The sequence below is a fragment of the Cervus canadensis genome, chromosome X (assembly GCF_019320065.1).
Source record: "Cervus canadensis isolate Bull #8, Minnesota chromosome X, ASM1932006v1, whole genome shotgun sequence".
In the NCBI taxonomy this organism is placed as follows: Eukaryota; Metazoa; Chordata; class Mammalia; order Artiodactyla; family Cervidae; genus Cervus; species Cervus canadensis.
In genome coordinates this window covers 18,701,165-18,845,343 of record NC_057419.1, presented here as the reverse complement: position 1 = coordinate 18,845,343, position 144,179 = coordinate 18,701,165, and the positions used below count along the sequence as shown (strand labels likewise).

At 40.2% G+C, this 144,179-nt stretch overlaps 4 protein-coding genes across 8 annotated transcripts in view; 3 read left to right on the top strand and 1 right to left on the bottom strand.

Moving 5' to 3' along the window:
• The window catches only part of LOC122434824 (collectrin-like), an 88,184-nt gene extending 82,446 nt beyond the window's left edge, over positions 1-5,738 (top strand). For both annotated transcript variants that reach the window (XM_043458555.1, XM_043458554.1), the window contains exon 4: positions 4,940-5,738. In XM_043458555.1, the coding sequence (XP_043314490.1) occupies positions 4,940-5,096 (157 nt within the window). In that variant the 3' untranslated portion in view covers positions 5,097-5,738. The remainder of the gene's footprint in view (positions 1-4,939) is intronic.
• A 22,383-nt stretch (positions 5,739-28,121) lies between these two features.
• ACE2 (angiotensin converting enzyme 2) lies at positions 28,122-73,736 on the top strand. The gene is made up of 19 exons (XM_043458543.1): positions 28,122-28,316; positions 28,934-29,220; positions 40,480-40,638; positions 42,181-42,271; positions 44,067-44,210; positions 45,561-45,673; positions 46,486-46,591; positions 49,532-49,629; positions 51,845-52,014; positions 53,738-53,964; positions 58,337-58,481; positions 60,303-60,401; positions 61,079-61,201; positions 61,627-61,799; positions 63,025-63,083; positions 66,851-66,951; positions 68,677-68,793; positions 70,620-70,814; positions 72,785-73,736. The coding sequence occupies exons 2-19, from the start codon at positions 29,035-29,037 to the stop codon at positions 72,891-72,893; spliced, it is 2,415 nt and encodes an 804-aa protein (XP_043314478.1). The 5' UTR covers positions 28,122-28,316; positions 28,934-29,034; the 3' UTR covers positions 72,894-73,736.
• A 2,435-nt stretch (positions 73,737-76,171) lies between these two features.
• BMX (BMX non-receptor tyrosine kinase) lies at positions 76,172-120,793 on the bottom strand. Of its 3 annotated transcripts, XM_043458542.1 has the most exons (20): positions 120,493-120,793; positions 114,798-115,058; positions 113,589-113,735; positions 112,534-112,638; positions 110,593-110,674; positions 106,328-106,447; positions 104,078-104,142; positions 99,787-99,962; positions 98,226-98,294; positions 97,497-97,550; positions 95,077-95,131; positions 93,525-93,604; positions 90,668-90,795; positions 88,170-88,244; positions 87,155-87,326; positions 85,568-85,784; positions 84,553-84,617; positions 82,771-82,889; positions 78,985-79,142; positions 76,172-77,464 (listed from the first exon to the last, which is right to left on the bottom strand). In XM_043458542.1, the coding sequence occupies exons 3-20, from the start codon at positions 113,724-113,726 to the stop codon at positions 77,390-77,392; spliced, it is 1,953 nt and encodes a 650-aa protein (XP_043314477.1). In that variant the 5' UTR covers positions 113,727-113,735; positions 114,798-115,058; positions 120,493-120,793; the 3' UTR covers positions 76,172-77,389. The 3 variants fall into 3 exon arrangements, with proteins under 3 accessions (XP_043314477.1, XP_043314476.1, XP_043314475.1); XM_043458541.1 differs by lacking the exon at positions 114,798-115,058 and having other exon boundaries at positions 98,226-98,291; XM_043458540.1 differs by lacking the exon at positions 114,798-115,058 and having other exon boundaries at positions 76,174-77,464; positions 120,493-120,792.
• A 9,355-nt stretch (positions 120,794-130,148) lies between these two features.
• The window catches only part of PIR (pirin), a 95,741-nt gene continuing 81,710 nt past the window's right edge, over positions 130,149-144,179 (top strand). The window contains exons 1-3 of one of the 2 annotated variants that reach the window (XM_043458997.1): positions 130,151-130,434; positions 131,759-131,889; positions 140,378-140,470. In XM_043458997.1, coding sequence (XP_043314932.1) covers positions 131,797-131,889; positions 140,378-140,470 — 186 coding nt within the window. In that variant the 5' untranslated portion in view covers positions 130,151-130,434; positions 131,759-131,796. Of the gene's footprint in view, positions 130,435-131,758; positions 131,890-140,377; positions 140,471-144,179 lie in introns of both variants that reach the window. The other variant, XM_043458998.1, reaches the window with a different exon arrangement.

The following is a 144,179-nucleotide window of genomic DNA, read 5'->3' as shown; positions in this document are numbered from 1 at the left end:
TGGATATATCAATGAATGCAGATCAATGACTGGCTGGCTGGATAATAAACTAATAGATGGATGGATGTGTGGGTGGATGGATAGATGATTAGAGAGTAACTGGGTGATGGAACAAACAGTTTGATGGATGGATGGATGGATCCTCTACACAAAGTTACTCCGACAGTAACCCAAGGCAGATTTTGAATAAGATTTACCAGAAGAAAGAGAAAAAAGAGGGAAAGAAGGAAAAGAGGAAGGAAGGAGGGAAATACACACATGTGATATTTCTTGTATTTCTTGAAGAGTTATTTTTTCAAATGGATTGAGGAAAATACTCATTTTCATACCTTAAGAGTTAGAAGTGGTATAGATTTTTGCCAGGCTTCACTGGTGGTTTATTAATTTCGAATAGGTGGAGTTCATAAACAACATACAAGTAGCATTCCAACACCATAGATCTCATTGTAATCACTTGAAACTATTTTGCCATTGTACATGCTACTGTCAAAGATCAAAATGTGCCATTACAGGCCCAATGCTGGGAATGAAAGTTGGCAGGTTGTATTCCCAGAGACCTAGGTAAGGACAAGCTGCTGTGTGTTCACTTCCTCAGGGTGAAGATACTCCATTGTCCATTCCAAGCATCAGCAATCAACAATCAGTGCCACTTTGGGTGGGCGTATGATTTCCTGTGATGAGAAGGTCCTCCAGCCAGGTGAAATCACCTACCAGAGGACTAGAATTCTTTGGCCCCTCCTCCTGTAGACATGGGTGTCCTATCACTTTCCACATTGTCCAAAAAGCAAAGGCAACTGACATTCTAGAACCATCGAACACATCATGTCCATTCATAGTACCCAACACTCATTCAATACCTATGTTTTGAGTGCCTATTATACATTGGAAGAGACACAGTTCTTGTCCTAAAGTGAACAGAAAGGGCTCAATAAAAAAGAAAAACTCCCTTCCCTCCCTTTTTATGTATTTTAAAAAACAAAAGTGATGGTTCAGTAGGAATGATACCCTAGTGACAAATTTATGTTTATAAATTATCATCAAAAATGCCTATGCTGTGCTGTGCTTAGTCACTCAGTCATGTCCAATTCTTTGCGACCCCATAGACTGTAGACTGCTAGGCTCCACTGTCCATGGGGATTCTCCAGGCAAGAATACTGGAAGGGATTGCCATGCCCTCCTGCAGGAGATCTTCCCAAACCAGGGATTGAACCTGGCTGGGTCTCCCGCATTGCAGGCAGATTCTTTACCATCTGAGCCACCAGGAAAGCCCTAGGTCATGCGGTTTCTCCCTAAATCACTCATCATCAGGCTTGGAGTGAGTAATACTTCTTCACAATAATAAATAGGTTTTTTAACATTCAGTTTTTACCCTCAAATTTGTGTATGTAAGTATGAAACTCATATTACAAAAATCTTAATGGATGGAGCATTCTGAAATAGGTGGCAATGCAATCAGTGGTAGTCTTAGAAGTAATGACTGCTAATGTTCATTTGCCAGTTTCTTCAATTAAAAGTTTTTTATGGAATTAGAAGAAAAATTGCAGAGGGCAGGACACTTGTAGATCATGGCAAGAAACTTGCCCTCTCTGAGTCACAAAGGGAAAATGATCCACCAGGCATCAAAAGGAATGGGGAAGAACGAAAAAGGAAGTAGATGCATGAGGACAAGTTTCTCTTCTTTAGAAGAAGGATTTCTTCATCAAAAAGATTCTGAGCGAAATTGCTGTGGAAATGTATCAAAATGAAAGCTGTGTTCATAGCAAATTATGCACATATTATTCTTTTGTGACTTTAGATCCAGTTGTTCAGAGTCTTGACATTGTGGCCTTCACAAACTGCAGAATCAGTAACTTGCTGGCTGACGGACATGATAAGAAGCTCAAAGGTTATCTAACAGTAATACGGCCCTTTGTCACATTTCGCAGTATGTCCTGTAATAAACTGATTCACTGCCTGTGCATTGCTCTAAGTATAATAAAACTTATCTTTCTGGATCATTCCTATTTGATGTTCTGCTAAAAACATGAATTCTTTTTCCTGAAAAATAAAATTGAGTGTTAGTGACTTCCGCTCTTCCTGCATTGTCAGGTGGTTCAGGAAGAGGATTTAAAAATAAAAGAAAGCAACCTGTGACTAAAACACCTGAAAGTAGCTGTTCGGAGCCTCACAGCAGCTATTTGTCATAAATCCAGACAGAAAATGGGCAAAAGACATGACGAAAGAAGTACAGGCTTACCTCAGAGATGCAGCAGGCTTCATTAGACTGCAATAAAGGGAGCCACATGACGGTTTTGGTTTCCCAGGGCATTTAAAAGCTATGTTTACATTATACTGTAGACTATGAACTGTGCAATAGCATTATGTCTTAAAAAATCACTGTACATACCTTAATTTAAAAATATTTTGGAGATAAAAAATGCTAACCATCATCTGACCCTTCAGCGAATAATAACCATTCTATTAGAGAAGGGTCTTGCCTTAATGGCGATGGCTGCTGACTGAACAGGGTGGTAATTGCTGAAGGCTGGGTGGCTGTGGCAATTTCTGAAAATAAGACAGCAAAGTTTTCCACATTGATTGACTCTTCCTTTCATGAAGCATTTGTCTGTAACATGCAATGCTGTTTGGTACAGTTTTACCCACAGTAGAACTACTTTCAAAATTGGAGTCAATCCTTTCAAACCCTGTCGCTGCTTTATCAAAGTTTATGCAATATTTTAAATCCCTGGTTGACATTTCATCATCTTCACAGCAATTTCACCAAGAGTAGATTTCATCTCAAGAAACCACTTTTTTTTGGCTCATCCATAAGAAGCAAGTTCTTATTCTGTTAAAGTTTTGTCACAGGATTGCAACAATTCAGTCACATTCTCAGGCTCCACTTTTAATTCTAGTTCTCTTGCTTTATCTACCACATCTGCAGCTGCTTCCTCCACTTAATTCTCGAACCCCTCCAAGTTATCCCTGATGATTGGAATCCACTTCTTCCAAACCCTTGTGAATGTTGATATTTGGACTTCTTCCCATGAATCATGAATGTTCTAAATGGAATCTAGAATGGTGACTCCTTCACAGAAGATTTTGACTGACTATGCCCAGATCCACCAGAGCAATCACTATGGCAGCTATAGCCGGATGAAGTGTATTTCTTAAATAATGTGACTTGAAAGTCTAAATTACTCCTTGGTCCATGGGCTGCAGAATGGATGCTGTGTTAACAGCCATAAGAACAACATTAATCTTGTTATATGTCTCCATCAGAGCTCTTGGGTGACCAGGTGCATTGTCAATGGGCAGTAATACTTTGAAAGGAATCTTTTCCTGAGCAGTAGGCCTCAAGAGTGGGCTTAAAACTATCCAGTGAACCATGTTGTAAAAAGATGTGCTATTACCCAGGCTTTGTTCTAAGGACCTTGGAATTTTCAGAATTTTAAATGAGCATTGGCTTCAACTTTGAGTCACCAGCTAATTAGCCACTAACAAGAAAGTCAGTGTGTGCTCTGAAACTTTGAAGGCAGGGACTGACTTCTCCTCTCTAGCTATGGAAGTCCTGGGTGGCATGTTCTTCCAATAAAAGGCTGTTGGATCTACAATGAAAATCTGTTGTTTAGCGTAGCCACCATCATTATTTATAGTTGTCTTTATTTTGTAAACAAGAGCTGTCTCGTTGTCTTTTCTCTGCCTTTCTCCACCATGTTCTTTATTTTTTTTTTATAAATTTATTCATTTTTTTTCTTTTCTTTTTTTTTATTAGTTGGAGGCTAATTACTTCACAACATTTCAGTGGGTTTTGTCATACATTGATATGAATCAGCCATAGATTTACACGTATTCCCCATCCCGATCCCCCCTCCCACCTCCCTCTCCACGTTCTTTAAAGCACTTTGAAAATGAACCCTCATGTAGGACTGATAGACCTTGGTCATCACTGGGGCATCTTCATCACTTCCTCACCCACTGGAGACTCACTAAGGTTCTAAGGGACTTTCATAGTGGTCACCACAGCAATGTTCACCATCCCAGCCATGTGATCCACTCAGGTCTGCCTCTTTGGAGTTTCCACAGATTTCTAGGACAAGAGAATCTTTGACAGGTCTGGAAGCCTCATGCCTAACATCGTGCCTCCATGATGCTCCAACAACCTATGATAATCCTCAGAGAAACTCTTCTGCCCTCTGGTTTCCTAGAGGTACTCACGTCTCTCTTCTCCACCTTCCTCTGTGATATCAAGCACAATTGGCTCAATGTCTTGGCCTTTCACAAAAGACAGGAAGAATCTTTGAATTCAAGGCTATATTTTTCCACACCCCAGGGGAATATTAAGGGACTGGTTACCACTTGGGTTGAGATATCAGGGTTTTCAAAGGGTCTGAGAATGAGTAACTTAAAAATTTATCCTGTTAAATTGAATTTTTTGAAATAACCTGGGATTATAGCTATGAATTGTAATGTAATTAGTAAAATGTGTTCTGAGTTCCAAAAACCTAACTTACAAATGAATGCAACTATTTTGTAATGAGTAGAGGTAAGGAATGATACTTGCAGTTTAGAAAGATTACATCCTTCTACAAAGTAATGTGACTTTGCTTCTTGATATGTCATTTCAATCTGATTATACATTTCCCTTGCATTCCTTCATGCAATTTGTGTGTGTGAATGTACATATGAATATATGTGTGTATACAAACATACTCATTTATATAAACATATATATTCTTTCATATATATGTAATCCATGCAGACTTCTGATCTTGATACCATCTTTTCACCTCATCAGCTTTTTGTGATCCTTGAAATTTATTTGAAAATACACAATGTTACCCATTTTTCCAATCATTCTAAAGTTCCTCTTCCCTTTCCTGATCTCCATGTTGGAACAGAAGACCATGCTTTCTCTTCCTAGATCTAGATCCCAATCATTCTTTTTATGTGCATTTAGGAAGAACAAAGGACCATCTGAAATGGAAGACACTGAAGATAAGTGTGAAAACGTGATCACAATTGAAAATGGCATCCCCTGTGATCCCCTGGACATGAAAGGAGGGCACATTAACGATGCTTTTGTGACAGAAGATGAACGGCTCACCCCTCTCTGAAGGGCTACTGTTTTGCTCCCCACCTGAAACTCAACACTTGTGTCTGTGTAACTGCTGAACATCACAATTTATCGAGGCAAGACTATGTATTTTGTTTTCATCTTTCTTCTTTTGTAAGAATTTTGAATGTGCGTGAAATGAAAAGGCAATGCCTTATACCCATGAAGACAATTGGAATCATAAGCTGCTGACTATTCAAAATATTCTAAAATATTTCCCTGACAACACAGTGTATAAGTGTAGTCATCTGGCATTTGCAGTTAGTGATTTTAAAAATATATTCGTATTTAAGCATTTCTAGTCATAAGGTCAGGCCAGCGTTCACACTTTTGAAGACCTAAGGAAAAAATAATTTTACAATGGAGAATGCCTATAATATGGTGTCTAAATCATTGAAAGTGGATCCTTTTAAATATCATATCACTCTGTATATGACTAGATAAGGAAGAATAACAATTACTGTAAATTGGATGGATAAAAATGGGAGTGTTGAAATACAAGGTGGAACTTGATCCTGTTATCATACCAACAATTGCTTATATATTTTTTCTATCAGTCTCTAATAGGGCAGCTCTGCAGTTTGTAAAAGTACAGTCTGTGCTAACTTAATAAAGTACTAATCATCTCTTTTTGATTAACTGACTGATTGTGGTCTGCAATTTCTTTTCACACTGTGGAACACAGTAAGCCTAATTTTTATGTTATGTTTAATCTGCTCTCCTGTCCTAGAAATGAATTACCTTTGTTGTGTGTATCCCTGCTTGAAGACTGTAGTCTTTAGACTTGATTTTACCCTTAGAATGAGAGAAAATAATAGCAAATGAAACAACTGACAAAGGATTAATCTCCAAAATATACAAGCAGCTCATACAACTTAATACCAGAAAAACAAACAACCCAATCAAAAAGTGGGCAGAAGACCTAAACAAACATTTCTCCAAAGAAGACATACGGATGGCTAATAAACACATGAAAAGATGCTCAGCATCACTCATTATTAGAGAAATGCAAATCAAAACTACAATGAGGTATCACCTCACACTGGTCAGAATGGCTATCATCAAAAAGTCTATAAACAATAAATGCTGGAGAGGGTGTAGAGAAAAGGGAACCCTCTTGCACTGTTGATGGGAATGTAAACTGATAAAGCCACTGTGGAGAACAGTATGGCGATTCCTTAGAAAACTAGGAATAAAACTAGCATACAACCCAGGAATCCCACTACTGGGCATATGCCCTGAGAAAACCAGAATTGAAAAAGACACATGTACCCCAATGTTCACTGCAGCACTGTTTACAATAGCTAGACATGGAAGCAACCTACATATCCATGGGCAGAGGAATGGATAAAAATATTGTGGTACATATATACAATGGACTATTACTCCACCATTAAAAGGAGCACATTTGAGTCAGTTCTAATGAGGTAGATGAACCTAGAGCCTATTATACAAAGTGAAGTAACTCAAAGAGAAAAACAAATATCATATATTAATGCATATATATGGAATCTAGAAAGATGGTACTGATGAACCTATTTGCAGGCAGCAATGAAGATGCAGACATAGAAAACAGACTTGTGAACACAGTAGGGGGAAGGAGAGGTTGGGACGAATTGAAAGAGTAACATTGAAACATTTATATTACCATATGTAAAATAGATAGCCAGTGGGAATGTGCTGTATGATGCAGGGAGCTCAAACCTGGTGCTCTGTGACAACCTAGAGGGTGGGAAGTGGGAAGGAGGTTCTACAGGGAGGGGACATATGTATACCTATGGCTGATTTATGTTGATGTGTGGCAGAAACTAACACAGTGTTGTAAAGCAATTATCCTCCAATTAAAAGAATCATGCTAATAGACTTGATTTTACTTCCAGATAGGTATCGTTCTAAATTCTAATAATTATTATTATACATATATTGATAGAAAATTTGCAGCTCAGTCTCCCACTGCCATCACCAACAGTTGGTGTTATAGCAGTAGTCTCTAACTCGCTTCCCATATCCATTTTTTATTTTGAAGGCATGGGATGGACCAATTTGATCACTAGATCATTTTCTTCACTGTTTATTGTGAAGCTGAGGGGATTTCTTCCACTTGCAAAGGTCTGTTCCACTAAATATCCTTGCTGAGGAAGTTTTCTTTGCTAGCAGAAATGCCCTGTAAAACTGACCATCAATATAACAGCAAAATAGAGCTTATGTCTCCTGCACTGGCTTTGACAAACATTGCGGGTAATTAGAGAGCAGTCAATCATCAACCATACCTTTCATTTTAAAAATAATGATCCTGTAATGTCCCACAAAGGAAAACATTGTGAGGTGATATGTAGTGGAAATAAAATGTTGTAAATTGAGTGGAAATATGGCTGTCACTCTCGTCTCCCAGTCCTTAGCAAAAACTATGATGAAACTGGAAAGACAGAAGCATGTGAAAACCAAGTCACTACAGAAAAAATGAACTGAGATGGTGATATTTGGATTTGTTTCACAGAAGAAATGTAAATGCAGGTAGGTTTTGGTTTTTTGGGTGTAGTTTCATCTACCACATTTTCCATAAGGACTAACCAATACAAAACATCGCTATATAAAAGAATGCAGTGAACTCTTGCATCTAGAATGGTACATGATCGGATATTAATATCATCAAGTGAAGTATACACATTTTTTGTCCCTGGATAAGGAACAAGGAATAGGAGAGAACACAAGTGAAGAACCAAAAAGAGTGTAAAATCCCTCAAAGTCCAGATTCCCAGTCCTTATTGCAAAAGTCATGGGGCCCTTAACTTAGTATTTTATTTCCCATCTTACATCTTGTTTTTTATTTATTTTTAATTTTTTAATTTTGCATCTTGTTTTCTTTCAGTTACATAAGCAGATGCATGGAAGTTTTCTTTCCTTCTTTCCTACTAACCTTCCTTTGACCCTTCCTCCATTCGTTCCTCCATCCCTCTCTCCCTGCCTGAAGAATTTATTGAATGGAGACACTCTGTGTAAGATAAGATGCTAGGTTCAGGAAATATAAACAGAGAGACATTTTCCTAGAAGGGATTTGTTCATTATTTATGACAAGACTCAGTTTATTGCCGAGAATACCATTCTTTTTTAGGAAATTTTAGTTTGAATGAATGAATAATGTCTAGTTGTTATATAATGAGTTATTTTGCTCCTTATTTTCACAGCATTGTTTGAAAGCGAATTTTATATTAGTTATGGGCAGAGACTATGAACCAATTTATAAAGTGCAGCATTAGTCTCATAACACATTAAGGGACAGTAGTAGGAGGCAAATAATTGGTACAAGTCTTTATCATGGTACTGGACAGTAGGGGAGAGTTTGGCTAGTAACGAGATGACAACTGTGTCCCTGGATGTAATTTTTCCATAGTTACTCCTTGATGTTGCTTATACTTGTTTGAAAATTAGTTAACATATGACAGTAATATGGGCATTGGGGGTATGGGGGTGTAGGATGAGACATTTAATCAGATGCAGAGAAAGAGAGCCTAGGGTTTTTCTTTTTTTCCCAAGTGTCTGATGTCTTTTGACCCAATCTGAAAGTAGATTCCCAGAACAACATGGTTAGGTCATATCCAAGACCATTGGAAAGGGTGGCACGAGAGCTCCTGGGCATGGTGTAGAACCACGGTGAGCACTAGCCACCATGCCAGGCAGGCCTAGAAGGTGCCATGGTCAAGTGTCTTGCTGCACTGAACAAGTGGCCCCTTTTGCAAAACTTAGCAAAAGTTCAGTTAAGACTCATGTGTTCATCACTCCTGGATTCCATCTGTCCTCCTCCACTATTAGTTCATAGTCCACCATAATTAGTGAACTAATATGACAACATTATTTATATCAAGGTTGCATTTGTAGACTTAAGAAGTTGAACCAGATCAAATTGCTGCTATGCAGTCATTTTTGACCTACAAAAATGACAGTTAACCTATGTTTCAAGCTGTTAGTTCCCTAGTCAGTTCTTTGAAATTTAGGAATGATGTTCCCCATGTAAATATGTCATACATAATAAGGCAGCCTTCAGGCCGGTTCACAGGAGCATATTAACCCATGGTGTAGCAGAAATATTGTATAGTTATGTTGTAAAATATTAGAAGACAAACTGTTGTAATGCCAACAGTTTAATGAAAACAAACAAAAAGAAGACAATGTAATAAAAACCAGCTTTGGTTGTGTTTTATTGTCAGTGCTTGAGGAAAAGCACATTCTAATGGAAGAGTGAGGAAGTGCATGGAACTGGTAAAAGGAACTTAACTCTGAAGACCTTCAAAAGTTGTTAATCCTGGCTCATTGGTCTATGTTTATTGTCTTGGCTTCACCAACATCCACCTGCTCTCTAACTCTGTGCCTTCTGGGTTCCATTCCCATGCGTGTATGCTAAGTTGCTTCAGTCATGTCTGACTCTGTGAGACCCCATGGACTGTAGCCCGCCAGGCTCCTCTGTCCCTGGGATTCTCCAAGCAAGAATACTGGAGTGGGTTGCCATGCCCTCCTCCAGGGGGTCTTCCTGACCCAGGGATCAAACCTGTGTCCCTTACATTACATGTGTCTCCTGCATTGGCAGGCAGGTTCTTTACCACTAGTGCCACTTGGGAAGCCCTCCATTCCCATAACCCTGAAGAAACTGTTCCCTCAAAGGTCACTAGTGAATTGCTGGTTATCAAGGTCACAGTGTCTTGGTCCTCAACTTCCTGAATCTTTTTGACCCTTTTGACAGTGTAGGGCTCTCTGCTCCCCACCTTTTGACACTCTCCCTTCTTGACTTTTCTGTGATATGACCCTATCATTTTACTCATCCCCTTTCTCTAACTTTTTTTTTTGGGCACCCTGTGCAGCATACAGGATCTTACTTCCCAGCAACCAGGGGTTGAATTTGTGCCCCCTGCATTGGAAACATGGAGTCTTAACCACTGGACCACCAGGGAAGTCCCTCTAACTGTTCTTAAAGAATCCAGAGAAGAAATTGAAAGGGAGATAAAGATACCAGTGATGAAAAACTAAGAGATGTTGTGCAAAGTATGGTTGAGCTCTCAGTAGTGAAAGAGAAGAGTTGCCTCTTGTACATAATGAAGGTGGTGGAGAAAATGCTTGGGCTTAATGCTTCTCTCTGCTGACCACCAACAGGTTGCTTGCTATTCAGAGAAGGCTTGGAATAAGAGATAAAATGTGCATTAAGTAGTCGTTGTATATTAAATGATGAGTGCTTCGTGCAGTGGTGGAGAGAGAGCACCAAGGCTAAGAGAACACACTTTCATAATCTGCAACTCCAAAATCCAAAACCGTCTAAAAACTGACAGTTGCTGACTGTACCCAAACAGATACAGTACTCTTTATGATCTATATTTATTGTACTCAATGGTCTTTATTTATTGTACTTAATATTATTGAATGCAGAAATAGTCAAGTGTTTACTAATAGGATGCTGCCCCAGATCTCACAGAGTGTAGATTAATACATGGTATATGCACAGTATTACCTCTATTCCTGAGTCATTTTTAAAATATTTATATATTTGGCTGCATCGTCTTAGTTGCAGCATGTGGGATCTTCCTTGCAGCATACAGGATCTTTTTAGTTGCAGCATGTGAACTCTTAGTTACAGCATGTGGGATCTAGTTCCCTGATCAGGGATTGAACCTGGACTCCCTGCATTGGGAGCACAGAGTCTTAGCCACTGGACCACCAGGGAAGTCCCTATATTGCCTGAGTTCTAATCCTAACACCACCATTTACTAAGTGGGTGGCCGCAAGTGAGTAGGGGTTCATAAAAGTGGAGAGAAAGCAGTACAGTGAAATAACTTATTTCCATTTAATGTAAATAGACTAACTTTAAAAAGGAACTAATACTTGCCCTATCTGCCCAAAGAGCTATTGTGAGAACAGAATGAAATAAAGAATAAAAACAGCAGGATGAATAAAATGTGCACTGTGAATGCAATTTTTACTTATTAAAATTGATAGTGAAACTTCTCAACTTGAGGCCATAAGAAGTAATAAAGATTTATTTAAGGATTTTGCTGTATGAATAATTCATAACTATACTGGCTTAATCTCAGAAGTAGACAGCCTGCCTGCCTAGGAGGACACAACTACACAGAGATGAAGTATTTATTTGAATTTTCAGCCCAGAGGTATTAAAACCTACAAAACTCCACTAGTGTAATTGCAAAGAAAAAAAAAATTCAAGTCCGTACACATTAATTCTAACCACCGTGATCCCTCATTTTCCCCCCATAGGCTATAATCCTATATAACCCCTGAAGAGACAGACAGACAGAGCAGCTTGTGGCAACTCAGCTAACTATCCCAGTAATAACTTTAATTCAATTAGGTAATGATGATTATGTTTTTAAATGATTTTTTTGGATTCTCTGACTTATCATTGAACCAGTTGATATTTGTTGAATCAACTGGCCTACCTATCAATTCAGTTAAAAAAATTTATCTGACTGGATGGACAAGCTGTTTTGTTGGATTGACAGGTTAATTCACAGGTTAATGCACAGGTAGAACTTTGTGCATCCAGTCAAATGCTGATGATGCTCAGATTCTCCTATATCGAGGATTGGTACCTGTGACTTGTCTGCCAGGTATGTGGGAATGAGTCACCCATCCCTGTCTCTTCATTACTTGGGGCTGTTACTAACAAAGACTCAAAGGTCCTGGGAAGACAGGGCCATAAGACAGCAGTAGAACAATTAATTCATGTGATAAGCCTTTTTGGTTTTTATTTAGCAGAATTCCAGGTAATCTAACATGCTTTCTGAAGAACTGAAGAAAATTTAAATCTATAAATGCAAGAACTAAAATCTGCTTGCTTCTATCAAAAGTGATAGAAGCTTGCCAATGTTAATATCATTGCCATCATTCCAAGGGTGACTGAGGCTCATATTAAATTCTCATCACATATTCTATTATTACCTGCTAGATTATCATCTGCTTAGCTATAAAGGGGAATACCAAGGTTCATTTTAGTAGTACAATGATTGCTGAAAACCTCGGGTTACAGTTTCAAATACAGTACTTCGACACAGCACATTCCAATAGATCAAGGGGAAAAAAGCCATTTAGAAAACCTCCCAAAGGATTATACAGGAGTCTCTTGAGGAGAATTGAGGGTGTGGAGGGCTAGAAATTGGGGTACCTGGCAATTTTTTGCAGAGTTTTGTATAGTATTTTTTTATTTGTGTTGAGAATCCAAATAGATGTCTTACATATCTCTATATTTCCTTTCATCACCTCCCTCCCAGAGCCAAGTTTCTTTCCAGATAGATGGGTTATCCTGCTTAAGATTTAGTCATTGCAGATTTGCATATCCATATTATAAAAATTTTTCCCTAAACAAATCCTGTTTTCTTTTCTTTGTGAACGCGAGTAGTTTTAATACTACTTTTTATAAAGAATATATAGGTTTTCTTCACAAGGTTAATCTCATTCATGAATTTTTACTGCTTCACATTATTTTATTCAAAAGCAATTATTACTAATCCTACTTAAGGAAAGTAGAAACAGCTGAGTGAATTTAAATATCTTGCCCAAAATCATGCAGCATTTAAAAATGTTCACGTGTTGTTAGAGGGTTTGAGCAACTCATTCTTTTAGTTTTCATATTTTAACTATATTTTTCTGCATTTAACTCTGTTTCACTTATAAAGGACTTTGTCATCGATTCATCTTCCTAGAGTAACTTGAACGTGTCATCTATGCCATGCTAGATGTGTCCCCAGTGGAGGACAAGAGCTGGGATTGAGGTGCCAGAAACCCCACAACTGGGTAATGTGCAGGGTGGTTACCAGGATTATTCTTGGTCCAAACTGAATACATTACCATGGGTAGCAGCATACAGAGAAATCAGAATCTTAAACAGACTGAACATGTTTCACAACTGGAAAAATTTAAAATCGTGGATTATATTTTTACTTCAGCATTTGTAGAGCTCTTTGGATCATTGTTGGCCATTCCTGTGCTATACTTGATTTAGGTCATTCTCTCTTTATACTTGACTTCGAAGTAATGAAGGGCACATTTTAGAGGCTCTGGTAAAATTACAATCAGAACTGCAACTTTCCTCATCCTATATGGAGTCAGATTTAAATGGAGGAAGGAAGCCTTGACATATCCTGTTAAAATGGAAAGCCAGGGAATTCCCTGGTGGTCCAGTGGTGAGGACTCTGTGCTGTCACTGCCAAGGGCCTGAGTTCAATCCCTGGTTGTGGAACTAAAATCTCACAAACTGCACAACACAGAAATAACAAACACCCAAATGGAAAGTCAGACGATATTGTTCCTTTGCTTAAACCTCTCCTCTCTACCCATCTCTTTCCGGGTAGAACCCAGCCTCTCACAATCTGCCCTCAGCCCCTCTATAAAGTTAAAATGTAAAGTGAAGTCGCTCAGTTGTGTCCAACTCTTTGCAACCCCATGGACTGTAGCTTACCATGCTCCTCCGTCCATGAGATTTTCCAGGCAAGAGTACTGGAGTGGGTTGCCATTTCCTTCTCCAGAGGATCTTCCCAACCCAGGGATCAAACCCAGGTATTGATACCTCCTGATATTTTTTATTATAAACATTATCATGCATAAAGAAAGGTGGAGGAATAGTATAATGAACACCCACTTATCTACCACCTAGATCTAACCATCCAAAACTGAATTTATAAAGGGCTGGGAGAGATGGGGTCCTGAGAGGGTTGGCAATGAGAGAGAACCCACTGGGTCAGGCTGTTAAAGATGTAATGGAGGATGGTCTAGGCTGCCTATGAAGCTGAAGTCCTCACACAGGGAGTGGGAGGTAGGGATGGGGAGGCAGGTGAGGAGGAAGCCACATCTGGACTGTGGTTGGGATCATTCCTAGGGCAGCATTTGGTTTCATTTGTTTGTTTGCCAGCTTTATAGAGATATATCAGTAACTGACATATAACATTGTGTAAGTTTAAGATGTACAATGTGTTGATTTGATATAGATTGTAAAATGATGACCACCATAGTGTTAACTAACACCTCCATTACATCACATAATTACAGTCTCCTTTTTTGTGATAAGAACATTTAAGATTTACTCTCAGCAACTTGCAAGTATTTAGTATAGAGTCATTAATTATAATCACCATGTTTTACATTAAATCTCCAGAACTTGTCTTTAACCAGGAGTTTGTACCCTTTGACCAACATCTCCCACTTTTCCCACTCCCAACCCCTAGCAACCACCCTGTACCCTCTGTTTTTCTGAACTCAAACTTCTTTAGTTGCCACATTTAAGTGAGATCATACAGTATTCATCTTTCTCTGTTTGACTTATTTTGCTTAGCATAATGCCCTCAAGGTCAATCCACATTGTCATGAATAGCAGATTTTTTTTTCTCATGGCTAATAATAGTCTAATATGAATATGATATATATAACACATATATAGCTATTTTATATATGTATATATATACCACATCTTTTTTTCCAGCTTCATTGAGATATAATTGACATATAACATTGTGTGAGTTTAAGGTATGCAATGTAATGATTTTTTATATGTATATACTGCAAAATAATTACAATAAAGTTAGTTAGCACACCTATACCTCATATAGTTACAATTTTTCTTTTTGTGATGAGAACTTATAAAATCTACTCTCTTACCAACTTTCAAATATACAATACAGTATTGTTAACTATAGTCACCATACTGTACACTACGTTTCCAGACTTCTTTATCCATTCGCACATTGACAGACACTTACGATGTTTCCATATCCTGCCTATTGTGACTAATGCTGCAATGGACACAAGAGTGCAGATATCTCTGAGAAACTGTTTTCATTTACTTTGGATATATACCCAGAAGTGTGGTTGCTGGACCATATGGTAGTTGTGTTCTTTAATTTTTTGAGGAACCTCTGTATTGATTTCCATAGTGGTTGTACCAATTTACATTCCCAGCAACAGTGAGCAAGGGTTCCCTTTTCTTCATCCTCATCACTACCACCTTTTGCCTTTTGATGATACCCATTTAAAATGGTGTGAGGTGATATCTCATAGTGGTTTTGATTTGCATTTTCCTGATGGTTAGTGGTGTTGAGAACCTTTTCATGTACCTGTTGACCACTTGTATGGTTTTTTTTGGGGGGTGAGGAATGTCTTTTAGAAGAGAATGATGTGTTGTGTTTCCATTGTCATTTGTTTCAAGATTTTTTTTTTCTATTTTTATTTATTTCACTTATTGGCTGTTCAGGAGTGTGTTGTTTAGTTCCCACATATTTATGAATTTTCCAAAAATTGAATTTATTTATGGAAAAATAAATTCCATAAACTGTTATTGAATTCTAGTTTAATACCACTGTTGTTGGAAAAGATATGCTGGTATGATTTCCATCTTCTAAAGCTTGCCAAGACTTGTTATATGACCTATCATATGATATATCCTGGAGAGTGATCCATGTGTGCTTGAGAAGAATGTGTGTTCTGCCTCTGTTGGATGGAATGTTTTATATGTCTATTAGGTTCACTTGATCTAAAATATGGTTCAAGTCTAATGTTTCCATATTGATTTTCTGCCTGGATGATCTATCATTGCTGAAAGTGGGGTATTGAAGTCCCTATTATAATTACATTGTTGTTTCTTTATTCAGATCTGTATTTGCTTAATATATTTAGATACTCCAGTGTTGAGTGCACATATATTTACAATTGTCACATCTTCTTGATTAATTGACCCTTATTATTATATAATGACCTTCTTTGTCTATTCTTACCATTTTTTACTTAAAGTCAATTTTTTTCTGATATAAGTATAGCCACCCTTACTCTCTTTTGGCTTCCACTTGAGTGAATTATCTCTTTTCATCCCTTTGTTTTGTGTGCCCTTGAAGCTGAAGTGCATCTCTTGTAGGCAGCATATACTTGGGTCTTGTTTTTAGCTGTTCTGTGTCTTTTGATTGGAGCATTCAATTTATTTACATTTAAAGTAATTATTGATAGGTAAAGACTTACTAATGCCATCTTTTTAATGGCATCTTATTCATTGTTTTCTAGCTGTTTTGTAGTTCTCTTGTTCCTTTCTTCCACTCTTGCTGTGTTCATTATGTATTGATGATTTTCCATGTGATATGCTTTGACTCCCTTCACTTTATATTTTGTGAATCTACTGTAGGTTTTGTTTTATGGTTACCACGAGGCTCACATAAAACATCATATGGCTATAACAGAATATTTTACACTGATAGCAATTTAACTTTGATCACATGTAAAAACTTTCCCCTTTTATGGTTTTGATGTCAGAATTTACATCTTTTTATATTGTGTATGCATAACCAAATTATTGTAGTTATAGCTATTTTAACTAATTTTGTCCTTTAAACTTTATGCTAGTGTTAACACACCACCATATTACAGTATTAGAGTATTCTAAATTCTTTACCAGTGTGTTATATATTATGCTACTAATTAGCACTCATACATTTCAGCTTGAGGAGTTCCTTTCAGCATTTCCTGTAAGGCAGGTCTAGTGGTAATGAACTCCTTCAGCTTTTGTTTGTTAGAGAATCTGTATCTCAACTCCATTGTTTCTTCTACTTTTTTCACCTCCATTGTTGAACGACAGCTTTGCTAGTTATGGTATTCTTGGCTAATAATTTTTTTTTCTTTTAGCACTTTTTTTTTCTGGATGATATACACATATGCATTTAATTAATTTTGAATATTCTTAATACATGTCTTGTATTTTGCTTTTTTAAAAAAATATGCCATGAACTTTACTTAATTATAATCAAAATTATTTAAAATATTATTTTATTGGTTTGTAGGCTCTTATTCTTTTTTTTTTGTTTGTTTTTCCACTTATTTTTATTAGTTGGAGGCTAATTACTTTACAATATTGTAGTGGTTTTTGCCATACATTGACATGAATCAGCCGTGGATTTACATGTATTCCCTATCCCGATCCCCCCTCCCACCTCCCTCCCCACCCCATCCCATTTTCTCTCCAAGCTTACAAGGTTTTTGCTGAAAAATATGGTTATACCCTTATGGGGGGGTTCCCTTGTGTAAGAGAAAATTTTTTATCCTTGCTGTTTAAAAAATTCTCTCTTTGGCTTTGATTTAGTTTTATTATAATGTGTCTTGGAAAAGACTGTTTTGGATTGAAATTTTGGGAGTGACCTATTAGCTTTGAGAACTTGGATGTCCAAATCTTTCCCCAGGTTTGGGGAGTTCTCAGCCATTATTTCTTTAAACAGTCTTTCTAGCATTTTGCCCCTCTCTTCTCCTTCTGGAATTTCAATGATACAGACATTATTTCTCTTAATGGTGTCCCATTAGTCCCATAGGCATTCTTCATTCCCTTTCTTTATTTTTTGTTTTTCCCAGAGCAGCATTTGACTGGAGCTGTGACCATCCAACTTTGACCTCTGTCAAGGTCAAATTTAAACCCTCCTAAACCTTCCTCAGCCTATGAAACCTTCCAGAGACAGAGTCAATAGTCTATGTCAGTGTTGACAACTGTCAAGCGATTCTCCCTTAGGACTAAACTTGAACTCTTGCCATCATGTCCTCTCAACCCATTTCCTCCTATCCTTTTCTTGGGAGTAACAGAACTGTCTGGATTATGTCTCCTACATATTGACGTCAACAAATTTCAAGGCAGAAGTACAGCATCATTTTCATCTATTTTTAAAAATTGTAATTATCTTCTTCTTCAATAATCTTACTGGAACTTTTGAACTGAACATCCCATGGAAAGAGACAGGAATTGAAATGGAAAACACACTGGCAGATTTACCCTGGCCTCTTACTGGGTGGTATAGAGCTAGTTACTGATCATGCTGAGTGTTTAGAAGTAACAGTTTCCACAAATGTAGATTGTGAACACTCTGCAAGGTGATCTATAGTAAATGCTTTAAGTGTTAGTTTCTCCCCTGTCATTTTAAACTCAGGGCTAATTATTTGTACTGATATTTTATTTTATTTTTTCCTGATTTTTCCTATTTGTTATTGAGACTAGTGCAAATGCAGACATATAAGTGTCTAAACAGAGTTAGTTATTTGTGCTCAAATGTCTTAGCAGCTTTGCTATTGGGATTAGGTAATTTACTCTTCTGCTTGGCCCTGATTGAGATGTAGGGAGGTGGAATCATACACACGTGATTCTTAAGAGTACTGTGTCTATAGCATTATCTATTAATAGGTCAGGGTCCCTTACCCTCAGCACTTGACATTGGGGCCAAATAATTCTTGTTTGTAGGGGAGCTGTCCTAGGTGTTGTACAATGTTTAGCAGCATCCCTGAGCTCTACCCACTAGATGCAGTAGCACCCTCTCCCAAGTGGTGACAACTCCAAACATCTCTAGGCATTGTCATCTGTCCCCTGGGAGACAAAATCATTCTGGTTGAGAACCACTGTTCTCTATTACTGACATAGATTTGCTTTTAAGAGAACAAAATGACTGCCATGCCATCTGAGGTTGTTCTCTATGTATCTATGATCTCTACTCTCCATTCTTGAACATTCTCACTGTACTGAGAAAAACATAGCTTTTCACCAAAAGAGGTAGAACACCAATGGTCTCCCTTCAGTGAAAATTGTGAAGATGAATGCAGTAAAAGGAGTGTAAGGAAGGCGCTGTTTTTGTAACTTGTGCAAATTTGCTGTCATCCTGGGACCATTTTTCCAGCTGTCCAGCTATACTTGTTATGCTTCTTTATGCCTTGACTGTCCTTCTCGTCCATGCTTGCAACAGGAGTTCTTTCAAAAAGGCCTTTCTAACCACAGTCTGGGCATGAATTTGAGCTGCTGAGGTTCCAACCCCAGTTTCATTGCTTTCCAGCTTTGTGATCTTGATGGCATGCCTTTGGTTTCCTAATCTAGAAAATATGGATGGTGCTATCACTTAAACCATGGGGCCATTGTGAGGATTAAATGCAGGGGCACATGAAAAGTAGCTACATTCTGCCTGGCACATAATAAGCACTCATGAGAATTTGCATATTATTGTTTTTATTGTTAGCATTATTATAGTATTAGTTTCTAAGATTCAGAGTCTCATCTGCTTTGTAAAGCCTTTCTGGCTGACTCCTTGGGTTCATTCTGACCTCATATTTCTCTGACATCATGAGAAGTTTTATATTCTTACAAATCAGAGTTTGTTCCATCATCTTTTATCTGTGTCTTCTGAGTAAAATTTCCCAACAACATAGCATGTAATGAGCCAGAGTTTAGGTGTTCTACATGATTTGCATTCTCTCATCCATCTTATTTATTGGGTAAGTAGTTAACACTGTTGTTAACACTGTTGTGGGGATCTATATCCCTGGAAAAAATTAGGTAGTCATTTGGGAAAATACCTTTTCTTTCCTCTTAGGACTTTCTCCTCCTCTTGCCCACTCTTATCGATTATATCATATATAGTCACTGGGTAGAGACATCAGGATGATATTGATACTAAGATGGAAACTCCCTCCAGACCAAGGCACAATTCAGGAAGATAAGCTCTGTCTTCTGTCCTGATATTCATAAGAACCCACACTCATGGTTGGAATGAAATCTCTATAGAAAATGTCCCAGAAATAGCGTGACCTAGATTAAGTATGTGAAAGGCATTCCCTCCTACTCTCTTAAGACACAGCCATGTTGAGCTGGAGGTCTACCATTTTCCAGCATGAATCAGATGTAAACCTTGATTAGTCTAAGCCAGTAATGCTAGTCCTCTGAGAAAGCTTTCCTTAGTCTTAAAAAAAGTCATTAAAAAAAGAGAGATTCACAAGAAGAAACTGTTCTTCTTTTTACATATTGTCATTTCTAGATGTGACACTTGAAATGAGTGTAACCATCTTGTGACCCCAAGGGGAGCTTTAATCAGAACAGAGGCCAACATGCCGAGGGTGCCCAGTGGAAAGATGGAAGAAACCTGGGTCTTTGATGATATCAGTAAGGCACTAAATTAACTCTGGATTTAACACATCATAGTCTTTCATTTGTATGAAAGTTAATATGTTTTCCTTGTTGTTTAAAGCCAGTTGAGTAAGAGTGTCTTCTTACTTGCAATCCAAGAGCGTCATAACTGAGTAGATAATTTGGAAAGACCTTGGTGAAGTTATTAAGAGGTTGTATGGGTTAGCTTTTGCTACACAAAAAGCCACCCTAAAACTCCATGGCTTGAAACAGTAGCCGTTTGTTTAGTTCATGATTCTGTGGGCTCATAGTTTTTTCTGGGCTCACCTGAGAAGTTCTTCTGGTTTTAGTTGCTCTCATTCATGCATCTGCAGTCAGTTGCCAGGGAGGCTGGGGGCCGGCTGGTCTAGGATGGCCTCAGCTTGGCTGTCTTATCTGCTCCATTGGTCCCTCGCTCTGCAGGACTTTAGGTCAGGCTGTTCACTTGGTAGCTACTCAGCCTTCAGAAAAAGAGAGAGAGAGGGAGAGAGAAAGAATGGAGTGGCCCACTTTCACTTCTACCACATTCTATTGGCCAAAGCAGGGAAGAAGAAGAACGGAAGAAGGAAAGTAGACTATATATCTTGTTGGGAGAAACTGCACAGTCACATTATAAAGGGTGTTGAAGAAGTAGTTTTGCAGTCCACTGCAAATATCTTGTAGTGAATATTTACAAAGCCCTATCCCTGATTAGTTGAGTATCATGGTAAATAAGTGGGTTAAAATGTGGGCACCTCTACTTGTTAAACAGGCTTGGGCTCTTTAGCTAACCTCTTGAAATCTTCATTCATGATCCTATTAGGTGGAAATCATCATGATTCCTTACCCATAGGGTAACAGTGAGGATTCAAGAAGATACTTTTTGTTAAGTGCTTAACACAGTCCCTGGCATATAAATATTAATCATGATTTGTAATCTGTAAAGACAGGCCTGTGTGCTATAGATAGTTAATGCCCTAGCATTCTCTCTCCCTCTTTCTCATTTTCCTCATTCTCTTCTCCTCTCTTAGTTAAACAAAACTCTGAGTGATTTCTTATCTGTTCTGCCACTGCCCTTTGCCCTATGACTATTCTAGTCAGCAGCTGGATCACAGCATCTCCATATCTGTCAGAGGCTCGTGCCCCCAGTGAGGCTCTTTAGGATACTGGCTTGTCAATGCCTAATGCTCACTGATGGGTGCTCTGGGGCCTGGCCTAAGGCCTTACCTTGTCTTGGGCCTTGTTACTTCTGGGTTTTGATCACCAGCAGCTTCCTTTTTAAGAGAGTGCCAGGTTGAAATCCCAACTGAGTAATACATGGAGATTTTGGCCCTCCCCTACCACTTGTCCAGTTTTCCAAGGAGTGTGTTACTTGGAGGCGTAGATGCAGACTACGAAAACTATCTCTCAAGCGCCCCATGCTCCCAGGCATCCTAGATCTTCCAGAAACATCGTATGGAAGAGTTGGAGCTGTCCCTAAATTTCAGGTTCATATTAAATTTGTATGGAACTTGGGCATAAAGACTTCTTGACCAAATAAATTCAGAGAGGATTCTGAATCAGCTTTGAAAGAAGATCAAGCATCCCAGCAAGCTATAACTGACTCCTGCTCCCCAGCTAATTTTAGGGAGATTCCAGTATTACAATAGGAGGGGCAAAAAAGCTTGTGACAATACCAGTCAGAAAATCCAGGGGAAAGACAGCAGAGAAGGACGCTCTATGAGTTCCTCCAAGTGTGTTCTCAAATTTCCAATATTCACAATTGCTTAATGATTTTATCCTTGCAGAGATCACTGAGGCTTTGCCTAAGCTTATATAAAACAATGTCAAAATATCAGGAATATCTGAGATCCAAAATTAACATCCTGTAACATAATGGCATGATCCAAGTTCCAAGGTCCTAAGGCCTTGATTCTTTTCTGGGTGGAATCCAAATGAATATTATTAATATCTACCACATTCTGACTGTCCTAGAAAAAATGCAAGGCTGTCCTGGGATTTATGTTATATAGTTTCTGGTTTCTAGGCATATTTCATCTGACATATTTCTCAGCCAAAGAAGATTCCTAATGAAACTGATGACAGGCTGGCAAACCTTGGGAGGGTCTTTAATGACAAAGAATGAGATAGTTGTAAAGCTCTTACCCAGCTGAGCTTCTAGCTTTTATGTATTTGTGGTGACATTACATCAAAAGCCAAGATATTTTTATTTAAAAAATGGTAGATTCTGAAGTCTCAGAAAAGTTCTTATAATTTCAAGTGCTTGTATACATGTGGGCAAGAGACTGACGCTTTTACCATTCAACTCTTGACTTCCAGACTGATCCTCCTTGAACCTCAGATGTTAGGCCCTTGAGCATTTATAATGTGATTTATCTACTCCACATCTCTCTGATCTGGCCAAGGTAACTAGCCCTGGCCAAGCCACACTGATGATCCAGATGAGATACATCCCTTAGAAGAGGAGGTAAGATAAATCTACTAGACTTCAAAAAGACGACTACTGTTGGACATTTCTAGCTGGACCAGTAAATATGGCTCTTACACTCAATCTACAGGCTACAGTAGAGGTCAGTAGGGATGAAGGCTTATCCTAAGATGTTTAGTTGGTGATGGACAGGGAAGTCTGGCATGCTGGAGTCCATGGGGTCGCAAAGAGTCGGACACGACTGAGAGACTGAACTGAACTGAGGAAACATTAACCAAAGTGTAAAGGTCTTCAGTCACCCTCAGAGTCCGGCTGACAGGTCGGAGCTAGCTGCAAATGAAGTCGTCCATGCTTTGAATGTCCATCAGTGTTTCAGCGTTGACCTGGACTGAGTCTAAGCTACTTGGCTTCGACTGTATATCATGTCAGCTGCCTTCTCTGCACCTGCACCTTGCTTCAACTCAACCATCCTGTGCTCCTGAGATGAATCTACTCTTCTATAAGCCAGCTGAGAAATGTGATGCTCTGGTCAAGTTCCTAAAACTCCCTTTTATCACTTCCCTGTACAATCCACAGATGGCTCCCCTAGGGAGAGTTATTTGAAGTAACTTTTTTCCTTCTTATTCCATCCCATTTTCCTCCTGAGGTCTCAACTAAGTCATACTTGCCAGCACACTGGAATCCTGAATAAGTAAGACCCTTTCCTCTTTGTCTTAACTGCAAAGGCCTATTTGACTAACCATCTGTAGATAACAACTCTCAAATTTTATATCTTCATCCCTGACTTCACTGCCAAACTACAGGTTTGCATATCTAGCTGCCTTTTCAGCACCCTCACTTGGATTTCGCATGACCTCGACTAAACTCCTAGTCTTCCCTCCAAACCATTTTACCTGCAGCCATCCCATTTAAATTGATGTCAGTCTCGTCTTTCTAGTTGTTCAGTCCAAAAACCCTGGGGTAATCCTTGACTCTCTCGACCTTTCACAGCCTACATCTAATTCCCCAGAGAATCCTGCTGGTTTTACTTTCAAATTGTATTCAAAATCTAGCCACCTGTTCTCCATACAGCAGCCAGAGTGATTCTTTCAAATATAAATGATATGGTGTCACTCTTCTGTTCAAACTCCACCATAGATTCCCATTTCACTTAGGATAAAGGCTCAAGTTTTGCTTCTAAGGCCCTAGATATAAATTTATACTAGTGGCTCTAGTGTTACCTGCTATTTTGTACAGTTTGGGTGTGGGAATAAATTTGGGTTACATGACAAGCACTGTACTATCATAAATTCAGACCAATAATCAGTATAACCTTCCTGGAATCCACAGTTTTTTACAACTTGAACTCTGTCTGTTGAAAACATTTGTCAATTTGGTTAATGAAGATTATCTTTGCTCTATCGGTAAGAAAAAGGGACAGCTATGCAACTAGAAATGTAAACAGGAAAGAGCTTTAGCTTTTCGTTTGGGTTAAAGAGTCAACTTATTATTTATTTTAAGTAAAGTACTTATAAATTCACTTTGTGTGATGAATATGTGGTTGAAACCAATTGGACAAAAGGCAAATCATTCTTGATCATGAACAGTTTTAAATTCCCTCTGCTTTGTATTCTTGATATCCTTTCTTATTTCTATTAGAAGCATTACTCTATCAATTTTAAGATAAGAAATTATGCAAAACATCCTTTTTGCTCTGACCAAAGTTATCCTCTCAACTTGGAGAACCAGAGGAAGTTTATGCTATAGCTATTTAGAGACCTCACCGTTTATTACTCAGTTGGAAGTGGATAGAAAGCTGAGCAGTAAGGAAAATACGGATCTCAAAGTCTATGCACTTTGCTCGAGCAGGATGAAGACCCACCCTCAGGTCCAAGCCTATGAAGAGGGAGCATTGTAATTGAACTCCGTGGTTATCTGATTCTTGCTTAGTTCTCAGCATACAGCACATCAGACACAGGGCGGGGATTTGCAATGGGCAGGGCCACTCAAAGTGCATTCTTCAAGAAGTGGCACCAAATTCAGAACCTGCAGAGACAGCAAAGTTAATAGCAATAAAGCTGTTTGGAGCCATTTAATGTGCAGCCCCAAAGATGTTGTCATGTTGTCGCCTAGTCAGTGAATGCTGTCCAAGATGATGACACTGAGTCACCTGGAAAGAAAAAAAGGACACATAGAGTAATGTTCAGGCAACATTCTGATTAGGATGGAATATATTGTAGGAAAATACCTACCTTAACTGGTTAAAAATGCAAAACCAATAAGACTCAGAGCAGTACCTTTTCATTTTGCCCACGTGTGCATGCTTATACTCAGAATATGACAGTTTTCCTTCAGAACTCTTATGGCTGGATCTCCTATCTCCCTCACTTCTCAATGTCCCCTAATGATTACACAGATTTGCATACTTTGGGTGACTTTTATTCCTAGGATGCTGGCATTTTTCTCTGTGTTCTCATGTATTCATTCATAGAACACTTACAGTGTCCCTGTGAGATGGGTATAATATTATTATCAGCTTTGAAATAAATTAAGTATGAAGGAAATATTAAGTATTATCTGCCCAAAGTCATATAGCTAATTAGTGGCAGAGTTAATCCGTTAAGCTACCCAAGTCTTCTAAATGACAGTCCTGTGACAGAGGAGCGCTGTCTTTGCTGGGTCTCCTTTCTCACGTATGCCCTGTGCTTCAGATGACGTTATTTTAGTCCTCCTTATTGGAGAATCTCATGGACAGAGGAGCCTGGGGGGTTACCCTTTCCATAGGGTCACAAAAAATCAAACCCAACTGAGCGGCCAACAGGTTTCTTGCTTTCACTCTCTTCTTTATTTTCCTCTGGATACTCTCCTCTCTCTCTCTAAAACTGTGGGCCTCAGAAATTAGCACAGTGCTCTGAATTGTTTTGTATCGAATACTTCTAGTAACAAAGACTAAGTCCAAGATGGGTTTACCTTCTGGTGGCAGCCATGTTGGACTGATAGCTCATATTAAGCTTTTATTCAACCTAGCTTGACAAGGTATCTATAGTACCTCCCTGACTGACATCCTTGCTTCTGCTGTTCTCCCCAGTGTCTGTCCTCTAACCAGCAGTGAGAGTGACCTGTTAAAACATTTGCCGGATCACTTCTCTGCTGGAGGCCTTCCAATGTCTTCCCACATTTCTCAAGAGTAGAAGCCAAAGTCCTACAATTGTCTTTCAGGCCCTCCTTACAGCTTCCTATCCGTCTTCACCTCCTGCCACATTCCCCATGCACTTTGGGCTCCAGCCACAAAGGCGTCTGATGTTCTTGAGACCTTTGCACTTGCAGCTGCCTCTGCCTACAACAGACTCCCCTCAGATATCCATGTGGCTTTCATCTCTTCCTTCAGATCTTTGCTCAAATGTCATCCTCTCATCCCCGCCCCATCATTTACCACCCTCCTTTCCTGCTTATTATAAAGCCATGGCATTTACCACTGCTATTTGTTTCTTCCTGCTGCCTCACCTCATATAATATATTATCCACAGAACTTTTCTTGTCTTATTCATTAGTGTGTATCCAGTATGTAGAATAGTGCCTTGCATATAGCACGTAGCCAATAAATAATTGTTAAATCAAGTTTCTTTTTTAAAAATTGAAGTGTAGTTCATTTACAATGTTGTGTTAGTTTCTAGTGTACAGCAAAGTGATTCAGTTTTATACACACACACACACACACACACATATCTGGGCTTCCCTGGTGGCTCAGATGGTAAAGAATCCACCTGCAATATGGGAGACCTGGGCTCAATCCCTGAGTCGGGAAGATCCCCTGGAGGAGGGCATGGCTACCCACTCCAGTATTCTTGCCTGGAGAATCCCCATGGACAGACCAGCCTAGTGGGCTGCAGTCCATGGGGTAGAAAAGAGTCAGACACAACTGAGCGACTAAGCACAGCACACACACCACACACACACACACACACACACACACACACACACATATTCTTTTTCAGATTCTTTTTCATTATAGATTATTTTAAGATATTGAATATACTTCCCTACGCTATACAGTACATCCTTGTTGCTTATCCATTTTATATGTGTGACTCAAGACTTTTGTTGTCTTCAACATGAACTGTTGTAGATCAGAGGACTGCTTAATTCTGTGCTATGTGGTTCTTTTGGGGACATTTAGATCTAGTCGTAGAACTTCACATTTTGTTAAATCTCTTATTGAAATGGAAGATACAAAGGTAATGAGGCAGGCAGCTTCTGATTTGTTCCTAGTGAATCCCTAGATATATATTTGAGATTAAAGATATATATTTTCCAAGTACAAACCACATTCTAAAAAATGATATTTTATAGTTTTGTCAGGTGTCACAATCAAACTCTCCCTCTATCCTTTTGAAAAGTAGAGCAAGTTTCTCAATCTCCATTCTACTTTTTTTCTAGTTCTTCATTCTTTAACAAAGAATCTGTTCGTCTGGCAAGTTGTTTTTCCGGGTCCCATCCTCTGGGTCTTTAGTGGATTCTTTCCATTCTCAGAATGGGCTGAGAGAACACTTCTGGGGAGCTAGCAAAACATGAGTATCTTCTCAGTAGGGAGTCAACAAAAATTTCAATAATTAGTCACTGCTTACAGTTGGCCATTGCTAGCTAGTTTTCCTACAGAATTATTGTGACAAAATTCTCCCATTTCCCTCACTCCTCAAAATTTCTTGGCTACCAGAATTTTCCTGCCTCAGTGTTATCTTAGGCTCCTTGTTCATCTGTTTTTAGCTTTCTGATTTCATATCCTGCTTTCTCTTTTTCAATTCGATTGCATTTACCTGACTTTCTACCTCAATGTGTTGAAGTTGGACTACTCCCTTTTTTTTTTCTGAATCTAAGAGCTTCATTCAGGAAGCAGCCTGAGTAGACTTGTATTTCAGCTCTCATTAAAGTGACATCCCGCCTCTTTGTTCAGAGCCTCACACACTGCCCCCTTTTCTCTTGACTGGTTTTTCTCTTAATGCTGTGAGAAGCGAGTGGATCTCAGCTTCCTTGAATGTGGGAAGAGTTTGACTGAAACTGCGCTGATCCCTGCCAGCTCACTTTGCTTTAACCTCTTGATCATAATTGCTTAAATGTGTCAATTACTTTATGTCTTAGAAAGATGATGTCTTTTGATTCATACCAAGGGTAGTAAGAATCTACCTCTTTTTGATGTGGCCGAACCAGATCCATCATCATCCTCGAAGGCCCACGTCCCTGTGCTGCTCTCAAGCCGTACCTACATCATTGCTATTAGACCATTGACAGCAACTTAAAGGCCTATACTGTACACTCAAATGGCATTCTGTCGTATCCTGGCTCTGCCACTTTCTGTGTGAGTGAGGTTTGGCCATTTATTTAAGTTCTCTGAGCCTCAGTTTCACAATCTGTATAATGGTGATAAAAATGTTTGCCTCTAGGTTTGCTTCAATGAGATATTATAATGCAAAGCACTTTAAACAATTACTTATTATTTTTTGCTCTTCAACAATAATATGTACAATGTTAGAATAAGGGGAAGTAGTGGAAAGTTTGTTTTAAAGGCCTAGTTACTGCCATTTCACCTGGACCTGGAAGACTTGTTTTTCTGGGTGAAGAAATGTTTTCCCTGTGTGAAGGTTTCATAATCACAGCCAAGCAGACCCACGAGCCCTGCCATTTAAAGCAGCTCATCTCTTTTTATCTGTAACACTTATATTTATAGCCTGGGAATGAGGATACTGGTCCAACTCCTGATATTCTACAGGGTAACCACTGAAATCTCTCTGAATTCGATGCCATGATCCATGGCTATGGATGACCAGGACTGACATGGACACTCTCTGAATTTCATACCATGTGGTGGCATTCTGATTTCCTTGTGAGCTTGACCGAGTTTTGAACAGGTAAGTGAAAGGGATGGAGGCACACAGTGATCATCTGAGAGAGAAAAAAGGACCCTTTTAAAGTTTTTCCAAGTTAAATCAGGAGAGTAAACTTGTGGAGTGAAGGGTAGTTTTATAATTCAAAAAAAAATGGCCATGAAAATGAAAACTTACCAGAAAAAAATGAATTCTATAAAGACAAGGGCAAAGTTGTATACTTAGGAAAGGAAACTATTATCCAAGTGGATAGTTTTTGAGAATATGAGCTTAAAATAAAAAGGAAGGAGAGATAAGTGATTATTAATAGACTTGTCTGTAAAACATGTAAGTCCCCAAGATTCCTAATACAGAGTTCTTTGGTCACTGTAAAATCCTAATATCTTCAGTGTATCTTTAACAGATTTTCAGGAACATATTAACCAAATGTACAAGTTTTGATTTGGCCATAAAAATGCAAGAAGAGCTGTGATTCTCTAGGATTAATGAATAACATTTGTTTATTTGATTTGCTCTAAGAAATCATTCTAAAATCTGTTTACATATCTGGTCTCTCCAGGATGAATTTTATGTTGGTTCAGCAGATTGTTTACAGTTTTTTCTTCTTCTTCCTTTTTTTTTTTTTCATCTTCCCTGCTCAGTGCCCAACCCAAGGTCAAAGGCTGATAGAGAGAAAATCTCATGAGGAGGTTTTACTCTAGGGAAGTTGTTCAGTGGATGGGATCTTGGCGTACAGAGAAAGATGACAGGCTCTTTCTGGCTCCTTCTCAGCCTTGTTGCTGTAACTGCTGCTCAATCCACCACTGAAGAACAGGCCAAGACATTTTTGGAGAACTTTAACCATGAAGCTGAAGACCTGTCTTATCAAAGTTCACTTGCTTCTTGGAATTATAACACCAATATTACCGATGAGAATGTCCAAAAGATGGTGAGTTCTCATGGCTACAGAGGGGTATTGGTTGCTTCTTAAAAATCAGCTTACTGCCCAGGAAACTGAAAAGGGAAATCAAACAAATGCTCTGAGCTGTGAGATTGGATGTTTGCCTCAGTATTTCTGATTCTGGAGTCCCAGATGACTGAAAAATTGACCTTTGAGTTTATTTGAAAAAAATGTTACAAAATAATTCACTGGTCTCAGTCCAGATTCTTAGAAACCAGTGAACATGCTTTAGAAATTTGCCACCATAATTCTTATCATAGTCAGGCTTTCAAAGCATGTCACAAAAATGCCATAAGTTATTCAGTTAATAATTTCCTCAAGCCTACAATGTCAACAGGAATATCTAAAGACTCTCTACAAATCATCTATTAACTGAAAAAATATGCAGCTGGAGGCTTAGTGAAAGAGCTCGCTAGTAATTAAGATTACCAGGGGTCGGATGAGGCTGGACTTGGGAATTCCTTCCTTAATTGTCACGGAGTTCTAAGGGACTTCCAGAGCATACGGGATCCACAGAGCCCTCCAAGAAAACCCGTAATCAAACCAGTCCTGACAAATCTCAGAATGCTCTGGGAAAGCAAGATGTATTATTTGACAAGTCCAAGGATTTAGAAAGTTTCTTCCCTCACATATCTCAAAGCAGTGCTGGAAATGGAGTGACATTATTTAAGCAGAGTTTTTGTGACACTTATCCAGCAACGCATTCTTTCAAAAATGTAGTTCAAATCTTATTTTTGCACATAATGAGTTACAGGTTTAAGTTAAATTATGGCCACTCACTGGACAGATTCTATATTCTGGACAGATTCAGTCTGAGATCTGCTGCTTCATGTGAATTCCTCAGGAGATTCCCCCCCCCCCAACCACCCCCAGTTTTTCTGAAGCTTTAAGAAATCTAGGACATTTTGACAGCCCAGTGTTGTCATAGGAGACCATTTTTTTTCTTGTTTCATATTTTGGTCTTACCTTTCTTCATCTCTTCATGGTTGCTTTTTCTCACGTTTTATTTGATTTCGATGTGCACTGTGCATTTGTTTTCATTCTCAGTCAAATGGTCTATAGGTGGTGTTGAAGGTAGACCAGTGTTGTGCCTAAGAGCTCTGGAGTCAAACTGCCGAGGTCCAAATCCTGGCTCCACCGCTTTCTACCTGGGTGAACTTGAGCTACCTAATGAACCTTTCTGCGCCTTAGTTTTTCTGCCTGTGAAAAGCCACCTAATACTCATATTTGCTTCATAGGGTTGCTGTGACAACAGTTAATACACAAAACCACCAGAATTGTGCTCAATGCTTGTGAGCCTGGGAGAACAATACAGTACCATTGCTGTGAATGTGAGAAGTAATTCTAATTGCTGAAAAAATGTGTAACGGTTCTGTTCAGTGCCCAGATACTGAGAAGGCATTTTACAGAAGGAGGTGTAGTGACATTTGTTGAAATCATCTCTGGATCATTAAGTGCTATCACTTTTGAGTTGTCCTGGTTGATTAGAGGAGAGGCAGAAATGAAAGGGCATTAAGTCCGTGAAGGGTAGTCAAAGTGCAGACAGTATGGGCCCTTTAAAGAAAAGTGAAAATATGCAAATACAAGAAGCAAGCAGGGGGCCCAGTATCTCCTTCTCCAGCAGTGGTGAAGGGCAAGTTAGCACATTAGTGCATCTGCGTGGATTTACCTGGGGAGGAGGCAATAGACAGGGAGGACAATGGCTCATCTGTTCTCTTATCACATTTATTGAGATCCCCTAATGAAACGGAACTGCAGCTGATGCTACAAGAGGTACTTAGATGAATAGGAAGCTGAGATAATGGTCCACTGCTGATGGCCATGCTTATAGAAAGAATTGGAGAAATGGAGAATGTTTTCCAAGGAAAGAGCCACTAGAATGATTTATGGGGATGAGAGAGAGTTAGAAGGGAAAACAGAATTAGCTCTACAAAGCCTAACTCAAAAAGAAAAATAAACATGAGTCTGAGATGGAAGAAGAAAGGATAGAATGTTCCCAGTTGTATTGGCCAACTCTCTTCAGATTAGAAAGGTGGTGCCTTTGAAAGCTCAAAAGAGATAAATTTACAATAAATAGGAGGAGGTGCTGTTTCTGTTACAGGTAGTAAAACTGGTAAGACTTGTAAATCTAGACCATTCTTTGATCTGAAAAAGTGAGACATTGAAAACTATAAATAGGTTTTGGGAATATTTAAGCAAATGTAAGGATTGTAGATCCACTGTGGTGAGGCATGCATTTATGAACCCAGTTCTTTACCTTCCTCAATATCAATGCCCAAGGCTATGTCGCTTTACAGTGCCAGCTCACTGAAGGTGATGTGACCGTGTGTCCTTTGCCATATGACTTACTTTGACCAATGGGCTGTTAGCAGATGTCTTACAAGTAGAGGCGTGGAAGGACTTGAACAATGGGACTTTTCCTTTGCACCCTTGCCTTTGCCATGAGGACATGCCTGGATTGACCAGGTAAAGAGTGAGAGATGTGTGGAATAGTTGTCCTGGCAGGAACTAATCCCCCAGAGTTTTAAGAAGATCCAGCCAAGATTAGCAGAGTTGCCTGGCAACAATACTCAGTGATTCTAGGCACACAAACAATGAATACTTATGCTGTTGAGATTTGGGGTTGTCTGTTATGTAGTACTACTGTGGCAATAGATAACTAATATAGGAAGAGAAATTTGGGCTGTATGACATGTGTATGTTCATATCCTATCATGGTCACATTATTGAGGGCAATCTGTCATTTCATAATTATCCCTTGATATAACATTCAGAGTCAGAATATTGGGCTTATCAGCCAATCGACCTAGTGTGACAATTCTTAGATCAAGTCATGAGAATATAGTTTAAAAGAGGGCACTAGAATTTGATCAGTATAGTGTCCCCAAAGCTCCCTGTTTAGGAGAGGTCCATCAGATAGATATAAGGAAAAATCTTTGTTCAAAACAGATTTCCACATAGTTCAGAAATTCAGTGAAAATTAATTACCAGACACTTGCTTTAGAGCAAATACAATTCTCATGTTTGAGATCAAACATTTACCAATTAAACTGTAATTCTCTTCTCAGTAAGATGACATTACTTTTTTTGCATTTATTGTTGGTTTGATTTTTGAAAGAGTCCTTTGTAAGTCAAAGGATTTGTGTGTGTGTGTGTGTGTGTGTGTGTGTTTTGTTTTTTTTTTGCAAAGTCAGAAGCTCTTTGGCAACATGGGAGGTCCCTGGACAATTTTTTTCCCTGGAAGAGAGTGAAAGGATCCTGCCACTGGCAGGGGCATCCTGGTTTTTTGTTCCAGTGTTTGGCAGTAGCTACTACAGCTGCCCCCAACTCCTGTGGACACAACTGTGAAGGGAGCGTTGAAGACTGCCCTGTTGGAGCCCCAGAGGTCTCAGAACACTTCATAAATATTTCTTGTTGAGTTATCAGAAGCTGTGAAGAGACAGCAGAAGGCCCACACTTACCCTTTGGGTGGTCAGGCCCCTAGAGTCCTTGGGCACACCTGCTTCCTGGACCTTTTCCTCTGTCTTTAGGGCGGGGGCACAGTGAACCCAGAGCAGGGTCATTTTAAACTGCTTTTCTGTCCCCAAGGAGAGAATGTAGACTTCAACCCTGTCTGCAGTGAGTGTCCCACACTCCCCACGATATGTAAGTACCTACACATAGGTACGGGGATGGGGAAAGGTCAGTGTGATGCAGATACGATGGAATTCAGGAAATCTGATGCTATCCTGATTCTGCTAAGCTGGCTGTGATGCCTTGGGCAAGTCACTTACTTATTATCTCATAAATGTAAGATAGTAGATGGGCCCAGTCAAGATTTTTCAGTGGATAACAGTGGTGAGTGGATAAGTTCCACATGTGGAGGATTAACAGGAGTCAAGTACATTGGAAGTATTGTTCATACTAGTTTTCCTTTGTCATGAAAACTTGATAATGTCCCGGTTGAGTGATGTAATTTGGTAAAATTGAACTTGAGCAATTCAAAATGACATGTTTCATGCCATCCAGATTTGACACACTCATTGATCTAAGCACTCTGGCAGGACACCAGGCGGCCACCAGCTACACCAAGGGAGGGCAGCCTAGTGGTCAGGAACCACTGCTGCTTCTCAGTATGTGCCAGGTAACTGGGCAAAAGAGAAAACATTTAATTTTGGCTAAATCCTTTGGTTTGGAGCAGTTCCATGCGGGTTTCAGATCTAGTTATAGGACCTAGGGAATAAAGTGGGTTTTCTTTTTCTTTACTTTTACTATTGAGGGCTTTTAACAACAGCTTTATTGAGATATAATTGCGTGCTAAGTCGCTTCAGTCATGTCCAACTCTTTCTGACTCCATGGACTGTAGCCCACCAGGCTCCTCTGTCCGTGGGATTTCCCAGGCAAGAATACTGGAGTGAGTTGCCATTCCCTCCTCCAGGGGATCTTCCTGACCCAGGGATCGGACCTGTGTCTCTTACATCTCCTGCATTGGCATTGGCAGGCAGGTTCTTTACCACTAGCACCACCTGTGTTGTGTACCATAAAATTCACCAATTTAAAGTATACAATTCAATGTTTTTTAGTATATTTACAGAATTATGCAACTATCATCACTATCTCATCTTAGAACATTTTCATCACTCCAAAAAGAAAGCACATGCATATTAGCAATCACTCTTCCTCCCCTAAACCCCCAGCTCTCAGCAACCACTAATCTACTTTCTGTCTATAGATTTGCCTATTCTGGACATTTCATATAAATGGAATTATACACTAGGTGGTCTTTTGTGGTTGGCTTCTTTCACTTTGCATGCTGTAGCATGTGTCATTATTTTGTCCCATTTTACTGCCAAATAGTATTCCATTATATGGATTTTACTTTACTTTAAAATTTTCAAACACATATACAAGAAGAGAGACTAATATGTTGAATCTCCTTATACCCATCACCCAGCTTCAGCAATTATCAGCACTTCAGCCAATCTTGTTTTATTTTTCTACCAACGCCATGTTTATTGGATTATTTTGAAGGAATAACTATATGTTTTATGTAATAAATGTTTCACCTTGTAGCTCTCAATGTAAGAATTTTTAAATAACCTTAATACCAGTTTCATGTCAAAGACTTAACAATAATTCCTCAATATAATTCCTCAACTATCTCGGCAATATACAAATGTACCCTAATATCTCATTTTAAAAATTCAGCTGGTTTGTTTTAATCAGGATCTAGCAAAGTCCTCTCTTGATCATTTTGGCAGATGTACTTTAAGTCTTTCAGTCTATAGAGCCCTTCCTCATTTTTTTTTTTTGTAATTTATTTGCAGAAGAATTGAATTGTTGCTCCTAGAGAAACTCCCACATTCTGGATTGGCTGATTATGTTCCCATAATGTTGCTTAACATGCTCTTTTGACCCTTGTATTTTCTACAAATGTATACATCTGGTACAGAGGTCAGCACACTTTTTTCTGTAAAAAGCCAAGTAGTAAATATTTCAGGCTTTTTGAGCCCTGCAGTCCCTATTCAACCCTGCCATTGTAGACCAGTCAATTCTGCCATTGTAACACAAAAGCAGGCATAGACAATACATAAATAGGTGTGAATATGAAAACTTTATTTATAAAAACAGATGGTAGGCAGAGTCCTGCTCTAGAGACTTGATCAAAATCGGTTTCACCTGTGAAGTTTTTAATAGGTGTGGAAATTGAATTTATACTACTAGCAGGGTGCAGGAATATTGAGCCAAAAAATTAACCAAGAAATAATTCAGGTTCCTAGAGCTCTGGAAAAAAGAAACAAATTAAAAAATCTGTAGGGACCCTTTTTTGATCCAGAGCTCAAGGCATTTCTACTTTATGCAATAGATACAAATAAATTTAAGATAGACCAAAAATTAAATAGAAAAAGCAAGTCAAGCTTTTATAAGAAAATATAGGTGACTTTTGGTTAGGAATGGTTTATTAAATGAGTCTTGGTTGGGAATGGTTTATTAAATGAGTTTTAGTTGAGAATGGTTTATTAAATAAAAGACAAAAAGATCAATCTGTAAAGGAAAAGACTGAGCAAATACATTTCATTAGAATTAAAAACAAACTTGTGCACCAAAAGACATCATAAATGTGTACACACACAAGACAAGAAGCAGAGCTTGAGAAAACACTTTGATACATATAATTAACAAAAGATTGACAGCCAGGATATATAAAGACATTTTACTAAACGATAAAGACAAAAATTCACTAGAAAAATGGGGGAATGATATGAGCAACAAATGCATAGAAGAAGAAATTCAAATAAATAAATAAATAAATAAATAATATATATATATATATATATATACACCTCATATATATGTTTAACCTGACTAATAATCAGGATACCATTGTTTTAATAGTGAAACACCAAATTGACATAAAATCATATTTGCCAAAATATAATATCTGTAGAAGTTGAAACTTGCTTTAACCCGTCAGTTCCACTTCCAAGAATTCCACCTGGAGACCCTCACCTGTGTACTCAAGAAACTTTATATATTTGCAGATTTAAATGAAATATTAGCAATTTTGTATGATTTAACCTAATACAAGGATGTATATGGTAAAAAAAAGTATTACTTAAAGACAGGAAACGTTCATAGATGAGAAATTATTAAATTGAATTTGGTCATATGCTTAAATATTATGCAGCAGTTAAGATGAATAAGCAATGTATACTTGAAAAACTGGAAAAAATAAGTAATGCTAAGTGAAAAAAGCAGAGAGGTTTTCTTTTTTTCTCAACTTTATTGAGATATAACTGACATATAACATTGTGTAAGTTTAAGGTGTACAAACTGTTGATTTAATACACTGATATATTGCAAAATGATTACCATGGTAGCAGTAGTCTTAACTAACACCTGCATTACATCACATGATTACCATTTGAGAACATTTAAGATGTATTCTCTTAGCAACTTTTGAGTATATAATATGATATTATTGACTCTAACCACTAAATAAATATGTCTGAAGCAACTATTATAAAGTGTTAACATTTTAAAAACCGAGTAGAGGTTTTTTGTGACATTTGCTATGTTATTTATACTGTATTATATTTTTATTATGAAATATATCAAATATATATCTGGTGGGCCACTTTCTGGCAGGACCCAATTTCAGGAGTGAGTTTTTTTTTTCCCCTATGAACTAAAATTAAAAAAAAATTAAAATGTTTGAAAGCCACACTGCTTCCTCCCATCTGGAAAAAGAAAAAATAAAATTTTGATTCTCAAGACAAAGCAATAGAATTCATATTCTTATAATTTAGATTCTGTACTTTGTTGAATAGAATAAGTGTTTTTTAAAATATGCACATATCTGGGCCTCTTTGAAAAGTAATCAAGGAAGTTTTCATCTTTAAATCTGATGTGGTTTGAGAGCTGTGTCTGGATACTGGGCCAACACGTGGGGCCTGAGGGTGGAGGGTTCCCTGGGAACTTGTTGGGCGCCAAGTCACTGCCTAGATGTTAAGGTTCCTTTCAGTTTTTCATCTTCTGTCTTCAGGAGACTCTCATACCTCCAGGGAAAGAAGTGGTTTAGAGACTGCTGAAAGAATAGCCTAGGAGTTGATAGTGAGGCATAGAAAAAAAGAAGATGAAATTTTAATTTTTTGCATTTCAAATAACTTATCACAAAAGCATTTTAATTGTTTAAATAAAACTATCATAATTTGGGTAGAGACCACAAGACCTATGACTTAAGACAAAGCTCATATGAAAACATCTAAAAGCATAATGAGATCATGTTTAACTTGCATATCATTAGGGCCAAAAAGAACAGGATATCTTTTGGAATGGAAGGAAATGACAACCTGCTTCAGTATTCTTGCCTGGAGAATCCCACGGACAGAGGAACCTAGTGGGCTACAGTCCATGTGGTTGCAAAGAGTTGAACACGACTAAGCAACTAACAGACACACAAAGTATAATTTAGGATTTTATATTTTCAGTCCTTGAAATGACAAAGGATCTCTCAATAGGATGAGAATATAGTATCCACTACAGTTATACATAGCGGGTCAGAGAGGGTTTTAACTTCCTGTGACTGTACTGAGTAATGTGTGTCTTGACACCAAGCCCCAATCAATGGCTGCAGAATTGTTTGCTCTGTTAATTGCAGCTCTTCTGCCTTTGCACAGAGGCAGTATGGGATGCTGTTTATCTGACCTGTGATAGTTCTTTTTGAACTCTGTAGCTATGTGAGTAACTGTATTTGCTTCAATTCATTCATCATTCAAGTCCAAAAATTACATATAGCTGTCAAGCATTATCTAAGGGACTTGGCTGGTATGTATGAACTGACTTTGATTCTCTGTGTAACTGCTTAGCTGTCAGTTTTATTTAGGCATAGGAACCTTATAGTATGAATATGGAATAAATTTTAAATAAGATTAAAAAGAACAGCTTGAGATGGAACAGTGTATCCTCAGGGGCCAAAATTCAAGACAACATAATGTTTTTGTGATACAAAGTATAACACTTCTAGTATGATAATGACAAATAAAACAGATATCTTCAAAGTTCCCACATACATTATAATTTTTAAAAATGTTTTAAGACTGAGGCCTTTTGGGGATTCTGGGTTGTCTCCAAGGGAGATTGAAAATAAAAGAATTCTCTTAGTTTGGGATCAAATTTTACCAGAAATTTTGCTGTAAATCATCCTGGATTGGATGAAAAAGGGTAGGGGCTGAGAGGTCGGTGGTGGGTTACGTAAATGAATCTGTGCTGTAGACCGAACTCCTCTTTCCATAGCTCATTCCTTCTCATTCAGACATGGTACAAAGAAGACTCGAATGTGTTGAATCCAATCTACAGCCAGTGGTTAAGAGCATTTAACTTTAGAGGCAAACATATCTGTGTTGATTCCCTGATTCTTCCAGTTACTAGCTCTGTGACCTAGTCAAAATTGCTTACCTGCTCTGTGCCTCATTTCCCTCACTTGTGAATTGGAGACAATCACAACTACCTCACAAGATTGTGCAGATTCATTGAGCATTAGTTCCTAAGGGGTTGTGTGTGCTCAATAAAGAGAAATCATCTTCCATTTGACTGTGACTATTCTCTTGTATGATCCATTGCTGCACCTTTCATGAAGCACTTTCATCATGTCACACACCTGCTTGCAACCCCTAAGTGACTCTCTAGTATTCACAGGATAAAAGTAAAATTTCTTAATCTAGAAAATGCAGTCATGCCTGGAGTCCTGCTTTGGAATCTCTACTATTTATCTATTGTGTAAAAGATTACCACAAAAGATTATCTATTGAGTAAACGATTACCAGATTAAAACAACACACATTTATTATCTCACAGTTCCTGTGGGCAGGAATCCTGGCATAGTTTAGCTGGATCTGCTTCTGAGTCTTACAAGATTACAATCAAGGTCCTGGCTAGGGCTGTGGTCTCATCTACGACTCGACTGGAGATGAATCACTTCCAAGCTAATGTGGTTAGTGATAGCATTCAGATCCTTGTATGTTCCTTAGGATGTCAGTCAGAGGCTATCTTGACTTTCTCACCATGTGGCCCCTAGCCATGGGATAGCTCACAACATGGCATCTTGCTGCATCAGTATTAACAAGGGAGATTCTTCTAGCAAGATAAAAATGATAGCCTTGGAAATTCCCTGGCTGTCCAGTGGTTAGGGCTCTGTGCAGGAGGGAACGAGTTTGATCTCTGGTTAGGGAACTAAGATCCCACAAGCTGTGTGGCTAAAAACAAACAAACAACAAAGAAAACAATCTTATCTAACATAAACATGTATATCCTTCACTTCTGCTGTATTCTCCTTGTTAGAAGTGAGTCATAGGTCCTGCTCACACTCAAAGGAAGGGAAACACACGAGGGTGTACCACCAGGAAGTAGGGGTCATGGGAGCCGTCTTAGAGTCTGCCCATCTCAGGATCCAGGATTCAGATACTGGCAATTTGTTGCCAGCTCTACTGTTTATCTTTCTTAGCCCCTTTCTTCACATACAAAAAACGGAAATAGAGTAATTTTCTATCTCTTTTCTTAAGAAAATCAAATGAGGTAAATTATTTTGCAAAGTACTCTATAGCGATCTATTTTTTGCCTGTTTTAAGATCTGTCTTAAGTTCCGCCTCCTCCAGGAGTCCTTGCCAAATCTGGTCCCTATAACAGGAACTGCTTGGCCCCGCTTATAGTTTATATGGAATCATAGGCTTTTATGTTTTTATGTTTCAGTAATGAAACATTCATGATTCTCTTATCTGTTTGGTAAAACAATAAGCAGCTAAGGACAAGGACTTTTTTTTCTATAAGTGATTAAGTAGCTACCTTTTTTTAGTGCTTAGGATGTATCAGGGACTCTGAGAGGCATTTTATTATTTGTTAAATTTTCTTGTCCTTTCAACAACCCTTTGAAGTAAGTTCTACTATTGCTCTCATTTTATGGATAAGGTAACATGACTCAGGCTAAGTAATTTGCCCAAGGTCACACAGCTAGTTAGAGGTGTCTGACGCGAGGAATGGACTTCTTACGTGCCTCATATGCTACCTCTTTTATATAGTCTAGAGGAGTACAGTGTAGAAAGTGCTTGCTCGTTTTAGCCTTTGGTAAATGGAAGTGAGCTTGTACACTGAGAGAAGACTGAATCGGATACATATGGAGAAGTCAAGATGGGGGGCAAGTGAACCCTGGTATCACTACCTGCTTCTTGGTTTCCCTGGTGGGTGGATAATCACCATGGCTACCAAATGGCCATGTTCAGGGCAGTCTTGAACTGGGGATCAAAATTCAAGATCAGAATCTCTGGTAAATCACAGTACTATGAAGTTTCCTGCAAACTGGTTATTTCTCATGGTTCTCATCACCATGAGAAGATGTATTCTCAGGAAATCCGCTCTGAGCTCTGCTGGGCTCTCCCTTTAGAGTGTTCATCATTGAATACTTGAGTGACTCACCCACATCACAGTGCTAGGGCCGTACATTCCAGGACTCCACAACATAAATCATCTGTGAGAATTCACTTCCAGTTCTGGGGACAGGACCCTTGGGAAAATGAAGCAAAAGGCCAGAAAGAGAGAGTGACCAAGAGTGGCTTGGTCATGCTTAACCTAAACCTTGACCTTCAGCAAAGTAGAGAATTAAATAACTCAGGAAATATTAGATGTTCCACCAGATGTTCTTTGGACTTGTATCTTCTGTCTATTTGAACAGTCCCACTCTAACTTCAACTTCATTCTTTGTTGTTGTCATTTCAGAATGAAGCCAGGGCCAAATGGTCTGCCTTTTATGAAGAACAGTCCAGGATGGCCAAAACTTACTCACTCGAAGAAATTCAGAATCTCACACTCAAGCGTCAGTTGAAGGCCCTTCAGCAGAGTGGGACCTCAGTGCTCTCGGCGGAGAAGAGCAAACGAGTATGTGACATGCTAGCACTGATCCCAAGAACGGAAATACTGGAGAAATCTTAAACATTAGTATCACTCAGGGCTGCTTACTTTATCTGCAAACCTAGCAATGCTCACAATAGAAAGAGCGCTGTGCCTCGGTGGGGTGTTCACATAATTTATCCTCCAAATTGGGATCCTTTTGAGAGTGAAGGGGGACACTGGTATGTTAGGACACGTTGTTAAACTAGGATTGTCAGGGCTCTGCGGTCTATAGATACAGTGACAGAGGTTGCCTTCCTCAGGACCAAGCACTTAGTCCGTGTCTGTGCTTCTCAAATGCGAGTGATTTTGCCCACCAGGGCCATCTGACTATGTCTGGAGATAGTTTTGGTTGTCACAACTGTTGAAGGGTGTTATTGACCTCTAGTGAGGAGGGATGTTGCTAAACACTGCAAAGCACAAGGAAGCCCCCAGTGACAGTTGTCTGGTCTAAAATATCAGCAAGGCCTAAGCTTGAGAAGCCCGATATGTCATCTCATCCTCCGCCCCTTTCATTCTTGACTGTCTTCTGCAACTTCTTTAACATGTGGCTAAACCACCCCAGCTCAGACCACTTTAGGGATAGTCGAGTCACTTCTTTCTAAAACATCATTTCCATATGTGGGTCCCTCTAAGTAATGGCAAGATTCTTCCTCCATTGAGCATAGAGTGATTTACTTCCACTTTCTACCTCCTTCTGGAGCCAAATGGCTGTCTCCTATAATAGTCTTCAAATAAAGGAAGGCAGATTTTTTTTTTTAACTATTTGAGGCTTTTTCCTCTAGCCTAAAACATCCTTCCATCTGTTGATTTTTCCTTATACGATGGTTTCAAGTTCTCTAACCAGTCCTGGCTGCTAGCTTCATTTTGTCAGTATCCTTGGACTGAATGCAGCCCTCCAAGTGGGTTAATGTCTGCATGAAAGGGAGGAGGGGTATGACATCCTGTTCTTCCAAGACACAGCTCTAATGTGCCCCCTCTTTGAAGCCATTCCTGAATTTCCAAGTTACTAAATTCAACCACTTCCCCCCATACTGCCACATCACTGTTTGGTGACAGTTGTAGCACCTGTCACTCTGTTATGTAATCACTGATTTCATGACTCACTGTAGCATGTTTGTGGGGTTCTTAAAGACCAGTGACTTGTTCATGTCATAATTATCAGAGTGTGGGACATAGTAGATGTTCAGTAAATGTGCACTCAGTGAAGCCTGAATGGAACAACAAATGCATTACTCTGCATGTGTAGGCAAGAAACATTCTTGGGATTTTGGTAGATGTGGTTTTTTTTTCCAGTCACTACACATGTATTTATCATATGCTTATAAGGGCAGTCTGTGCTAGTTGATGATGGGAAAATTTAACTGAGATATTCCAACCCTACATAAAAGAAGATACTTGGCCAAGAAGATGTGAACTTCTATATTTTGAGGCATAAAAAAATTGCATGATTGAAAGGACATCTCTACATTAACATTCTCTTTTGTATATCTTCCATTTTTAACATTGTTTATTATCTTTAATTTGTAGCTGAACACGATTCTAAATACAATGAGCACCATCTACAGTACTGGAAAAGTTTTGGACCCAAATACACAGGAGTGCTTAGCACTTGAACCAGGTAGGCCATTAATTTTGAGCAGTGATTATAAAATTTACTTTTTTTTATTCCAAGCTTTAAAAATGAGATTAACACCAGATGATGATGTTGTGCCTTTCAGATGGACAATCCAAAGAGGGAAAAATTCCAAATGTGTGTGTTTTAGCACACGGATGCTCTTTTAAGTTTTAACAAAACTTCACTATAAGTAATTAGCCTCCAACTAATAAAAAAAAATTTAAAAAATTAAAAAAATAAAAAAATAATCAGAAAGAATGTTCAATCAAAAAAAAAAAAACTTCACTATAAATCCTGTCACACTCAAGTAGTTTAATTAAGTTAGTAGTTCAGTGATCTCAGTGGTTTATTTTCTCCGCAGAATTATTTTGAAGCTCTTATAAGGGTGAGGACACAAAATGGATTAAAGATCTAAACGTAAGACCAGAAACTATAAAACTCCTAGAGGAGAACATAGGCAAAACACTCTCCGACATAGATCACAGCTGGATCCTGTATGACCCACCTCCCAGAGTAATGGAAATAAAAGCAAAAATAAATAAATGGGACCTAATTAAACTTAAAAGCTTTTGCACAATGACGGAAACTATAAGCAAGGTGAAAAGACAGCCTTCAGAATGGGAGAAACTAATAGCAAATGAAGCAACTGACAAAGAATTAATCTCAAAAATATACAAGCAACTTCTGTAGCTCAGTTCCAGAAAAACAAACGACCCAATCAAAAAATGGGCCAAAGAACTAAACAGACATTTCTCCAAAGAAGACGTACAGATGGCTAACAAACACATGAAAAGATGCTCAACATCACTCATTATCAGAGAAATGCAAATCAAAACCACAATGAGGTACCCTTTCATGCCAGTCAGGATGGCTGCTATCCAAAAGTCTAGAAACAATAAATGCTGGAGAGGGTGTGGAGAAAAGGGAACCCTCTTACACTGTTGGTGGGAATGCAAACTAGTACAGTGGAGAACAGTGTGGAGATTCCTTAAAAAACTGGAAATAGACCTGCCATATGACCCAGCAATCCCACTGCTGGGCATATACACTGAGGAAACCAGAATTGAAAGAGACACGTGCACCCCAATGTTCATCGCAGCACTGTTTATAATAGCTGGGACATGGAAGCAACCTAGATGGCCATCAGCAGACAAATGGATAAGGAAGCTGTGGTACATATACACCATGGAATATTACTCAGCCATTAAAAAGAATTCATTTGAATCAGTTCTAATGAGGTGGATGAAACTGGAGCCTATTATACAGAGTGAAGTAAGCCAGAAAGAAAAACACCAATACAGTATACTAACGCATATATATGAAATTTAGAAAGATGGTAACGATAACCCTGTATGCGAGACAGCAAAAGAGACACAGATGTATAGAACAGTCTTTTGGACTCTGTGGGAGAGGGCGAGGGTGGGATGATTTGAGAGAATAGCATTGAAACAAATCATATGGGAAACAGATCGCCAGTCCAGGTTCGACGCATAAGACAGGGTGCTCAGGGCTGGTGCACTGGGAAGACCCAGAGGGATGGGATGGGGAAGGAGGTGGGAGGGGGGTTCAGGATGGGGAACACATGTAAATCCATGGCTGATTCATGTCAATGTATGGCAAAAACCACTACAATATTGTAAAGCAAATTTATAAAAAAAATAAGGGTGAGGACATGAATGAATCATGAGATTTCATTGAACAACTTTATGACCTTGATATTTGCCAGCCTTTCAATTCTTTACAAATGAAAATTTCTAAAATGCATGTTTATTTCCCTTTGGGTGCTTTGTGATAATAGGTTTGGATGACATAATGGAAAACAGCAGAGACTACAATCGGAGGCTCTGGGCTTGGGAAGGCTGGAGGGCTGAGGTCGGCAAGCAACTAAGGCCATTGTATGAAGAGTATGTGGTCCTGGAAAATGAGATGGCAAGAGCCAACAGTAAGTTCGCTGGGCTGTGGCAGTTCTGAACTCCCTACAGGGCTGTGGGGCTATTTCTTATGAATTACCAAGCCTGCCCTTTGATATAAGGGGTATCCCTAAATTAATCACCTGCTGAACAATTCAGGTTACATGTCTCCAAGAGGAGACCACTAGGGAATAAGGAAAGGTGAATTGACATTCTACAGTTTAAAGGGCTTGAGAGCAAGACTAAGTTATCAGGCCTCAAACAAATCAGTAGTCTGGGAAGGGCTCAGGCTCCTGAGGGTTCTAAGGTAGTCTGTGGATGGACAAATTCTATTTACCAGAAAGGATGAGAGACAGAGACACTGTCTCTCCTTTAAACTTCCATCTGGCCACAGTTCATTCTCGAAGGTCATTTGTGTGATTACCTCAGAGTGGTGTCCCAAAAAGAAACAAATCAGAATACTTTAGGCTGGAAACTGTGGTCATCAAAATCTTAACATGGGGAGGAATTTCCATATCTCTCAAGTTATCCTCCTGCCTGTATAATGAGCTGAAGCCGTGGCATTGTGAATAAATTTACGTTTTGGTCATTCACTACCTCCTGGGGTTGAAGAAGGGAAAACATTTTTCGTCTGTTCTTTCTGTGTTCCACTGCCACTTAAGCTCATATTCTCAAGTCAGAGGCAAACTGGAGACTGGAACCCATCGTCACATCCTTCCATCCAAATATTTACTTCTCTCCTCATCTTCCTGATCATTCATTGCCAAGGAGCATGTAAAAATTAAAATTACTAAAATACATTTACAAAGTTTATTAGCTGTTATCCTGACCCAAGCTTGTGTTTCTTGATAACGAGATGCTGCATGAAGCACAGAGATGGGCTGTGTATATTAGAATTTGCCAACAAACACAGGCCCACTGTGGCCATGTCCAAGATGGGTTGGGTTACAGTTGAAAATATAAGGCCCTAAACAAAATGAGAATTCCAAGACCCAATCACATGTTTTAAAGCTAAAGATGCCGACTGACCTATGGAGAAAGTAGAGACCTGGGGTTAGGAGACCAGGAGTCCGCCTCTCACCCTCACCAGTTGTGTGACCTTGGACGAATCCTGTAATCAGCCAAGAGCCAGCTGTTACCCAGGACCGTGGGGATTGTAATACTGACCATCTTGTAGAGTTTTTGTGCTCATTAGATGAGATAATGAATTAAATTTCAGACACATTAGCTAGTGTTATTCATTTGTATCCCTTTGAGCTGAAGGCTAATAAAAATGTGACAGGTCTTTGGATTTTTTTTAACCTCTCAGGAAGGCTAGTCTATGTATACTGTGCTTTATCTCTTCCTTTCCAGATGTTCTCATTTTCTTCTTTTTAAAACAGATTATGAGGACTACGGGGACTATTGGAGAGGGGATTATGAGGTGACTGAGGCAGGGGACTATGACTACAGCCGTGACCAGTTGATGAAAGATGTGGAACATACCTTTGCAGAGGTAATGAGACACAGAAGTTCACATATTATATGATTTTTCATTTATATTAAATGTGCATAATCGGCCAAACTATAGAGAAAGAAATCAGTTCAGTGATCACCTGGGGCTGGAGGTGGGAATGCAGTTGACTGCAGATGGGTACAAGAAAACTTTGGGGAATATTGGAAATGTTCTAAAACTGAGCAGTAGTGATGGTTGTCCAATAGTATACTTTTATTAAAACTCACAAAACTGTATACTTTAAAATGGGTAAATTTTATGATATATAAATGATACTTCAATTTAAAAATGAAGGAAGTAGGTAGCATCTTAAAATGAATATATATATTTTTTGCATCTGCCTTCCAAGTGGGGCTTCCAAAGTGGTGCTAATGGTAAAGAACCCGCCTGCCAATGCAGGAGACATAAGAGATGCGGGTTTGATCTCTGAGTGGGGAAGATCCCTCAGAGGAGGGCATGGCAACCCACTCCAGTATTCTTGCCTAGAGAATCCCATGGTCAGAGGAGCCTGGCAGGCTGCAGTCCATGGGGTCGCAGAGTCAGACGCAACTGAAGCAACTTAGCACGCACACCTTCCTTCCGTGTGGTGTTTGTAGCCCTCCAGATGTGTTCACTGTTTTATGCAGTGGAACTAGTCATCCTCTATATCTGGTAAGAAGGAATGCTTTCAAACTCTTCAGAATATTTCAGAGGAGAAGAAATTAGAATTTAGGGTAATTCTACTGTCTAAAGAAGCCCCTATTTTTAGTGTTGGGGATTGGAAATTGGAATAGGCTATTCTTGGTCTTAAACTCTCTTCCTGGGCTTTTCAGATTAAACCATTATATGAACAACTTCACGCTTATGTGAGGGCAAAGTTGATGGATACCTACCCTTCCTATATCAGCCCTACTGGATGCCTCCCTGCCCATTTGCTTGGTAAGAAATTTGTCTACTTTGCTCTTTGTTGTTTCCACCAATAAGGTTGTTATTTTGGGGTGAGGCCCAACTTTTGAAAAATTCTGTGAATGAAATTAGTAACATTATAGAAATCATATTTTGAAAGCACTGTCTTCAACAGAAAAGTCATTTTAAGTAGTCCTCTATTGCATTACTTTATACACAGAGAGTTGTTTTGTTGGCCTCAACCCATAGATAAAGGGGTTATTTAAGATCCCCAGAGGATGAGAGTGAAAATGGGGAAAATGTTTTTGTTTTGTTTTTTAAGATCCTCAGGTTTATTTTTATTTTTTAATTTTTTGGGCTGTTCTGGGTCTTCCTTGCTGTGTGCGGGCTTTCTCTAGTTGCTGCATGCAGGCTTTCTTTAGTTGTGCTGCATGGGCTTCTCTTGTTACAGAGCATGGGCTCTAGGCACATGGGCTTCAGTGACTAAAGCTCATGAGCTCTAGAGCGTGGGCTCAGTAGTTGGGGCACACAGGCTTAGTTGCCCTATGGCGTGTGGAATCTTCCTGGACCAGGCATCAAATCTATGTCCCCTCCATTGGAAGGTGGATTTTTAACCAGTGAACCACCAGGGAGGTATGAAATTAAATTGTATTATTCAACTTGATTGGCTGACCCTTGAGGTGAGATTTTAGCATCATGTCATCAGAGGAAAGAAGCTTAGTTGGTTGGGAGTGGTCAGGGGTGAGAGAAAAGCTATCTAAAATTAAGATATAGCCTGAGTGAAAGCTTCCTAAGTTGATTGTTCAACTGCAACAATGTCTTTTGCTGCAAAGTACTTGGTTTGGAATCATATGGGTAACCAATGAAATCCTCCTCATGAAGAAACCTGCCTGGCTTAAGAGGAGGAACGGTCTTCAGAGAACTTGGGATCCTTCTATAGAGCTTTAGTAGACCAGGCAAGACCTGGGGCCCTTTCCTGAACTCCCTTATTCCTCGCCAGAGAGTGATCACCCTCCCTCCCCACTCCCTCACCCTCAAAGCCTAGGCCAAATACAATATTGTAAAGTAATTAGCCTCCAACTAGTAAAAATAAATGGAAAAAAAATAGTAAAATAAAATAGCTGTGTTTGGAAAGTTTATGTCCTGCATACATAGCAGGCCTACCACAGGCAAGCTCAGCTGCTAGTAGCTGATTCTCTATAGGCAAGCCTCTTTCTTAGCAGGAGGGAATCTGGACAAAGGAGCACTGGGGACTTTTTTCCTCTAAAGCAATATATAAATACTCTCTACAGTGTCTTTGGCAGGCATTCTTTGGTAATTCATTTTCTGCTTAAACCTGTCTGGCGTGAGGTGGCTCTTGCTTCCTTCCAAAATAAACTCATCTATCACTACATTGTACCAATTATAAGAAAGTCCTACGTTATGTGGAGGTGAACCAACACCCCTCTCATGCCTCCCATTCATTCTGCCTAATTCTGTGCTCTGAGGTTACCCAGAATATGTCCACTCTTCTTGCACAAGATGGCCTTCTAGAGATTTGTAAACAACCATTGTCAAGGTACAGCATAGTTCCTGGCACAAGAGTATGTACTCAGTATATTTTACTATTATTCTTGTCATCATGTATACACTATTTTCTTCTTTTATGTTAAATATCCTACACAGACTTTCAACCATTCTTTAAAAATCTCACTTTTCTACTTGTTCTCATTTGGACAAGCAAATAAATAAAATAAAACTTTATTGATGTCCCTCTTCAAATATCATGCTTAGAACTGAGCAGTTACTCCAGATGAGGTTTGACCAACATAGAATAAAGATGGTGCTGTGACTTTCTTTGTTCTAGACACTGTAATTCTATTCATTTACCTTAAGGTGACATTTGCATTATGGAAGCCACGTCACACTGTTTGTTGGATCTCTTTTGGTCTTTTACATGTGAGCTGTGTTTCAGCCTGATGTCGTATATCACATATTTCTATAATAGCTATTTCTTTACAGTTGAAGCATAGGACTTTGCATTTATCTCTATTTAATTTTATCTTTTAAAACATGAATTTGTTGGCATATTCTTCAGGTAGTTATTTTGCTCCATTCCTTTGGTGCCAGAATTCTGGTCCTGCTGCTACACTGATTTTTTTTTCCAGATCCATTTTCTTTTTTAGGGTTTCTGGCCTTGGAATCCAGTTGAACATTTGTTTGAGATGTTTGAAAAGCCACCCAGTTAAGATTACTATAGTATAGTAATAAAAGTGGAACTTAGTTACTCGTTATTAGCAGAGTTTCCTGAGTGATGATCCTATATGCTCTCTTTTCTTTTCCATTATAGTTTATTACAGGATCTTGAATATAATTTCCCATGCTATACAGTAGGACCTTGTTGTTTATTCATTCTATATATAAAAGCTTACATCTGTTAACCCCAAACTCCTAATCCATCCTTCCCCCATTCCCTCTTCCCCTTAGCAACCGCAAATCTGTCTATATGCTCTCTCTTAAATTCAATATCAGATTACTAACAGTTTAATTTGTAGTATTTTGTCCCATGGATGAGGAACTATATAAACTTATTTCTAATCTATAGTAGCTATGATGTCCTATATATTTAATACATTGTGCCTTTGAATTGTGATTTAAAATGAAAGAAACAGGGATGATTCCCTAACAAGCTTTGCCTCATCACATCACGTCTTGCCATTTTAACCTTTTAGATGAGACAGCAAAAGAAGGGAATGTTGAAAATATAAAATAAGAGAAGAGGAAAAGAGGTAGTGAAAAGGAAGTGCAGGAACTATTGAGTTGGCCAAAAAGTTCATTCATGTTTTTCTGTAACATCACTTTTTGGCCAACCCAATAAATTAAATCTAAAATACTCTATGGCCTGTTTACCAGTCCTACCTCATGTGCTATGTAAAATCATGTCTATACTTCTACTATCTTTATCACATATTAACAAATCTTTTTTTTTAATAGGTGATATGTGGGGGAGATTTTGGACAAATCTGTACTCTTTGACAGTCCCCTTTAAACACAAACCAAGCATAGATGTTACTGAAAAAATGGAGAACCAGGTAGGAAGAAGACACCTTGAAAACTAAGTCCTCAACCTCATTCCTTTGTATGCTACCTTTCTCTTCTTATGTTATAAAGTCATGTAAATGAGAAAAATTTCAAGCTATTTTAAATTTATTTCTTATGTAGGTGTCTTTTCATAGAAAAGTAGTTTACAATGACAGTGAAATCAAGCACCTAGAATAAGTATGGCATTGATCTTGCTGAGAGGAACTAAAAGTGGAGATGACCTGGTTTTCCATTAAGCAATAAAATGAGGAATTGTGAACTTATGATTCTTTCTAAAATTAGTCATTGCTATGTAGTTAGTAACCTCTATGAATAGGGGGAAAAAAGGATATCTTTAGGAGATTTTTGCATATTAAAAATCATTATTGTTAAAGATACCATAAGAGTCTGCAATGGTTTGCAAAGAAACTTTTTGTTACCATCTTGGAATAATTGTTTTAATTCTCTGTGTTCCCTTCCATTGATGAAAGCATATGATAGTTGTAATTATGTGTTTTTCTTTATTGAGCTAATACTCTACAATTCTGGGTAGAATCTATAATCATACATCTATTAGCTGTGTAAAATTTTTCCAGATCGTTGCACTGTGATTTACGTTAGTATTTATGCATTGCTTGTGACCAGTTTTAAATCTGTAAGCAACTACGCAATGAACTCCTTCACTTGCATAACATATTCCTGAGATAAGTCCATAGCGGAAAGAAAACGTGAAGCTTCAAGAGCCCCCAAATTCCTGCAGCTGTTCTAGCCCCATTTTACAGTTGAGTAGCAGCAAGGGCTCATTTTTATGTACCTCCATAGCCTGTCTACGGTGTTTTCACACCTACCATCTCTCCTAATATTATGTTTACAACAAATCTATGAGACTCTCAGGGCAGATATTGTGATAGTTCCATGTCGTAGGTGAGGAAACTGAGGCTTGGATAAATGATTCACCCAAAGTCACAAAGACAGTCAGTGGCAATTAAGGTTGGAACCCAAAATTTGCAGTATTTCCAGTCTGGTTTTCTACCCATTCGTTCTTCATTCAACCGATATTAACTGTGCTTGCCAGTCTACACACTTTTAGTATATGTTCATTTTCCTTAAGAATACCATAGTCACCAATAGCAGTATTGTCTGACGTTAAGCCTTTAAAGGCAAAAAAACAATCCATAGTGTCTCTTTACCCAGTTTCATATTTTCATGGCGGACATGGGAGAAGAAATTGACTGGTTTTTAAGATCAGAGGAAGTTTTCTGTGTCACTAAAAAGTGATTCATGAACTATCTGCCAGTTATACAAATTTAGTTTGACTGATGTATGGGCCTAATCTCCAGAGAAGTCTTGGTCAGCTCCAGAGATACTGGTTCCCAGAAAGATTTGCTGAATGGCAGGCACCTTCTGCTGCCCTTCTGCAGTTCCAGAATATTCTGAAAGTTTAGGTTCCTATACAGACTGTGAAGCCAAGGCCCAGCTACCCATTGGCCGCTGGGTCACATGTGGGTCTTTTTTACTTCGAAAGCATGTGACTTCATGTTTGCTTTATTGTTTGTGTCTTCCTCTGATACGAACACTAATAATCCCCAGCCTAATACTGGGGCCTTGTTCACTGAAAGAACTCAATCAAAAGTTGTTGTCTTGAGTTGAACAGTTTTTAGCAAAGAGAAGGTCATTACTACTTGTGTTTATACCTGGAACATAAAGAATAAAGGCAGAAAAATTCATACATAGTCACAGTCTACTCCTGACATTTTAATGCACTTCTTCATTAAAATTATACTATATAAGTGTTTTACATATTTTATCTTCTCACTATTATTTTAAAAAATCAATAAAAATTCTTTATAAATTCAATCTATTTAGGTTTTCCATTCCACAAAGGCATCATTATTTATTTAGCCATTCTGGAGGCTGTTTCTACTTTTCCCTCTATTAAAAATCATTTTGTAACACTTATACAATTTGTCAAATATATTTTAATTGAAAAATAGTAATAAAAATCATTTAAAATATAATTCTTTGACCTAATTTCTGAGAATTTCCTAGGTTTGTTCCCTAGAGACTGGATTACTGAGACAAGCTGTCTTACTACTGATTACTGTGAAAGCTGTCTGTACATGTTACCAAATTGCCTTTCAGAAAGGCTATGTCTTTGTACATACCCAACAAAAGAATGCTGTGATTTTAATGCTACAATTAACTGCTGTTCTTTTTTTCCCCCAGTCCTGGGATGCAGAAAGGATATTCAAGGAGGCCGAGAAGTTCTTTGTGTCTATCGGCCTTCCTCACATGACTCAAGGATTCTGGGACAACTCCATGCTGACTGAGCCAGGCGATGGCCGGAAGGTGGTCTGCCACCCCACAGCGTGGGACTTGGGGAAGGGTGACTTCAGGTAGTGAGACTGACATTCACACTGCCAATACTCGAACGGGAGACAACGGAGGGATGAGGATGAATTTGGATTCCTTGTCTGCTTCTCTGAGCACTGAAGAGACGAGTGAATTTTCCTTGAATAGAGGCTGGGAGTCCATGAGACCACATCTGGGTTTCCGAGGAAAAGGGGATTGTCCTCAGGCCCTCAATTGCACCTTTAGACAGTTTACCTCGTCTGAAATAATATGCACTCATTAGAGTTTCATGGTCACAAGTATGGTGGTTCCCCCATTAGGAAGGGCTTGGTGCGAAGATTTATGGAAGATGGAATATATGAATCAGACATTAATCCCCCCTCCCTGTTTCTTTCTTTTGAGTGAACTAAGACAAGTGGATAGAAAATCTGGTATGTATCACAGGAGAAACACAGAGAGTACTTAAATCGTCTCTTTAGGCTTTGCAGGTCTCTGCTGCAACTACTCGTGTCTGCCCTTGTGGCATGAAAGCAGCCAGAGACGATACAGAAACAAGTGGTTCGGGCTGTGTCACAGTAAAGTCTAATTTATCACAACAAGTGGCCAGCTGCAGGCCAGAGCTTACTGACTCCAGTACTAGGGTAAGGTTGGAAAGTGAGGAAGTGTATATAAGCTTCCTAGCACAGGATCTTACACACAGTAGACATTAAGTAAGTACCTATTCTTATAATTGTGTCAAAGAGAATAGAAAAAAACCAAAGTTAGAAAAAGAGGTCATATTGGGCGTATAAAGGAGATTGAGTTTGTTCCTGAGCAGTGGGAGTCCCTAAAGGGTATTTATCAGGGGGATGGTGTGTTCAGAGTGGTGGGAAAAGGACAACACCTACTGAAATACGACCCCTCCACTCACCTGCCTGAAACTGCTCTTGCCAAGTTGAAAAGGACTGGTATGTAATTGCCAAATGCAGTCTTTGGGCCACAGCAGCATGAGGCAGTGTTGGTTGGTTGTCTTTGACGTGTTGTTTTTCACTAGTGTCTGCATTGTCCTCCCTTCCGGACTTCTTTGACTTCTCTCTCTGTCTCCTTTTCCTCTCTCCACCCTGTACATCCTGGGACCTCCTGGGGTGTTGTCCTTGGCCCTCTTTCCTTGCCATCCTACACTAGCTTCATGGGCCATCACATCCACTCCCCTACTTACATGCTAATGATTCCCAAATGTCAATTTCTAGCCCCCCCTTTTTTTTTTTACTGCTTCTCTGTCCTAACTGTCCCCAACTGCTGGCTGTGTCCCCATTCTTTTCTCGAGCCATCCTCATTGAGCACTTCTAGGAAGGTCAGTTCTTGTCCCTTCCTGCCATCTACCTGGCAAACTGCTGTGCTTTAATCAAGGTCCAGCTTGCTCATTGCATCTTGAGTCATGCCATTCCCGGTGCTTCCAGAAGACTAGGCCTGCATTTACTCATCGTTATGGCTAAGGCCATGTCTGCTGATCACTTGTAGAGTACTTGCCTCAGAGTTTTTATAGTAGAAGACTCTGTTTGTCTTCCTTTCTATTAGTCTGTGAGTAGCAGGAAAGGATTCAGCCCTGCCCATCACTTTATATTGAGCACCTAGAACAGTTTCTAGAACATATAAGGTAGGTCCTCAAGATTCATTGGTCAATAAATCTTGGAAATGTGATCCATGCTATAGAAATCCCATATAACTATTATGATGAATAAATGAAATTCAGTGAGGTTCACATTAATCTTGCCCATTTTTGTTCAGGATCAAGATGTGCACGAAGGTCACAATGGATGATTTCCTGACAGCCCATCATGAGATGGGACACATCCAGTATGACATGGCATATGCTGCACAACCCTACCTGCTCAGAAATGGAGCTAATGAAGGTTTCCATGAAGCTGTTGGGGAAATCATGTCACTGTCTGCAGCTACACCTCACTATTTGAAAGCGCTTGGTCTTCTGGAACCTGATTTTTATGAAGACAATGGTATGCACATTTTTCTCATGGCTTCTTTTGGGTATTCTTTAGTCTGACATGGGCAAAGGTATTTATTGCCATGCATAAGATATATTTAATTTTTGCCATATAAAATATAATGTATTTGTGGGTAACTGGGAATTGCTTCTGGTTAAAAAAACAGTATATAACATAACATGCCAACTTTTGTTTTTGTGTCTTTGAGACGAGGTAACTAAGTGAGTGATCTTGGGACTCTAAGAATCATTTAGCAGAAAACTTTTATTTTATCTTACTTGTTGTTGTTGTTTTAGTCACTCAGTCATGTCCAACTCCTTGCGACCCCATGGACTGTAGCCCACCAGGCTCCTCTGTCCATGGAAATTTCTAGGCAAGAATACTGGAGTGGGTTGCTGTTTTCTTCTCCAAAGGATCTTCCCCACCCAGGGACTGAAACTGTGTCTTCTGCATTGGCAGGTGGATTTTTTATCACTCAGCCACCAGGGAAACCCAGAATATTTTTTAAAAGATGCTAAAACAGACCCACAGAACTGAAGTGCCTTATCCAAGGTCATCTAGCTAGTTAGTGTCAGAGTTCAGATTGAATTCCCCCAGTTCTAGGTAAAAACCTCAATGATGGAGCTAGAAAAGATTCTAAAAATCACTTTGTAGAGGAAGCAAGCTGAAGGCATGAGAGGGAAAATAACTAGCCCAAGGTCAAAAAACAACATGGCAGAACCAGAACCAAAGACCTAATCTACAACTTTTCCCATAATATTATGGGAATATTATGGGAGTTCTTAAGGAGCAGGTGGTAGAATACAAAGATTGGAAGAGATGGAAACATTGTTTTTTTTTCATCTAGCTGAAGCATGAATTTGTCCCATAACATCCCCTCAGATCCAGGCCATCCTTCAGCATCTTTGTTCAAGGCAGCCTTTTTCTCTTTGGATGATCTGGACTTGATGGAACCCAACAAAATTCATAAGATCCAGATTTTTTTTTTCTGTGACGATTCTTTCTTGTAAAAGAAGAACACTTAGAGCCAAATATGTTCCTCTTTCCCATGTTTTTCTCTCCCCTCATTTTAGCCATTTGGGACATAAACATCAGCTCTGCTGACCAGTACATTTAGTCAATGAGGTCAAGGTCATAAGCTCCATCTTTGTTTGGGCAGTTCACTTTGCCTTGACTTCTGACTCCACACCTTGATGATCTCACAAGCACCTGGGAGTAGGTCACTGTAAAGCCTTCGTCATGTCTGAAAAAGTATAAGCACAGACCCAGTGGGTAATAGACAAGTAGCAGTATCCTCCTAGACACTGCAACAGAGGAAAGGGGTTTCACAGTAACCACACCTGTTGCCTAATTTTAAATTATCATTCTCAAGTCAATTCACAGAAAAGTGTTTTATCATTTTTTAATATTCCTTGACAGCAGGCAAGGATGATTGAATCACTGGTTTGAAAAACTCCTGCTTCTTTCCTTGGCTCTGCTCCTGATCTGTGAATTATATTTGACAAAATAAAGTCCTTCATTCCTTCTTTGTCTCTTTCTTTCTCCCTCTCTTCGAAGCTTTCTTCTTCCAAAAGTGTTTACTGAGCACTTACTATGTGTAAATCATTTTTAAAGACACCAGAGATACAGTGATGTGCCAAATAGATAACAGCCCCCTGGTTGCATTCCAGTGAGCTGCATTTATACAGTAGGCATCAGCTCCACTGTCCTTTGACCGCACTGCTGCTGCTGCTAAGTCGCTTCAGTCATTTTCTACTCTGTGCGACCCCATGGACAGCAGCCCACCAGGCTCCTCTGTCCACAGGATCCTCTAGGCAAGAATACCAGAGTGGGCTGCCATTTCCTTCTCCATTTACACCACTAATAAAGGATAAATGAAATAATATAATTTGTTAAAGCATTTTAAACTCTTGTAAGGAAGATATTTCTAAGGCCTGAGGAAGCCTTACAAATAGGTGTGAAAAGAAGAGAAGCGAAAAGCAAAGGAGAAAAGGGAAGATATACCCAATTGAATGCAGAGTTCCAAAGAATATCAAGGAGAGATAAGAAAGCCTTCCTCAGCGATCAATGCAAAGAGATAGAGGAAAACAATAGAATGGGAAAGACTAGAGATCTCGTCAAGAAAATTAGAGCTACCAAGGGAACATTTCATGCAAAGATGGGCTCAATAAAGGACAGAAATGGTATGGGCCTAACAGAAGCAGAAGATATTAAGAAGAGGTGGCAAGAATACACAGAAGAACTGTACAAACAAGATTTTCACGATCCAGGTAATAGTGATGGTGTGATCACTCACCTAGAGCCAAACATCCTGGAATGCGAAGTCAAGTGGGCCTTAGGAAGCATCACTACGAACAAAGCTAGTGGAGTTGATGGAATTCCAGTTGAGCTAGTTCAAATCCTAAAAGATGATGCTGTGAAAGTGCTGAACTCAATATGCCAGCAAATTTGGAAAACTCAGCAGTGGCCACAGGACTGGAAAAGGTCAGTTTTCATTCCAGTCCCAAAGAAAGGCAATGCCAAAGAATGCTCAAACTACCGCACAACTGCACTCATCTCACACGCTAGTAAAGTAATGCTCAAAATTCTCCAAGCCAGGCTTCAGCAATACGTGAACCGTGAACTTCCAGATGTTCAAGCTGGTTTTACAAAAGGCAGAGGAACCAGAGATCAAATTGCCAACATCCGCTGGATCATCAAAAAAGCAAGAGAGTTTCAGAAATCATCTATTTCTGCTTTATTGACTATGCTAAAGCCTTTGACTGTTGGATCACAATAAACTGTGGAAAATTCTGGAGGAGATGGGAATACCAGACCACCTGACCTGCCTCTTGAGAAATGTGTATGCAGGTCAGGAAGCAACAGTTAGAACTGGACATGGAACAACAGACTGGTTCCAAATAGGAAAAGGAGTATGTCAAGGCTGTATATTGTCACCCTGCTTATTTAACTTATATGCAGAGTACATCATGAGAAACGCTGGGCTGGATGAAGCACATGCTGGAATCAAGATTGCCGGGAGAAATCAATAACCTCAGATATGCAGATGAGATCACCCTAATGGCAGAAAGTGAAGAAGAACTAAAGAGCCTCTTGATGAAAGTGAAAGAGGAGAGTGAAAAAGTTGGCTTAAAGCTCAACATTCAGAAAACTAAGATCATGGCATCCAGTCCCATCACTTCTTGGGAAATAGATGGGGAAACAGTGCAAATAGTGTCAGACTTTATTTTTTGGGGCTCCCAAATCACTGCAGATGGTGATTGCAGCCATGAAATCAAAAGACACTTACTCCTTGGAAGGAAAGTTATGACCAACCTAGATAGCATGTTAAAAAGCAGAGACATTACTTTGCCAACAAAGGTCCATCTAGTCAAGGCTATGGTTTTTCCAGTAGTCATGTATGGATGTGAGAGTTGTATTATAAAGAAAGCTGAGTGCTGAAGAATTGATGCTTTTGAACTGTGGTGTTGGAGAAGACGCTTATAGTCCCTTGGACTGCAAGGAGATTCAACCAGTCCATCCTAAAGATCAGTCCTGAGTGTTCATTGGAGGGACTGATGTTGAAGCTGAAACTCCAATACTTTGACCACCTGATGCGAAGAGCTAACTCATTTGAAAAGACCCTCATCCTGGGAAAGATTGAGGGCAGGAGGAGAAGGGGATGACAGAGGATGAGATGGTTGGATGGCATCATCAACTCAATGGACATGGGTTTGGATGAACTCTGGGAGTTGGGGATGATGGACAGAGAGGCCTGGCGTGCTGCAGTCCATGGTGTCGCAGAGTTGGACACGTCTGAGCAACTGAACTGAACTGAACTGAAGGAAGATATCAGTAAATTTAAAGTTCATGGTACTTCTGATTATCCTGGATAATCAGAGGAGGGAGGCTGTTTTTTCTTTGTTTTTTTTTTTTTCCTCCCTGGTTTACTGGCTTTTGGCCACATCTGTTTAATATCCGTTTATTTAGCAAAGACTCACACAGGGCATCATGTAGCAGATACCAGTTTAGGTATACAGTCTTGAATGAGACATTGACAGTAACTGCCTTCATGGAGCTTACAAGAATAAACAGTATGACTAGGAAAGCAGATGAAATAGCCCTACTTAGCTCTGACAAGAGGTAGTTAAGGAAGGCAACTGAAACTAATGCAAAAAAGATTTATTTAACCTATTCTATCCAAGGCTTCACCCTACCTCAAATCCCTCAGCTGAGAAAATGAATAAATATGTATTATTATGTCCACTGTCAATATTTCTCATGTGATCATGCTTATAGTAAGTATATCTTGAGGAATAATATCTTGAGATTAGGAAATTATTGAACACAAAATGTCTACTGTCATCCTCATCTTAATATTTATCCTTTCTCATTTTCCTTTCAGAAACAGAAATAAACTTCCTGCTCAAACAAGCACTTACAATTGTTGGAACTCTACCATTTACTTACATGTTAGAAAAGTGGAGGTGGATGGTCTTTAAGGGTGAAATTCCCAAAGAGCAGTGGATGCAAAAGTGGTGGGAGATGAAGTAAGTCAGTGAATATGCATGCAATCAGTAAAATGTTTTCTCATGAGTTTGCTGTTTATTTAAAAACATCTAATTGGCCTATATAGACACACACAGACTCACATTAACTACTTGCTTTTTATTAAGTATCCATTTGGGTGCCTTCTCAGATAATATTTCCTTGGCCTTGCCTACCCCCTCAAAAGCAGGGTCAAGTGACGAAATTTCTCATGCTCTATCTTTTTACATGTTGAGGCACCCATTAAACTCTGATATTATTTAGGAAGTAATCAATGTGTTCATTTTCATTTTTTATTTTGTCCATTCTTTGAAACAAAAATTAATAACCCCGTATTTTAGGTAGGTAAAGCACCAGGGATCCAAGGCTGATCGTTTGCACCAGGGATCTGAGGCTGATCGTTTCTGATGTTCTCTTTGACTTCCAAGAGCTTTTAGTTTATGGAGGGATGTGGAAAATGAAACCACTGCAGTGTGTTGAATTGTGATGGAGGGTGTGAGGATCCATGAGCATCCAAGGGGAGATCCAAAGCCCTGGCCAGTGAGTCAGATGAGGAGAGGCATTCAAGCTGAGGTTTGAGAACAATGTGGGAGTTAACCAGGTGTACGTAGAAGGGAAAGGAGAGAATTCCAAGCAAGTGGGAGCCTGCCGCATTTGGGCAACGGTTGGTGATGCCTTTCAATAGTTTCAGTGCTACGTCATTCATCACTATATCCCAAGTGCTTTGCACAGGGCCTGGCTCAGACAAGTATGAAATAGTGATGAAAGTACTACTGAAGAAGATGGAAGAAAAGCGATCTCCCCACCATATTAGTCAGACTCCTGTTAATGATTTTTCTTTATTTTTCCTTTTTGGAGAGAAGATCTACAATTATAATATTTAGCCCCACATCCGTAAGTTGAAGTCAATGCCACTATTCTGCTAAGATTCTTTCTGTTGACATAAATCCTCCTTGGAGGAAGGAGACAGCCTTTCTAATAACTGTCTCTAGCATTTAAGTATTACCAAAATTATGTCTTTCATGATCCCACAATCAGAAAGGACAAATGTATTCAAACAATGTCAAATACATGGATTCTGTACCTTTTTATCCTGATTAAATTTTTGACCTCTTTTAGTTTATTTCCAAAGGTACATGGAATCAGGCCCTTAAAATGATTTGTTGTACTCTATTCAGGTAATAAGTCCACATGAAGTCTTTTCTTAGCATTGGGGATTGTGGCTGGCCCTGGAACTATAAAGATGACCAGAACACAGCCCTGCCCGCTAGGTGCTGAAGTTTCCAGGGCAAGAAGGAGCTGTATGTGAATAATTATAAAACAGAGAGAGAAATGACAAAGGAGGCAGAGCTGGAGAAGGCCTAGGGAGCTGGAGGGCTTGCTGTGAGACAGGTGCTTGGGGTCAGGGGCAGGGCTCATAGACGAGGGGGCATTTGAGCTGGCCTTGAAGAATCAGTGAGGTTTCAATTTTAGAAAATTCTGCCTACCAGGAGCCCATAAAATATGGTGCAGGAGAGGAATTTTTAGGACTTTCACTGTATGGTTTTGGTCACATAATACACTTTATGAAATTGGTGTTTTGATGATACAGCTATTTTTCAATGGTATAGACTGGCTAAATTAACAAAAAACAGAGATGATTACATGATGGGCTTTTTTTTTCATGATGGGCTTTATTCTGTAATTCTTTACACTGTTTCAATTTCACCTGACAAAAAATTCCAATAGAAATGCCATTGGCTGATAGCACTGCACAATGGCACCATCTATACTTTCTCTCCATGAGCGACCCACAGCTAATATACCTTCCTTTTCCTCCAAAGGCGAGAGATAGTTGGAGTGGTGGAGCCTCTGCCTCATGATGAGACATACTGTGATCCTGCGTGTCTGTTCCATGTGGCTGAAGATTACTCGTTCATCCGGTGACAGTTTTCTTCTGTTTCACTTCTAGAATTTGTAGACAGAGTGACAACTTTAATATCTCTGTCTCCATTCACCTCCCCCTTAGAACCTCAAAATAGATGATCAGTTTCAATTCTTTGTAACTGAACATGACGTATGGAGTTCAACAAAAGTTACATGAGATCCTTTTCTCCATGAACAGGGAATTTATAGTCTCCTTGGGAGCAATAGAAATGTTTTTGTTTGTCTCCTTGTTACTGGCAGAGTTCAGGGGGATTATAATAGAGCATTTTTAACTTGAAGTCCCAAAATCTATGTTCTTCACCCATTAGCTCCAGATCTTGAATTTGCTGAGTCTCAGTTTCTTTATTTGTAAAGTAGAAATAATATTGTTGATTTGCCAGAAGGATCAATTTTGGCATAAGTTATGTGAAAAGGCTATAAATCGGTAAAACACAATACAAATGTGAGCTCACATTTAACAAGATAATGCTGCCTTTTTATCAGCTGATACATAAATGCAAGTATGATGAGTCTATAGGGTTTGTGTTTGGGTCTTTCTTGAGTGAAAAGAGGTTTAACTGATACTTCTTTGGTTACTGGGGCCTCAAAATTTAAATATATGTCCCAGTCTATGACTTAACCACAGAAACTACACACGGGACAGCTCTTTTCTTTTCCTTTATCTCTTTTATAGGTATTACACGAGGACCATTTATCAATTCCAGTTTCATGAAGCCCTTTGTAAAACAGCTAAGCATGAAGGTGCCCTGTTCAAATGTGACATCTCAAATTCCACTGAAGCTGGGCAGAGGCTGCTGTAAGAGATGCTTCAAAAACACTGAACCTCTCATCCTATTTAATGTTACTCATTTCCATGCCTAGGTTTGAATTTGATTTCTTTGTTCTAAAAAAGAAAATTTGGGGACTCAAAATGTCTTCATCCATGAATTAAATGTTTGTTTTGTGATCACACAGGAACCTGGATCATGTGATGGCTAGACAGGCCACCTCCTCTCCCCGTGTCGTAACTACAGAGCTCTCTTTGTAGTAACCAGGGGGAGGAGAGATTGAAAGATGAATACATCGTTTACCATGCCTTCTTGTCTTATTTGCCAGGAGCAAACTTAGTCAAACCAAAGAGGAGTAACCATAGGTTGTACATGTAAACAGATGTACATCTGGAATCCTTCCAAAGGCACTGAACCCACCTCCCCCAGCATTTTTTTTTTTTTTTTAATGTAGCCAAATGCTGAGCCTTGGAAAATCAGAACCCTGGACCTTAGCATTGGAAAGTATTGTGGGGATAAAGACTATGGATGTAAAACCCCTGCTCAACTACTTTGAGCCCTTGTTTACCTGGCTGAAAGAGCAGAATAAGAATTCATTCGTGGGTTGGAGCACGGAATGGACTCCATGTGAGTAGATGGCGTTGACACATTTCTAATGGCCCTTTTTCTGCTTCCCTAGTCCTCGCTGGCCCTAGTCTCATGGGACTTACACAGTTGAGTGTGTTCTCCCTCTACTTATCCCCTGTACTGTGGTGGCAGATGCCATTTTCTCTGAGAGGAAACACATTTGTTGAGCACCTACTGTATATCTGACACAGTGAAAACTTCCCCCCTCTTGTTTTCAATCTGCTTTACTAGCCCCATATTTAAAATAAAAGAGTCTAACACTGTATGTGGTTAGTGTTCTAACCCACTGTATGTGATTCCTGCTCTTCAAAGAAAGGCAAATATGTTTAATGATTTTAATGCAATCCCCTCTTCTTTCTGGCAGTTACATTCATATTTCTAAACAGCTTGTTTATATTGTCATTTCCCCATTGCTCAGTTTTAGAAATACACTTCTGCCTACTCTTCTGCCTCCATTTCCTATTCTCCCAATGAAATTTAACATAATTTTTAGTAAAGAAATTATCAATATTTGCGTCATTATACCTGCAGAACCAAGTAATATACTATTTTATATCTTTTTTAATGTAGCTTTTTGTTTGTCCTGAAGTTTCTATTGCTTCATTTTTTTGCATACCTAATTTGCTGTCCATGCTATCTTCTTCTTCTCCAACTATTCCAACGTATCTATTCTTTTCAGTTTCATTTTTCCTAAAGAACTCCCTCTTAGAGTCCTCCTGTCTCAATCTGGACCACAGTTTTCATCCTGAGTCATCGCTTTGCTGCTGTCCTGGGTTGAATCCACTCCTTCCTGGATTCCATGTCTTCTTTCATGAATTCCCTCCCGTTTTGCTGCAGCACGGCCTCCAAGTGACTTTCTAAGCAAGAGCTCATGGGGTAGGAGCATCAGCTGTTCCCCTAAGTGGCTATAACCAGACCTAGACTTTCATTTTCCTTGTTTTCAGTCCAGTATCTTCTTCCACTCCCTGCTGTACCCGAATCCCAGGCCTCTCCTGGATTCTCTGGGGGGTCTCTACTGCCTGTGTGTACACATTACTCCATGACTTCCTGACCCTTGAGAAAGCATTTACCACTCCTCCATAACTTCTCATTTTCCAAAGGAGTGTTTATACCTTTAAAAAATTCCTTTACTATCACTTTACTGGGGTCTTGGGAAAGGAAGGAAATAAACACACATGGTCAATCTGCTGTCTATAACAACAGTCTGTTATTTCTCTTTAATCAGATTCTGACCAAAGCATCAAAGTGAGGATAAGCCTAAAATCAGCTCTTGGAAAAAATGCTGTGAGTATTCTAGATAGCGTATCTATAACTTTCAGTGCATTCCCTTATTTACGGCACAACAAGCCCATTTCAGGGCAGTGAAAAGATGAAAGGGCACATGGGTCTCTTAAAAAGCCCTAGATTCTGGCCTGTGGCATTTGAGTTGGTTTTTTCAGTAATACATTCCTTGTTGAATTGGCTATGCCTCTATTTTCCTTGTGACTCTGAAGGTATTATGAAGATCAGTGAGAAAACATTTAAAGTATCAAATACCTACCCTCCCAATTCACTCTGATCACAGTTACTTGTATTTTTAAAATATATATATATATATATTTATTTGGCTTTTCTGAGTCTTAGTTGTGATGTGTGGAATCTTTAGCTGCAGCATGCAAACTCTTAGTTGTGGCATGTGGGATCCAGTTCCTTGGCCAGAAATTGAACCCAAGCCCTCTGCTTTGGGAGCCTGGAGTCTTAGCCACTGGATCACCGGGGAAGTCCGCATTACTTGTATTTGAGGAAGAGGACATGTTTATATTTTTAGAGACTGCTTTTAGAAGTATTGTAGGCAGTTTGGCTTTGTTTTGTCTTAGTCAATCATCTAGGTACTAGAAGCTTGTTTTAATCTTAGACCCCAGCCTTGGACCTGCTTAATCAGAATCTGCGCTTTAACAACCCTCCAGGTGGTTTGTAGACACAATAAAGGCTGGGAAGCAACAAGTTAGACCACTGTTTCTCAAGCCTGGCTGCACACTGGAGTCATTCAGGATGTTCTTTAAAATATTAATGCTTCAGTCCCATTCCCAGAGATTCTGACTTACTGCTCTGAGGTGTGGCATGAAAACCCACTCCATTATTCTTCCCTGGAGAATTCCATGGACAGAGGAGCCTGGCGGGCTACAGTCCATAGGGTCACAAAGAGTTGGACATCACAGAAGTGACTTAGCATGCATGTATCTGGCATCAAGTCATCAAAGTTCCCCGGGTGATTTTGATTACAGCACAGTTTGAGAACCACTGAGGCAGAGATGCATTTCTGGACAACAAAAAGTTTTACAGAAAATCAGATTACTTACACCTTCATGTGAATTACTTTAATCAGCTGTTGCTTTCTCCTAAACACCTGCCTCAGGTTTATCCAGTTTGAAGCAATTTGTTTTGGGGAAAAAGGAGAGGAGAGGGTTGCCCCAGGCAGATGGAGATCAAAGGCATGGATGGAAGTGTGGCACCCAGGAGGCTTTGCAGGATTAGAGAGCAACCTGGCATTACTGGATAAAACAGTCCAAGGTGCTACAGAAAATTGTTCTTTTCACTGGATAGAGTCAAAGATTGCATTTCTACCCCCAGACTTTTCTTGGGAAGTTAACTATTGTCCAAGGCTCCACAGTAGTTGTAGTGTAATTTTCATATATAAGCAAAACATCTAAATATAAATAACATGTCATCGTTGTTGTTTAGTCACTAAGTGATGTTTGACTATTTGTGACCCCATGGACTGTAGCCTCCAGGCTCCTCTGTCCATGGGATTCTCCAGGCAAGAATACTGGAGTGGGTTGCCATTCTGTTCTCCAGGGGATCTTCCCAATCCAGGAATCAAACCTGGTCTCCTGCATTGGCAGGTGGATTTATTACCACTGAGCACCCAAGGAAGCCTATAGTAGGAGTAAAAAATGAAGATTTAAGAAACAAATATAAAATGGAGGTGTATCACTTCTCAAACTCTGAAAGTTCAAGTTCCTATTTCTTAGCAATCATTGTCTCTGGGGTTATTTTTCCTTCTGTCCTATTTTTATTAGCTCTTCCTTGGACTGATAAAATTTAATTTTAATTGAAAGTGTCCAGTAGATCAGGATTCTTTTCAATTATCTTCTTTTTTCTTGACATGTTTTTCCCCATGTTATCTTTCCATGCAGTGAGGGATTAGTAAACAGTCTTCAGAGGGGTTGGTGGTGTAATATTCTGAGGCCCATTCACAGAGCAACAGGCTGCTTTGATGAGAGCGGAGTTATACTTTTAGCCAGAATAACTGTCCAGTTCAAGCTACTTCATAGCAAAGTCCTCCTGGATCTTTGATACTATTTTGAGAACTTAGCCTTTACTTTTTTAATATAGAAATAATAACCAGAATATTAGTGCCCATGTTCAGTTCAGTCGCTCAGTCGTGTCTGACTCTTTGTGACCCCATGGACTGTAGCACGCCAGGCTTCCCTGTCCATCACCAACTCCTGGAGCTTGCTCAAACTCATGTCCATTGAGTTGGTGACGCCGTCCAACCATCTCATCCTCTGTCGTCCCCTTCTCCTCCCGCTTTCAGTCCTTCCCAGCATCAGGGTCTTTTCCAATGAGTCAGTTCTTCGCATCAGGTGGCCAAAGTATTAGGGTTTCAGCATCAGTCCTTCCAATGAATATTCAGGACTGATCTCCTTTAGGATGGACTGGTTGGATCTCCTTGCAGTCCAAGGGACTCTCAAGAGTCTTCTCCAACACCACAGCCATATTAATATTATTATTACTATTAAAATAACTTTCCCAATACTTGAATGGTATCAATGTAGCAATCCTTTGAAATCTTTTTTTAAACAGCTAAAATTTTCTTTTGAAAATGTAACATTTTCAAATTGAAGTATAGTTGATTTAAATTGTGTTTCAGAGGCACAGAAAAGTGAATCTGTTATACACATACATATATATTTTGTCAGATTCTTTTCCCTTATAGGTTATTACAAAATATTGAGTATAGTTCTCTGTGATACACAGTATGCCCTTGTTGTTTATTTTATATATGGTAGTGTCTGTCTGTTAATCCTAAATTCCTAAGGTTCTCCTCCCCCCTTTCCCCTTTGGTTTTTCTATGTCTGTGGGTCTATTTGTTTTATAAATAAGTTTCTTTGTATCATTTTTTTTAGATTCCACATATAAGCAATATCTTACGATATTTGTCTTTGTCTGGCTTGCTTCACTTAGTATGATTATCTATAATTGTTTTTCCTAAAAGGGGGAAGAGAGGCAAGCTTTGATGATCTCTACTGCCATCTACTGGAGGAAAGGGTGAATTATTTTTCTCTTTGAACAGGTTTTTCCTGGACTACACAAATTTTACCCAAGCCATTGGTTTAGCACTGGAAAAGAAGAATTACCTTGTTTACAAAAAACTATTTTTTTCCTTTGAACTTGAAGTTTCTTTTTCTTTTACACTTACACATATCTGAGAACTTACTATAAAAATAGTAAAAGGTCAGCATACTTGTCTACAGTATATGGATGTTTTAACCAAAACCAATGGCACACATAACTCCCATCTATAAACCTGCCCTCGGGTGCTTATTTCAGCTTACTTTAAGTTAAATTCAAAGGACCAGTGAGCCCTGTGGTTCTTAAAGCGTTGGTGCTGGACCAGCAGCGTTAGCACCACGTGGGAGCTTGTTAGAGATGCAGATTTCCAGGTCTTCTCTGAGGCTTGGGCCCAGGATTCAGTGATTTGACAAGCTCTCTGGGTGATGCCAGTGCACACTGAAGTTGGAGATCACTGACCTTATGCAGAGCTAGAATCTTTGGCATATTAGACAATTTAAAATTAACACACGTCGGGAAGTCCCTGGTGGTCCAGTGGTTAGAACTCTTAGCTCTCCCTGCTGAGGGTTGTATTCAATCCCTGGACTGGGAACTAAGATCTCACAAGATCCCACAGGATGTGTGGCATGGCCAAAAAAAAAAAAAAGCTTGTGGAATATCAGGTTTTAATGACCCCATGATCTCTACTGAGCAGTGTTTTTGTTGTGAATTTGCAGTATGAATGGAATGACAACGAATTGTACTTCTTCCGGTCGTCTGTGGCATATGCCATGAGAAAATATTTTTTAAAGAAGAGAAATGAGACCATTCCTTTTGGGTGAGTTGATGTGCTGTGCTCTCAATGAGTATTTCCCTTACTCTTGGATCAGAAAGTTTTATGCTTCAACTTTTATTCACGTGAAATTGAGAAAAACCTCCTAACAGCTATTAAACCTCATTGCTGTCCTGGAATTAGGGCCACCATTTTTTAGGGATGCTTGTGACTTATTTGACTTGTAGATGGAAGAGCTTTGTTATTATTAAATGGCCCTCTCCTCACCTCTTCCCCTCTACCTTCTCTCCTCTCCCTTTCTTTTCCCCAAATGCTCTCATTCACCCTCAGCACTGAAAACAAAAGGCAGAAATCTCTGCTTTCATTGAGCTTGTATTCTAATGTATCTGCTTAGTGTGTGTATGTGTTATAGACAGTCAACAAAATATATAAGTGAAATATAGTAGAATTTGATGGTGATAAGTGCTAGGGAGAACAGTTCAACAGGAAATGGGCAAGGGAGTGCTTGCTGGTTGTTTGTCTCTCTGTGTGTGTGTGTGTGTGTCTGTGGTTCCATTTTAACTAAAATGGTCAAGAAAGACCTTGTTAGTATTTGAACAAATAGCTGAAACAGGAGAGAGAGTCAGAGGTGCAGACCCTGGGGGAAAATGTTGCAGCTTGAAAAATAGCAAGTAGAAAGATCCCGAGGAACAAACATCCTTCACTCATTGAAGGAACAGCAAAGAGGCCAGTGTGGCTGGAGCGGAGTGAGCTAATAGAAGACAAATGGGAGATGCGGTCAGGGCCAGACTGGGCCGTGGGGGTGGAAAGGCGAGAAGAAAGTTTGTGTGTGCACCTCCAAAGCCATTCTAAGGCCCTTGGCTTTCCTTCTGCATGAGAAACGCTCTGAACCACGTGATCTGCCTTGGGTTTTTGCTTTGTTTTTTTAGTAAACATTCGTTGTTTTATTTATTTTTGGCTGCACTGGGTCTTCATTGCTGCACGTGGGCTTTCTCTAGTTGTGGCAGGTAAGGGGCTACTCTTCATTGTTGTGCACAGGCTTCTCATTGTGGAGGCTTCTTCTTGCAGAGCATGAGGCATGTGGGCTTAGTAGTTGGGGCTGGCTGGCTCTAGGGCACAGGCTCAATAGTTGTGGGGCACAGGCATAGCTGCTCTGTGGCATATGGAATCTTCCTGGACCAGGGATCGAACCCCTGTCCCCTGCATTGGCAGACAGATTCTTATCCACTGTACCACCAGAGAAGTCCCTGCCTTGCATTTTATTAGGATCAGTCTCATCAGCTGTGAGAGCACAGTCTTGTCACATCCTACTATAAACCCCACTCCTCACCCTCACCTGTGGGGGCAACATGACGAGTTTTGCCAGGAGGGGCACGGTTGGAAGATATCGGGGCATCACCTCTGTCCATGGAAGGGAGCCATCGCTGCCCGCCGTGTTGTTTATCACAATCCTGGGTCACCAGTGATTCCTCGCTGATTCTTCTGCTGCTTTGTTTGAAATATTTCTAACACTGAAAAAAACTGTGGTTCTTATATGGAAGCAGAACCAATCATGCCAAGACTTGCTCTCACACCTTAGGGAATTGCGTTCATGTGCTTTGGGCAGTGTTAAGGTTATTGGGACAGTTACATCCTTCCATGACGAGCCCTGCTCCAGGGCTCTCCTCTCTACCCTGTGATTGTCCCCCCATCTCCAGCAGAAGAAGTCTTCATTCTCTTCACAGCGTCCTCTGTGCCACCAGGGAAAATGTTTCTTTTGTTTCTCCACAGGGAAGAGAACGTGTGGGTGAGTGACAAGAAACCAAGAATCTCCTTCAAGTTCTTTGTCACATCACCTAACAATTTGTCTGACATCATCCCTAGAACTGAAGTTGAAAATGCCATCAGGTGATATTTTACTTTCAAATGTAGGATAGAAGGGTGAGGGGGTCCCAATGCAACAACAGTAATGAATGATTTGTGTGTTCCTAAAGGTGCCAGGCACTGTTCTGAGTCATTTGAGTGTTTTCCCTCATCTTAAAAACTTGGGTTTTAATTCCAAAAGGATCTCATAGCAAGAGGATTGCCTTCATTGGGTTTCTCCAAATGCAGGTCCTTAGACAAAGATTTGAAAGTAAGTAGTTTAGTTGGGAAGTCACCTCAGGAAGAATGGATTGAGGAGTGTGGACAGGAGACAGAATGGAAGGAAGGTAACATGACACGTTATGAGCAAGTTACCACTGTGGGCAGCTAGAACTCCATTCTGCTGGGAATTCTGGGAGATGGTGTGGAACATGCACCTGAATTGTCCCATCAGAGCTGGGGTATTTATTCACCACTTCCCACCGGTCACTGGTTGAGAACTGTGTACAGGGGACAGTAATTCCCCAGCCTTACTGGCCTGCAGATAGGGCCTAATCTTGTAACCTGAGAATGCTCTCAGGCAAAGGCAGCAGATCCTGGCTGAAGGAAGTCTAACCAGCATGCCAGGAAAATGGTAAATGCAGAGGGTACATGGGCAGGTGTCGCCATCATCGCTGTAGAGACTTTGATGCAGAATTCATTTAACCAAAGTCTGAAACAAGGCAGGCAGGGACAAGATTCCTTAGATATTAAATAAGTAAGTGTTAGTCGCTCAGTCATGTCCCGACTCTTTGAGATCCCATGGACTGTAGCCCACCAGGCTGGATAGATGTTGATCTATCCAGAAAAAAAGAGAAGAAAAAAAGGCTTAATATACCGTTGCTATGGGAAATGCTACTAAGTGGCGCTCTTGAGCTGCTCGTCATCTTTAGAAGAAGACCCAAGACTTGCTGGGCAGAGTTGGCCTAGAAAATCTGGCTTAGTGGGGTTTACAACCCAAGCATGCCCAGCCTCACTGGCTGCCTCCACAAGACTTGTCTTGGGGGAAAGTGCTAGCTGAGATCATCACGAAGGAGCCCAGCGCTCCTGCAAGCTCTGGGGAGTCCTCAAACTTCTTATTTCCAGAGTGACAAGACTCTTTCAGGTGGAGGTTGTGGGGGGTTATATGGCTAATGCTGCCTGGATCTCTCTCTCTCTCTGGCTGGACTCTTGACTTCCTGACCTGCACTCTATTCAATGGCAGGAGAATGGGATACCAGACACTTTGGTTTTCAATCTGAAATACTGAACATTCCAGTTTTTTGTTTTAAAAATAACCTTCATCCTTTTTTCCTCTATAAAATTCAGCCATATCCCAGCCCAGTGCTAGAGAATTTGGCAAAGGCTCCTTCCCTGTGTTCCTCCCCAGAACTGCATTTATTAGGATGTCAACACCTTTTATGGAAAATGCAGCTGTTGAGACTTGTGTATAGGGCCTGATTCATTTGTAGAAGAGGTGGATCCAATTGTCCTTTTCCATTATTTGATATAAAGTCATTGTAGACATACCTCGGCAGAAGGGAAATTCTTACCAAATGTGCAACTTTGCCTTTACAACACAGTAGTCACAAATGAACAAATGCCAGCCATCTGCACATTTCCACACTTGCAACCTCATTTTCCAGTGAAGCTGTTTCTAAACCTAATTTAGGATCACACAGTATGAAAGAGGTATGATTGTTAAAACTCAAATCTGTCAGTGAACCTGGTTATTGACTTTGATTTCACTGCTTCTTTGGATAAGCCTTATCAAATCCTTTTGGAGACAGTGATATAGGCAGTAAATAACTGCACTGTTTTCTTTTGCCTGAGTGTTTTGCTTTTGGGAATAGGTTGTCCCGGTACCGTATCAATGATGCCTTCCAGCTGGATGACAACAGCCTGGAGTTTCTGGGGATTCAGCCGACGCTGGGACCCCCTTACAAGCCACCTGTCACCATATGGCTGATTATCTTTGGGGTCGTGATGGGAGTGGTAGTGATTGGTATTGTTGTGCTCATCTTCACTGGGATCAGAGATCGAAGGAAGTAAGTGACCTTTCTTGAACTTATCTATCCTAAAACAGAACAGTTTCAGGAAAACTAACTGGAAAATTTGCAGTAAGTGGTAGGTTGTACAAGCCAATTACATATGTGGACAGTTTCACAGCTAAATATTCTTATGCACCCCCTAGAAGTTTACCAGATTTCATCAGCACTTCGCCATCCTAGCAGGCCCCAACATACAGGAGAGTTCCAGCCTGGGGTTTACTACTGGTATGCCCCAGTAAACTCCATCCTGGCCACAGCATCATTTCCCTACTGCTAAAAGGCACTTTAAGCTCTGCAGTGGTGAGTGAGCTCAGTGGGGATTACCCTTACTGAGGAGTCCTCCTTGGTCTAGAAGTGATCCTAGAGAATGCATTAGTGATGGATTTGAACTGTGAAATCGTTCAAGAATGAGCTCTGAGATTTGCTCCAAACTGCTATGCTTGAATCCTCTGCATCCCTCCTTCCATGGCCCAGATGCCTTACTATACCCTCAGTTCATGAGTCAGGCACCCTCTAAATTGTTCTTGAGTTGAAGATTCAAGTTCACTGCAGATTTAAATCACCAGAGGCGTGATGTATAGTTGTGCCCTGCCACTAGATTTGTTTTCTGATCTTGAGATAGCATTTACTTTTGTTGGGCTTGTGTAATTGAGGTTAATCATATTTTATAACACCTAACAAAACTCTTTGCACACATTAGGTTGTTTAAATGTGTTCTTTAATTTTTATATGCACTAGTCTGTTTTGCTCAATTTTCTTCACTATATTATTTGTTTCCACAAATAACTTCATTTTTAAAATTAGGCATTGACAAAAATATATTCACATAGTAAAAATGTTTTAAATACAAAAGGATACATAGAGTTTCCCTGTCACTCTTTGCTTCCAAGTTCCCTTCCTAAAGCTGACAAAAATTATCAGTTTAAAAAAATTTTTAAAAAATTGTGTAGTTGATTGACAATGTTGTGTTTGTTTCAGGTATACAGCAAAGTGATTCAGTTATACATACACATGTATCTATTCTTTTTCAGACTCTTTTCCTGTAGAGATTATTAGACAGTAGAGTTCCCTGTGCTATATAGTGGGTCCTTGTTGGTTATCTATTTTATACGTAGTAGTGTGTATCTGTTGATCCCCAAGTCCTTATTTATCCCTCCCCTCCCTTTCCAGTTTGGTAACCACAAGTCTGTGACTCTGTTTCTGAAAAATGCATATTCCAAAGTTCATTCATCAAAGAAATTCTTTTTGGGCTCCTCCTTCCTGCTATACACTGCATTAATAGAAGCTACACAGAAAAATAAGACAGCTTATGCATTTCTTACATTAATGTACTCAACAATTGTATAATATATAGCAATGTAATTATGTTCATGTATATAGAAGACAGAGATTCAGAGAGGACAAGAACCCTTCTCAAGTTTGCACAGCTAGTAATGCATGAAGATATACGCTCAGTTTTTAAAGCTGGTTGTTGTAGTACAAAGCGGGCCTATCCTGATCTTCATACTTTGGAAATTGGTAATTTAGTAGGGAAGTTTTTTTTATAATGAAGTGATTGGTTAAATGACCCCTGAGTTCCTAAAAATAATAATAATGGTTAATATTTATTGGAGATTATAGGCCGGATACTGTGAGTACTCTGCCAGCATTATTTCACTGAGTTTGCATATTTGCCATCATTTTCTGAATAGTTAGACTGAGGCACAGAGGCCCCCGCTCTCAGACTTCAGAGCTTATACCCTAACCAGTCTCCTACTCTGCCAACCATCATGCCAACTGATCATCGGGCTAAAGAAGTGAATTCAATGCACTCTGGGTGCCCATAGTCCATTAAAAGGAGACTGGTATGCAAATGAGTACAGGTGGTAAGATGCTAAGATGGAAAAGATACCTGGGCCATTGGAGTCCAAGGGAGGCCGTGTCACTCTAGGATCATGATATTAAGGTGAGTTCACTTTATTTAACAGGAAAAATCAAGCAAGCAGTGAAGAAAATCCTTATGGCTCTGTGGACTTGAATAAAGGAGAAAATAATTCAGGATTCCAAAATACTGATGATGTTCAGACTTCGCTTTAGAAAAATCTTTTTTATTTCCTCTTGAGATGATTTTATTGTGTGTAAATATTAATTTCACAGTACAGAACATAGGCAATTATAAGAATGTCATTAAATGTCAAAGCTCTGGCTCTGTTCAGGAAAAGCTGTCCAAGAAGGCATGCCTGGGAAGAGGGCATCTTCTTTTAGACTTGTTTCTGCCTCAGGACTTGACTTCTGTTTCCTTAAAGAGATGTTTCTGTTTGAGAATAGAGACAGTATGCCTTTGGCCTCACAGGCTGTTCAGGGGTAATGGAAATGGAAATTTCTGTTGTGTTGCTGGAGATGGCAAAAAAGGATACATGGCAGGAGCAAGTGTGTGGAATCTGGACCGATGGCTCTTAAGGACGCACCTGTGAATGGATGGAGCTGCGAGGTGGAGTGCGGCATGCACTGTTCACTTGGGTTTAATTCAAGTGTAAAGGAGGACATGCTCTCTTCACGTTAACTTAATCTAAGTACTCTAGTGATTCCCCCCAGTCATGATTGGACCAGAACATGCCTTCTTCACAGTGACAGGGCTACAGAAGAGAGAAGAATCCAGAGAGCCGTTGGAGGACGTTGCCTTTTTACTTTCAAGCTGCTTGGCCACCGTCTTTCTGACAACATCACACTAGCCCCAGGGGCCTCCCTGAACCCCCTTCTGAGCTGCCATGATAGAAACTTGCTTCCATTGCTTTCTAATTGTAAAGTGCATGGGGACCCCAACTGCATGTCACTTCTGAAGTGCGCTCCCAATCGCTTGAATCTTCTGTATTTGCCCATAATGTTTGAGTAGTGCTGAGCACAAAGCTCACGAAGACAATAAATACTTGATTTACACACTCCGGTGGTCTCGTGTGGACTTCTGTGCTTGGCCTTCCGTGGATTTTCTCTGCTTTTCACTTCCAGGGACAAAGCTGCCTGGGTCTCCCGACCTCCCACATGTCTTGAAATGCATCCCAATATGTTCAGTTACTTTATTGTATAAAGTGATTATGTTCAATAAAATCAGTTGAAAAGAGTTGTGTTAAGAGCATCTACACTATTAGGTTAGGAGCCAAACCTGGTAATGCTTTTACAAATCTCAGAGCCCCCAGCCCAGTTCTGAGCACTGAATCCAATACAGACCTGAAAACTGGTATAAAATGGATTATGTAGATTAAAATATCCAAACTCTACCTATCAGTTCACTTTATGTGGTGACCAGCATACTGAAGAGTAACTTAGTCAAGTAAGAAGAACTAGCAGCTTGTGCTCAAAAGACTAGAACTTCCAGCTCGCTTTTAGGGAAGGGCTTTTAAAGGCAGCATTAGGGGTGAGGGTTGTAGGGTGCCTGATCAGCTTGTGGATATTTTTCTGATTGGCTGATGGTGAGGTAGCTTGGGTGGTATTTCAAGAGTCAGCATCATCAACCTTCTGGTTGTAACCGGTCTGCGGTCTATTGGTCGTCAGGATGCAGTTAAGTTCTTCCACCTGGTAGGGATTTTGCTGCTGCTGCTGCTAAGTTGCTTCAGTCGTGTCTGACTCTATGCGACCCCACAGACGGCAGCCCACCAGGCTCCCCCGTCTCTGGGATTCTCCAGGCAAGGACACTGGAGTGGGTTGCCATTTCCTTCTCCATGCATGAAAGTGAAAAGTGAAAGTGAAGTCGCTCAGTCGTGTCTGACTCTTCACAACCCCATGGACTGCAGCCTACCAGGCTCCTCCATCCATGGGATTTTCCAGGCAAGAGTACTGGAGTGGGGTGCCATTGCCTTCTCCAGGTAGGGATTTTAGTATCTGCCAAACAGCTCAAGGACATGGCTCAGGATATTACCTGTAACCCTTGAGGAGGAACTAAATTTCCTTTACTTTGCTTTATGGCTAAACTATGATCATTTTGTCTTGATTGACTATTTTTCTTTGTTTCTGCATTTTCTCTTTTGTCTTATGAAATTTGCTCTTTAGAATGCAGTAAAGGTCTAGGAAGCTAAAGATTTTCGACAAACAAGAGGCAGGGTGATGGGAAAAGGGGATCTGTCCCCAGGAAGGTCCCATAGAGTCCTGCTCAGTTTCATCTTTAGAAGATCAAGTATATAAAAATAAGGAGAAGAAAGAAAAACAGCCTTTGGGGTTGGGGGGGGGGGACCAGGAAGACCTAGTTTGGGTATGAAAAATCTTTCTCAGGGGGGCATTAAGTCTGTGGTGCAAGTCTCTGGTGGATGGAATCAGAGCCGCAAAGACTGGCACCCACTCCTGACAATGGGCCTGTTGAGGGGGAGGGGCCCTGTTATTTGTTCCTTTTCTCTTGGGGAGGAAAGAACCTGGCACACAGTACCTGCTAAATAAATGCTCACTGAACATATAAATGCCCTAGTGGTTATTTCAAAAGTTCCATGAGATTTGTGTGCCTCTGTTAAGGAAAAAAAAAAGGAACAAATAACCAAGAACAATCATTCACAATAGCTGAGGGGGAGTGGAATGAGGAATGGTGTGAATGTCTCTTAAGGGAGATTGTTAACGTCTATCTAGAAAACAGTAGCGTCTTTTTACTGTAATAGAGCCCTTCACATAACCTTTCTCTCTCCCTTCTTGACATTACAGACATGACAATGACGGACTCCAAAACGATGAAAACCTAAGGGTTCAGCAGCAGGCCATGAAGGCGGACATTCCCAGAACAGTTTGAAAGCTACAGTACCTTTTAGTAATAGTCATGAGAAGCTAAAATAGGACTCCTGTACTTCTGTGTCAAGATAGAAGACGGAAAGAGAAAGTTCAGTTATCAAACTAGCCAGAAGTCCCCGGGCTCCAGACTTGAGGATTTTAAATGGTTACAGTAGGCCTCTCTTATCCCCAGTTTCACTTTTGGTGGTTTCAGTTACCTGCGGTCAACCACTATCTGAAAATATTTAGTAGAAAATTTCAGAAATAAACAATTCATAAGTTTTAAAGTGATGAAATCTCGTGACGTCAACTCTGCTCCCCCAGGATGCGAATTGTCCTTTTGTCTGGTGTGTCCCGCCCGTTAGTCACTTAGTGGCCGTAGTTATCAGATCTGCTGTCACAATTTCACTGTGCTGTGTTCAAGTGACACTTGTTTTACTTAATCCTGGCCCCAAAGTGCCAGAGGAGTGATGCTGGTGATTCGGAAATGCCAGAGAGAAGCCCTAAAGTTTTAGTTTCCTTTAAGCGAAAGGGTGAAAGTTCTCAATATGGAAAGAAAAAAATGAATGCTGAGGTGGCTGAGATCTATGATAACAACAAATCTTTTATCGGTGAAATTGTGAAGAAAGAAGAAATTCATACTAGTTTTGCTGTCTCACATCAAACTGCAAAAGTTACAGCCGCAGTGCATTAAGTGCTTAGTTAAGATGGAAAAGGCATTAAATTTGTAGTTAGATATTTTGACAGAAAGAGAGACCACATTCGCATAACTTTTATTACAGTATAATTTTTCAATTTTATTATTAGTTATTGCTGTTAACCTCTTACTATGCCTAACTTATAAATTAAACTTGATCATAGGTATGTATGTATAGGAAAAACATATTATATATGGGGTTAGGTATTATCCTTGGTTTCAGGTATCCATTGGGGGTCTTGGAATGTATCCCCTGCAAATAAGGGCAGAGTACTATAGAAAGCAACAATCTGATACAAGACCATGGTTATAGTTGAGTTGAAATTGATAATAGTTTGAGCATAAGGAAAAAGGCATCAAGTTTTACCTTAGCATCTTTAAAAGTTGTCTCTGTGACACATAGTTAACATATTATTGAATAATGCTGTTTAACTTCAGTTGTATATTTGTGTACATGATGACATAAATCCATTGTTCTGATTTGGATATCAGATGAGAACTGTATCATTTGATTTGAATATGGAACACCTAATGGTGCCCACCACATAATGAGGTCCCCTAGGGCAGTTTGGACTGACTGCACAGAAATATCTAGGAGGTTATTAAAAATACCAATTTTCAGGTTGCATTCAGACCTGCTGTACCAGAATCTCTGGGGTAGTTCCTAACGAACCTGTGTTTTCATAAACTCTCCATTTGATTCTCATACATGCTAAAGACTGAAACCATTGAGACATGAAGGCAGGTGTCATCATTTCTATACTTGTTAATAGCATATTTAATTATCATGATAGTGGTGATATTAAGAAAACAACAAATATCCAAAAAGTAATTTTTCATTTCTGCTCAATCTTAACACATAATATACATCCTCTCTATTTTGCAATCAGAAAATGTGCTTCTGCTATAGGCTGGGAGGTGTAATATTAAGAGAAGCATAAACAAAATTACTAACTTGACCTAAATATCAAGGAAATCTTTTGTTTCCTACCTTGTTGTTTTCTAGATAATAGAACAGACAAAACAGCACACAGAATACCATTAAGAAAAACTAGCTAAATTACAACATCTGTGCTATGCTGCTTTCCTTAAAAAGAATGAAAATGTTGGCCAACATTTATACTCATTCTCATCAGATCTTCTCATTTCTTCTTCAAGGCTTGTCTTTTTCCCGAAGTGGTTCAATGGACGATAGGAGCTGCTGAAATGTGGGACGCTTTTCTGGAAGCTAGATAAAAGAAAAACCCAATGGTTTAGCTTATGAGGGTTCCGATTTAAAATAAACTATGTAAAATATTTGTACCTCAGTCCTAAAACTAGCAATTTTTAAAATGTGGAAATGCCATAAACATTTCTTCTAAAGAGAAAACAAATAGAGCCCTAAGAATTGGGAAAGAAAAATAAGAGTATCTTTATTTGCATAAGATACGACTGCATACCTTGAAAAACCAAGAGAATTAAAGATAGAACAAACCCAAATAACAAAGGAATTCATCAGGAGAGCAGTATATAAAATTAACTGACAAAATCAGTAGTCTTCCTATATATATACAATAACCAATTAGATATACTGGAAGAGAAAACTCCATTTATAATAGCAACAAACCCCAATAAAATACTAAAAAAAAAGTACCCCCCAAATGAGGAAAACTTTAAAATCCTGCTGAAAAACACAAATGTAGAATTGAGCACATAGAAAATAACACTGGTTGTCTTTGAATAGGACACATCAATAACATAGAGATGATGAACCTCCCAAGTTAGAATACAAACTCTTCCAAATATGAACAAACTTGTTTTAAGCTCAACAAATTGATTATCTAGTTTGTGGATTTTTAAATATGCAAAATAGCTAAGAAAACTATTCAGAAAGAGACACAACTTAGCAACTAAACCGCCACCAGGAGTAAAGGAAGTAGGGCTGTTTCTGAGTGGGAAAATAAAATTATGACTACAAAAAGTGATAAAGAGTTTTGTGGAAAGTGGACACTGGGAAAAGAGTTTTGTGCATGGCCAAGATTGACTAAGTTCCAAATAAAATTTAACTGTAAATGAATTTAAAAGTAAGCTGGGCTTCTCAGGTGGTGCAGTGGTAAAGAATCCTCCTGCCAATACAGGAGACGCAGAAGACACGGTTCGATCCCTGGGTGGGGAGGATTCCCTGGAGAAGGAAATGGTCACCCACTCCAGTATTCTTGCCTGGAAAATTCCATGGACAGAAAGGAGCCTGGCGGGCTCGAGTCCATGGGTTCACAAAGAGTCGGCCATGACGGAGCAATTCAGCAGAGCATAGCCACAACTAAGACTCAACACAGCCATAAAGAAATATGAACAAAATGGTTGGCACCTACAGTGCTGGTTTCAGATCACAAACACCTGCGAGCAGGGGCCCAGGGCCATCGCCACCTGCTCTGTAGCAAGCGTGCGCATGCTCAGTCGCTTCAGTCCTGTCCAACTCTTTTGTGACCCCATGGACTGTAGCCCTCAGGCTCCTCCGTCCATGGGATTCTCCAGGCAAGAATACTGGAGTGGGCTGCCATTTCCTTCTCCAGGGGATCTTCCAGATTCAAGGACTGAACCACATCTCCTGTGTCTCCTCTCTTGCAGGCCAACTCTTCACCACGGAGCCACCTGCAAAGCCCCTGGAGCAAGCGCCTCCCCTCAGAAGCGCTCCTTCCGGTGGTGACACAACAAGCCCCCGACGCGCCTGCGCCCCTGCCCACTCCCCTGCCCCCGGGGGGCACTCGCCTCGTGCCAGCAGCTGTACATGATGTGGTAGACGGTGTCCGACGCCAGCTGGGGCCGGTAGAGCCGGTGGCCCTGGGAGACCTTCACGACCACCTGCGAGTTGTCGTACAAGTCGTAGGGCTGCTTCCCCAGGCTGAACACTTCCCACATCAGGATCCCTGCCCCGCGGCGAGGGCGGCCAGCCGGCAGAGGAAAGAGAGCCACGTCAGAATGTACAGTTTGTCACGTGAGCTTCACGCCCGCGTCACGAAGGCTCTGGGGCAGAGCCTGGGTCCCTGGGGGAGGAGTCCCAGCAAGAAGGGCAGGGTAGGGAGGATAGACCGGGCTAGCCCTTCTGGAGCCCCAGCCCTCTTATTCCTGCTCCCTGAGGCCCCGACGCCCATTCTCGCTGGGAAACAGGGAGGCGGCCTGGGTCGCTGCAGGGGGAGGTCCCTGGGGTCAGGGCCCCTGGGCTGCTTCAGAGAGGTGGCGGCCTGGTGGAAGCCACAGTGACAGCCCCAGCTTCAACCCTTAGAGCAAGGCGTGGAAGTCCCCACCCTTTCTCTCTGCCTTGGCAATAATTTCCTGGCACACACACATTACCTTTGGGTGGAAATTTAAGATAAAGTCGTGGACAACTTTCCTGCTTTTCTATTGCCTCAGTCCTCTGGAACAGTGGTTCTCCCCCTTCTTGGCACTAGGGACCCATTTTGTGGAAGACAATTTTTCCCCGGGACCGGAGAGGGGGTGGGATGGTTTTGAGATGTTTGAAACGCATTATATTTATCATGCACTTTATTTCTAAGCTAATGCTGCCACTGATCGGACAGGAGGCACCGGGTCTCTGCCCTGGAGGTTGGGGACCTTTGTTCTAGAATACTTTGTGGATCAGGTGTCCTTTTGAGAATCTGCTTAAAACCATTGGCTTCCCCTCAAGACAGTGAATGCACAGAATTTTCTGACTCATTTTCTGGAAGTTCACAGAGTGTTTTCTGGAAGTATCCAGAGTATGGCGGACTCCAGATTAAGGAACCGAGCTCTGGTCATGGTGGGCAAGAGGGTGGCATCTGGGGCCAGTCAGACATGGCTTTTGAGGCACAGGTTTGCCACTTACAGGGTGGGAAAGCTTCTTAGCCCTTCTCAGTTCTGCTTGCCCGTCTGTAATATGTGGATATTTGCGTGTCACAAAGTTGTCATGAGGATTGAATAGGATAAAACACTCGGAGCACTTAAAGGACACGGGGAACATTTTAAGCTCTCTAAATGGTGGCCATTGTGCTGTCATACTAGCCACGCCAGGGAATTCCAGCAGTCAACCAACTTCAAAACCTTGGAAAACCAGAAATATGTAAGAAGGGAGAAAATTGTTCTAGAACTATAACTGAAGTACTAACTTCAAAACTTCTTTGACTTTTAGGGCTACAGATTTTATGTAAAATATTTATAGTCAGGCAGTATTACAGTTTGTGGGGACTGTGTGTGTGTGTTTTAAACGTTCTAAAAGAACCATCCAAAAATTTGTTGACTCCTTCACAACTCTCCAGAGAAGGCAATGGCACCCCACTCCAGTACTCTTGCCTGGAAAATCCCATGGACGGAGGAGCCTGGTGGGCTGCAGTCCACGGGGTCTCGAAGAGTCGGACACGACTGAGCGACTTCACTTTCACTTTTCACTTTTCACTTTCATGCATTGGAGAAGGAAATGGCAACCCACTCCAGTGTTCTTGCCTGGAGAATCCTAGGGACGGGGGAGCCTGGTGGGCTGCCGTCTATGGGGTCACATAGAGTTGGACACAACTGAAGTGACTTAGCAGTCACAACTGTCTCTTGGAAGCAGGTCCACTTATCTCAAGAATAATATCATTGCTTAAAATATTTGTGGGGCTCCTCTTTGAGAATTGCTTTCAGAGGTTCTGGTTTATTTTGAGTATCCTTACTAGGGTCAGATTATTTAAGAATGAATTTAGTTTTTGGAAGCAGCCAGAAAATATTTGCAGCCAAATTCTGACACATAAAAGGTAAGCAATTGACCTGGGTAATACAATTTTTGGTCAAAAAGCAGTTGTGACTATTACGGATTCTGATTTTTTTTTTCTGAATAAGAAATTTTTATTAACTTGAAAACAAACTATTTGCAGAGTGTTATGGGTATGCAGATTAACCTGATTAATTGCCCTTCACACTCCGGAAATATCTTTGTACGGTATTCAGTCAGGGCTCTGGGGCCACCTTTAAGGGGCAAAGTAGTGGCTTGGCTGCCTGGGGTCTAAGCTCCTTCCTGGTCTACTGGAGACATTCTGATTTCATCTATTTGTACACTGGGACTTTGACTAAGATAAATTTTAAATAAAATAATTTTCTGACAGTTGGAGTGGGGCGGGCCTGGATTCTTATTTTTTTAAATATCTTTTATAAGGCATATGAATTGATACAAAGAGATTAAAACTAAATTTGACAAGTTCATCAGCACAAAATGACATCAAGTTTTCACTAAAATGCTCTTTGTGGTTTTTCCTTTTTCTGTATATTTCTTGGAATTTTTTTCACAATGAATAATATCACTTTTATAAAAGGAAGAATTATTTTAAAAGATTATCACATAGAAAAATAAATGGATAACTAAATTTTCCTTTCTTCAGACAGTCTCAGTTGTCATGTAGAAAGTCAAATTGTACTTATGGACTAAGACAGGCATGAAATAGTTCTCAGTTGTATTTAATATATTCCATAACCTTATGATAATTTGGAATACTTATCCTGGGCCCATCTGACAGTGATTTTAAACAAGCCTGACATTCCTACTGATGTGGAAAAATACCAGAATATCTACAGAATCACAATTTAAAAAGAACTATCTCTGTTTTCTAATTGCTGCTGCTGTTTATTTGCCAAGTCGTGTCCAACTCTTTGTGACCCCATGGACTGTAGCCCACCAGGCTCCTCTGTCCAAGGGATTTCCCAGGAAAAATATTGGATTGAGCTGCCATTTCCTCCTGCAGGGGATGTTCCTGACCCAGGTATCAAACCTGTGTCTCCTGTTTGGCAGGCAGATTCTTTACCACTGAACCACCAGGGAAGCAATTTTGTAATTATGTTTACTTAATTTCAATGCAGATCTTTAATAAAATAGGGAGGGCCACACAGTAAGTTCACTAGGTATGAAGGTCATGCAGCCTCTGTGGCAGTTACTGCTGCAAGCGCAAAATCAACCACAGACAATACATAAACCATATGTACAGAGGACACGGCAGCACTCCAATAAAACTTCCCTTACAGAAACAGGCCACTGGAAATGGTCCTGCGTCATGGTTTACTGACCCCTCATCTAAATGATGAATTTTAACAAAGACGCTAGCTGAAATTGGGATGGGCCAAAGAAAGTGCTAACTCATGCTCCGCACCCCCCCAAATTGGTCAACTCAGAATAATGGTTATCATGCCACTTTCATGCAGAAAGCTGATGACTTCGTTTTAAGCCCTTCAATGTTTTATACTTCATGAAAACTGGGTTTTAGTTTTCCGTGACTCCTTTTTGAAAACAAAATCTTCAGTGCAAAAAGCTTTTAGTCCTTTTGATTCTTATGAGGAGGTGTTAGCAACACGCCAATTATACAATAAGTGGCAGACATCCTAACACCGACCCAAGAAAGGGTCACCATCATCGGCTTCAATCCCTTGCTTATCTCTGGGTATACAGGTAATTTTGTAAGTGCTCAGAGGGTTTGCTGAAAATGGATGTTGCTGCTATGTGGTTTCCTATTGTGGAAGCCAGCTTGTGAAATGGGTCTCATGTGGCCACATTCTTACCGAATGCCCATACGTCTGACTTGCTGCTGTATTTGAAGTAGTGAAACACCTCTGGGGCTGACCACTTGACTGGAAACTTTGTTCCCACGGAACTGACATACTGGTCATCAAGAACATACCTGTAGGGGAAAACATTAACACAGCCCTTACGCCACTTGGCTGTACCAAGTGGGAAGCCCTCTGCTGGCCGATGCAGGACTTGCAGCCATCCAGTCTCAGCCGAGGGCCTCGATTTTCTGGATCTTTCAGTTTGTGAGCTTAGCTAGAGGCTGCTTATGACTTGTAAGCATTTTAAAAATTGATATCTAGTTTTGAAAATACCAAAATCTGAATGCAAAGTATTTGGTAAATATAAAATATTTAAAAAAAAAACGTAAAAGTGAAATCACTCTGAATCCCACCCCAAGGATAGTCATGCTACCACTTAAGATACATTTTTGCTTGTACTTTCCAATCTTTTTTTCTATATATAATTTGAACAAAATTGGGTTTCTGTTGTACTGAGGTTTGCTTTCATTTTTCCTTTAATGGCATATTGAGAACATTTCCCTCATGGTTACGTTTTCTTCTGCAGCATCATGTTTAATGGCTGAATAGTCTTCCCTCTTACGGATTAATGTAATTTGTTTAACTGTGTAAATTGCTTCTAATCTTCTGCTGTTGTAAGCAGTGATGGACAACAATATCTTATGATGATATCAAGATGATAAAAGTATATGCTCAAGGATATGCAGTATACTTTTGTTTACAATATTTAGGGGTTCCAGAAGAGGAGCAGCTTTTCATAACGAATTTTGAAGAAAACTTAAAAAAAACACACAGGTCTTCCTATGGTGTTTTTAGGGACATGTTTGCTAAATATAGGGCTGGCTTTGGTCAACTCTTCAGATCTCTTTGAAACTATATTATCCCTCCTCAGAATTACATGTGTTTATGTTGAATTGGCACAACTTTATAGCTGTATTTTGTCTCAATGGCAGGGACATCTGCTTGCCCTCTAGACTCAACTGTGGGCATTTTGAGGGCAGGGATTAACCCATTTATATTAGTATCTCCCACAGGGCCTAGGCATTAGGCACTCAATAAATGTTTGTTGAATGGAAAGGCTACCAGATGTGTCTTCATTTCCTGTATAAAACCATGAAAATTGGCTCTGAGGCTTAAATAGTAAGAAGATTCAGAATTCAGGAAATGGAAGATTCTTCTTAAACTGCTGTCACAATCAAGCTAATTTTTCAAATCCTAAAGTGTTGCTAGAATGCCAAGAGAATCTGAGTCTACTGCCTTACCTGATGCTACAGAAAATTTAATAAAAGACAAGAAAAATTTTCCTAGTGTTAATGCTGTGACTATTTGAGCATATAGTATTAAGAAAAAACCAGAATGGGCTAAAGGAGCCATCATACACACACACACACACACACTCTCTCTCTCTCTCTCCCCCCCCCGGCCCCCCCCCGCCCCCGCCACAAATCAAGGCTTTTTAAACTTTTCTTGTTTTTTTTCCTGGCTGTAACGGTTATATTTGAATATTTAGGATCTTTTGTGGATTTATTTACGTTTAGAAAATATTTATCAAGGTTTTGAAAGAATTAAGAGAGCCTAGGGATAATTTCTGAAGAACAATTCTATTTTTATCAGTGAAGAAATGAGTGTTCAGAGGTAGTATGAGTGAGGAGATCCAGGTTTCTGAGCCCCCAATTCAGAGCAGGTTTTGTATTCCCCATTTAGATGTGAATGGAAATCCCTCTTTCACTGGTTGCCCTTTTGGAACTGGCTTACCTCGTCATCCCAAAGTCAGAAACCTTCACAGAGAGATCACTGTCTACCAAGCAGTTCCGAGCAGCCTTTAGAGGGAAAACAAAATTACCAATAGTGAAAATGGCCAAAGATCCCCTGACATCAAAATCACACATTCTCCTTCTCTTTGGGACAGTTGTCAGCAAAATCTAAGATATCACAATCCCAAATGCTGTATTTAAAAGGAAATATCTAGAGTATAGATGTTGTCTTTTTTTCCTTTGCAATTTTCAATCTTTCAAAATGAAAATGTGCTCACAGAAGTATTTTCCCTTAAGCATTCATCCTTGTCAAACAGTATGAGAGGTATTAGACATAAAACAGAGAACCTGAACTCATCAACAAGAAGGGAAAAATCACGTCTAGGGGTTCTCTCTCCATTGCTAGGACCCTGTGTGTTAACGGGTGCTTCGAAGGCGTAAATGCAGCACTGAGAATCCAGAATGCACCGGCCTAGCGTGCGTGGCACGTTTGGTGTTTAGCACCAAAAAATCTCTAAAGATCAATCAATATCAGTGCAAATCAAACAGAATACTCTCCATACCCACCCTGACTCAAAGATGCATGCATTTCATTTCTTATATTTTCAGTTATCGTATTAAATTATTGCTTTAGCACTAAATCCTTCCTGGAGTAAAGGTTAGCTTGGTTTAAGTGGTTCTGGGAAACACTAAATTGACCAGTCTTTCCTTTGCATCTGTTTTCCAATATACTACAACCTAACTACATAGACTTTGATGGCTTCTTTAGAAATACTTTCTATACTTGAAGTATTATTTTGAATTGTGATTTTTATCACAAAAGTGTCATATGCTTAAGCAAATGAGCAAAATATTGGTTGGTCAGAAAGTTCATTTGGGTTTTTTTGTAACATCTTATGGAAAAACTCAAATGAATTTTTTGGCCAATGCAATGTAAGTGAAGATGCTCTCTTTGCTGTCCCTCCCAATGGCCCCATTGCTGGAGACGGGAGCTGGAGATGGCTTTCTTTCCTTACCAAGTCCCGATGTATGAATTGGTGGCTCTCCAAGAAGGCCATGCCTTCACAAACATCATAGCACATTTCTAAGAGCTGGGAGGGTTCAAGTCTTTTTCCATGACTCTTCAGGTAACTCAGTAAGCAGCCATTGGTTATATATTCAGTCACTATGTATATAGGGTATCTCTTTGAACACACTCCGTAGAATTTCACCAGCTTGGGATGGTTGAGTTTCCTGGAGACAACAGATATTCAAAGTTCAATACTGAATTTCCATACACCATTTTCCAGATGTCCTGAAAAAGAATCACTGTCAGATTTTGTTTGTTTTGATTTCTGCCCTTACACTGGAACAGAAGAAAGGGGAAAGTTTAGGATCTGATTCTGGGAGCATTAGCCTTTGGAGGCAGAAAAATGCTGGCTGCTATTGGACACTGACAACCTCAGCATCCATTAAGCTGCTCTGGGTGCTTGTTCAACTTTCCTGCAGAGAATCAGGGAAGCAGTGGTCTGTCTATTACCTCAGAAATCCTGCTTAGTCTTGTAGCATCTCGAGAACTTCTATGACTGATTTGGAGGAAGCTATATCCTAAGAGCAGTCACTTCCATTTTAAAGCATCTAACTTTGATGTCTAAACATTTCATTAAAGAAAAAAAGAATATGAAGGTAAAATGAAAGCAGTTGTCATATTAGAGATGTGAGATTAATTGTGATTTTCCATTCTTTTAAAAAAGCTTCATTTTGAGTTATTATGGTGTCATTTTTTGTTAATAGATTTAGAAAATGGTAACTACATGACAAGGGCTTCCCAGGTGACTCAGTGGTAAAGAGATCCGCCTCCAAGCAGGAAACATGGGTTCCATCGCTGGGTCAGGAAGATCCCCTGGAGAAGGGCATGGCAACCCACTCCAGTTTTCTTGCCTGGAGAATTCCATGGACAGAGGAGTCTGCTGAGCTCCAGTCCATGGGGTCACAAAAGAGTCGGACATGACTTAGCAACTAAACAACAACAACAACCGCATGACATAGTACTTCTAGTAGGTCCTCACAGCTATTATGATGTTCATCAATTACTCCTTATGTAGTTGACCTGCTTTTATCAATTAACAGGATGATTCTTTTTTTCTTTTCCATTATGGTTTATTACAGGATGTAGAATATAGTTCCCTGTGCTATACAGTAGGACCTTGTTGTTTATCCATTCTATATGTAATAATTTGCATCTGCATTTGCATTTTGCATCCCAAATTCCCACTCCATCCCTCCCATTTCCCCTCCCCCCTGGCAACCACATGTCTGTTCTCTATGTCTGTAAGTCTGTTTCTTTTTCACAGGTAAGTTCATTTGAGTCACATTTTAGATTCCACATATAAGTGATATCATATGATATTTGCCTTTTTGTGTCTTCACTTAATATGCTAATATCTAGGTCTATCCATATTGCTGCAAATGACATTTTTCATTTTTTATGGCTAATATTCCATTATATATTCTATGATATGTGGACTCTTGATTCAGACCTTAGAGATGTTAGGGACAGTCCTGTTAGCATGAATGTCCTCTCAAGATGAGGGCTAAACAACAATTCCTTAGAAGAAACCTACATCATGGTCTGGGCCTCCTGGAAGAATTCATCTTCTGACATGGAGCCCTCCTTGATCATCTTAACAGCAACATCATACTGCCCCTTCCACTTGCCCAGATGGACCACTCCAAATTGGCCACTTCCCAGCTCCTTCAACAGGGTAATCTCTTCACGTTTCAGTTCCCAGACTCCTAATAAAGCAAGGCAGGCAACTCTTTAGGATAAGAATAGAAGGGTTTGAGGCTAACAGCTTCTCAAGTGACTTCCTCTGCAGTGAGAATTTAATATTGACAACATGAAGAACAGCAAGACTTTTTTAAAAAGTTGCTCACTTAAAAAAGAAAACTGTTAGTTATGTGATCTTATGACCTGTTAAACCACATGACAATGCCACCAGAACAGTATTGTTCCTGAAGTAGCTACAATTAGTGACAAGAAAGATTAGAGTTAAAAAACCTTTACACCCAGAGGTATGTTGGAAAGACTTGATGTGTCTAGTGCCCTTAGCTTGGTGAAATAACATTGCATTTTCTTATAAAACAAATTGAACTCTGATCCGGGAGGGTGTCATTATTGAAAGTAAATTTACTGGGGGAAAAAAAGGAAGACAGGAAGCAGATCCCTGTTCAGATAGTGCCAGGGAGGGCCTCAGCTCTAATATATTCATTCATTTTCTTGAACAAACTAAAATCTTTGTGTCCTCCCAACCTAATTTTGTAATCTCCCTAGCATACCAAAAAGATGGATCCACTGCCTGTCCTTTCTTATTCTGGGATTCTGTGCCTGATCATGGGGCTAGTTTGCAACCTTGTGTACTTAGGATAATGACAGTCTCCCGGATCAGAGTTTAATTTGTTTTATAAGAAAATGTAATGTTATTTTACCAGGCTAAGGGTACTAAGCATAGTAAGGATTCTTTACCGCTGACCCACCAGATATATAATATATAAACATGTATGTATATATACATATAAATATATATATTTTTAAACCAAAAAATACAGGAGTTTAAGAGCACAAGGGCATGTCCATACCACTTCCCAAGGACACAGAGATGGGAACCTTATTGGCCTTGGTCGACACAGGGTGGCGGAGTCGTGTGATCATGCCTGCAATGAAATTGGCAACATTATCATCACATGATCACATTGTATCACATCACATTACATTACATTGGTTCACATATCTGCTTCTGCTCTGTCTAGAGGAGCTGGAAAAAAAGCAGAGTTCAGGATGTTCTCATGCAGAAAGAGGATCTATTCTGACCATATTTGTCCTGTAAAATTAATTTGCTGGACTTGACTAATTAGTTCTATATAAAGCAAAAATTAAAAGTGTAAAACTACTTTATGTGATTTTTAAAAATCTCATCAAAATTAGTTTCTTGATGGAATCTGTTTTAAAATTTTTACCATTTTTATTTTGCTAACTTTTTTCCTTTTTGATTATTGTGTTATTAGCTAGCCATCAACTATCTTTTAAATTGAAGTAAGTGGATTTACAGTACTATATTAGTTTTCAGTGTACAGCCTAGTGATTCAATATTTTTATAGATTATACTCCATTTAAGGGTATTAGAAAATAATGGCTATATTTCCCTGTGCTGTATAATATATCCTTATAACTTGTTTATTTTATACATAGTAGTTTGTATCGCTTAATCCCCTACTTGTCTTGCCCCTTCCCCCTCTCTCCCCCAGTAACCACTAGTTTGTTCTCTATATCTGTGAGTATTCATACATTTGTTTTATTTTTTAGATTCCACATATGTGATAACAAAGTATTTGTCATTCTTTGTATGACATTTCACTGAACATAAACCTTCTGGTCTACTGACTTGTTGCAAATGATAGAATTTGATTCTTTTTTATGACTGAGTAATGTTCCATTGTATATATGTACCACATCTTCTCTATCTGTTCATCTGTTGGTGGAACTTAGGTTGCCTCCATATCTCGGCTATTGTAAATAATATGTCTATGAACATGGGGTTCATATATCTTTTCAAGTGAATGTTTTTATTTTCTTTGGATATATACCCAGGAATGGAATTCCTGAATCATATGGCAATTTCTATATATATATTTCAGCAGTCAATCAAGCAAAGTTAAAAAGAGTGACAGTACCCAGGGTCAGTGAGAATGAAGTATTGCTCTTGGTGGGAGTGTACATTTCTGAAAAAGCATTTGACAGTACCTCAATTTTAAATGTTCTTAACCATTATCTCAAATTCTTTTAGGGATTTTGGCTACAGAAACACCCATACAGGTGCACAAAGCTATATTTACTGAAACAGCCAGTATTATGGGAAAATATTGTATATACTCCAACTGCTTATCAGTGTAGGATTAGGTGAAAAATTATGGAGTAATTCTACACTAGAATTCTATTTTAACAGAACAGACTCAACTATATGCATGTGCTTATGGAAAGACCTCTAAGATGCTGAGTAAAGAAAGTAAGCTGAAAAGTAGTATGTGTAGAATGATCTCATTTCTGTAAACATATAATGTGTATACATACACACATATATAATATATATACATATATAACAAATGTGTTAGTATCAACATAGAAAAAAATTCTTTCAGAATAGACACTGACTTGTTCATGTAGGTTATGTCTCCAGTGATGCACATTTCTATATTATTTGAATTTTGCAATCATTTTCTATAGGCAGAAAAAAACCCTGCAAATATTTTAAAAGGGAATCACTGAACTCACTCAGCTTTGTTTTTTTTCTGGCATTGTAGAGTGTATAATGTTATATTCCAGGAAATGTAGGTTAAACACCACACAGCAGGGCTTCCCTGGTGGCTCAGTGGTAAAGAATCCGCCTGTCAGTGCTGGAGACACGAGTTTGATCCCTGATCCAGGAGGATCCCACATGTCGCAGAGCAACTAAGCCTGTGCCCCACAATTATTAAGCCTGTGCTCTGGAGCCCAGGGGCCACAACTGCTGAGTCCAAGTGCCACAACTACTGAAGCCCGTACACCCTAGAGCCCATGCTCCAGAACAAGGGAAGTCGCTGCAGTGAGAAGCCCACGCACTGCAACTAGAGAGCAGCCGCTGCTGACTGCAGCTAGAGAAAGCCAGTGCAGCAACAAAGACCCGGCACACCCAAAATCAGTGAATACACACACGCACACAACCCCACACAGCGGGCATAGGGCTTGGGAGCGTTTTTTTCCCTACTTTCGGTTCCTTATATAGTTGAGAGTATTGGGGGAGGGGGAGGGATAAATTTGGATTTTGAGTTTAGCAGATACACACTACTACATGTAAAACAAACAAGGTCCTACCGTATAGCACAGAGAACTATATTCAGTATCTTATAATAACCTAAAATGGGAAGAATCTGAAAAAGAATATACATATATATTTATATATATATAACTGAATCACTTTGCTGTACGCCTGAAACAGTGGAAATCAACTATTCTTCAATGTTAAAAAAGAGAATTTGGAGGGTCAGTAATGTCCAAGAAAATTTATATTTATCAACATAAAGGAAAAACTGAACCAAGTTACCTGCTGAATTGTGTTGATGATAGTGAATAAGCTTTGGAATGGAATCAAAACAGTAGTTTTCTGCCAGGTACAATTTGTTTTCAGCATTTGTATGCACATGGTAATGTTTGACAGTTCCTTTTTTATCACTAGTAAGGAAGAAAGAATGTTAGAATGTTTTGAATCAACAACTGAAGCTTGATTAAATAATGATTAAATCATTATCTTAGGTACATTAGCAAATTTTGAAGAGGGAAGTCAGAGACAGTTTCTCAGTCTCGACATCCGGTGTTTTTTCTGGAGGTTACACGACCGTCCATAATTATGTAAGAGAGCTCCTCTCTGAACTCAGCGGATCCTTTGTGCTCATACAGAATTCACCTGTCATAAAATTCCCCCTTTCTGTACTGTTCTTCCCTTAGTAAGTATAAAGCAGCCATATTCCTTTGATGATTGAGAGCCCTGCAGTTTTTAGGATCATTATTCTGAAATATCAGTTCTCTTTTAGGATAATAATGGAGATTAAAATGTAGGAAGAAATGGTCATTAGGCTGTGGGTGGAGGCTCTTTTGGAAGTGGAGTGTACAGGATGGAGTGGGTGGGAACAGCCTTTAATTCCTCTTGTGAACTTGTACCTTTTCCACATAAAACATTCTTTTTCTTTTGCTCTACTTGTAGAAAATAGTGGTGAATTGATGCATGTTGATTTAGGATAACCAGCAATGACGCGCCTGTCTTAGATTTTAGAGTACGGCATGGCGTTCCAGGCTTCCCTGGTGGCTCAGACAGTGAAGAATCCGCCTGCAATGCAGGAGATGCAGGAGACAAGGGTTCAATCCCTGGGTTGGGAACATCCCCTGGAGAAAGGAATAGCTACCACTCCAGTATTCTGAAGAATCCCATGAACAAAGGAGTCTGGCAGGCTACAGTCCATGGAGTTGCAAACAGTTGGACATGACTGAGTGACTAAGCACGTGCGTGCACACACACACACACACACACACACTCACAGAGCAGTCCAGAACTGGGTTTTGGGTAGAGTTCTGTTGCTGGCTAGCTACCTCATCCAGTTGTTACAAAGTTCAGATGAGATTATGTACATATCAGTTTGCACTATACTTGGCACATTAGAAATTATTAATATATTCTTGTTGCTATAATGCCACCCTTACTAGAATTGTAATTACAGAAAGAGAAAGGACGCTTTTTTGTTGCAAATGGCTCATCGGCTCTTGGTCTTAGAATCAAATTCAGCCCACTGATGATGTTTCATAAAAGAAGCCTTCTGTAGTCATTCACTGGGATTCTTTTCATTTGATTCCTCATCTGTTTGCTGACTTTTTTCTCCCTGGCCACCTTCAAAACTGAATCTGGTGTCAAGAAGCTTAACTAAAAGGACTTTTGACATCAGATTTGGCTGAAACTGGAGGGCCTGAGGGCCATAGAGATTTTGATAGTCAGTGATCCAAGCCTTCTCCGCCTTCTTACTGGGTTGGCTTTAGTCACCACCCACATTTGCAACCTTGTACATGAGGTGCACCAGGAATGTGGCTTCTAGCATTGAAAGATGCCATGCGGATGCTTATGGTACATGCTGTTATCTCAAACTGGAGGTAGGCACTCTGTGAAAACATTCCCGAAATAAAATAACTTTTACATTAATTATTTTAAAAGTACATATATGCAACACGAGACAGAGCATATTGAGAAACCACCAAGGCCCTTCAATCATTCAAGGTCATTCAATCCAACCGTTAAGAAAGAAAAAAGAGATTTCTTTTTTCAAATGATCCTAATCAAGATCTGACCAGATTTCAGCAAAGACACAGGGATATGGTTGAGAGAACATGAACATGAACTCAGCTGTTGAAGGTCTGGCTTTAAGTCGGTCATTTATTAGTTTTGAGGGTGGGTCTTTGTAAGCTCTGTTTGAACCACAATCCTCTCATGTAAAATGGTGCAAGAAAAACAGCTTTCCTGTTTGCTTCACAGGATGTTTAGAAGGAACAGAAAGGCTAACAACCAATGGGAAAGTGGCTTATAAAACTCTGGAGGGGGATCCTGATATTGTTGATGACAACTTGCTTGAGATGACTGTGGGGGCCTTTTATACACCTAAGTGTTGGGATGGAAGTAGTGGGGCAGCTCATATTACTTTTTCCAAACAACAACAATAATAGTAAACACTTATTACTATGTGCCAGGCACTGTTCTGATCCAATATGTGAATTAACCCATTTCATCCATAGAACATAGTAATTGTTATTATGTCCACTTTTCAAATGAGGAAGTTGAGGCACAGAAATTAAGTAACTTGCTTAATGTCATAATGTTTTGGAATGGCAGAGTCAGGATTTGGACTCAGAGGGGCAGTTTCACACCAGAACTCTTAACCCCACCAATAGGACAGTATCCTAGAAAGAAGCCATTGGTGAAAACACTGCTACACTCAATCAACCTCCTGCTCCCACTGGAAAGACACTAAAAACCAGACGTTGGGGTAGGTTTCTCAGTTCAGCTGGTGGCTAGAACCAAGAGTGTAGAGGTGCCATTGCTGTTTTTTCTCTCTTTCTAGGCTCAGGATGAATCAAGGGGGAATAATGCAGTATTCCTGTAACAAGCGTTTCCTGAGGCAGTCTGTATACTGGGCAATACTCTGCTGCCTGCAATGAGTAGGAGCGAATCACCCAGAAAATAGCCTCTTGAAAGTAGTGGGGGTGGGGGAAGGCAACTACAAATGGTCACATTCAACAGAAATACTTTGATTCCAAATTCCAGAGTTGAAAGATGGGGTCTTATCGCAAAATGTGACCGAATGACCAGGACATTCAAAGAACATACACAAGAAGATAAAAAAAGAAATTCACATCGTACTTACTTCATAGCCTTACTAAACAAGGACACTGTGTACATTCCCGCCTGGCTGGAGTTTCTAACCATAAATGCTCCTTCTTTCCCCTAAATAGAAAGGCGAATGTGGAAGGGACAGAAAACATTTTCATTATTCTTGGAAATGACTTGTGCTGGTAGGTGGTAGGAAAATAGATCTTTTAGATCCATTTTAAATGTCATTGACAGCACAGATTGCCCATCAGTTGGCACAGAAAGAACTCCCACTTTAGCTTCCCTCTTTCTCTCATTCATTGTCTTTATAGATTTACCCTATGTGTCTCAACTCTTCCTATCCAGTTAATTTTTAACCTGTGATACTTTTCCCTGTTTGGTGTTTGTGCAAGCCTAACATTTTAATCTTTCAGAAGTAAAATTTAAAGCCAGCTATCCAGATGGTAAAGAATCTGCTTGCAATGCAGGAGACCTGAGTTTGATCCCTGGGTTGGGAAGATCCCCTGGAGAAGGAAATGGCAACCCACTCCAGTATTCTTGTCTGGAGAATTCCATGGATAGACTATGGGGTCACAAAGAGTAAGACATGACTGAGCAGCTAACACTTTTATCACCATATCATGCCCCTGGAACGTTTTAGAAAACCAAAGATGCAGAACAAATCATTTGTTAAATTTAGGCTCAACTTGCCTTGCTTAATGTGCTGATTCTAAGCAAGTTTAGATTGGGACAAAGTGGATTTTAAAACTGTGAATGTGAAAAAATACTGAGTTAGATAGTGGTCACCACCTTCTCGCTATTACCCCTCAAAGAAATAGTTGGTGTGCTGTATTAGGTTGAACTATAGCAAAGTGTCATTTTTGTAGGTCAAAAGAGTTTGCCATTGGTAAGTCCATTACCAGCTAGTAACAAAATCTGATAGATTTACTCCCCATTACAGCTGCTGTACTCTGGTTTAGGTGCTAATGGTTTTTGTGACAGAATTGAAGTATGAGGTACAGATGGCCCCCAGTAAGTCTTCTCTTTGTATATTCCTGCTCCGGGCAGTCCCCTCCCACATTGACTCTGGGCTGGGCCATGTGATTTGCTTTGGCCAGTGGGACAAAAGCTGAGACTCCATAATTACTTGCCCCGAACTGTGAGGCTTGGCCTCTTCAACCACTGCCTTGAGATCACCATGCTGTGAGGAAGCCCATGTTAGCCACATGGAGATGGAACATGGCACCCACCCTGGTTGACTACCCCTGCTAACCCCACTCTTAGTCAATCCACAAGCTAAAGGCAGCTACGTGAGTGAACCTAAGCAAAACCTGCAGAAAAACTGCTGGCCTAGCTGCCTCACAGAATGGTGAGGAATCATACATCTTGTTTCCAGCCACTAAATTTTTGAATGGTTTATTATAGAGCAAAGGGAATAGAGGAAGGCTAGATGCGAAGGGCCTGGGAACCCATAAGCTGAACAATTAACACTATGATGTCTGGACTGTATAATTAACAATAGGGTTTCTGTGAGCAGTGCGTTGCCCTCTGAGCCCAACAACAGAAACACATTCTTTGGAGGCTATTTTAAAGATGAAACTACTTACCTTTTGTCTCAGTAACTGCTCCGATTGTGACCTGGAGATGTTACCTGCAAACCAGCTGCAATAGAAAAGAATTCCATTTTGAGAATGAATAGTTTTTAATTGCATAACTTGTCACTTAACTTTCTCATCTATAAAATGAGGCATTGGCTTAGATCAGGGGTTTACAAACTTGGCTGCTGAAGAGAATCACTTGAAGAGCTATTTAAAAAACTCAGATTCCTGAGTCTCCGCCACCCAGTTGTGATTCTGGGGGTGGGGCCTACATATCTTTCCTGAGTGTTTCCCCAAGGCACACCTCTCACCCCGCTTTGGAATCTAGAAATGATGGAGACAGAGACTGTCTGTATGGTCACAGCTGGGCTTTCTGAATCAAAGGAAGCCTTCCAATTCATCTAAATACTAAAGACTAAAACCCATGATGAGAGGTTCACTCCCATTGGTTTAAATCTTTGTCAATTGTTAAAGTACAATTATCTTTGGATAATTTTTGTGCTAGTCTTTCTCAGTCATTTTTATCTTAGTTTGAATGATTCCAGCAGGTGCCTTCTGGAGGGTAAATGTAGGGGAAGTAGAGGTGGTGACATGTACTTTGAAAAAGCTCTCACTACACTTGTAGCCAATGAATCAATAACAGAACTCATACAAAAACAAAGCTAGTAATATGTTTTCTCCTAGTGTCCAACTGACTTAGCCACTGTCAGGCAGCAGGTGTCTGAGAGATGCAGTGTGCCTTATTATTCCCACCTCTCCTTAATGCCAACCTCTAAGTCCCTGGTGGCTCAGATGGTAAAGAATCTGCCTGATGTGTGGGAAACCTGGGTTCAGTCCCCAGGTCGAGACGATCCCCTGGAGAAAGGAATGGCAACCCACTCCAGTATTCTTCCCTGGGAAATCCCATGGACAGAGGAGCTTGGCAGGCTAAGTCCATGGGCTCACAAAGAGTTGGACAGGATTGAGTGAGTACACTACAGCTAAGTCCAGGAGATGATTATTTGTGCCTAATTGTTGTCCAATGATAGAATCTTAAATTTTGGAAAGGACCTTAACAGCCACTTAAGACCACTCTGGCTCTGTGTAATTGAAATGATCACACATTCTTACTTGCCCAGAGCGGTCCACTTTATGTCTCTATGGTCCTATGTCTTTGTCTTATGTCCATGTGTAACACTGAACAGTGCATTCTCCCTCTTCCTAAAGTATCCTAGTTTGGATGTTCAATGATAAGGTCACCCTCGAAATAGGAATCTCCCAACATAAAAATGCTCTGATATTCAAGGCTCAGTTGTGCTACCATGTAAAATTACTGCATCATAACTAACTTCAAAATTGGACTCAAAGCTAATAAGAGCCTTCAAAAATCATCCTGATGAGGGCCTCCAGGAAAGAAATGATCAGCAGAAATGTCATAGGCTGTACCTATGAAGACAAAGCAAAATGAAGGGACGGGGGTCAGCTATGCAATAAATCCCAAGAATTTGTGCAGCCAATTTAGATCATCTAGATTGGGGGGGGGGAAGTATATTGATGAGGATGAAAGACGGGAGTGAAAAAGCTGGCTTAAAACTCAACATTCAAAATACTAAGATCATGGCATCTGGTTCCATCACTTCATGACAGGTAGAAGGGGAAAAAGTGGAAACAGTGACCGATTTTATTTTCTTGGGCTCCAAAATCACTGCTGACAGTAACTGCAGCCATTAAATTAAAAGATGCTTGCTCCTTGGAAGAAAAGCTATAACAAACCTAGACAGTGTATTAAAAAGCAAAGGTATCACTTTGCCTACAAAGGTCTGCCTAGTCAAAGCTGTGGTTTTTCCAGTAGTTTGTACACAACTACTGTCATGTGATGTGATGTGAGAGTCGGACCCTAAAGAAGGCTGAATGCTAAAGAATTGATGCTTTTGAATTGGGGTGCTGGAGAAGACTCTTGAGAGTCCCTTGGACGGCAAGGAGATCAAAACCAGTCGATCCTAAAGGAAATTAACCCTGAATATTCATTGGAAGGACTGATGCTGACGCTGAAACTCCAATACTTTGGCCACCTGATGTGAAGAGCCAACTCACTGGAAAAGACCCTGATGCTGGGGAAAATTTGAAGGCAAAAGCAAAAGGGGATGGCAGAGGATAACATGGTTGGAAGGCATCACTGACTCAATGGAGATGAGTTTGAGCATGGAGATAGTGAAGGAGATAATGAAGGACAGGGGATCCTGGCATGCTGCAGTCCATGGGGTCGCAAAGAGTAGGACACGACTTAGCAACTGAACAACACTTTCATTAGTTTATTGTCACCCGTCCTCCAGTTTCATGGCCCAGAACGTCACAGGAGTTTCTCCATGTAAATACAGTCTTTGCAGAAGAATAGAATAGAAACATCTATGTCTAGTTTTAGAGGAACACAGAGGACTTTCAAAACTTACTCATAATCATCAAGGTTTTCCTCTTCTTCAGATGAACTTGACTCAGGGGAGCCCCTTAAGAAGAGAGGAAACATGATTAATACACACACGCACACACACACACACACACACCCCAGCAAGAAATAATCCAAGTGCCTCACAGTGCCATGTCAAATCCCACCCTGCTTTTATCCACATAAATAAAATCTGCACTGTTAGATTTCCCTTACTGCACTTGGGAAGGGGTCAGCAAAGTGAAGAGAAGGTTGCTCACAAGTTGAGCTCATGCCTGGTCTCATGAGAAATTGACTCCTTGATACAGGAGGATCCCAGGAATGTAGATTTCTTTGACTCTGTCAGAAGAGCAGACTCTTGAAATAGATGAAATGCTTCAGGGACAGCTGTGATATGAAGTTAGAGAAAATCTTGGGTAGTGTATAGAGGTATTCTCAAAGAAGAGTTACTCAACACTACATTGTTTTCCCCCCGGCTCACATGCCTGAGCCAGGTAGCTTCATGTTCATGCTGACGCCTGTGTATATCATGTATGATGGGTAGGAAATATCAGTGTGATCTCAGAAGTTATCCATTCAGACCACTTTCAGGGTTCAGAGAAGCAAACTCCATGTATTTGTTTGTTTTATAGTCACCTTAAAATTAAAGGCTACTTGCAAAATTTTTACACCTGTGGTTAAGTTTTCCTGCAGATGAAAGAAATCCTGGCTGTAACAATATCTGAAGTTGATTTACCATGACATCTTTGAGGTGTTGTGATTTACATTTCTTTCCCTTTGATTACTGCATGCCAAATCTTCACTGCTACAAAAAAGAGAGATACAGTTCATAAATTGATATTTATTTATAAATGTTAAATGACAGAAGTAATTGTTTGTAAATGTTTTAGCTTTATTTAATATTGTGACCCATATATGTCACTTGGTTTGGAAATTGAAGCTAATGAGTCATTTTCACATTTTCATCGTTGGAGTGACCCCACTAAAAAGCAGTCATTTGATAGGATGCCTAAAAGAAGTGAGTTTTTAATAATGGCTCATAATAACCCCAAACAGTAGAAAACTTGGATTAATAAATCATCCTGACTGGGTTTGCTCTGATTTTCTTGTATGTGTGCAAGCATTCTGTCATTAATATATTTTATTATAAGTTATTTTCCTCTTTGCTGTTATGCTTGCAAAGGAAAGTCCTGAAAATACTGAACCTTTTAACTCCATGTGGACCCACATAGATCTGCAGGGTTCTCTTCATCCTCTCCACCCATCATTTTATCTCTTTTACTTGGTGTGTGAAGCAGCCCATGAGGAAGTGCCAACTTCTCCAAGTCCAAAGGCTGTTTTAGTTGGAAGGTAGGACCTATTTCCTGTTTGCCTTCACAACCCAGGCTCTTTTTCAAAACCACACTTCAGAGTGACAAGCTTCCTTAACAAGGAAGTGCTCCTCTGGCTGCAGTTCAAGGAAAGCCTGGAAAGCCCCAGCTTCCCAAAGAGCCTTGCTCACTAGTAAAGCTTTTTCCCTTCAGCTCTTCATAAGAAAGCTCTTATTTAAAAATACCAAGCAGTTTATTTAGCCTTTTTGTAGTTTTTAAGAACATGTGGAGAGTGTCCATCAGTTGTGCATCACTTAGGTTTATCCACACGATGGAATACAATATAGACATTCACAATAATCGGGTAGCTTACACAACAATGGGAATAAAATGAACACTACTGAACTCTACACTGCAAAATGACGAAGGTGATAAATTTTGTGCTGTTTTACCACAGCCAAAGCATTAAAAAATTAAAAATGTAATATATCCTCATGTCTTCAAATAGGAAAAATGTCCTAGATGTGAAGTGAAAAGTGCAAGTGGCAAAGAAGACTGTAGGTGAAGGTGTACATCCTGAGAAGGCACCCACAGCCTCGTTTGAACACCGTCATTAGCCAGTGATGCCAAAGCACGTTGCAAAAACCTACCCACACTAAGCTCTCTCAGATAAAGGATATATTTTAAAGATTCGGTGTTCGGGAATGTGGGGTTATTTGGAGGAAGAAGGAAAGAAAGGAAAGGGAATAAAGTGCTCAAGTATTGTGCACATCGTTAGATTCAGCCATCTAAATGGCAAGTCTGCGGTGCTGAGTCCCAGTGGGGCCACCACCACCCTGGGCTTCTGGCTCAGGCACTGAGTATTTTCTGAGAGGGCAGCCCTGTCTCAGCTATGGCCTGTGCAGACCGTGCTGGGGCTCAGCTCTGAGGCAGTGGGGTAATGTCTACTTGACACGCTGTGCCACTGGACTGAAAGCTGCGACTTACCTTTTCAGTTTTCTTACTTGCCACCAGTCAGGGAAATCGTCTTTCGGAATATACTTCATGTTGATGTTTGACTGGGAGCCATAGTTTTTCTTGGAATCACTGTCATACTGGGCTAGAGTGGTACTTGAAGATGGTTCATCTACTTTGAGAATAGGAACTGCTCTAGGAATCTTCAGCTTTGGAGGACAAGAGATTCAAGTACATCACAGTGAGGCACAGATTCATGAGCTGGGAACTGACAATCAAAGTATATCAGCTCTTAAATTAAAAAAATAGGAAGGAAAGAAAGGGGCAGTAACTAATTTTAGTCATAAGACATGGAGCACTTGGAACTCTCATACTTTCTTGGTTGGAGTATGAAGTGCATGATCACAATGGAAAGTTGTTTGCACATATCCTAGGACCCAGAAAGTCAATATATACGCCCAATAGTGAAACCAAAAAACATATAAAAGAATTTTCCATAGCAGAATTATTTCAATTAGGTAAAAACTGGAAATGACCTAAATGCCCAATAATGATAACCTTATTGTGGCTATAGTCGGCTAAATCATGCCCTTTCCCCAAAGATGTTTATGTCCCAGTCCCTGCAACCTGTGCCTATGTCACCTTACATAGTAAAACATACTTTGCAGATATGACTAAGTTAAGGATCTTGAAATGGGGTGATTATCCTGTATTACTGGGATGAGCCAGATATAATCACAAGGGCACAAGGGCACAAGTGAGATGCAAGAAGGTCAGAGATTAGGGAGCAGGTATAAAGATGGAAACAAAGATCAGAGAGGAAAACAGATGCTACCAATCTGGCCCTAAAGATGGAAAAAGGGGCCAGGAGCCAGGGAATGTAGGCAGCCCCCAGAAACTAGAAAAAGTAAGTAAATAGATTTTCCGTAAAGCCTCCTAAAGGAATACAACTGTATAGACCCGATTCTAGACCTCTGACTTTAGAACTATGAGAGAAGAGCTTTGTGTTGCTTTAAGCCACTAAATTTGTGGTAATTTGTTACAGAAGCAATAAGAAACTTATACAGCATTATATTCACACAATGGAATTCTATATAGCAATCGAGGATAAACTGCAACCACATACTAAACTATGAGTGAATCTCATGAGAAAATAGGCAATAAACAACTATATACTTTATAATTCCATCTATGTAAAGATCAAAGCTAGGCAAATAATCTATGATATTATATGTCAGCCTAGAGATTACTTTTGGTGGGATGTAGTGACCCAAAGGGAAGATGAGGGTGGTCCTGGGGTTCTGAGATGTACTGTTTCTTAATCTGAGTGTGGGTTATACAGATATGTTTAGTTTGTGAAAATTCATGAAGTTGTCCACTTAGGACTTGTATACTTGTCTAAGTGCATGTTATATATAGTTCATTAAAAATTCATATAAATATATAATCTGAATTTAATTTTTTCACATATTTTACTTTTTTCCAGGGATTGACATCCTAGACATTTTAGCTATTCTATTTATGAGCTGTGAGGTGCTTCTTTCCAAAGATGAATGCAGTAGAAATTTCCCTAAACAGAAATCTAAACAGAATGACTAGAGAGCAGATTTTAATTTTCCTCAGCTCAGTAAAACAAGTCCTCTACTGAATGATCTGGTGAAAACAAGCAGAGGAAAACATGCTTTTCACAGTATCCTCTATGATCCCTGATCACTTAGGGCAGCTTATAATCAAAACAGACTTGGGAACCCTTGGCCACTGATTTGCCCAACTGATCATTTTCAACACATTTCACAAAGAATTCCTCATGAGAGACTAGATGCCTTGTTTGGGCTCCTAAATTTTCCTCTGCTCTTGTGAAAGTGAAGTCGCTCAGTCATGTCTGACTCTTTGCAACCCCATGGGCTGTAGCCTAACAGGCTCCTCCATCCATGGGATTTTCCAGGCAAAGAATGCTGGAGTGGGTTGCCATTTCCTTCTCCAGGAGATCTTCCCAACCCAGGGATTGAACCTGGGTCTCCCGTGTTGTAGGCAGACACTTTACCATCTGAGCCACCAGGGAAGTCCTGCTCTTAGATTTGTTTAAAATAAACTTTACTGGAGCACAATTTATATACCACATACTACCCTTTGTGGTATTCACCCTTTGTAAGTATAGGATTCAGCGACTTTTAGTAAATTTATCAAGTTGAGCAATCATCACCACCATCCAGTTTTACCATTTTCCATTACTCCTATAAGATCTCTTGGGCCAATTTCTAGTCAATCCCCATCCTGATCCTAGGTAACCACCAGTTGATCTTTGCTTATTTTGGACTTTGCTTTTAGGTGTTTTACAGAGCCATAATTTTCAAGCTTCAGAACTGAAGCATGTATCCAAACCAAAAAAAATGTCGCTGATAACAACATAAAATCCCCAAACCTTAATAATTCTATCAGTTTCCTAGGACTGCCATAACAAATTTCTATACAGTCAGTGGTTTAAAACAACAGAAATTTATCCTCTTACAGTTCTGGAGACCAAAAGTCCAAAAACAAGTTTTCATCGAAAGGCTGTGGGGGAGGATCTTTGCTTGCCTCTTCCAGCTTTTGTTGGGTCTAAGCATTCTTGGCTTATGGCATCAAAAGTCCAATATCTGCTTAGGTCTTTAAGTGGCTACCTTCTCTGTATATCTCTCTGTGTTCCCTCCTATTCTTATAAGGACATCAATAATTGAATTTATGATCTATCCTAATCCAGGATCTCATCTTGGTCCTTAACTAATTATATCTCAAAGACCCTCTTTCCAAATAAGGTCACATTCTGAGGTTTTGGGTGGACGTGAATTTGGGGAGACAAAATTCAACCTGTGACAATAATGGATTTAGTTTTGTCTTTCCTGTTGGTTTACAAAAGTTATATGTTGTTTTGTTTTGGCTGTGCTCCACAGTATGTAGTTCCCTGACCAGGGATGTAACCCATGCCCCCTGGAGTAGAAATGTAGAGTTTTAACCACTGGACCACTAGGGATGTCTGTAAAAATTATATGGTTTTTACTTTAGATAGAAAGAGAGAAGTAAGTATTCATGAATGTGTGTAGGTGAAAATAAGTACCCAAGCCACCACAGAGCTGATGGGTGGATGGAGGTGTTCCATTCATTTCAGGTGAGCTTCCAGAAAACTACTGGGAGCCCATGTTATATGTCTCGTGGCATTTGAGGAGGCTGACACCTACCTGGGAAGCCTAAAAGCAGGAAGTTATGGCTTTGAACCCAAGAAAGCAGAGCAGAAGGATAGCCTGTACTGTGAACTTGAGCCACATACAATTTTACTAAGCAGAGAGATCAAAGCTCTGTTTGTTTTCCTTTAGGCCAACTCCACCCTTGAGAGAGTGTTCGCTGGAAGCCATCTTGAAAGGAACTCTGCTCAAAATGAGTGAATGGACCCAGTAAAAAGTTGGAGGGGTAGAAACTGAAGAGCTAAGGTCAAGATATTTGCTCTGTCATAAAATTACACCCCAAGGAGAGACCCATGAAAGTCTCCCATATGATAGTCAGTGTTAGAAAACTGTCTCACCCAGAAGCCACCACTACCAAATCATGATGGGGCCAGCCACATATGACTCTCTTTTTCATTAGACCTTCTCTTCCTGATCCTTGATCCTGAAAGGGTCAGAAATCTTAGCCTCTCCATTACCTCTTTCCCAAAGCAGGCTGCCCTCTGATGCAGACTTGAGCTAAGGGAAGGGGTTAAGTTTTAACTTGAAATGGTGTTTGGAGTCATATGATTATAATATTGGCTGGATCACTTTAGAGGCTGTTCTCATGACTACTAGTAATTGGGAAATTTTATTTCATCTGAGGTGACTGGAAGACTATGGAATCTCCAGATTCCATCCAGGAACAGAGAAGAAAGCACACTGCGTGGCTTTGAAAAGATAATGGGGGGAAAGAATTTTACTCTGCTTGTGTCCTGTGGTGTCCCATTCCTCCCCCGGGCACTTAATGAGGCAGGCTTAGCCATGCTGGTGGCAGAAGAGGAATGCCAGCCAATAGTAGCTGCTGTTCTATGTCATACTATCTTAAGGGCTTTTCCGTCTACACCATTTTTTTTTGCGTTTACAGGTTAGAAAAAGGCTTGGTTATCAAATGAAAAATAGAACATGATAAAATGGTTCTGTGTTTGAATTTATTATTTGCTACTGCCATGGCTATTGGCAATAGCTCACATCTCTCTCTTGCTGGGCATTCTGAATGAAGTCCATGTATTCTAGCCTTGAATTTGACAACTCTCGGTTTATTTACTATATCCTGACTGTGAAAAAAAATTGAAATGTTGACTTACCACTCTGTCTGGGAAGTTGGGAACCATGTGTTTTTCTTCTTTGGGTGCAGTGTGCAGATCAGCATCTGAAGAGTAAAACCAAGTAATATCAGAAGAAAATTTAAATAAAACAAAATAAAATACCCAATGTTATGAATCAAAAAAGTGAACTAGTTAGTGTGAGCGATATTCCAGATTACATGGACTTAGATACATCTGGAGTGATTATGTTGCTCTCCTGTATGATATCCAACTCAAATACCACTTCACCATTGATTATCAGTATCTTCCCAAGCAGATAAGAAATTCAAGTTGCTCTAAATTCTATAAGCTGATAATTTATACCACATTGCCACCTGGTATTTGAATAATAGATGTCTAATCTCATTGGGTAGTGTCAGTGACCCTAGGATTCAGAATCCGTGTCTGATTCTTCTTTGATTGGCTCATACACAATGCATATAAATAGTTGATTTACAAGTGAACAAATCTATCCTCAACTTTTTCCTCTCCCTGTTCTTAGTATAATTGTTGGTTTTTCTTTCTACTCACACATGTAGATAGATATCCAGGCTGTGAGTATGAAACCAGTATATGCCTTTTAAGTAGGGTTGCCGTATGGTTTATTGACCCAGCTGGGACATTTCTGACAGTGATAGGTAGGCTTTTAATAATTATGCCAGGTCCCCAGCTGAAGAATGAGACTGTCTCAAACAAACTGGAGTGTATGTTCAATTCAGTTTAGGCCATGTACTTTGGAAAGATGCCCAACTTTCCTTCCTCGTAGATGTGCCTGTGGGCTGCCCTGTAGCTCACGGAGGAGGAGGTTGAGGGAGTAAATTACACTTAGGCAGATAGACAATATCACAACTGCCTGTGAGCCTAACACCTCTACTAAATTCTGTAGTTTTCTTCAGAAGCTGGCAGAGAGCCTGTGGCACCCAGGACACATGGCAGGTGCCATGCAGACAGAGGCCAGGAAGATGATCCCAGGGCAGTGCTCTCTCTAGCCTGTTTTCTTGCTGTTTCTCAGGGAGTTAGGGTGAGGTCAAAGCTGGAATCTGGCCTGCTGAGTGATAATGCCGACCACAGACAGAAACACTGGGGTTAATGATTAATGTTACAAGGAAATGTTACTCTCTGACCTTCACACTGGAGGGAAGATCCATGCACAGTACATTCTGTAAAGTTCATTGAGTCATTATCATTCATGAGTATAAAGGGCAATGTGATCTAATTAAGATCAGTGAATATTCATTGTGTAGTTTCATTGAGATGGGAAACGCAATGAATATTTAATCATTGATTTTGCTGTAAAATTACAAGGATTCTCAGTGAATTTGAATAATATTTCATGTCCCTGTTTGTTCTATAGTTCTTAAAGTTGTTATCATGCAGCTGATCTCATGTAATTCTTTAAAGTAGTTATAATCCAAGCATATTTTGTCCAGGTTAGTAAAACTGTTACCAAAACAAGTTCTCCTTTTTATTTATCAACAACTTAATGTTGTTAAACGATGATAAACTTCTAAAATATATGATTGTTTCATGTAAGTATCCTGGTGATAGAATGGGACACCACAGGGCACAAGCAGAAAACAGCATAATTCTTTCCCTCCATTAGGCCTTCAAAGCCACTCAGTGGGCTTCCTGTCCCTGGATAAAGTCTCAGACAGACAGATTTCCCTAGAAATATAACTCTGGATAGAATTTGCACATAAAGCAAACCCTACACTACCTTCTCTGTTGTTATGAGGAAATCAACAAACATATACAGAATGGCAAATCATTTTAAATTTATCTTTGAAAACTTGGCCATCCATCATTTTGGTATTTATGGCAATACTTATATTTTATCCTTTGACATATTTTTTAAAAGAACGTTGGTGTTTTTAGTTTATGATGTTAGTTTATGAACCATGGTGATGTATGTTCACTACATTCTCCTCTTTTGGAGTTTATCTTAAACCAGGAAGAATTTTGGAAGGAAATAAACAGCTCCTTTCTTGATTTATGATTTCCCTTTAAAAACATTTCTCATGACGTGAATGAATGGCAGATGTTCGTGTTATTATTTTATGGGACATGACTCAGTTGACTCTGGAATTATGTTTCATTTGTCAGATAGCATGTTCAAGGCTGGGTATACATGATGCCAACCAATCTGGCATATTTCATTTTCCCAAACTGGCAAGCTGTTCTGGCATTTGCCAGTTTTGCCTAAAGGGCATTGTCCACCCAGGGTCCAGCCCAACAGAGGAGTCACATTACATGCTTCCCAGAGAGTACATCCTGGGGCCGCTTTGCAACTCTGCTGGCAGCACAGGAACTTCCCGTCCACGAAGAACCCACTGTGGTACTTGATCAGCAGGTGGGGGTTGCCCCTTATCTCTGGGGAGCAGGCAGGAAGAAAATACAGCATGAGCAAATGTTGACCCAAGAGAAGAAGCACATTCAGGAAGTGCTGTCATCATAAAACAATGAAAACCTCATTTTGCCAGCAACCAGCCTAAGAGCAAATGGTTCCTAAAGGATCTAAGTCTTTCACTCAGAAGTTGAAAAGCTGAAGAGAAAAGTCTAACCATGTTTATAGTGAGAACACACAATAACTTACATCAGTCTTAAAAAAATACCTACTAAAAAATACATATACATCAGCTTGGTGTTAGGATTTTAGAGTAGGACTAGATCTTAACAAGAAGAAAAGAAATTTGCAATAAGCATATATTCCTCCTTCCACTTTTTATTTTGAAACATTTCAAGTGTACAGAAAAGTTGCTAGAATAGTGAAGGAAATGTCCATGTATGCTTCACACAGGTTCACCTATTTTTAACTGTTTGTCGCATTTGTTTCTTCTTATCCTCTCTTTTTACATACATATTATTATTATTAAAATCTTAACATTATTTTGCTTGACCATTTGAGAGTAAGTTGCAGATAATAACTGCAATAATAAATAATGTCACCCATTAATACTTTAGCATGTAACTTCTGTTAACAAGGACATTCCCTTATATAACCATAATACAATGATCAATTCAAGAAATTTAATATTGATACCATACTATTAATATATATTTTGTATTTAAAATTTTTCCACTTTTTCCAATAATGCCCTTGGTAATCATTCACATTTTTTCCTGATCAAGGATCCAATCTAGAATCATACATGCATTTAGTTATCTAGTTTTTCTTGATCTAGAACAGTTCCTTGTCCCTTCTTTGTCTTTTGTGACTTTTGACCTGTTTCCACAAAGGATTAGATGGGAATATAATACTAAGGAATATGGAACTACTTTTCTAGGAGTATGTGTGTATTTTTTAAAAATGTGGGAATAGGGCAATGTTGAATGCAAAGAAATGAAGTTCCAATATTGGAGTATAATACTGTGTCAGCAACAAATTCACCTCTCTCAAAATGCAGCAGAGAAACCTACAAGGTATTAGTAGAGAACAGTTCAAGAAGAGTCTCCAGGTAGGGAGGGCTGGTCTAGGTGCGACTTAAACTCCTTCCTTCTTGATTTTATATTCATCTTGAGGATTCCTTATTTTGATACCAGGAGAACAATGCTCCTTCTTTACAACCCTGACTGCAAGAAGTGTCTGGGAATAATAATATCTTCTTTGCTGGGTCATTGGGAGGAGATGAGCCAATGTATGTAAAGCATCCAGCATAATGTGTGACTCAGAGAAGGTGCTCAGTGAACAGTGGGCTTTAATGATATCATTTCCTTAGTTTAACTCAATTCAACTTAGCTAAAAAATTTGGCATTAAAAAGCTTAACCAAATATTAATAGGAATTAAAGGGAAATTATTACAGAAGTCACAAGAAGCAAAAGAAGTTCAGATTACAAAACACTAGTTCTTGACCTTAGTCCCAAGTGGTCTTCGCAATCCCTTGGGTGCATTACATGCCTTTCTGCTGTGTAAGCGCCTAGTCTCTATGTACCAGAGTTGCTATTACTTCCTGTTACATGAATTTAGCTTCCTGGGTAACTAATTGTTTTCCAGTCAAGTCCAGAAGCCCACATTGCAATACTCCTACCATCTAATAATGACAGTAAGAGAAACTCATATGTTAATATGTGTATAGGACTTCACATTTACATATTTTCCCTCACTTGCACCATTTCATTTAATCTACTCAACAGACTTGAGGGGAGCTATTATTGCCACCATGGCTCTTACAGAGTCAGGTAAGCTGAGGTACAGAGAGGTGGTATCGCCTGATCAAGTTCACTGTCTAGCACATTTGAGACTCAGACCCAAGCTCTTTCTACTATATTCCAATGCTCACACGCCCACTTCCCTGCCCAACTCCCTTCAGTTTTAATTTTTGGAAAGAAAGGAACACTTTATTCACATCTGGTCAGCTGAAGTCAGAGCCATGTTGGCTGACACTCCTGAATCAGCCCACACTCAATGTAGGTTACCATCTGGGAAATTCCGTGTCTCCGATGTCCACCTCAGTTTATAATGCCTGAGCCAAATAATAGACACAAAAACGTTGGGAAATGGGTGAGGGTGATGTCATTCCAGATCAGGGAAACTTCATAGGAGAAATGATTTGAGTGAGGGAACTGTTTTGTTTTCCTGTGGCAGATTGGTTGGCCACCCTGACAGCTGATCTCACCCACCTTCTCTCTTGCTGTCATTCAGCACGGAGGCTGGAAAAGCCAGATGCTGTCTTCCAGCCTCCTTCTCACACAGAGATGGCCGTGAGGCACAGTTTTGGCCAATGAGACACAAGCAAGAGTTTGCAGAGAAAGGCTTCTGGGAAAGCTCAGAGCCTTTCTGGGAGCCCCTAAGTGTAGCAAAGCAGAAATCTAGAAGGAGCCAGTGTTCCTGCTGACTTCATTGAGCTGCTGCACCAGCCCTGGGCTTGTTTACTTCTGGATTTGGAAGAGGAACAAACGTGTATTTGTTTGAGCAGCTGTGTGGTGTCTTTTTACCTGCATCCCAAAGCATCACTAACATGCAAAAGGCTTACTGTGCCCAGGGCAGCCCTGGTGAGAGGGGCTCTCTCTCAGTTTAGAGAGGCTACAAGAGTCACTTCTGCTTCTCTCTCTGCTCTCCTTTTATGTTCTATTTGCATTCAAGTGAGCTGCCCAGGGCCCACCCAAACCTGCCTAGCATATATAGTTCCAGAAAGACCCATACAGGACTCTAGTGCATGACAGATAGCTCCACAGTGAGTGTCTACATAGCAACTGCCCCTGGCAAATCCCCGCAAAGGAGACTGGATAGGAAGCAGCATCTCAGAGTTCCTCCTGAAGGCCCGCGATAACACAGTAGCTCGTGTTTGAGTGTCAGACTCTTTACTGTATCTATGAGTCATACGTTTGTAGCTTGTGACTGCTCCAGGAAAAAAAAAAAAAGAAATCTGATCTCCCATTTTACAGGTCAGGAAACTGAGACCCAGAGGTGTTAGATGGTTTTGTAGATGACACAGCAAAGCAGGCCTGTTTGACTCTAAGAAGGATGCCCTTCTCACTTCAGTGAGCTGGTGGCAAGTAGAAGGTGGCTTTTCTCCTCCCTGGACGTCCTCTCCTACATAATAGGATGCTAAACCCTTTCACATGAAGGAAAAGGTAAGCCCTAGGAGTGAAAAAAGATGTATTTGCATCAAAATAGAGTAGGTGGATGTCTAAGTGTTGTACTTTGAGGTGTAGTGAAAAAGAACCTGAATCTAAAACTTTAATGAAATAAAATCATCCCCCTCTGGGAGCTTAATATCTGAAATTCTACCAATAGAGCCACTTGTTTGAGTAAAATATTGTCCTTACACCTTTACCCCCGTTTAAAATAAAAATATCATAGGGAGAAATATCGTAGTGCCAAGTTACTATTAGTTTTCTCTCTTCTGCCAAAGGATGTTACCAGGGCAGCCTAAGAAGCACTAAATAAATGTTTCATCAAATTCCCAGTTTTGCCTGGCATTTATACTGTACTCTTAAAAAGTTGGATTTGGGTAATTGAGTTATATGTTCTTTGTAATTAGGTATTTGACATTGGCCATGTCTGTTTAACTTCACTTATCCGAAAAACACAGAATAATATTACTCCTTGCCACAGAGTTGTCAAGAGGATTACCTAAGAGAGTGTTTTACAGCTATTTGACACAGTAGCTGGCAAACGATTAATACTTTGTGTTAGACATAAATTTCTATAAACATCCAAAGTACAGTAGCTATAGGAGCTGCCATAGCCCCACGAGGACCTAGACTTTGCTCTGATAAAGGCAAGCACAGTGGGTGGAGAGCAGGTGGCCTGACTTCCTCCCAGCTGCTGGATGGCACAACACACAACGGCCAGCTCTGTGCTACCGGGCAGGAAAGGGAATCAGATCCCCAGGCTTCCTCTAGGTAACAAAGAGAACGCAAAACGAGGATGAGTGCAGCACATCCTCTGAGGCTGGTAGGAAAATCAACAGATTCTCTCTTGGCAGAAGGCCCTTTTATTGCCACATCTCTTCTCCACCAAGTCTCAAAGAACTCAGTCAGCAACTCCCTTTTATGACTTTTAAAAAAGTACCTTTTTGTAGTGCTTTCAACCACTGACTTCGGCTCTCTTCATTTGATGCATACACATAGAGAAGCCCATCTTTATAGACAATCTGGAAAGGAAAATATTTGGTGCGTTTTGATGTAACTGTGTTATAGTTCACTCTGGTGCAACTACAAAATTTTTGGTATTCAAAAGAAACATTGAGTTTTATTACATGATATACATTAGCTCTGAATTAGGTTTTAAAATTTTTCGTTATTTTTATCCTCTACCCCTCAATATATTTTATCCCAGATATGTTTACACTTCAGAAAACCACAGCAATGAGGCATCTAGCAGCAAATATGGAGGTCTCAGCAGGAATGCCCTGAGCCATGGAGAATTATAAAAGTATAAGACCCTAGACATTACAGATGTCTTAGGAGTGTTCTGGTCCATCCACCAACCCAGTGCATGACTCTCTTTGTAGCCTACTGCAAAGTGTTTATCTGCTCTATTCTGGAAAATATCTTCAGGGAGGGGATGTCCTTTACTTTTGTTATGCCATCCTGGCATAAATTTCCTTTCATTCTGATCATTATATAGCTTGTGCTTATGTTGAGTTAACATGTGACTCCCTTCGGTCATGTCCCACCTTGGGAGTCCCCAATATAAACAGTTTTCTATTTTTTAAGACACTTGGTGAGATGTGTGAACATTCTAATGTCTTGCCCAGATCCTTCTCTAGTTTATCCAGCTTTTGTAGGTAAACAATACATTCCATTTATGCTCTTTTCTAGATAGTTTAACATGTTTATTCCCTTTCAACTCTACAAAAATATATGATTATGCCCACTGCAAATGAGGAAACAAACTCAGAGGTTGAGCATATTTGTGGGGCATCACAGCCAGTGTACTTCTGAGTATTCCATGCCACGGTGATGTTCATTTTGAAGCTTCTGCCATGAGCACATACTCCCCTGGTTTCTCCCAACTGAGTAATGTTCTTTTTTTTTTTTTTTAAGTTGGAAGTATGGGTTGTTCACTGACTGGATTATTTTATTTTATTTCATTTTTGGCCACTGTTCCCTCATATTAGCACAGGGTAATCTGACCATTGGAAGGACAGTCCGTCTGCCTTTAGAGCAGATAGATAAATATTCCTAATATAATAAAAGTAGGGGAGCTGTTAGATCAAGCCATTTCCACCTGTACTATAGGCACAGTCTTCACAGCAGGCCAGTGTTTGAAATACTTGAGGGTAAAATTCTAACTCCTTAGCATGCCGTGCAATGCCATTCATGATATGGCCTGGCCTACCTTTCCAGACTCATCTGTCACTCTTTCACTGGGCTGCTTAATTCTAAGCACCATCTGGATCTCTCTGCCATACTGTTCCACCTACCAGTGCCTTGACATCTGCTATTTCTTTGGCTTTGCTGCCCTCCTGTTTTTGCTGGGCTAAACCCCATTTTTTTTTCCAACCCAAGTGTCACCTCCAACAGGAAGTCTCCTTGACCTCTTGGAGTGAGGAGTGCAGCTTCTGCTTTCTGGGACACCATGGGTACGCTGCCGTTTTCATCTTAACGCTCTGTAAATGCCTTGGGGGCAGGGATGGCATTTTATTCCTGACAGTGTGCCTAGTACCTTGCAGTGTGATGGAAATGCTCTGCAATTTTGGATAAAAAAGATCATCAGACCCCAAGGCAAGTCAGACCACTAAGGCTTACACTCATCTATCTTTCTCTCCCTCTAGGGAAGGGAGTTTGGTGGATCGAATTTTAGTAAACTGCCCAACTCCCATTTGGGGATGTTACAAATTCAGAGAGAGAGGTTGAGAATGTCTATGGTTACATAAATACAAGCACATGCCATCATCTTAATGAACCATTTTGCAATGTCTTTATTTATCCCCCCAATACTGAGTTCGTAGTAGAAAATACTAAAAGAACAGCCATCCAGCCAATGGAATGTTACCTTTCCCCTTACCTGAAATGGGTACTGTCTCTCCACAGGGGTCTGCTCCTCAAGATTAACTTTCTCCACACATCTGATTTTCTTAATCTCAATCGATCCTTTTCTGCTGCCTCTTTTCTGAATTAAAAGGAAAATATAAGATGCCTTATGTGATATACAGTGGTGCACAAAGAAATGCATAAAATTAAGGTTACGCTTAGGAGGGAGATTGTGAGATGACCTGAGCATGTGAAAATCATTCCAGTTATTCCATAATAGTAAAAATTCAATGACAACATAATATATTTTTCGAGTGTGGACATAAACTTAATTAAATTCCCCCAAAGCAAGTCTTCAAGCAGCACTTAATTATTTGATAATTTTGAAACACATTTCAAATCACCTACCATATCTACTCAGTAACATCAAGGTTTAACTCCACAAAGCATTTTCATTTTTCAATTTTATGACAGTATTTCAGTATTTCTACCATGCTAGATTTCTCAGCTGCATATAAATACTCTTATTTCTACCCAGGAGACACCAGTAGCACACTGTCTCCCACCTTCAGTGATGACAACCAACCAAAAATGGTCCCAGCCATTGCCAAGTGTCCTTTAGGGGGCAAAGTCACCCTCAGTTGAGAATCACTCTTCTAAAGTTACACTTTCCCTTAGTAAAGTTAACCAATGTTTGAAAAACCTTTTATCTTGAATTATGGGCTTCACTGGTGGCTCAGATGGTAAAGAATCTGCCTGCAATGCAGGAGACCTGGGTTCGATCCCTGGGTGGGAAAGATCCCCTGGAGGAGCAAATTGCTACACACTCCAGTATTTTTGCCTGGGAAATTCCATGGACAGAGGAGCCTGGCAGGTTATAGTCCATGGGGTCGCAAAGAGTCAGACACGACTGAGTGACTAACACTGATATCTTGAATTAATTATAATGTGGTTGAGAAAAGATAACGCAATAAGAGCACAAGTTGGATTTTACTGTACAAGCTGAGAAATCTGTTTCCTTATATTAAGCACTTTGTGGAGACTTAAAAATAAGTAGTATAAAAACAATGGACTAAATAAGAGTCTTACCATTTTGTCATATTCATAGTAGGAGAGGTGTGTTTTGGTTAAAACAAAAAGCCGCTCTTTGTAATTATTGGGTGACATTTTCTTCTTTTGCTGTGACCTTTTGAGGAGAAGTTCTTCTAGAATGGATTTTGTGTCCATATTGTCGTCCTAAATAAAAGAAAATGATTAAAATGAATGTTAGCAGCATCTGGCTAGGTTCTCTTTTAGCTTTCATAATTTTTATTCAACTATTTCTTGTTAAGGGGTAGTATAGTTGTTCAGTCACTAAGTCATGTCCGACTCTTTGCGACCCCATGGACTCTAGCACACCAGGCTTCCCTGTCCTTTCATTATCTTCCAGAGTTTGCTCAGAGTCATGTCCATCTCAACCTCTGCTGCCCTCTTAATTTAAAAAAATTAGATTTAGAACTACAGAGGAAAATGCAATGAAGCATGCTCTTAAATGCACACATACCTGCACTTTTTTCCTACTGCCTTGGCTGTGACTTGTATAAATATGTTGATTTTTAATATCATTTTTATGTGTGCTCATCCCCCACTTTGGATCATACATTCACCGCCTTTACACTACCCTCCAGGCCACCACATCAAAATTCTCCTTTTTCCTTAAGTATTCTACGGACATTTGTTGAATTAAATTGAATATCATCCAACTTTTAAAAATTTCAACTCCTGACAGTTCACCGTGTTTGAAGTAACTGATCAACTGAAATTTCCCTCCACTAATGGGGTCAATTGTTGGACCAAACTATCCAAACCACTGTGAGACTCTGGTATTATTGGTAAATGACACCACAACCCCTGAACATGATCAATCTTTAGCATAAAGGTACAATTTTCACTATTTCTGAGCATTACACTTTTTCAAAAGTTATCAAAACAGATGTAAAAGAACTGAAAGAATCGGTGCTTCATAAACTAAAAATACTCTTGCTTTTTCTTCCGGAACTGCATAAAACATTAAAAGTTAAGCTATTTCTGGAAAATGAATGCATTCATTTTCTGATTCTACTAAGATTTTTGCTTCAACCCTCTGTCTGATACCAGGTCTGGTAATGAAAAGGAATGCTAAGTAGTCAGTCACAAGAGAACAACTTCCTTATGTTCTTCTCTGCTTTGTGAAATCACATGGTTCTTAGCAGTAAGATGCCCAATCATTACTATCTTTCTTTGTTTACTGATAATCTGAAGGTAATTAACTTTACTCACCTTAATTTCGATAGAGCCGAAGAAGTGTGCTTCTACGTCTTTAACTCTCAAGCTCTAGGCAAAAAGTCACTGCTCTGAGGCACCCCACTCATATTCCTTCTGGCTATGCCAGGGTCATGCATTAAAAAGAAGGTATTTGCATCCAATTCATCACTTGATCAGGAAGCAGCCACACAGACATTGCTCTGTCTGGATGGAGGCAGATGCCAAGTGAACCCATCCAATCACTAATGGGCACGGCCCTGGAGTATGATGGGCCCGCTGTGGTAGGGGAGTGGAAGAAAGGGAGACTGAGAAACTCAACTTAACATTGAATAAACTATCTCAGGCCCTCCTGACATAGGCCACGTCACTCTAAAAATGGGAATCAAGCAACTCAGCTTTTATCATTTATCATACATGGATCAGACAACTATTTATGAATCACTCTAACGTTCTCCAAGGGTACTGCTTTCCTCTTAGGCAGAAGTAGTAATCTTACCATTTAATATAGTAAAATCTTTGTCACTTTTTACTTTGAATATTGTTTTATCTGGAAGAAAAGTATAATTCCTTTGAGTGCTATTCTCCATGGTCACTGGTTTGTTTGCCTTGGACTCAAAAATGAGGCAGAGACTGGGGTGCAGTAAACCCAGCCGGACCTGGGAAGGCAGGGATCACATCTTCCTTTCACCTTTGCCACCGTGATAAACTCTACACACACACACACACCTGTTCAGATAAGATTATTTTCTACACCTATAGCCTATGGCTGGAAGAGAATTCACTTGAAGACTTACTGAAACTATGAAGGGTCTACTTTTTGTTAATTATAGTCCACTTTGGAGGAGCCATATCACACTGGACAGAGGTGTAGGGAAATTTTGCCTTTTAAATTTCTCCATGAAAAAAATTAACAAAGCAGAAAGAGAACACTGTGAAAACTCCTGTCAAAGATCTTTTATATCCACACCTGAAACATTCTTCTTCAAAGCAGAGTGGTTGTTAAATAGATCTGGTAGTTAGTTGAGTACAAAGTTAATGTTGCAACATTTATTTCAGATGCTGAATCAATGTGTAAAATTAAGAGCACTGTTTTAGGGAATTCCCTGGTGGTCTAGTGGTTAAGATTCCATGGTCTTACTGCTAGAGACTAGAGTTCGATTCCTGATCAGGGAAATAACATCCTACAAACTCAAAAAAAAAAAAAAGGCACTGTTTTAAAAATGCAAATTCCAATGTCCAAGGTAGTGCACAGCCCTTCCTGGAACTACATGTGATACACATGCTTTTCTGTTTATAGAATTTGCACATTCATCACATGAAAGATGGTTTCTTGGGGAATTTTATCTAAAAAATTAGTATGATAAACCGCAGAAACCATTGACAAATGAAATTCACAAAGTCTCTTCTGTATATTGAAGGGAAGAAGGACATTGACTAGAAAGGAAGGTACCAAGTCCTTCAGAACATTTTCTAATACAACTCCAAGAGTTTATACACATTGTTGCATCTGATGGAATATAATTTGTCAAATTTTAACAAAAATGTTTATTCCAAATCCTAACCTTTGTGAATTTTTTGGCTTTCATTTTAAAAATCATATGGATATGCGTTTATTCAGCAAAACCAAGAAGTACAGACAAGCAAAAGGAAACTGTTAACATTTTGGTGAATATACCTCTAGATTTTTTTTCAAATTACATAGGCAGTTGTTTCTTTTCACAAAAATGAGTTCACATTCTATACATACGTTTCTGTAATCTATGGTTCTCATGTCATAAACACCCGGAGCCACCTGCTTTTGATGTCCTTCAAAGTTCCACTCCCTAAGCTGGACTCTGAGCATCTTAACAAACTTAAAGAACCCTGTTTGGGTGACTCACACTTTTTTCATCTCCCGATCACTTTCTTCTGAGACAAAACCTGCTTCCTGATCAAGTTTGAACCAGCCTTTCTCCTTTTGTTTTCTTCTGTCCCTTCCTTGTACTTTCCTCTTTTCTGAGATTAGCATAGATTCTAAATTGGAGGCATTTCTATGGTGAGGACTAATTTTTAGAAATAGAACGTCTCCCATCTTGTATTAGCACAATAAGTCAACAGGGCTCTGGGACTACTGTTGACTCAGCTACCTCTCCAGTGACTAGCAAACTCAGGTCTCCCTACCCACATTTAAGGAAAATTCATTTGGGAAGGTTTAAAAAGAAACTAAACAGAATAAAATTTGATCCTAAAACTAGAAACCAGAAATCTATTTCCATAGAGAAGCTGGTGGGATTTGGCCGGATACTCGTATATCAGTACCTACATAGAATAGATGCATCAATTTGCTTACCAAATAGTTCAGGCTGCCTATTTCCATAAACACATGAAACTAGGAAGATTAAAGTGCAGGGGAGGCAGAAAAGAAAAGCTGGAAGAAATCAGTATTTTCTGTAAGGAAGTCAGCAACCATGTGTAACCTTTAATGCATAAAAGGTGCATGCTGAATTAACCAGATATATATATAACCAGATATATATATATATAATATAATACACACATGCATATTGTTTTCAGATTCTTTTCCCTTAGAGGTTATTACACAATATTGAGTAGAGTTCCCTGTGCTATGCAGTAGGTCCTTGTTGGTTATCTAGTTCATATGTATTAGTGTAAACTGTTAATCCCAAACCCCTAATGTATTCCTCCCCTCCCCTTCTCCCTTTGGTAGCCATAGTTTGTTTTCTGGGTATGTGCGCAGCCCATGTTCTTGCCCATAACACCGAGGGTAGAGAAGAACGTGCCAGCTGCATAATCCTCCTAAGCAGAGAACGCTCTAACCTAAACGTAGGGAGGTAGCTACAGGGTATCAAAGGTGCTAGAAACCCTAGAAGTCATTTTTCAGAAGCAACACTGAGCCCCAACAGCTTAGGTGACTTAGCCAGAATCGCAGCAGTGTGACCTGAGAAACACAGCCCAGGGAGCCAGGTCACTGGTGTCACGCCTGGGACACCGCCCACCCCTTCGTGGCAATAAATATACTAAAACATCTATGTGTTCAGCTAAACATGTGATAGTCTTGCTTAAGCATTCAGTATGGTAGAACTCGGCATCAACTTCAGTCTTGCCAGACCCACACAAGGGACCTTTTATTGGAAATATCAGAAAGATGTGACCCATTAAGTAATCTTTCAGCAGGAACCTCCAAAGCACTGTTAAACAGCAAAACTCTAGCCCACATTTTGAAAGTAGATAAGAACATACAACCACAGAAGTTGGAATAAATTCTAAGTGGTGCAGAAGCGGAGCAGGAAGCAGGAAAGCAAAGGAGAAAGGTATGTACAGTTAAATGGGGCCTTCGGATAGTTCCTGAAACCAAAGTGTATATTTCCTGACTGGCTCAGGATGGTGCCTTTAAAACTTTAGTTCTTAGAATTGAGTGGTGAGGGTGGCAGTTCCTTACCCTTTTGTTTGATTTAGTTATCCTCTTTTACTTTGCATGTCATTTACCTAAAGATTTTGATAGGTGTCAGGATATTAAAATAACACCTAGCGTGGGAAAGCAGTGGAGGAGGGAGGGCAAGAAGGAAAGGGAAGACGCTCCAAGTGCAGACTGGGACCCAAAATGGCTAAACCTGTGACAAACTTGATCTTCCACTATTTGCCCAAGGCCAGGCCTGCTTATCTTCCTGCTAAATAACTGAAAAAAAAAATATGGTGCTAGGTTAAATGGGAACAGAAAGCTTAACTCAGAATCAGGTAAAGTAATTGAAAAATATAACTCTTATGACACTGGCCTGAGACGAATACTGGCTCCACAGAAACTACGCATCTTACCACTGTGCCACCTGGGAAGCACCCCGCAGAACCTGCCAGGTCCCCATTTCATGTGACATTTTGCAGGCAAGAGAAAGTTACAACTGATCTTGGCATGATATGGACAGAAATCCTTGAATAGTGACACTTGAATCCAGCATTTTGAAACACCATACTCTGGTTGCTCCAAAACAAATTTTTGAAAACTATACACTTTGTGAAGCCATTTTTAGATGAAGATGAGAATACCAGTGTCTTTCCTGTTGGAGCGAATATTTGCTTTAGGTATGAAATTCGTCTTCAGTGCCTCATAGAGCTTTGCTAAACCCTTCCTTCTTTTCAGCAACCGCTTTCCTTCTGCTCCCTTCCCTCTGCCCAGGACACCCTTCTGGGCACCTTCCTTAGGAGAAAAGCAAAAAGTGCTAAATCCACATCCTAATACCTCATGCTGAATTTGTTTAACATGTTACACTGCTAAGGATACAGGTTGGTATGGACAAAAGCACCAGGCTTCGCTGGGTTCAAATCCTAGCCCTCTCTCTGTGCAATGTGGCATATTACTTAACCCTGCTAAACCTCAGCTTCCCCATCTGTAAAGGGGGTAAAACAATAACCACCGCAAAGGGTGATGAGGAGTTGAGAGAAAATGGCAGTATGATGCCTAGCACCCTGGTGGGTGTTCCAGAAACCTGTACCCCTTCTTCTCATCACTCCGTAGGTGAAATTTTTCAAAAGATCATAGTGAAGTTTAGAAACTGGAGACAGTGAGATGACCTTCAACATAAATTTCAAGCCTCGCCCCTCTTCCGCCAGCGCCCCGCCCCCCCGCCCCCCAGGGATAAGAGGTATTGGGAAGAAGAAGATTCCCATGCCTTCTCTAGTCAACAAGCACCTGCTCTGTGGGTCTGTTACAAGCTTTCAGTCCCGGGACTGGTTAGCTTAAAATCAGATTGACTGTGTATTTGTGCCACCAGGTTTCTAACAAATCAAAACTTGGATGTTATTCGAAGTGTGGTCCATGGACAGGTAGCATCAACATACCCTGGGAGCTTGTTTTAAATTCACACTCTTAGATCTCACCCCAGCCCCAGTACATCAGAATCTGCATTTTAGCAAGATCCCCAGATGACTTATGTGCACAGGAGAGTTTGAAAAACACTGACCTAGACTACATTATAGTTGTACAACTTCTTAAATCCAATGAAACCATCATGGTCCATGAGAATTTTCAAAATTCTATGAATTTGGCTGCAACTGTGTGGTTCACCTCCCTCCCATCTTCTACCTCCATCTAAGATACCCCAGACCCCTGACTTAGGGAGACTTCAGGAAGCTAAGAACAAATATTCATAGCTAAAATAACATAAAAAAGACAGATAAATAAAAGAAGGCTTGACTAACATTTCTTTATCTTTTCAGGAGTAGTTATGAAGCCAGTATGAAAAGTCATGGAAGGACCTATAAAGGAAAAGAATCTGAAAAACTATATATATACATATATGTATATATCTGAGTCATTTTACTGTACACCTGAAACTAATACAACATTGTAAATTAACTATAGTTCAATTAAAAAATAACTAAAGGAAGGAAAAAAAGTCCTGGAAAGGCAATGGCTAAAGAATAGTATGGGGAAAATCAGCAGAGGAAACGACACAAAGCCAGATCAAGCCAATGGTGATGTACACACAACCTGACAGTTTCCATGAAGGAGATGTTGAGCTAGGAGGGAATTTCCAGTGAGTTTCCTATAGCAGGCCCCTGAATGACATGGTCCCGCCAAAGAGCCCCATCAATGTCACATTCATAATTTTGCAGTGTTTTTCTTAAAGCGCTCCCCCCTCCCCGTCTGTGAACTTCAGGGTCTACAACACCCAGATCCAAACCTATTTTGTAGCCACTTGCCGCGTACACGCACCATTTTGGCTGGTCCTGCTGCCCAGGGCCACGGCTGTGAGGTTGCGCTGCTCTTGTGGGAACACAGCCCCAGCTGTCCTCCTTCCAGCAGCAGCAAGCTGTCTCACATTTTCCCGGCTGCCAAGTCAGAAATGGCCACATCACTCAGTGCCCCCCAAACGTTTATTGTCCTGCAAGGCCTTACACAATCCCACAGGAAACCGCGCTCAACGCTTAGCCAACACTTGTTGACCTGATTGAGCGCAACAAAAACGGAGACAAAAGCATATTTCATACAGGTTCCAACTTTGATATCTACAGCTCCTGCTTTTCCCAGGCAGCTCTCGGGTACATGTGATAACCTGTCTTTGTTTGGAGAGCTCTGTGCTGGAAAGGACGAGAAAATATCTTGGCCAAAGCCTGCTTGTGACGCTGACTCCTCTCACACGAGTCAGGAAACCATGAGGTAACGCCAAAGTGTGCAGAGAATAAACAATGGAAACTAAGCTCAAGAATGGACCCAGGGAGGCTAGAGAGGGTATGAGACAGCCGGAAGGTCAAATGATCAAAAAGGAGCCCATTTCCACAGCTTAAGAAATCCAGAAATGGAATAGAGATGGGTTTGGCTAATGTACCATGCACCAAGAGTGCAATGAAAGAATGTGATTATCACTTGACTGATTTATGATTATCACTCTAATGATTTATGACATCACAACATTTAAATTTTATTTTTTATTACAAATTTTTATTGCAGTATTATTGATTTACAATGCTGTGTTAGTTTCAGGTGTAGAGGAGAGAGGAAAGAGGAGACAGGAGACAGAGAGGGCAGACAGAAGACAGGAGTCAGGAGACAGGAAAATATTGCCTGAATGTGGCAATGAATAAAGAGAATTTAAAAGGAAAATGGTTTATAATAGTAATATTTGCAGTGTGCAAATGCCTAGGCATGGCAGCACTAGAAGACATAATGAAGTCAGATGTTTTCGCTTATCGAAAGTAGATTGTCTCCTCTCCTCAGTTATACATACATATATATACTCTTTTTCCAATTCTTTTCCATTGTGGTTTATTACAGGATATTGAGTAGAGTTCTCTGTGCTATACAGTGGGTCCTTGTTGTTTATCTATTTTATATATGGTAGTGTGTATCTGTTAATCCCAAACTCCTAATTTCTCCCTCCCTGCCTCCCTTTTGGGAACCATAAGATTGTTTTCTATGTCTGTGAGTCACAACATCATGGCTTTACTCATCTTACTATCTTATCCTGTGCACACTGACTGTATGTAATCAGTAATAAATCTAATGATTTATTTTAGGCTCAGCTATGGACAGCTGGTTCCAAATTGGGAAAGGAGTATGTCAAGGCTGTATATTGTCACCATGCTTATTTAACTTATATGCAGAGTACATCATGAGAAATGCTGCGCTGGATGAAGCACAAGCTGGAATCAGGATTGCTGGGAGAAATAGCAATAACCTCAGATATGCAAATGACACCACTCTTATGGCAGAAAGCAAAAAGGAACTAAAGAGCCTCCTGATAAAAGTGAAAGAGGAGAGTAAAAAAGCTGGCTTAAAACTCAACATTCAGAAAACTAAGATCATGGCATCTGATCCCATCACTTCATGACAAATAGATGGGGAAACAATGGAAACAGTGACAGATTTTATTTTCTTGGGCTCCAAATCACTGCAGATGGTGACTGCAGCCATGAAATTAAAAGACACTTGCTCCTTGGAAGAAAAGCTATGACTAACCTAGACAGCATATTAAAAAGCAGAGACATTACTTTGCCAACAAAGGTCCTTCTAGTCAAATCTATGGTTTTTCCAGTAGTCATGTATGGATGTGAGAGTTGGATTATAAAGAAAGCTGAGTGCTGAAGAACTGATGCTTTTGAACTGTGGTGTTGGAGAAGACTCTTGAGAGTCCCTTGGACTGCAAGGAGATCCAACCAGTCCATCCTAAAGGAAATCAGTCCTGAATATTCACTGGAAAGACTGATGCTGAAGCTGAAGTTCTAATACTTTGGCCACCTGATGCGAAGAACTGACTCATTGGAAAAGACCCTGATGCTGGGAAAGATTGAAGGTGGGAGAAGAAGGGGACGACAGAGGATAAGATGGTTGGATGGCATCACCAACTGGATGGACATGAGTTTGAGCAAGCTCTGGGAGTTGGTGATGGATGGGAAAGCCTGGAGTGCTGCAGTCTTTTGGGAACCTGTCTACTAAGCATTCTGTTAGGAGCTAGAGATGCAGCAGTAAATAGAACAGAGGTAGGCCAAACCTTCAGGGGACTTATGTCTCATGGAGGAAGGACCACAGTAAAGTTTTAATTACAGTAGAATGTCTGAAAAATAGTTCTGTTTGAAACTGGAATTTAGGGAATGACAAAGAGTCCTTTAGAACAATTTAAAACAGGAGAACTTAATGCCCTAACATTAGCAAGGAAGTCACTGATGGACTCCACGCAGCTCTCCATCCTCTAGCAATCAAGTAGGCAGTCATTTGAGAAACGGAGGGTGAAGCAGGGTGACCGCAAAGCAACTTAGCCAAATAAATGAATTCTACCCTCTGCTAATTCATGTCCATTCCCACATGGCAATTTGTATTTACTCTGCTGTTTAAACATAGTAGCATGGCTGAAGATCAATTCTAGAATAAAAAGTCAATTTAGGGGAGAGAAGGAGGAAGTGGCAGAACTCTGGAAACACCTAGGCACAATCTCTTAGGATTCTCATCCCTTTTGGAGGGCTTGGAACACTCGAGGGCAGCTGGGAGGAGTGCTTTCCTCTGAGTCAAAATGTCCCAGATTTATTTCTTTATTCTATTCATTCACTTCCTCTGCCACTTTTCCTGAACCTTTCTTGGGCTCTGTATTTTCCATGTCTTTAGTCCAATTTTAACTTGTTGTGGCAACCTGCTATTTCCATTACGTGATTTGATTTGCTTAAATTATGGTCTGTGTTGTCACCTCTACCCAGGAAGACCCATAGAATTTCCTCTTAGCTTCTCTTCATGAGCTTTTAGCAGGCAACAAGCTTGTGGGGTGATTTGACTTCATGATGTAAACAAGCTTGTTCAGTTGGGAACAGTAGTGCTCACATTTTTACAAGAAAGAACATGATAGGATCCACTATGTGTGTTTGTGTGTGTGTATGTGTGTGTGAGAGAGAGACAGAGGGGGAGGGAGGGAGGGAGGAAGGGGAGAGAGGGAGACAGTCTGTCTTTCTTCTGGCTTCTGACTGACCTCTAGTTTTCTCTTTAAAAAATTCCTTTGACTCGTGGCTTTAAACACCATCTATATGCTTATGGTTCCAAATTTCAGCCAGGTCCTCTCCCCTGAATTCCAGACTTGTGTTCAACTGTTAGCTTGTCCATCTATACTTGGAATATCTAATAACTATTTCAAACTTAACATGTCCAAAGCTGACCTCCCGACTAACCCCTCAAACCAGCTCCTCCTACAGGCTTGCCTTCTCAGCTAATAGCAACTTTAACCTTCCAGTTGCTCAAGCCAAAGAATGTGGAATCACCCTTGACTTTTACCCTTCCTTCACAGCTAGCATCTGATCCATCATGAAATATGGTTAGCCATATTTTCAAAATATATCCCAAATTTGGCCAGTTTTCACCAGCTCTACTACTACCTACTGGTCTAAGTTGCCACATATCTATCACCTGGAGTATTGTACTTGCCTCCTGCCTGCTCTCCCTGCTTCTGCACTTGTTGCCTGCTGTCCTCCACTGACTAGCCAAAATGATGCTTTCACACGTACGTCAAAGCCCACCCCTCCTCCTGTCTGAACTTTTCAATGGTCCCCCATCTTCTGGTCCCCTAATGCCATCTCTAACATCATTTTATGACTTTTCTACCTTACATTGCCACTCCTACAATATTCTGAGCACCACCCACCCCAGGGTCTTTGCACAAGCTGTTTCTTTTGCTTGCCAAACCATCACAGACATCTGTGTGGTTTATTTCCTCATCTCCAGGTTCTCTGTCAAAAGGCATCTTGCTAATGAGCCCTACTTAGGCCATCTTGTTAATACTACACCTCGCTCCACCCAGCACTCCCAGCCTCCCTTACTCTGTTCACTTTATCTTTTTTTCATAGCACCTAACATGTTAAAGGCTTCCCTGGTGGCTCAGATGGTAAAGTGTCTGCCTACAATGTGGGAGGCCCGGGTTTGATCCCTGGGTTGGGAAGATCCCCTGGAGAAGGAAATGGCAACCCACTCCAGTACCCTTGCCTGGAAAATCCCACGGACAGAGAAGCCTGGTAGTCTACAGTCCGTGGGGTCGCAAAGAGTTGGATACGACTGAGCAACTTCACTTTCACTAACATGTTAAAACCAACTATACAATTTACTTATCTGTCCCTCTTCCCTGAAGAGTAAGCCCACAAGAGCTCTGATAGCTTCTCTCTGAAGCCTGAGCTTTTACCACAAGAATCTCTTCACGGGGGCCATCACTCCGTCACCTCTGGCTCTTATGCCTCCTGGTGTTAAGATAATCTACTTGGAGGTTGGGTTCTGATGTGAATAGGTTACACTTACTGGAATCAAAGATGAATGTGTTGTCTCTTCTAAGAATGCTTGCATATTAAACCTCAGGTTCAGTGGTGGAACAAATAACCTTTTTTTCCTTATGAAAGGAGATGGTGAGTAGAGGGGGAGGGTTAGGGTGGACATAGAAAAGTTTGTTCTGTGGGGATTTTTTTTTTTTTTTTTTGCAGGATCTTAGTTCTCCAACCAGGGATTGAACCTGAGTCCTCGGCAGTGATAGCACCAAGTCCAAACCACTGGACCACCAGGGAATTCCTTGTTGTGTGGTTTTGTTGTGCCATTTCCTGCTATCTGTGAAATATTTACATAGTCTGTTGGCATTTTATCAGTTTCACTCCTTATTTTTTAGTGGAAGGTAAGGACTTGGGGTCTAAATAGAGTTGGCAAGCTGTGACTATCACCTGTTTTTGGAAGCAAGATTTATTGGAGCACAGCCACAGTCATTTGTTCACGTATTGGGTGAGGCTGCTCTCCTCCAATGGCAGAGTTGAGTTGTGACAGAGGCCATGTGCCCGCAGAGTCTCTAATATTTATTATCTGGCCTACATAGAAAAAATTTGTCAACTCATGCTCTAGAAAAATCCTGCCAGCTGTGGAAGTGACCTAGAAGCTTGGAATTTAGCTCAACAGCTCAATTCAATACATCTTCACTAAATTGTATAGTGTACGAGGTGCCGGAGTTGAAAGCAAAAGAAGTAGGCAAAGGGGAGATCTTTATGGAACTTCCAGCTACGATTCCCACTTTGATTCAAATTATTTTTTCCCAAAATTTTATCATGAATAATTTCAAAATACAGAGGAGTTTTAAAAAAATCAATACACTGCTAGATTCTATATTTACATTTTACTGTATTTGTTTTGACATCTATTTATCAACCCTCTATCTATCTGTCAATCCACCTTATTGGTGTTACTACTACTACTATTACTTGGGTTCAATCCCTGGGTTGGGAAGATTCCCCTAGAGAAGGGAACAGCTACCCACTCCAGTATTCTGGCCTGGAGAATTCCATGGACTGTATAGCCCATGGGGTCGCAAAGAGTCAGACACGACTGAGCAACATTCATTTTCACTTTTTCCCCACTACTACTGTTACTGTTATTTTTTCCTGCATTTAAAGTAAGTTGCAAACATTAGCAAACTTTATCTGTAAACACTTCAGAGTATGTAACTGAAGATTAATTCAAATTAGCCTTTTATTTTAACTCCAACACTGTAATCTTGAAAGCAGCCTTCATTTGGCCAGAAGACACGGCATTATACGAGTTGAAAACTGAGAAAGGTTTTCAGGATAACTGAGTTAAGTATCAGGGGAATCATTCACCTAAATTTCTCCATTTCCTTGGTTCAGAGATGAATCAGCCTTTCAGGACTGAGAATGTTTTGCCTGTGGTGAATTCTAGGAAAGCTCTGTGGCTGAAAAGAGAGGGTCATAAGCTGTTCCTTTCTGGTACACTGCCAGAAACCCATGGGAAAGGCAGTTATGAGTTTCAGTGGTTGATCACATGTAGCGTCTAGGTCAGAACCCTGGATAATGGACCAGACTGTGTCCATGCAGATTGCTCTCACGAGGGTGGAGATGGGAATCAAGTGTACACATCTTTCCTGGATATTTTTTAATGTCCTCTACCACGAGTATATCTATGTCCTTCATAAACAAATGCTTACAAAATAATCAGTCCCTGACTTGGAGCCGTTTCCTGGAGTCAGAAAGTCTGAATCCCTAATATGGAATATTCTAGAGATATTTGTCATTTAATGAACAACAGCAACTGTGCTTTAAAAAGACAAATTACCGAAACCTGACCAATCTTGAAAAAAAGTTTTTTTTAAGAAAGATTTTTTGAGTTGACTGCTTGAAGGAGAAAAAAAGGCAAATGATGAAATATCTAAGATGTCCATGTATTTCTACAAGGTATATTTTTGAGAAGAGTTTTGAATGAAAAAGGAAAAATGATCGTATAAAATAAGTTGATAATGTGGGTGTCCTCAAAGATAGATAATGGTGCTATCTGGAATCATTTAGCAACTGATGGCATATCTATACACTCATATCCAGCTGCCTGCTCAGCATCGCTGACTGGATGGCAAATGACAGTGTGAAAAGTGCTCACAGCTCCATGTACAAAGTCACATTTCTCATTTCAAAAGCCAGCCCTGTTACCGTGAAATGTTACATGCTGCATGTTCCATTTGTAAAAATTTGTGCCCCCCCCCCCCCGCCATGCTTGTTTTTCCTCATTTTAAGTCTTCTAGCTTTCAGGTCTACTTTTTTTTTTTCTGTGCAACAGCCTACAAGTAGACTTCTCTGCCTTGCCCTGACAATGCACACCTTTGAATTAGCTTCTCCCTCGACTGCCTTCTCAAAGTTAAGAAAGAAAGGAAGCTCTTCTGCCTGTTTCAGAGGTGGAGGGGACTCTGAGTCCCAGGGGAAGCTTGGAAAATGTGGTAAACTGAGAGCATCCTCAGGAGTATGGCAAGTCCAATATGGAAGTGTGTAAAAATGTAGAGTGCATCCATCTTCTCTTGTTTTCTTGTATCAGGAAACCATCCTTCTCAATGTCACGTGTAACCGAGGAAACTTTAAGGACTGACCCCTGCGCTTCAGAGGTTACTGCTCTGCCCAGTGAGACACAACATTTCATCTCTCAAGTCTAGTTTAATACATTTTTATCTTACTGGATAGCTGCTTGCCTTGGTAGTAACATTTATATGAACAGATTTGCTTTCTGAAAGGGTAAATATTTGTAGAAGTCTTTCTTTACTCCAGAGAGCTTTGGAAATCCGCCACATCTCTTTTCTTGCATCAAAGCATATTTTTCAGTTATCTGTCATCATGAAACAAATAATCTGGAAACTGAGTGGCTTGAAACAACCATGTTTATCTGCTCACAAGTTTGTGGGTCTGAAAGTTGGGAAGAACGCAGTTAAGTGTTCGTGTCTTAGACATATGGAGTCAGCGATGGCAGCTGGGCCTGGAAGAGCCACTTCCTAGATGGCTTGTCTATATATCTGGCGCCACAGTGTCCTTGGCCTCTGTCTCCTTCCTCACATGGCGTTTCTTCTTCCAAGACCACTCCTCCATGTGGCGTGGGCTTCTTCCAGAATGCTGGTCTCAGAGTCATCACTCCTTTTACAAGGCAACTGACTTCCAGAAGGCAGGAAGCAGAAGCTGCCAGGCTACTTCAGAGCCACACCTAGAACTGGCACTGTCCCTTCCAGTGTATTCCATCCATCAAAGCAGCCACAGGCCCTGCCTAGACTTAGGAGGAAGAAAAGTAAACGCCGCTCGTGATGGTGGGGTGAGTGTCAAGGTCACACTGAAGAAGAAGATGTGTATGTGGGAGATACTGTTGGAACCATCTTAGGAAAATAGACTCTTCCAAAGGAGGAGAACCAATAATTGATCAACAATGTGTAATCGTGATAACAATGTGTAGTCGTCATGCTTACCAGGTCAAACATCTCACCTGGATTTGACAGAACAGACAGGCAAGGTTTCCTAGAGGGAGTGATGTGGAAACTGAGAGCTAAAAGATGAATGGCGATGAGCCAGATCAAGGAGAAAGAAGGTTCCAGGCAGAGGCACAGCAAGTCGACAAAAGACTGAACGCACATTCGAGAACCTTAAAAAGTTCAGCATAAGGGAAAGAGGGGCCACCTCTGTGTGTGTATGTTTATCCTTGAGCAAGTATCAGCATGCTGAAGGTGAGGCTGTGTTAAAGACATCACAGGATTTTCTTTTGAGGGCAAGGAAGGTTTTAGGTGGTTAGTTCATTTCCCTGCGACTTAGAGAATGGTTTGACTACCAAAGAAGATTGATGGTGGGAAGCACTGGACATATTTAAGAGATAATAGGAGCAGAATCCACAGGATTTCAAGGTGGACAAATGATGGCTTGGGTTTCAGGCTCAGGCAATTGGCTACACGTTGAACTATTTGGTAGGGAATGCAGAAGTATTTACCAAAGACTGCCAAGTGCCAGATAGAGAGTCCCTGCTTCTGTTTTCTTTGGAGACGGTTGCAAAGGTTAAATATAATGAAGATGAGCAGCAAGATTATTTCATGGCACTTTTAATGTTCTTGTATATTATCTCATTTAGCTTTGACTCATCGGAGTAAGGTGGTGATTTGAGCCCCGGTAATGTTGACATAGTGATGTTGACATGTAAGTAATCTGGGGAAAAGCCCTTCCTCTACATGACTGTTAAAGCAGTCCCTAAACTAGGGCTGCAGCCAAGTGTAGGCCACTACCTTGTTTTTTAGAGCCTGTGAGTTTAACAGTGGTTTTTACACTTTTAAGTGCTTGAAATAAAAAATCAAGAGAGGAGTAACACTTCATGATAAGTGAAAATTCCATGAAATTAAAATGTCAGCAGCCATAATTAATGTTTTATTGAAACGAAGCCACACACACTTATTCTACATGCTGTCTCTGGATGGCTTGTTGCTACAAAGGCCAACTGCCTCAGCCGCCTCAGAGAACACGTGCGAAGTCGAAAATATTTACTATCCGGCGCCTTCCTTCTTCAAAAGCAGGCAATGAGCTTTCTGCTGTTTACAGAATAGAAATCCGTAGAGGCTTCTGCAACTCTGCATCGCCCTGTAAAGGGCGAACAGCCGTCAACTTATTGATGTAAGCAATAACTGAGCAGTGCTTAGGGCCTGCCCAGCTTTAATTCTCATCACAACCCATCAGCTTGTATTGTATTATCGTCACCACGTCCGTTTTACAGTGGAGGCACTCGAGGCACAGAGAGGCTAAGCTACCTGCCCAAGGTCACACAAGGCCCAAGAAACGATGGAGGTAGCCGACTCCAGGCAAAGACAAGTTTTCCGAGGAGGTCCAGTTGGGACCTCTGGCCTGAACACAGCACCTACTAGGCCTATCCACCCCTCCTAGGGCCCAGAGCTCCTCTCTCCTAGTGATGTTTCCCCTCCCGCCCATCACAAGGGCTGCCGAGCAGGCTGGGGCGGAGCTGTGGCGGGGGGCGGGGTGAAGGGATCCGCGCGGCGGCGGACTGTCAATCAAGGAGTGTCGCCCTTGCCCAGGGCCTCCGAGACCCGTGGACTCCCGCCTCCAGCCTCCCTGCGGCCACTGGCAGCGAAGCGCTGAGTCACGGTGAGGCAGCCGCGGGGCGCCCTCCGAGCCCCGCCTCTCCACGCCCCCCGCCGCCGCCGCCGCACGGGCTGCTGTAGCCGTCCTTCACCCGGCTGGAGTACCTGGCGCCCGCGGGGCCGGGCGGCGCGGACCCCGCCCTCTCTGGCCCGCTTTAGACCCCCAGGGGAGTCTCCTAGGGAGATGGCCAGAGATGCTTAACTAGTCCTCTGCAGTTTGGTGCAAGTCGATGACGACTTTTCTTTCTGCAGAGCACTAAGATCTGGTAAGTACCTCGTCAGTGGTGCACGTGCATAGAACTTAATTGGAGGAGTCTGGGAAGATCCAGACAAAGTCCAAATTGGGGGCGGGGGGGTGGACGTAAAATACTTTCTAGATGCTCATAGGTGGAGGATTGAATTCACTAGAGGTGGCAGCCCAGGGGAGGGCACATTTAGAGTGAGCCTTGACTGGCTGGAGGGTTTTGCTGCGCTGAGTGCTCTGAGTAGCAGCAGCTCACATTCTTAGGACACTGACTACACTCTTTTGCAGAATCTACGCTGTCTTATTACTCCTATTCACAGGTGGAAAAACTGAGGAACAGGGAGGCTTAGCAGTTGGCCTCAGATCACACAGCTGATACGTGGTGAACGTGGGATGCAGACCCAGACTGTGTGGCTCCAGAGTCTGTGCTTCTTGCTAAAATATCTATCTTGGTTTGAGTGGGAAACTTTGAAGGAATGGATTATATGTTATTTGCAGAAGAGCTTTAGGGATTGCGTGTATTGTCTGCAAGCATTTGAAGTGGAAAATGGATTAATTATACTTGTTTTGTGATATGCCCTCGAGTAGACTTTAGACTCAGAGGAAGCACTTTTGAATTGGGGGTCCTGAGTAGAATACAGATTGCATGGTCAAGGGCACCTCCTCCGTGAGTTTCCTGTGCTCTGGAAGACTTCAGAGAAAGCTTCAAAGATTTCTTGCCACTTAAGTTGACCCTGAACTTCAGGGATAGATGAGTCTTTGAATTTGATGACCCTCAAAGATCCCTTTCAGTGCCAGATCCTTGCACATTCAGCTAAGAGATACCCACATCTCTCTTAGCTCATGGTAGCAGCTTCCTTCTGGGGCAACACAGGGTAGAGGTAGGGGCAGAGATTTCAACAGGTGAAGCAGGTAAAGTGCCCATTACAGGTTCTAAGTAAATGCCCAGCAGCTGTTATTACTAACTGTGGTCAAAGGTGGTCCTAGGACTACACCAGATAACCACTGTAAATCATTAGTAGGGTGCTGGGAACCTCCTTAGCACTCACAGGCGTCCACCATCATTAGTGTTGTTTGAAAGCATCTAGCCCAGGTCTTGTGCAGAGTAAGCAATTGAAAAATTATAGTTATTAATATTGGGCTGGCCAAAAAGTCCAAAAAGTTCATTTGGGTTTTTCTGTAACGTCTTGCGGAAAACTCCAAATGAACTTTTTGGCCAATGCAATATTTGGGGCAAGATGTGGGGTGAATTTCGCATCCTGTATTTTATAGTCTGTGGGTGGTCGGTCCCTCCTTGATGACTTCTCTGTTTTGTTGTCCCTTCTCTTACCCTGCATCCTCTACAGCTCAGTCTCGGAACACTCGCTTTTTAACCTTGGACACGATGTCCTCCAAGAAGGTTACCCTCTCAGTGCTCAGCCGGGAGCAGTCGGAAGGAGTTGGAGCGCGAGTCCGCAGAAGCATCGGGAGACCCGAGGTATGCTGGTTGGGTGGCTGTTTCATGCTTTTTTTTTTTTTATTTTTGCAGAAGGGACTGGTGGGACCCTGAGGGTAAGCTTGGGAAGAAAGGGCATGAGGCAATCATGAGCTGCCCCGTGGGGCGCCTATAGGAACCAACTCTAAACTTAGCAATTGGGGTCTCTTTGGGACCAGCCCCACCCCAAGGGGATTTCTGTACTGTGGATCCAGTGATCCTGACTGAAACGTCTGTGCCCCTCTCCGAACACCCACATCCTATCCAGAGTTGATCTGTCAGCCTCCATGTGCACATGCCCATACATACCTGCTAGATCCCCTACCAGTCATGCCTACCAGTCAAAGCACCAGGGACAGATCCTGGGGCCCAACCCCAAATTCCTAGGAGAGAGAATCCCATTGCCTCCTCTTGGGTCAGGTCTCTACCCTGGGGCAGTCAGCCATTTGCCAGGCATTTTGAGTTCTTAGAGAGAAGGCTGAGACCCGACTCTTTGGACCTGTTGGTGGGGGCTAAGTGAGGGCTTCCCTCAGAGGAGGTGATTGTAGGTCAGGCAGACATCTTTCAACATTAGAGAGCAGTTTTATTTGAAAATTTTGGGGGACATGGGACTTGGAGAAAAGAAAATCTTATGTGCAAAAGAAGGAAATGGTGATTCTAATCCATAGAATACAGTGCCCAGCTCCAGATTCCAAAAGCAGAATTCTTTTTATTGAGGTATAATTGACATATAATATTAGTTTCAGGTGATATTAATTTCAGGTAATATTAGCTTCAGTATTTGTATATATTGCAAAATGATCACAAGTCTAGTTAACATCTGTCACCATAATATTATTCTTATGATGAGAACTTTTAAGATCTACTCTCTTAGCAACTTTCAAATATGTAATACAGTATTAACTACAGTCACTGTGCTGTACATTACCTCCTCATGACTCATTTATTTTATAACTGAAAGTTTGTATGTTTTGACCCCCTTTATCCATTTCTGTCACATCTACCCCCTACATCTGGCAACCTCCAATCTATTCTCTGCATCCATGAGCTTGTTTTTTTTTTGTTTGATTTTGAATTCCACATATAAATGAGATCATACAGTATTTGTCTTTGTCTAACTTATTTCACTCAGCATAATGACCTCAAGGTCCACCCATGTTGTTGCACACAGCAAGATTTCATTCTTTTTTTATAGTAGAATAATATCCCATTGTATCCCATATACACCACATTTTCTTTATCCATTTATCTGTCATTGAACACTTAGGTTCTTTCCATGATTATTGTAAATGATGCAGCAATGAACATGGGGATGCATACAGCTTTTCAAGTTAGCATTTTCATGTTCTTTGGATAAATACCCAGAAGTAGAATTGCTGGATGACATGGTAGTTATACTCCCATGTTTTTGTGGAACTGGCATACTGTTCTCCATAGTGGATGTACCAATTTACATTCTAACCAGTAGTGTAGCAGGGTTCCCCTTTCTCCACATCCTCACCAACACTTGTCATTGCTTGTTTTTTTTTTTTTATAATAGCCATCCTGACAGGTGTGAGGTGATATCTCCGTGTGGTTTTGATTTGCATTTTACTACTTAGTGATGTTGAGCATCTCCCAAAAATATTTTTTGAATAAAGGAGAAGTATATTAGGGAAATGGATTAATTTTGAAAAGTGAGGCTGGTTTGTTCCTCTTCTTAAATTCTGCTCTAATATTCTCATACTCTTCCCACCATTAGCTTCCTGTTCCTCTGAGAATGTCTTTTGAGGTCCGTCAAATATTGTTTTTCAAAGGGATACAGGCAAACAAGATTATTCTAAGGGCTAAATGCACAGTGGATGTTGGGAAGATGCAGATGGATGTGGTATCATATTCTTCTAGGCCACATTGCCAGCAGAAGAATTCAAACACCTGTCAGTAACCCATTACTGTATGTTGAGGGTAGCTAATACTTTAATTACTCCATCTGTCAGAAACACATATGCTCAGGGGTTCTTAATTTTTCTGGTCTTAGGAACCCCTTTGGTAGTCTGCTGAAATCCATCAGTTCACTCTCAGAATGTTGTTTTATAAATTCCTTCTCAGAATAATGTTTTTAAAATGTATAAAATACATGGGATTACACACAAAGGAAAATCTTTGTATTGAAATACAGTTAGCAAAATATTGCAAAAACAAATTTGTAGTTAGTAACTTAAATAACTCTAGTAACATTCAGTAAGAAGATGTAGTTGCAGTTCTCATAAGTACTTAATTTCAAAGCTTTGAGGAGCAGGAACATAGTTCAATACACAGCAACTGTGATGTGATATGAAAAGAGCTTTGATTTCTATTGGTGACAAAGTCACAGGTCCTGGTAACTTACTGTGAATCTTTGACTGCATTCATAATTCAAGGAAATGTTACATTTCAGCCTGGAGATGGGTGGTGGTGACTTGTTGCACAGCAGTAGGAGCGCACTTAATGCCACTGAACTCTATGCTTTAAAATTGTTAAAATGGTAAATTTCATGTTATGTTTGTTTTACTACAAGAAAAATTCAGAAGAAAAAAAAATTCAGTTGGAAGTTAGTAAAAATAATGATGGGTTTTTTGTTCCCAGCCAAGTTTACAGTCACCCTGAATTCTATCTATGGATAGATATATGTAAAATATAAAATTTGCCCAGTTAAAAGTCCCTGGCTGAAAAACCTGTGCTTTAGAGACCCCCACATTCTACTAATTCAAAGGGTTTACCATGCTCCAGGTGTGTCTCTACTGTAAGGAAAAACAAGTGAATAGGAATCATTCCTAATGCCATCACCCTGGTTTAATCACTATTAAGACAGAGTGTTTTCTTTTACCTCTGTTTAGTTATATGTTTTAGTTGTACAGTGTAAACAATTTTGTGTCCTTAGTTTTTCATTTAACAGGGTAGCCAAGCACCTCCCACATTCTTATAAATTCTTCATAAATACCATTTAAGTAGTTATGACATAGTCCAGTGTATGAGCATACCATTATTCCCATTATTCTCTTATTCCTAGCCCAACTTTTAAATTTTTTGTTTAAATATTTGAAAAAATTTTATTGACATATAGTTGACTTATAATTTTGTGTTAATTACTCTTCTACGGCAAAGTGATTCAGTTATAATATATACACATACATATATATACATTCTTTTTTTAATATTCTTTTCCATTATGGTTTATCATAGGATATTGAATATAGTCCCCTGTGCTCTACAGGAGGACCTTGTTGTTTATCCGTCCTATATATAAAGGTTTCTATCTGCTAACCCCAACCTCCTCCTCCATTTCTCCCCCAACCCATTCTCTGTCAGCAGCCACCACTCTGTTTCAATGTACATGATTCTGTTTTTGTTTTGTAGATAAGTTCATTTGTGTCATATTTTAGATTCCACATTTAAGTGATATCATACAGTGTTTGTCTTTCTTTCTGACTTATTTCACTTAGTATGATTATTTTTAGGTCCATCCACGTTGTTGCAAATGGCATTATTTCGTTCTTTTTTATGGCTGAGTAATACTCCATTGTATGTATATATGTGTGTGTGTGTGTGTCTATACCACATCTTCTTTATCCATTTCTCTGTTGATGGACATTTAGGTTGTTTCCATGTCTTGGCTGTTGTGAATAGCGCTACAATGAACATAGGGATGCATGTATCTTTTTGGACAGTAGTTTTGACTGGATATATTCCTAAGAGATTGCTGGATCATATGTTAGCTCTATCTTTAGTTTTCTAAGGAACCTCCACACTGTTCTCCATAGTGACTGTATCAATTTGCATTCCCTCCAACTGTGTAGGAGGGTTCCCTTTTCTCTACACCCTCTCCAGTATTCATTATTTTGTAGACATTTTGCTGATGCTGGCCCTACTTCTAAACATTTAGATTGTTACCATATTGTTAGCACTCCACACACTGCCAGCTTGCCAAAAGATGGACCCCATCAGCAGAGAAGGAAAACATCACTTATTTCAAGGTGGTTACTTTTCAAACTTTTTGCACCAAGACTGTATCAGTGGAAAATAAAATCTCATTAAAAAAACTAGAGCACAGAGCTATTGTAGGGTAGAATTTACAACAGTGTTTAATATCAGTGGCTCTAGGTGACACGTTCCTTGTTGCTGTAAATATGGAGGTAGAGGAGTTTATAATATTGTTTTGGTGATGAATGGTGAAGAAGAGATGGAACTGGGCTGACTGGTACCGTCCATTATACTGTATATGGACAGGGTAGCCAGGCTATAATTGGAATGATTGTATATCATCATGTTGGTGGGTGTGCTTCCAACAGGAAGGAAACCCATCACTCATCTGCATTTGTTTCTATGCCCCACTCCTCTTTCTGCCAGGCAGTCCTTTCTGATGTGATTTTCCTTGGGCCACTCTCAAGCAGGCATACCTCAGGGATGTTGGGGGTTCAGTTCCACATCATTTCAATAAAGCAAATATTGCAATAAAGTAGGTCACACAATTATCTTGGTTTCTCAGTGCCTATAGAAATTACTTATGTTTATACATACTTAGTCTACTAAGTGTGCAGTAGTAAATGTACATACTTCTTTGGACTGCAAGGAGATCAAACCAGTCAATCCTAAAGGAAGTCAGTCCTGAATATTCATTGGAGGGACTGATGCTGAAGCTGAAGCTACAGTATTTTGGCCACCTGATGCGAAGAACTGACTCATTGGAAAAGACCCTGGTTCTGGGAACGATTGAAGGCAGAAGGAGAAGGGGACAACAGAGGATGAGATGGTTGGATGGCATCACCAACTCAATAGACATGAGTCTGAGCAAGTTCTGGGAGTTGATGATGGGTAGGGAAGCCTGGTGTGCTGCAGTTCATGGAGTCACAAAGAGTTGGACACGACTGAGCAACTGAACTGAAAAAATACTAATGGTCACCTGAGCCTTCAGTGAGTTGTAGTGGTAAGATCTTCTGAGAACTTCTAGATGTTCAAGCTGGATTTAGAAAAGGCAGAGGAACCAGAGATCAAATTGCCAACATCCACTGGATCATCGAAAAAGCAAGAGTTCCAGAAAAATATCTACTTCTGCTTTATTGACTATGTCCAAGCCTTTGACTGTGTGAATCACCACAAATTCTGGAAAATTCTTAGATGGGAATACCAGACCACCTTACCTGCCTCTTGAGAAATCTGTATGCAGGTCAAGAAGCAATGGTTAGAACCAGACATTGAACAACAGACTTGTTTCAGATTGGGAAGGGAGTACGTCAAGGCTTTATATTGTCACCTTGCTTATTTAACTTATATGCAGAGTATGTCATGCAAAATGCCTGGATGAAGCACAAGCTGTAATCAAGATTGCCGGGAGAAATATCAACAACCTCATGTATGCAGATGACACCACCCTTATGGCAGAAAGAGAAGAAGAACTAAAGAGCCTTTTGATGAAAGTGAAAGCAGAGAGTGAAAAATTTGGCTTAAAACTCAACATTCAAAAAACTAAGATCATGACATCTGGTCCCATAACTTCATAGCAAATAGATGGGGAAACAATGGAAACAGTGAGAGACTTTTATTTTCTTGGGCTCCAAGATCACTGCAGATGGTGACTGTAGCTGTGAAATTAAGATGCTTGGTCCCTGGAAGAAAAGCTATAACCAACCTAGACAGTATTATTAAAAAGCAGAGACATTACTTTGCCAACAAAGGTCTGTCTAGTCAAAGCTATGGTTTTTCCCCTGAGAGTTGGACCATAAAGAAAACAGTGCCGAAGAATCGATGCTTTTGAACTGTGGTGAAGAATCTTGAGAGTCCTTTGGACTGCAGAGAGATCAAACCAGTCAATCCTAAAGGAAATCAGTACTGAATACTCATTGGAAGGACTGATGCTGAAGCTGCAATATTTTGGCCACCTGATGCAAAGAACTGACTCATTGGAAAAGACCCTGATGATGGGAAAGATTGAAGTCAGGAGGGGAAGGGGACAACAGAGGATGAGATGGTTGGATGACATCACTGACTCGATAGACATGAGTCTGAGCAAGTTCTGGGAGTTGATGATGGGCAGGGAAGCCTGGTATGCTGCAGTTCATGGAGTTGCAAAGAGTTGGACACGACTGAGCGACTGAACTGAACTGAGTGGCAAGATGGTGTGGAAAACACCAAAAGAACTTTTTTGCCAACCCAGTACTTTGTAAACTGTTGGCCAAAAGCTTATTGATAAAATATACTGATGAAATGTTCATTGCAGCAGTGTTTACAATAGCCAGGACATGGAAGCAACCTAGATGTCCATCGGCAGATGAATGGATAAGGAAGCTGTGGTACATATAAACAGTGGAATATTACTCAGCTATTAAAAAGAATGCATTTGAATCAGTTTTAATGAGGTGGATGAAACTGGAGCCTATTATACTGAGCGAAGTAAGTCTGAAAGAAAAACACCAATACAGTATATTAACACATATATATGGAATTTAGAAAGACGGTAACGATGACCCTATATGCAAGACAGCAAAAAAAAGACAGATGTAAAGAACAGACTTTTGGACTTTGTGGGAGAAGGCGAGGGTGGGATGATTTGAGAAAATAGCATTGAAACATGTATATTATCATATGTGAAGCAGATGGCCAGTCCAGGTTCAATGCATGAGACAGGGTGCTCAGGGCTGGTGCACTGGGATGACACCCTCAGGGATGGGATGGGGAGGGAGGTGGGAGGGAGGGTCAGGATGGGGAACACATGTACACCCATGGCTGATTCATGTGAATGTATGGCAAAAACCACCACAGTATTGTAAAGTAATTAGCCTCCAATTAAAATAAATAAAAAATATACTGGTGATATGAATGTCTGCAAAGAAAATCCAACAGAAGCTACAGATGAATTATTAAAATCAATAAGAGCTTAGCAGTGTTCAAAATCACCTTTCTAGTCACACTTCTGTTTAAAGTTTTTTTATTTTATTTTTTGCCATGCCATATGGCATGTAGGATCTTAGTTTATGACAAGGAATTAAACCTGTGTCTCCTGTGGTAGAAGTGTGAAGTCTTAAATGCTAGACCACCAGGGAAGTCCTTCTATTTGCATTTTTGATCCCTAGCAGCAGACTGTTTAAAAATATTCATTTTTTCGTACTTGTTTATAGGGATAGATGGTAGTGTGTGATCATTTCACAGTATTTACAAATATCAAATCATTACCTTGTACATCTGAAACTAATATGTGTCAATTATATCTCAAATATATTATTTATAATACCATAAAATGTATGTTAGTCAGAATTTGATATATGCAAAATCTGTATGGAGAAAATTATAAATCTTATTGAAAGACATTTCAAAGACCTAAATAAATGGAAGTAACCATGTTTATGAATAGGAAAACTCAATACTATATAAATATCATTTCTCCCCAAATTGATCCATACATTCAAAGCAGTTCCAACCAAAAGTCCAACATTTTTGTTGAAAGTGAATGTCGCTCAGTCATGTCTGACTCTTTGTGACCCCATGGATTATACAGTCCATGGAATTCTACAGGCCAGAATACTGGAGTGGGTAGCCTTTCCCTTCTCCAGGGGATCTTCCCAACCCAGGGATTGAACCCAGGTCTCCCACAATGCAGGTGGATTTTTTACCAGCTGAGCCACCAGGGAAGCCCAAGAATTCTGGAGTGGGTAGCCTATCCCTTCTTCAGTGGATCTTCCTGACCCACAAATTGAACTGGGGGTCTTCTGCATTGCAGGCGAATTCTTTACCAACTGAGCTAGACTGTTGAAAGCACCTTCTAAATACTCTTTGCCTCCCATCTCTTCCTTTTCCAGACCATCTTCCACATATATGCTAGAATGGTCTTTCTAGATCTTATCATCTCAACCTGATTAAATCCATCACCTTCAGGATAAAACACAAACTCCTTTATGATTTGACCTCTGTCCTCAGCCCATCTGCATTTTTTGCTTGACAAGAGTAGTTTCCTCACAGGTTTTCAATCTTACCAAGCTGCTTCTCTGCTCTTTTATTTAGAATAGTCTTCCTTCTCCTGCTTCTTGATTAACTTCTACATATATGTACTTCAAGACTCAGCTCAAGTGACACCTCCCTGGTTGAACCTGCTCTAATATCTCCCCACTCTCCTATATGTTAACTTCCTCCAGAGCATTTATCATCATAGCACAGTAATTGATGTTCTAGTGTGTTCCCCCATGAGATTATGAATCTTTTTGGACTGTATCTTGTTTGTGCTTGACTACTTAGATCTTAGATGATCATGAATCATTTGTCCACTTCTCATAAAATGTCAACTGTTTAACTTAGTGAATCTGTGTGTGTGTGTGTGTGTGTGTGTGTGTAAGGAGTTCTTTCCTGAAAGCATTTTGTATTGCAAAAAGTTGCTTATTAGCCAAGTCATTTTTAATGAGATTCATTAGCTCTGTTTATGAATGTAGCCCCAAGTAGTGTGATTTAAAAGACACATCTAATCTGCTGGGTTTTATTTTTATTTCAGTTAAAAAATCTGGATCCATTTTTACTATTTGATGAATTTAAAGGTGGTAGACCAGGTGGATTTCCTGATCACCCACACCGAGGTTTTGAAACAGTAAGTAAAACAGTTTGACTGCAAAAGTGAGTATTTTAAAATTTACCTCTGTTCTTAAAATTAATACTCTGTTCTAATAGAAAATTCAAATTTAGAAGCAATAAATAATAGGCCAAAGTTAATCAATAAGTTCCTGGCTATAGACTGGCTGTTAATAGAATTGTATTAATAATATCTGTTTTTTATTGTCCATGCAATTCTTCAGGTGAGAATACTGGAGTGAGTTGCCATTCCCTTCTCCAGGGAATCTTTCTGACACATGTATTGCAGGGAAAATGTAGGGACAGTTCCTAACAAAGTTTAGTCATCTCCTCCCTGAGGAAAACAGACCAGGGCTTAGTGTGTTTGTCAAGCCCATTACTGAATGAATAAATATTTATTGATGTGTGGTGACATGAAGCCACGGTTCAGGTCATCTTTTGTATGTTAGGGTGTGTGTGTGTGTATGTTTGTGTGTGTATGTATTAGGGAGAGAGGACAGAGGCAGAGGGAGGGAAGCTAAGGAAGAATGAGGAAGAATGAGGCATGACCGCTGCTTGAAAGTGAGAGTCACTCAGTTATGTCTGACTCTTTGCAACCCCACGGACTATACAGTCCATGGACTTCTTCAGGCCAGAATACTGGAGTGGGTAGCCATTCCCTTCTTCAAGGGATCTTCCCAACCCAGGAATTGAACCCAGGTCTCCTGCATTGCAGGCAGAATCTTTACCAGCTGAGCCACCAGGGAAGCTTACATCTAGGATATTGTCTAGTTAAGGAGGTGAAAGATGAACGGGTAAAGAGTTAAACACTGCAGTGTGAAAATAGAATAAACCTAGAAGCTTCTGAAAACAGTATGAAGGATTAAGATCATTGGATGGATTTCCCTTCCTCACTTAGCCATTTGCCTTCCACTTCTCTTCTCTGTGATCACTTCAGGGCCACTGTGCCTTGCTTTACAGCAATAATGGAAACCATGCCTTCCTCCTCCCCTACATGTGTGCTGAGTTCTGACCCAGATCTCAGAGGTCTCCCTACTGTGCTCTTCTGCTTCTGGTATCAAGACATTCTCAACACCCCATCCCACAGCTCCAGCTGCCATTTTACTAATCCTTCAAGATCTTTTCATTTCTTAACCATCTCCTTCATATCTTCCAGACAGTCCCAAGAGGATACCCTTTCTCTTTCATGTGGCCTCCATAGCATTAGATTTTTTCTAGTCTCATACATGTTAGATCTTTATGGTGGCCTTGATCATATTCCACTTGTATTAAGATGAATTTTCTGAACCTCCCCTCTCACACCCAAGAGAATTGTAAGTTTCTTTACCTCATATCATCCCGCCCATCTCCATGTTCTCCTGGTGGAGATTGTGTCTTGCTTGGCTGAATTTAATTGAATAATAAAAAGAGATGGATTTTGCTGAAGATGATAAATACATTAAATAAAATGATGAAACCCATCACTTTCTTATCCATTACGGAAACGAGATTTAATTTCCTTTCTAAATGACAGTTTATAAGTTGTAAGGTACTCCATGTTAAGCTACTCTGGGAAAGGGTTCAGTGGTAGAATATTGGTGTTTGACTCTTCTGAGTAAGAATTTTCCATAAAAGTGTATTTGTTATTACAGGCAATCCTCATCATCTGTGGATTCTGGATCAGCGAATTCACCTACTCACTAAATTTATTTATAACTGTGGTGCTCGCACCATCATTTGTGGGCATGCATGTGCTCCCGGCTGAGGGTGAACAAGACAATGCTCTTGCTTTCTTGCTTCAACTCTCCTACTGCAAACAAATGTCCTTCCTGAGGCCAATTTAGTGCCACATTTTGTGCTTTTTGTTGGTGACCTTGCTGTTTTCAATGCCCCCAGGCATAGTGAAGTGCTGTTCAGTGTTCCTAAGTGCAAGACAGCTGTAAGGTGCCTTTTGGAGAAAGTATGTGTTGGAGAAACTTCCTCAGGCCTGAGATGTAGTGCTGTTGGCTCTGAGTTCAGTGTTAATCAGTCAATAATATATAGTCAATAAGGTGTCTTTAAACAGAAGCACACATAACAGAAGGTTACGTATTGATTCTTGGTTGTGAATGGAGGTTTGCAGGAACCTAACCTTGTATTTCCCCCGGAGCAATAGTTCAGTATTGGCTCACTCTGTGATCGTGGCAGCTTAATAGAACATCAGTTCAGTTCAGTTCAGTCGCTCAGTCATGTCTGACTCTGCGACCCCATGGACTGCAGCATGCCAGGCCTCCCTGTCCATCACCAACTCCCAGAATTTACTCAAACTCATGTCCATTGAGTCAGTGATGCCATCCAACCATCTCATCCTCTGTCATCCCCTTCTCCTGCCTTCAGTCTTTCCCAGCATCAGGGTCTTTTCCAATGAGTCAGTTCTTTGCATCAGGTGGCCAAAGTATTGGAGCTTTAGCTTCAGCATCAGTCCTTCCAATGAATATTCAGGACTGATTTCCTTTAGGATGGACTGGTTGGATCTCCTTGCAGTTCAAGGGACTCTCAAGAGTCTTCTCCAACACCACAGTTCAAAAGCATCAATTCTTTGGCGCTCAGCTTTCTTTATAATCCAACTCTCACATCCATACATGACTACTGGAAAAACCATAGCTTTGACTAGACGGACCTTTGTTGGCAAAGTAATGTCTTTGCTTTTTAATATGCTGTCTAGGTTGAAGCAAGCATCTTTTAATTTCATGACTGCAGTCACCATCTGCAGTGATTTTGGAGCCCAAGAAAGCAAAGTCTCTCACTGGTTCACACTGTTTCCCATCTGTTTGCCATGAAGTGATGGGACCAGATGCCATGATCTTAGTTTTCTGAGTGTTGAGCTTTAAGCCAACTTTTTCACTCTCCTCTTTCACTTTCATAAAGAGGCTCTTTAGTTCTTCTTCACTTTCTGCCATAAGGGTGGTGTCATCTGCATATCTGAGGTTGTTGATATTTCTCCCGGCAATCTTGATTCCAGCTTGTGCTTCATCCAGCCCAGCGTTTCTCATGATGTACTCTGCATGTATTTTTTTTTTTTATGAAAAAGATTCATTTATGTAACATGTCTATAGTTTACAGAGGACTTTCATTTACACGATCTCCTTTTACTCTCAGAACGATTTGCAAAGTAGAACACTTGTCACATTTCACAAGTAAGGAACTGCTGCTTAGAAACAACGCTGTCACCTGTGGCCATACTTCCTTTGTGGGTTTTGGGGACACCACCTTCTTCAGACTTTTTTTCCCTTCTCCTCTCTTTTTTCTCTCTTGGAAGGCTTTTTCTTTGGTGAAAGTGAAAGTGTTAAGTCGATCAGTCACGTCCAACTCAGTGACCCCATGGAAATCTCCAGGCAAGAAACTGGAGTGGGTACCTCCCCTTAAAATAAATGCCAATGGCCCTTTCCTCTTCTCCTGCTGGTACCCTCTTATTAGGTGGCCTCATCCACTCCCATGTTTAGCCATCACACGTAACTGACAGCTGCCAAATCTACAATGCAGAGCCTGGAATCCTCCGCGGAGCACTTGACCTATACACACAACTTCTGCCTCGTGGCTAAGGCCTGCAGAGGCAGCCGGTAGGGACTGTGAGGAGGGAGGAGGTTGGTGTTCAGCTGAAGGACAAAAGCCACTGGAGCTTGGAGGTGTGCGAATCCTAAATACTTGGCATGATTTTCCAGCATGTTGATTTTTGATTCCTATGCTAACTCTTTTCTACATGGTCCTAA

Coding starts and splice junctions, on each gene's coding strand:
- BMX (XM_043458540.1), bottom strand. Junction 98,295..99,786: donor CAAGTAAGAAAACTGAAAAG/GTAAGTCGCAGC, acceptor TCTTTTTTGTAG/CAGTGAAGATTTGGCATGCA. Junction 90,796..93,524: donor TTGTTTAGTAAGGCTATGAA/GTAAGTACGATG, acceptor CTTCCTTACTAG/TGATAAAAAAGGAACTGTCA.
- ACE2 (XM_043458543.1), top strand. CDS start 29,035: ATGACAGGCTCTTTCTGGCTCCTTCTCAGCCTTGTTGCTGTAACTGCT. Junction 49,630..51,844: donor CTGAAAAAATGGAGAACCAG/GTAGGAAGAAGA, acceptor TTTTTCCCCCAG/TCCTGGGATGCAGAAAGGAT. Junction 61,202..61,626: donor GAAGCTGGGCAGAGGCTGCT/GTAAGAGATGCT, acceptor TTTTTAATGTAG/CCAAATGCTGAGCCTTGGAA.